Source organism: Salmo salar, chromosome ssa20, assembly GCF_905237065.1.
Source record: "Salmo salar chromosome ssa20, Ssal_v3.1, whole genome shotgun sequence".
In the NCBI taxonomy this organism is placed as follows: domain Eukaryota; kingdom Metazoa; phylum Chordata; class Actinopteri; order Salmoniformes; family Salmonidae; genus Salmo; species Salmo salar.
Window position 1 is genome coordinate 14,763,879 of NC_059461.1, and position 144,179 is coordinate 14,908,057.

Sequence of the window (144,179 nt, forward strand, 5' to 3'; positions counted from 1 at the left end):
TACAGTGAATCTCATGATGAGGACCTTTTCACCAGCTCCTATAGCTCAAACCTTATATTGCAAACATCAACCCACTGCTAAAGCTGTGACAGGAGACTGAGGATAGGGTGAACAGCCAGTCAGGGGGAAACGCCATGTCTGCTCAGGCAAAGACTGGGGGGCCCTGAAGGCCAAACCACCACAGCCACAAATCCCTCACTATATGGCACTGGCAATCTTCTACATACAAGCCTGTCAATCTGCGTTGGCACAAAAGGGCAAAAGAACATCGGACTGACAGGGCCTCCCTGCACATGCCCTGGTGTCCATTAGAGACTGTCGACTCTGATCACACACGGACGTGTGCAAGATGGCGGCCTTGCACTCATATCTCAGGGGAGCTGTCACTGACATCTCCACGCCCACAGTCCGAGCGATATGGATATGCACCGTTGTTGTTTTTTTCTCATCATTTTTTTTGCACGTGTTGTTACTGGTCTTGTTCTTCTTTTGTGTCCCCATCCTCATTTCTTTCTCCTCTGCACCTGAAGCCCTCTGCACCTGAAGCGCAGATTTCTTTTGGGGAACATTCTCCTGTGAACACATCCATTCTGACTCAAAAGAATACCCTGTGTCTTGTTATCACTCTGAGTGGAGATTTCCAGCCATCTACTGGTGCTGTAGTCAACCTGGGCTTCCAGTGGATTACAGACAGGTGATGGCATCATTTGGCAAAGTCATTCCTATGAGTTTTAAGGGAATTAGGCACCAAACAGAAGAAAATGGACATTGCAAAACATTTTGTTGTTGTTGTGTGTGTGCCTGAATTGTGTGCCTGAATGAATACAACAACCCTGTTGTGCTTTTTGTATTGCGCTGGCGTGAGCGCTGTGATGATGTGAAGACCGATGGGCCTGCCATCCATGAGTAAGTGGATAGAAAGTGGGTACAAAGTGTAGTCAGGCAGAAGTCCTGGCATGGAATTAAACTCACTACATTATCTAAAATAACAGTAATGAGTGAGTCATCCCAGGAAGGGAATCCCAGTGTTAAAGGTACAATGCAGAGTTTGTGCTGTCGGTCGACCATGAGCAATCACAATAACAACATGATAATATCTCTCATTATCATAACATTCATCAGAAGTCAGTGGAAGAAGAGCACTGCCCAAATCCTTTTAAACTTCACATAGCGACGGGGGACGGGGGTATTAAATGGCACTGAGGAAATATATTACAATAAAAATAATATTACTAGGCTACAAAGAGGTATTAAATGGCACCGCCAGCATATCTACTTTGACAGAAGGCCTTCAATGACAATTCGATTTGTGGAATGAGAATGTAGGAGTATTGCTATTTCACACTCTCAGTTTCCTAGTTATCTAATAACGACATCCATAGGAGATGGCATAGAGTGTCAGGCTCACCAGAGACGAGGGTTACAAAATCTCAGACAGTATCACTTTTCCTCGGGTTTATTTCAGCTGACCACTTTATGACCCTCTTCAAAATGAGTATGTGAACATGTCTACCTGTCATGCTGTAAAGCATGCGTCTGCTCGTTGGTATTTTGACAGGCATCAAGAAAGTAAAAACCCCAAGCTTCAGTGGGAGTGCGGGGGGAATCAAACATCCTCAGAGGGCAGAAGGGCAATGAGAGAGAAGGATGGTCAAGGCCCACAGCATAGGAATAAGAGGCCGGTGTCTGGCCCTGCTAAGCAATGTCCACTTCCTACTCTGTCATCCTGCATTACCTGTCTGCCCTTTCACCACCTGATCTAGCTGACAGGTTGGCCCCCCTGGGCCCCCCATCTGCAGCCAGGGGCCAGAGGGAACCCAAGCTGCTCACACTCCAATGGGCTGCACCAACAAGGGTTTGGTCAAGTCCACACCCAGCACATCTACTGTACTACCTGTCCTCATCGTTAGGCAAGCCCAAACATAGAGTTTCACTTACCATGATGTCAGTAAATTATATATGATGCCACCAAACGAAAGAAACTGCTGTAAAGTAGTGGTGGCATCTAAAATAATGCAGAAGGAAACAATTGTGATTACTTTAGAATTACTTTTGCATTAATTACAGTACATGCACTCGGGATTTGCATCCATTTTGGTCTAGAAAAAAGCTCACTTTGGCGCCTGAAGAAATCATTTCTAATGACACTATCACCATCTAATGGACAATTTGAACCTTGCAAATGATTTCTTAAAAATGTAAATACAACGTCTCTGGATTTCACTAATCAAACTGTTCCAAATTACGTAAACTAGCTAATTGTTTTAGAAAAAAACCACATTTCCCATAGTGCAAAGACAATGCTGCAGCTAGATCATGTAGCCTACAAAAGCAGCTGATCTTAAGTAAATGCAGAATAATTCATGATTTTAGGATTTCTGATCGAATTTCAGCGGGGGTATTAAATGGCACGAGGCTGAGAAGAGTAATTATAATAATAATAATATTACAGGCTAGGAAGAGGCATTAAATGGCACTTCCAGCGAAGCTACTTTGACAAGAGCCCTTCAATGGCTATTCGATTTGTGGAATGAGAATGTAGGAGTATTGCTATTTCACACTCTCAGTTTCCTAGTTATCTAATAACGACATCCATAGGAGATGGCATAGAGTGTCAGGCTCACCAGAGACGAGGGTTACAAAATCTCAGACAGTATCACTTTTCCTCGGGTTTATTTCAGCTGACCACTTTATGACCCTCTTCAAAACGAGTATGTGAACATGTCTACATGTCATGCTGTAAAGCATGCGTCTGCTTGTTGGTATTTTGACTGGCATCAGAGAGTAAGGAAGGGCAATGAGAGAAAATGATGGTTTGGGCCCACAGTGTAGGAGTAGGAGGCCGGTGTCTGGCCCTGCTAAGCAATGTCCACTTCCTCCTCTGTCATCCTGCATTACCTGTCTGCCCTTTCACCACCTGATCTAGCTGACAGGTTGGCCCCCCTGGGCCCCCCATCTGCAGCCAGGGGCCAGAGGGAACCCAAGCTGCTCACACTCCAATGGGCTGCACCAACAAGGGTTTGGTCAAGTCCACACCCAGCACATCTACTGTACTACCTGTCCTCATCCTTAGACAAGCCCAAACATAGAGTTTCACTTACCATGATGTCAGAAAATTATATATGATGCCACCAAACGGAAGAAAATGCTGTAAATTGTTGGTGGCACCTAAAATGATGCAGAAGGAAACAATTGTGATTACTTTAGAATGGCTTTTGCATTAATTACAGTACATGCACTCAGGATTTGCATCTACAGTATTTTGGTCTAGAAAAAAGTTCCCTTTGGCAGAAATAATTTCTAATGAAACTATCACCATCTAATGGACAATGTAAACCTTGCAAGTCTCAGGATTTCACCAATCAAAAGTTTCCAATTATGTTTTAGAAAAAACACATTGTCCTTTGTGTACAGACAATGCTGTTGTCACGTCCTGACCCTTGTAAGATGTCATTTTCTATAGTAGAGTTGGTCAGGGCGTGACAGGGGGTGTTTTTGGGTGGTTTTCTTGTTATCTGTTTCTATGTTGTTTTTCTAGGTTTCTATTTCTATGTTGGGGTTGTTGGGATGATCTCCAATTAGAGGCAGCCGGTTCTCGTTGTCTCTAATTGGAGATCATATTTATGTAGGGGTTTTTCCATTTGTGTTTGTGGGTTGTTCATTTTTGAGTCGTGTTATTTTCTCTGCGTCACGGTTTGTTGTTTTGTTGTTACAAGTATTTTGGTGTATTGCATACGTTTCACGGATAAATAAATATGTGGAACTGCAACCATGCTGCATTTTGGTCCGATCCTTTGAACAACCGTGACAGCTGTAGCCTACAAAAGCAGTTGATCTTAAGTAAATGCAGAATGAATCATGTTTTAGGGAATCAATCCATATACTGTAGGCTTATCTGCAGCAAAACATCACAAACAAACGTCAACACGTTTCGGCATGGTGTCAGCCTTCATCAGAGCATGAAATGATTGTTTTTCATTTCAATGTGTTAGATTTACATTACATTTACATAGTCATTTAACAGACGCTTTTATCCAGAGTGATTTACAGTTAGAACATTCATCTTAAGATGGCTAGGTGAGACAACGACATATCACAGTCATAGTATGTTTTTTTTTCTCAATAAAGAAGTTATCAGCAAGTTAGTTCTAATAGGAAAAGACAAGGGCAATTATCAGTTTTTTTTGACTGAGAGGTAGGCTTTCAGATGTTTTCTGAAGATGGGCATGGACTCCGCTGTCCTAGCATCAGGGGGAAGCTGGTTCCAACATTGGGGGGCCAGGACTGAGAAGAGCTTTGATTGGTCTGAGCGGGAGCTGACCTCCAGTGTGGGTAGGATAGCCAAGAGATCAGAGGTAGAATGGAGTGCTCGGGTTGGGGTGTATGGTTTGAGCATAGCCTGACGATAGGGAGGGGCAGTTCGCCTTGCTGCTCCCTAGGCAAGCACCATAGTGTTGTAGTGGATGCAAACGTTCGACTGGAAGCCAGTGGAGTGTGCTGATGATCAAGGTGACATGGGAGCACTTGGGAAGGTTGAACACCAGTCGCCCTGCGACATTCAGGACATGTTGCAAGGGTTTGATGCCACAAGCGGGGAGCCAAAATAAATTTGCAGTAGTCCAGATGGGAGATGACAGGTGCATGGATGAGGACCTTTGAGGACAGCTTCCTGTGTGAGGAAAGGACGTACTCTACGGAGGTTGTTGAGCAGGTATTCCCAAACTGGGTTACGCGTAATGCCGTCAGGGGTACGCCAACTAAAAATGTGATTCGCATAAAAAAAAGGTATTTCATTATTTTCATTTTTTTCTTCACATTTTCAAACAGCCCATTTATATTTTCCAACGGGGCTATATATTTGGGTGAGGTTTTTTTCTCGCCTGAGTAGCCTCGTTTCACTGCCAAAAATAAAATGAAACCATCTAGTGTTAAAATAACAGCACAATGTCAAATATAGGTAGCCTAGTCAAATAATTAACATCCAATCACATTAACTGTTACTCTCTCACAGGAATTCCACTAACGGGCCCTATGAAGCCAAACGTAGCTGCTTCTCATTCCGTTTGCTCGAAAATTAATTAATGGTTAAAAAAAGTAAGGCATAGAGACATATACCAGCTCTACTGGTAGTACTGCTACTGCCAGCAGTACTACACCTGCACCTGTTGATGATACAAGTTGTTCTGCTTCCATGAGCACATCCAATGCTAGCATCAGTAATTCTACATTTGTTGTTAGCCCAGCTAGCATGGACATTGACAGTTGTGAATCTGATGCAGCCGAAGAGCTACTGCCCCCTTAACCGGGATAGCACTGAACAACAGACCGGGACGTTGGACCATCGAAGAGGCGCAAATGTGATGGGAACTACATTGATTTGGGGTTCACTTATATTGGGAGTAGTACCTTTCCTCAGGCACAGTGTGTTATATGTGCAAAAGTACTATCTCACAACTCGATGATTCCTTCACTCTTGCGCAGACATTTAGAAACAAAACATGCCAATTTGAAAAGATAAGGCACATTACTTTTTTGAGCGAGAATTAAGACGACTTTCGAGTAGTAAGACATGTATAAAAGCAACAGATACCATTAATAATAAGGGGCTAGGAGCATCTTATATGGTGAGCTACCGAGTGGCTAGGACAGGCAAGCCCCATACTATTGTGGAGGATTTAATTCTTCCCGCTGCCGCGGATATGGCTGGGACAATGCTGGGGGAAAAGGCCCAAAAAAACTATACAGACAATGACTTCATCAAACAACACTGTTTCACAACGTATCAGTGACATGGCAGGAGATGTTTTGAAACAATTACTGCTTCGCATACAAGCCAGTGAATTCTATGCGTTACAGCTGGATGAGTCAACAGACGTGGCGGGCCTGGCACAGCTCCTGGTATATGTCCGTTACATTTATGAGGGGTCAATTAAGGAAGACATCCTCTTCTGCAAACCACTGGAAACCAGGACAACAGGAGAGGACATTTTTTATGTACTGGACAGCTTTGTGATGGCAAATGGACTTTGGTGGTCAAGATGTGTTGGTATCTGTACTGATTGTGCAAAAGCCATGACATGAAGATATAGTGGAGTGTTAAGAAGTTACGCATGCAAGAAGTTTCTCCCGACGCTACTTGGGTACACTGCAGCATCCACCGAGAGGCTCTTGCTGCCAAGGGAATGCCTGACAGCTTGAAAGACGTTTTGGACACTACAGTGAAAATGGTTAACTTTGGTAAATGCAAGGCCCCTGAACTCTCGTGTATTTCCAGCATTATGCAATTATTAGCAGTTGATGTTATTCTTTAATAACACAGACCCCAAAACAAATCAGGGGGAGGAAAATAGGTTTATTCAAATAGGACAAATCATGCTTGGAAGTAGATGGTCATTCTCCCCTGTCCTCAGTGATGCTCTCCGGTGATTATCTCCTGAGACTCTCTCCTGTGGTTCTCTCCACAGAACAAAGGAACAGCATGTAGTTTTATAACCCAGCCCTAGCCTGTGGTTGACCAGTTATAATTCCTTGCAATAAAACCAGGCCAATGGTCAAATAACAAGTATAATATTTCACACTAAATATATAGACAAATTCCTCCGATGTCTCTGCGTTAATCCCCTATTACAGAAAAAACACTATTTCCATTGAACGTTAGCACTCTATTGACTCTCGTCCTCTTGACCTCTTGTACTCTGCGTTGTGTATTTATCTTCGACGTATTCTTACACTCTCCCCTAGACCATTTAAAAGATAAATATACTTAAGAAAACATGAAAAAAACATGAAAAAATAGACATAAAAAACATTAGCAGTAAGCATAAAATCATTCACAATAAAACACCTTGCATTTCTGTAAAACACAAATGGCATATTCTACTTGCTGTTGCAATAACAAATAGATTTCAAACAAAGTTAAAGAAAATAAGTATTAACAGGGGTAATGATGATGTCCCTTACGATTCCTACCATATCCTGTATTAGGAGGGAAAAAATATTATCTACAAGACAATAATTTTCAATTGTCCTATTGGAAAGGTAATCATTCACCAAGTCCTTTAAAAGTGATCAGCTCTTCCACACTGGTATCAGTCCCACATAGATAACTATTAGAAAAGATCTGACAGCCTGCCGGCAGTGAGGAATTCACTTCACCGGTGATCTTGTGTCGTTTCAGGTACAGTCCTTGAATCGAAGGATATTGTTTCAGCTTCAGACTGTAGATTCTCACAACCTGTAATGAAGGGAAACAAAAAAGTGAAAGTAACATGTCCTGGTTTCAAGAGAAATTGCTCTTTCGCATAGATTTCCCTAAGTAAGCATGTCCCGATTTTCAGGAAAAAGTTGGACATTTCACCTAGATATCACTAATATGATGACTGCGGTATACAATATAGAAGCTTATCAGGTTCTGATCATCTTACTATGCTTCTTTACCTGAGATTGGCCCCCAATTGCTAATCAATCAGTTCTTTATTCTCCAGGCTCCGCTTTGTCATCAAAATGGACAACCTTGCAATGAGTGACATGTATCCATTGTGAATATCCCTGGACTTTTACTGCTGACCTCGTTAATGAGCAAAACTTGATAAGAACGTTCCCATTTTGACCCTAATGTGTCTGTTACATCTTTTTTTTTTACCATCACCCAATGTCCTGGTACTACGTCATGTCCCCCCTCGGGAGTAATTCCCCACACCTCTTTAACTTGTCTTTCTGCTTCCCCTACTGCATTAGAGAGTTGTATGCAATAGTTAAGCATTGTGTCACTCATAAAGTGAACGTCTGCTTTTCTCAAATCTAACGTACCTGGTAGTGACATGGGTCAACCTGTGACGACCTCAAACGGACTCAACCCGGTGTTTTTGTTATGTGTTGCCCGTATACTACATAATACCGTAGTCAATGCATCAGGCCATGCCATCCCTTCTTGATGCATCATTCAGACTCTCAGCCTAACAGTCAGTCAAGACTGGTGGGCTGACCGTCCCATTATTGCAATAACTAAACAATATTAAATAAAGATGATTGTTTGAAGAAATGACCAAGTCTCTCTCAGTACTGAATTTCCACGACAGTTTTCCTCCACAGCTTCCATCAAACTCTGCTGCTGAGCCGGAGAGAGCTTCTTAAATTTCTGCATCAGCATTGTGTTATTGGGGCTGTTGTCATGATTCCATTTTCCCTTAGGCGGAAAATGGCTACTTCTGGCCACTTGGGGAGAGATAACCAAATGTGTTCAAACCTGGTGTTTGTCATTATTGCGGCTACTTCTGGCCACTTCTCATTAAATCATGTTTTTTCCCCCGACATTCTCGTTGCCAGTGACCAGAAATCCCGCAATAATGACAAACACCAGGTTTCTCTTCTGCTGAACGAATAATGTTGTTGGTTTCACTCGGAACCTGTACAACTCTGATAACAGCCGGTTTATTATGTTGATTGATGTCTCTGTCCAGTTGTGACAATCTGTCGAGGATGTCGCCGTCATTTTGTCTCTCCCAGTCATTAGTTGTGGAAACAAAAGTTTTTCACAAATCATCATGCATGGATTGCATCAGCTGATGAGTAATTGCCCCATTTTTGTAGAACTTGAGTGTATCTTCATCTTCCATGTCAGGTAACCCACTGTGTCTAACCACCTCTGCTCTGAACCTTTTGTCACGGCTGTTATAAGGAGCGGACCAAGATGCAGCGTGTTTCGTAGTTCCACATTTTTATTGACCGTGAAACTAAATGCCATACATAAATAAACTTGAATTACAAAAGCAACAAACCGTGACGCAGAGAGGGAAAAAACACACTACTCAAAATATAATCACCCACAAGGACCGGTGGGACAAACATCAACTTAAGTATGGCCTCCAATTAGAGACAACGACAACCAGCTACCTCTAATTGGAGGTCATGCCAAACAACAACCCACATAGAAATACAACAACTAGAACCTGAACATAGACATACAAAACAGATCAACACCCCCTGTCACGCCGTGAACACTCTACCATAGAAAATAACAACTTACTATGGTCAGGACGTGACAGTACCACCCCCCCCAAAGGTGCAGACTCCGAATGCAAACGAAACAATAACAACAACAAAAAACACAAAAACAACCCCAAACCTAAAGGGAGGGAAGGGAGGGTGGCCACCGTCAACGACGGTTCCTGTGCTACACCCCCCCTTCGCCAATCCTCCCACTACGGAGGTGGCTCTGGCTCTGGGCGTAGCTCCCGTTCTGCGCTGCCGACCCCCGCTGGAGGCTCTGGGCTGTAGACCGTTGCTGAAGACTCTGGGCTGCAGACCACCACTGAAAGCTCTTGGCTGCAGACCACCGCTGACGGCTCTGGGCTGCAGACCACCGCTGAAGGCTCTGGGCTGCAGACCACCGCTGAAGGCTCTGGGCTGCAGACCACCGCTGAAGGCTCTGGGCTGCAGACCACCGCTGAAGGCTCTTGGCTGCAGACCACCGCTGAAGGCTCTGGGCTGCAGACCACCGCTGAAGGCTCTGGGTTGCAGACCACCGCTGAAGGCTCTTGGCTGCAGACCACCGCTGAAGGCTCTTGGCTGCAGACCACCGCTGAAGGCTCTTGGCTGCAGACCACCGCTGAAGGCTCTGGGTTGCAGACCACCGCTGAAGGCTCTGGGTTGCAGACCACCACTGAAAGCTCTTGGCTGCAGACCACCGCTGAGGGCTGAGTGCTCACAGCAGGCACCGGCTGTACCGGGTTATGGATGCGCACTGAAGGGAGAGTGCGTGGAGCAGGAATCGGTCTCACCGGACTGGGAAGACGCACTAATGGCAGAGTGCTCACAGCAGGCACTGGCTGTACCGGGTTATGGAGGCGCACTGGAAGGCGAGTGCGGGGAGCAGGAACAGGACGTACTGGACTGGGCAGGCGCACTGGAGGCCTGATGTGTGGGACTGGCATAGGAGGCGCCAGACTAGTAACGCGCACCTCAGGGCGAGTGTGGGGAGCAGGAACAGGATGTACTGGGCTGGGCAGGCGCACTGGAGGCCTGATGTATGGGACTGGCTTTGGAGGCGCCAGACTAGTAACGCGCACCTCAGGGCAAGTGCGGGGAGCAGGAACAGGATGTACTGGGCTGGGCAGGCACACTGGAGGTCTAGAGCTTATGGCTGGCACAACCCGTCTTGGCTGAATGCCAACTCTAGCACGGCACCTGTGAGGAGCTTGCACCGAGCGCACCGGGCTGTTGATACGCACTGGCGACACAGTGCGTATCTCAGCATAATATGGTTCTTGCTCGATCACTCGCTCCCCACAGTAAGCACGGGGAGTTGGCTCAGGTCTCCAACCAACTTGGCAACACTCCCCGTGTGCCCCCCCCAAAAAACTTTTGGGGGCTGCCTCTAGCACTTGCCTGTCCGTTGGTATCGTGCCTCCACCTGCTTCCCCGGCAGGCTGTTGTATCGCTCCAATGCCTGTTCCCAAGTCCAGTCTATCCTTTCCTCCAACTCCTCCAGCGACCAGGATGCCATCTCCTCCCAGGCACGCTGCTTAATCCAATCCTCCTGCTGCTCCCTTCCACGCTGCTTGGTGCTTCGGTGGTGGGTGATTCTGTCACGGCTGTTATAAGGAGCGGACCAAGATGCAGCGTTTTTGTAGTTCCACATTTTTATTTAAACGTGAAACTGAAATGCACTAACCAAACACTGAAGGGAAAAACAACAAACCGTGACGCAGTAGGAACATACACACACAAAAGATAATCACCCACAAGGACAGGTGGGACAAACATCAACTTAAGTATGGCCTCCAATTAAAGACAACGACAACCAGCTGCCTCTAATTGGAGGTCATGCCAAACAACAACCCACATAGAAATACAACAACTAGAACCTGAACATAGACATACAAAAACAGATCAACACCCCCTGTCATGCCCTGACCACTCTACCATAGAAAATAACAACTTACTATGGTCAGGACATGACACCTTTCTTCAAATTCAACAAATGGTTCTTTCGGTTTTTGAACACATTTGGTTATCTCTCCCCAATTGGTGGTTTCTTTGGTCAGACCCTTAAGGAAAACATGTATGGCTCTCCATCCATCGGCCACATCTTGCTCTTCACCACCCACAGCTCTATAAACCTTTTCTTCAAGTACACCATGTTCACAGTTGTTCAAAACAAAGTAACTGTAACCCATCATAAGGATGTAGATTGTAGGGTCTCTTGTAACGCTTCAAATGGTCCCATCTTTTCATACCCACTTCTCAGGGATGTTTCAAAGTTTTCGATCATTCATCCAACTGCTTAGGAGATGCTGATTTATGTGTGATTACTGTCACTGGGGGTTTGTCTTGACCACCTTTTACAGCCAGTGTTTTGGTTGGCCTAAGACATCGTTCATCACCGCTGTCAGTATCTGTTGACTCAAAGCCAGGCAGTGCTGACCAGATGCTTGAAAACCAATCATCCTTGCGCAACTCAGCCTGAGGGTGGATTGAAGGAACAAATGATCCTCCACATGTTGGAGCCAAGTCTGGTTTTACGACCATTGCCTGTAATTGTTGAATCTCTTCTTTCAAGGTTTTGATTTGTCCACCAAGAGCTTTCAAACTTTCTTTATCTCTCTGCAATGTTCTATCATGATTCTCCAGAAAGAATTTCTCATCCCTTTTTCTTACTTCGGATAATACAGTTAAAGACCATCGTGTCTTCGTCAAGGAATTAGACATTCTCTGTATTTTTCCCAAGCTTTTTGTATATCAGACAGATTCCATATTCCATCTTTGTCAACAATGACGGAATATTATTTATTATCTCTTGCCTACACTTCTCTACTTTTAAATGGTTCTTCATATCACTAGACAGTGAATTTTAAATATTTTTCATGCTCACATCCGGAGGAGCTGTTCCGCCCTTTTCCAGAGTGGTTTTCTCACTTAACAATGGCATTATATTAACTTCAAAAGTTCTATAATTTATATCTCTATGTTCAGATATTTATTTAACCTCAAAATATATCCTATTTTTTGAGGACTCAAACCTCTTCTAGAACACAAATTGTTTCTGTAGGGCCTGGCTACCCAGAAAACTTGTGTTCACTTCAAAAAGCTTGTTGAAGGCTTACATTAACCACATGTGTAAGAATTGCTATTTAACTAGCAACTCACTTCTATGCAACAAGAAGGTTTCACAAAAAGAAAGGACTCTGACCTTTTAATAGAGGACTTGAACCCCTATAATAGAGAACAAACAAAACAGAGGACTCTAACCTTATACATTACTGGATTTTACAAAATGACTCAACCTTATATAGAGGACTCAAACCCCTATACATCACAGATACGTATCACTCATTGCATGCACTTATTTGAACCTGATTTGGTTTATTTAAAATGATATTGCTCTAGACTCACCCAGCAATTATGCAATCAATCAGGAGATTAAGAATTGACTCCCAAAAGTGGGTTGCGGGCAGCCTTCTCTCTTTCCTCTGGATCAACACACAGTTGATAGGTTTTTCTTGTTGTTGTTGAGACCAATTAATTTGGGTCACGGCACCAAATGTTAGCAGTTGATGTTATTCTTTAATAACACAGACCCCAAAACAAATCAGGGAGAGGAAAATAGGTTTATTCAAATAGGACAAATCATGCTAGGAAGTAGATGGCCATTCTCCCCTGTCCTCAGTGATGCTCTCCGGTGATTCTCTCCTGAGACTCTCTCCTGTGGTTCTCTCCACAGAACAAAGGGACAGCATGTAGTTTTATAACCCAGCCCTAGCCTGTGGTTGACCAAATAGAATTCCTTGCAATAAAACTAGGCCAATTGTCACGTCCTGATCAGTAAAAGAGGTTGTTTGTTATTGTAGTGTGGTCAGGGAGTGGCAGGGGGTGTTTGTTTAGTGTGTTTCAGGGTTTTGGTTTATGTTCTATGTTTTCTATTTCTATGTGGGTTTTCTAGTTTTTCTATATTTATGCTAGTTTTGAGAACGACCTCCAATTAGAGGCAGCTGGTTGTTGTTGCTTCTAATTGGAGGCCATATTTAAGTGGGTTTATTTTCTCTTGTGTTTGTGGGTGGTTGTTTCCGTGTATAGTCTGAGCACCTTATAGGACTGTTTTCGTCGTTTGTTTTGTATAAGTATTTTTTTCCTTTCTTTAATAAAAAAGAAGATGTTCACTATACCTGCTGCAGTTTGGTCCGCTCCCTACAACGACGCTTGTGACACCAATGGCCAAATAACAAGTATACTATTTCACACTCAACATATAGACAAATTCCTCCCATGTCTCTGCATTAATCCCCTATTACAGAAAAAAACACTATTTACATTGATCGTTAGCACTCTATTAACTCTCTTCCTCTTGACCTTTCATACTCTGCGTTGTGTATTTATCTTCGACATATTATTGCACAATGATATGGGCAGCGACCATGTAACGCTTTTACAACATACAGAAGTGCGCTGGTTATCAAGGGGCAAAGTATTGACATGTTTTTTTTAAATTGAGAGACGAGCATCACATTTTCTTTACTGACCATCATTTTCACTTGTCTGACCACTTGCAGGATGACGAGTTTCTCACACGACTGGCCTATCTAGGTGATGTTGTTTTTTCTCACCTGAATGATCTGAATCTAGGATTACAGGGACTCACCGCAACTATATTCAATGTGCGGGACAAAATTGAGGCTATGATTAAGAAGTTGGAGCTCTTTTCTCTCTGCATTAACAAGGACAACACACAGGTCTTTCCATCATTGTATGACTTTTTTGTGTGCAAATGAACTCAAGCTTACGGACAATGTCAAATGTGATAAAGCGAAGCACCTGAGTGAGATGGGTGTGCAATTAACTTTCCGGAAACGGACGACACAAACAACTGGATTCATTATCCCTTTCAAGCCCTGCCTCCAGTCTACTTACTGATATCTGAACAAGAGAGCCTCATTGAAATTGCAACAAGCGGTTCTGTGAAAATGTCATTTAAATCAGAAGCCACTGCCAGATTTCTGGTTTGATTTAAGACTGAGACTCTCTCCAATACAACCCAACATTGCAGAGTTATGTGCATCCTTTCAAGCACACCCTTCTCATTAACCTGTGGTGAGTTATTCACAATTTTCAATGACAAATAAGGTTTTATATGTAAGATGGTTAAATAAAGAGCAAAATGATTGATTATTATTATTTGTGCCCTGGTCCCACGAGCCGGGTTGTGACAAAAACTCCCTCATTCTTATATTTAATAAATGTATCGTATAGTGTGTGTGTGGCAGGCTTACAATGATGGCAAAGAACAATATTTGAGAGTGCGCTGACCCTGGTGTTAGAGGGGGTACGCAGTTGGAGTTTGAATGTTTGAAGGGGTACGGGACTATAAAAAGTCTAGGAACCACTGTTGTAGAGCATGAACCTGCAGGAGCAAGTCACTGCTTTGATGTTTGCAGAGAACGACAGGTGGTTGTCCAGGTTCACGCCAAGGCTCTTTGCACTCTGGGAAGGGGACATTATGGGGTTGAGGAATAGCAGCTCCTTCTAGTCGAGGTTGAGCTTGAGGTGGTGGGCCGACATCCAAGCTGAGATGTCTGCCAGGCACGCAGAGATCCGTGTTACCACCTGGCTGTCAGAAGGGGGGATGAGAAAAGAGGTTGAGTGTCATCCGCATAGCAATCTTAGGAGAGACCATGTGAGGATATGATGGAGCGAAGTGACCTGGTGTAGAGAATAAAGGAGAGCAGTCTCGGTTGAATGACTCATCTTGAAGCCAGACTGGTTAGGGTCACAAAGATCGCTCTGAGATAACAAGAGAGTTGGTTAGAGATAGCACGCTCAAGTGTTTTGGAAAGAAAAGAAAGAAGGGATACCGGTGTGTAGTCTTTGACGTCAGAGTCGAGTGATGGTTTCTTGAGGAGCAGAGCAGCTGGCCATCTTGAAGTCAGAGAGGACACAGCCAGTGGTCAGGGATGAGTTAATGAGGGAAGTGAGAAATGGGAGAAGGTCTCCAGAAATGGTCTGAAGAAGGGAGGAGGGGATGGGGTAGAGGGGGCAGGTTGTCGTGCGGCCGGACATCACCAGTCACAGGATTTCATCTGGAGAGAGAGAGGGGAGAAAGAGGTCAAGGCGTAGGGTAGTTCTGTGTGAGTTGGACCAGTGGGCTCAATAGGCTGAGTGAATGAGGAGCGGATGTCATCAACCTTTTTTTCAAAGTGGTTAACAAAGTTGTGCGCAGAGAAGGATGAAGGAGGGGGAGGAGGATTAAGAAGGCGATAGATGACAACAATGTTAAGCTTGAGTGAACAAGTGACAGTGACAGCATGGAATTCAAATGAGGAGATGGACAGGTGAGTGATGGAGACAAGAGAAAATCTCCAGAAATAGTAGCCCTGTGCAATCACCGTGACGACCAGATGCTCTCGGACTATGAGAGAACACGTAGTCAGATGAAGAGAGAGCAGCTGGAGTAGCAGTGTTCTCTGGGGTAATCCATTTCTCCCCAGGGGTGCTAGATAAGGTAGGCTACTTAGCCCTACTAGCCAAGTACTCTACTAGCCAAGTACTCTACCACCATCTACCACCCTCAGAATTACGGTTCAACATTTCACCACAAGGTGGAGGAATAATAAAAGGAGAGGCTACTGACCGTGTTTCTAAAACAAATAGAAGTGGAAACTCCTTATTACACAAACACATCAAGCGACATCATTTTGGTTCACCAATGAACCAATACTATCCCTGTGACATATTTAATTCATTCTAATCAATTTAAAAGGATGGTGTGTCCCCACTCTGCAACCTGAAGGCATATGGGATATATGTGGACTTGGATATCCCCACTAGACAGACTAGACTTGAGGTTCGTCGGCTCTCCAAGATTCTATTCACACCACTATATTTGTCCACAGCTTTTTGAACGATTCCTGACCATCACAGCGTTATTCAAGCCTAGAATACACAAAATGGTTCTTCTGATTTGTATTGCTTTGTATAGTGCCCCAGGAACATGGTGGATTATTTTCCAGTGAGCCCAGATCAATGTCTATAAAAAGCAATATAGATTTATCCAACAGTATATGATGCCATTTACCCCCAGAGATGGAGGCTGTAAGACCAGGACACCAGATCTACTGACGAGCTCAAATAGCTCTGCTAATATGGTTCAGGGGGTTGCTTAGCAAAATATCTTATTGGTGAGGGAAGGCTTTTGTGTGTTTGCAACCAAATTTGCTGCAGGACAGGGCTCAGTTATTACAATGCTTAATTATTATGGAAATGAATGGTTCATGATACGCTCCTGACTTTACAGAAGAAGGCCATGTGAACAATACGGAACCTGTTTGGACAAATTCAGGCTATTCAGTATTTAATAGGTTACATTATGCCTAAATGGCGCTGTCTCTTTGATGAGTTAGACAATCCAAAAATAAAATTTAAAAAATCTCGCCAAACGTATAAAATAGTCACTTTATTCTTCACACGTATCAGTTTTATTTTGCGTTTCTGGGAAGAGTCTGTAGGCCCGAGGAGGAAGAATCGAATTTGGTGATTGCTGTAGCTTTAAGAGGTGTGAGTAAAGCCTCAAGCGCTGACTTGCTCTCCGGTTCGATATAGCCACATAGAGCTGATGGTCTCAGTGTGAAGGAGCTACGCAAAGGGGACCGGATTCCATGCCAACAACAACAAGAACAGCAGCAATGGCAGGTAAGAGAAGACACGACCGTTTAAAACATAACCAAATGAAGCATATATCATGTGCTGAAGATGTAGACGCATTGTAAAATAAATGACATGACACCTTTTCTGATTTGTTTTAGAAGCAAAGACGCGTCAGAGGCTACTGGGCACCGTCAAGAAGGAGGTGGGTGTTACCTGACATCCTGCAACAATGATCGAATCAGAAAAACTAACTATTTGGTTATGAGTTAACTTTCGACATTGCTAAAATAGGCGATGCGTGAGTAGATTGGCTATGTTTGTTTTTCTGTTCAGTTATTTACTTTTACAGTAACTATTCACATTTTCGTTTTGTGAGTACAGATTAGCCTACATACTTTAATAGCTTGTAAAATAGCACTACATCCACTCGTGTGTATTTGCTATCCATCATTGCAAATAAGATGAACCTTGAGACAAGGTGTAATATCTATTTTAAAGTCGAACATATTCTTAGAAGTAATGAACTGTTTAATTAGGGGTTTAGGGTAGGCTATATATATATTTATTTTTTTTATTTCACCTTTATTTAACCAGGTAGGCAAGTTGAGAACAAGTTCTCATTTACAATTGCGACCTGGCCAGGATAAAGCAAAGCAGTTCGACAACATACAAAAACACAGAGTTACACATGGAGTAAAACAACATACAATCAATGATGCAGTAGAAAAAAATAAGACCATATACAATGTGAGCAAATGATGTGAGATAAGGGAGGTAAAGGCAAAAAAAGGCCATGGTGGCAAAGTAAATAAAGTATAGCAAGTAAAACACTGGAATGGTAGATTTGTAGTTTGAAGAAAGTTCAAAGTTAAAATATAAATAATATGGAGCAAAATAAATAAATACAGTAGGGGAAGAGGTAGTAGTTTGGGCTAAATTATAGATGGGCTATGTACAGGTGCAGTGATCTGGGAGCTGCTCTGATAGCTGGTGCTTAAAGCTAGTGAGCGAGATAAGTGTTTCCAGTTTCAGAGATTTTTGTAGTTCGTTCCAGTCATTGGCAGCAGAGAACTGGAAGGAGAGACGACCAAAGGAGGAGTTGGCTTTAGGGGTGACCAGAGAGATATACCTGCTGGAGCGCGTGCTACAGGTGGGTGCTGCTATGGTGACCAGTGAGCGGAGATAAGGGGGGACTTTACCTAGCAGGGTCTTGTAGATGACCTGGAGCCAATGTGTTTGGCGACGATTATGAAGCAAAGGCCAGCCAACGAGAGCGTACAGGTCGCAGTGGTGGGTAGTATATGGGGCTTTGGTGACATGTATACAGAGAAAAGAGTCAGCCCAAGAATTGAACCCTGTGGTACCCCCATAGAGACTGCCAGAGGTCCGGACAGTAGGCCCTCCGATTTGACATATATAGTACAGGCCTATAAATAATATATTTATAGGGTCCAGTCATGGAACTCTAGCCTATAGGGTCCATTTAGGGTCCAACTCATATGGGTTTTTGTGAAACATAAAAGAAATTGGCTGTTGTTAAACCCATTTATTGTTAATATTTAACATCAAGTAAAATGTGTTATAATGCAGTCATTCAAGACTCTTAAGCCACATTCTAATGTCGTAGTGACATCTAATAATGATACTAACTAAATAAGCTACAGGTATGTTCAATCAATCCATTGAAGAGTTGTTGCATAGAAATCCATGTAATCTTAAAGGTATAGTGCATTTTGTCTTTAGGTCAGATTGTTAAGCACCACATACTTGGTGTAGTAGGCTGAAAATGGATCAGAGAAACACGTTTATTTTCCTCTCCTGTCTTCAGGGGTTCTTTGAGATGTGATTAGTCGGTTTTGTCTTTTGTCAGAGGACTCACTCTATCTTTATTGGTGTCATAAATGCGCGAGACCCGTGTGTCACGCAAACAAAGACATCAAATCAAGTCTGTGTCTGAATGAAGGAGAGATTTCAACTTCCGTCGCTTACTCCTGATCTTCATAAAGTCCTGTCACCAGCCTTATCAGTAGAGCACATACCCACCCTGTGATTAAAAACCAGCCTGTGTTGAGAGGCCCTACTGAGATTCGCTTCCCCCAAGATCCTACTCAGTTTCAGCTCCTCAGTGCTCAGGGCTTAAACTGCAGTGGAGCAGAGAGGGACCATAAGACCAAAGCAGTCTGTCTTTCCCCAATGATACAATATGATTGCTACACACTCCAGCAGACCTCTGAGGCACACAGCCCGAGCCAGTGATTTGATTGCCCAGAAGCAACTATTGGAGTGAGAAATGAAAGTAAAATGGTGCAGATAGTGGAAAAAGCACAGATGCCTCCGACCTTGACCTTTGACCTTGAGCACCCTGCAGAAGAGGTTGCTGAAGCAAATGGAACTTGAATCACTAAAAGTGAGTTGTTAAAAGCTTTTTTTGTTTTCCATTTCAATTAAAATAGTAGCTATAGAAGATAGGCAGTGGCCAGCTGTTGAGCTTTTAGCATCATGAACGTTCATTTACTAGGCTACATGCATCAGAAGAAAAAAATGAAATAGAAAGTAGTCAAGTGTAGTGCGATGTCTGTAATCTGCCTTTGTTTGAGTCACAGCCTTAACTAGCTAGCTACATTGGTAACACTATACATTAAGGTCCCTTAATAAATGATTTATAAACAGTAATGTAAAGAGTTTACTTACCATTTATTAATCATTATTCCTACATTTGTAAATGTCTCTAAGTAATCTCTAAATAGTCTCTAGGCTAGCTGATACTAAAGCGGCCCGTTGGATTCCATGAAAATGTGACACCTAACGTTGGGGTGAGTTGCTGCCGGACGCTTTAGCATTAGCTAGCCTAGCATGCTGACAAAAAAGGCAGTTTAATTCAAATTGGCTTTATAAAACTTCTAAGAATATGCTCGACTTTAAAATGTATATTACACCTTGTCCCAGTGTTCATCTTATTTGCAATGATGGATAGCAGATACACACGAGTGGATGTAGTGTTATTTTACAAGCTATTAAAGTATGTAGGCTAATCTGTACTCACAAAACGAAAATGTGAATAATGCTGAAAAAAGGCAGTTTAGTTAAAATAGTGTTTATAAATGCGTAAATGACTATTTAGAGATCGCTTATTGACATTTTACAAATGTAGGAACAATTATCAACAAATGGGAAGTAACCTCTTTATCAATGGTTTATTAAGAGACCTTAATAAGAAGTGTTACCGTTACATGGGCTAACCTTTTTACAAGTAGCAAGCTGCCAAACTAAGGATATCACCCACAAATGAGCTCTATGTGCAGCCCCCGTCTGGATCCGATCGTGAACGTTCGCCTGGACGTGATTTGTTGTGCTCGACGCTCTGTTTTGTATTCATTCGTTCTTTCTCTCCTGTGTTAGCTTGGATACGGCTTGTCTGATGATGTGGCAGTGAACGCTTGAATGTTCTCCCTGTCCAACTGGCTACGTGCCACTTTGTACAATGTATACCTGGGTCTAGGCCAGAACATTATGCTTGTGGGGTTCAGTGAAGGAAGCATGTGAATAGCCTATACTGGACGTATCTGGGGCTCTCTCGCTCTTTCCCTCTCCTTCCCCCTCCCCCTCTCCTACACACACACACACACACCTGTGTTTACATAAGGTGAGAGGAAGAGTAGGGCACAGTGGGCAACAGCTCACCTTTCATTTGCTTTTCTGTATCAGACACCTTTTTTCCCTGGCTTCTTACTTAGGTATAAGGTTTCAGCAAGATCATAAGCAATATATGGCATAATTATGATGCCCAGTCTCAGGGAAACCTCTCGCTGTCTCCAGGTTAATAGACCTTTTTCATGGTCTCAGATCACACATGAATAGAAGACATTGTAGAATCATATTATTACCTGGGTGCGCAGAGACGCATCACAAATAACAGGAAAGGAAAGCCTCTGTTGTCATTGATGAGGTGGTAATGACTCGGGTTCTCATTGTTTCATATTTTTGCATATTTAACCTATCTTGTGTTATGAAGCTTTGTGAATAAATGGTGGTTATTACTATTCTTGGCAGCTGAATTATATACTACAAATGATAATTATCAATGAGTAACATTTGGAAACGTACCCAACAATGCATCCATTTGTGATTATGAAACGCTGTGTTCAAACTGTCCATATTTAGCAAAGGAGGCTGACAATAGGAAGGGATATCGTTGAGGCCTTACAAGGTTCTTTGTTTACTTCCAGTAGTAGGGAACTGACTTCAAGACATTTTGCAATAGAGCGTTTTGAATATTGAACTACCTTTTTAACCAAGGCATTTCAGTGTGAATTCATCTTTTCTCAAGTCTGTCACTTCTCAGTATTTGATTTCGGTGTACGAGTCATTCACACTAATAATGCACAGTAGGAACTGTCAACAGATGATTTTAGCCAACAGCTTGGCTTACATAATTGTGCTAGTTGTTTTTCACTGTAACAGCCCATGGGGATGGGGAAAGGTGTATGGGCCTTGGTCTGTCTTCCCTCTTTTTCTGATTGTGGCTGTGTAGCAGGAGTTAATGGGAAGACTGTGTAAATCTACTCTATCCAAGCCCCCTTATGCAGTAGTGGAGGGTTGCCAGGTTTGATGAGATTTTATCCTCAATGTGACAGCAGAGATGAAGAGTGATACTTGAAAGAGAATGATACCAGCACTTGCCGTTGCAGAACACGACAGTAAAGATTCATATTGTGCATGGAAGTGATCTTGTTCTTTGGGCAATAAACAAGTTAACTATTAGCTGTCAAAAGTATTACTGCTCACAGGGGGCACCAAATAGATTTAGCCTAAATGTCATACAAGAGAAATGGAAGAGAAGTGTACTCTAGCGTCAAAAGTGCACATAAGATTAAACGTTTTTGGGAACTAGATTAATATACACAGTTTCAAAGGGTCTACATATTTATTGTTATAGAATTATGAAATTAAACACAGTCAGTATCCCTCCACCTAACTGTTTCCTATGCTGATGAAGGGAAATGCGAACCAATGATCATGCATAATACCAGTCATCTGTTTTTCTCGTTGATTAATGGGCTTGTTGACGTTCTCTGTCACTGTTGCCTCAGTCCCCACCAGCTACAGTATCTCTCAGATAGCTGGTGGGGACTGAGGGAACAGAGTGACACGTGCCGTCGCCATAGAAACCTGCAGGTCGTCCGGTAATACAGCTCACCAGTTAGATTCTGTGATGACTGAATGGGATCCAGATTCTGACTGATGATGGAATAGAACCAGTAAGGCCTGAGAGAAGTGACGTGCCCCCCAGGTTGCACGTTTACTTTAGCTGCCAACCAACCAATCAATGCCCATTTGCTGTGCCCCATTGTATTTCAGTGGTTTGATTTTGTTTTGCGCTAAAGATTTACATTAACAAATCAATTTATTACACATCTATAAGCACATCATCAATGAACAAGACATTATAGCTACATACAGCATTATTAAAGCTTAATGAATGTATTCTTAGCATGTTGGTATCCATAAATAATAGATGATTAATAGAGGAAGCAGACTCCACTTGATAACGTGATGTTATAAAGAAATATGTTTTACACTGAACGAAAATATACACATAACATGTACAGTGTAGGTGTGGTTCACATGTTTCATGAGCTGAAGTAAAAGATCCCATAAATGTTCCATATGCATAAAAAGCTTACTTCTCTCAAATGTACATTTACATTTACATTTACGTCATTTAGCAGACGCTCTTATCTAGAGCGACTTACAAATTGGTGCATTCACCTTATGATATCCAGTGGAACAACCACTTTATAATAGTACATCTATATCTTTTTTGGGGGGGAGGGTAAGATAATCCATCCACCTGACAGGTGTAGCATATCAAAATACAGATGAAACGGCATGATCATTACACAGGTGCACCTTGTACTGGGGACAATAAAAGGCCACTGTAAAATGTGCAGTTTCATCACAAAACACCATGCCACAGATGTCTCAAGTTTTGAGGGAGCGTGCAATTGGCGTCCTGACTGCAGGAATGTCCACCAGAGCTTTTGCCAAATAACTGAGTATTCATTTCTCTACCATAAACCGCTTACAACCCCATTAGAGAATGTGGCAGTACGTCCAACCAGCCTCCCAACCGCAGACCACGTGTATTGCGACATGTTTGTGAGTGGATGTCAATGTTGTGAACAGAGTGCCCCATGGTGGCGGTGGAATTATGGAATGGGTAGGCATAATCTACGGACAACGAACACCATTAAATTTGCCATCGATAAAATGCAATTAACAGAGATACCTTGACGAGATCCTGAGGCCCATTGTGAGGCCCAACATATGCATATCTTTATTCCCAGTCATATGAAATCCATAAATTAGGGCCTAATGAATATATTTCAATTGACTGATTTCCTTATATAAACTGTAACTGTAAAATCTTTGAAATTGTTGCATGTTTATATATTTTCTCAGTATACTGTACATTACAATTTAGGTCTAGATTTTACATTTACAGTCGTGGCCAAAAGTTTTGAGAATAACACAAATATTAATTTCCACAAAGTTTGCTGCTTCATTGTCTTTAGATATTTTTGTCAGATGTTACTATGGAATACTGAAGTATAATTACAAGCATTTCATAAGTGTCTAAAGCTTTTATTGACAATTACATGAAGTTGATGCAAAGACTCAATATTTGCAGTGTTGACCCTTCTTTTTCAAGACCTCTGCAATCTGCCCTGGCATGCTGTCAATTAACTTCTGGGCCACATCCTGACTGATGGCAGCCCATTCTTGCATAATCAATGCTTGGAGTTTGTCAGAATTTGTGGGTTTTTGTTTGTCCACCCGCCTCTTGAGGATTGACCACAAGTTCTCAATGGGATTTAAGGTCTGGAGAGTTTCCTGGCCATGGACCCAAAATATCTATGTTTTTTTCCCCCGAGCCACTTAGTTAAGGTGCTCCATCATGCTGGAAAAGGCATTGTTCATCACCAAACTGTTCCTGGATGGTTGGGAGAAGTTGTTCTCGGAGGATGTGTTGGTACCATTCTTTATTCATGGCTGTATTCTTAGGCAAAATTGTGAGTGAGCCCACTCCCTTGGCTGAGAAGCAACCCCACACATGAATGGTCTCAGGATGCTTTACTGTTGGCATGACACAGGACTGATGGTAGCGCTCACCTTGTCTTCTCTGGACAAGGTTTTTTCCGGATGCCCCAAACAATCGGAAAGGGGATTCATCAGAGAAAATGACTTTCGCCAGTCCTCAGCAGTCCAATCCCTGTACTTTTTGCAGAATATCAGTCTGTCCCTGATGTTTTTCCTGGAGAGAAGTGTCTTCTTTGCTGCCCTTCTTGACACCAGGCCATCCTACAAAAGTCTTCGCCTCACTGTGCGTGCAGATGCACTCACACCTGCCTGCTGCCATTCCTGAGCAACTTCTGTACTGGTGGTGCCCCGATCCCGCAGCTGAATCAACTTTAGGAGACGGTCCTGGCGCTTGCTGGACTTTCTTGGGCGCCTTGAATCCTTCTTTCTTGGGCTCTCCTTGAAGTTCTTGATGATTCGATAAATGGGTGATTTAGGTGCAATCTTACTGGCAGCAATATCCTTGTCTGTGAAGCCCTTTTTGTGCAAAACAATGATGACGGCATGTGTCTCCTTGCAGGTAACCATGGCTGACAGAGGAAGAATAATGATTCCAAGCACCACCCTCCTTTTGAAGCTTCCAGTCTGTTATTCGAACTCAATCAGCATGACAGAGTGATCTCCAGCCTTGTCCTCGTCAACACTCACACCTGTGTTAATAACCTCTTGGGGCTAGGTGGGACGCTAGCGTGCCACCCGTGGTGCACTCCATCAACAGCAGGTGCATTTCAAGAGCGGCAAATTTGAATCCAAATAAATGTCAAAATTCAAATTTTTCAAAAATACAACTATGTTACACCATTTGAAAGATAAACATCTCCTTAATCTAACCACGTTTTACGATTTCAAAAAGGTTTTACGGCGAAAGCATAAATTTAGAGTATGTTAGGACAGTACATTTACAAGAGTTGTGTGTAATGTTTTGTCAAGTCAAAGACAGGGTCACCAAAACCATAAAACCAGCTAAAATGATGCACTAACCTTTTACAATCTCCATCAGATGACACTCCTAGGACATTATGTTAGACAATGCATGCATTTTTAGTTCTATCAAGTTCATATTTATATCGAAAAACAGCGTTTTACTATGGCATTGATGTTGAGGAAATCGTTTCCCTCCAATAACCGGCAGTCAAGTCAGCGTCACAAATTAAATAATTAAAATTAGAAAACATTGGTAAAATATTATATTGTCATTTAAAGAATTATAGATTTACATCTCTTGAAACGCAATCAACTTGCCAGATTTAAAAATAACCTTACTGGGAAATCACACTTTGCAATAATCTGAGCACTGTGCCCAGAAAAATACGCGTTGCGATACAGACTAGACGTCATGTTGGGGAGATCTAAAATCGAAAATACTATGTAAATAATCCATTACCTTTGATTCTCTTCATCAGATGTCACTTCCAGGTATCACAGGTCCATAACGAATGTAGTTTTGTTCAAAAAAGCTCATCATTTATGTCCAAAAATCTCCGTCTCGTTAGCACATGATGTAAGCCAGCCGGACTTCTCGTCATGAACGAGGGGAAAAAATATATTTCCGTTCGTTCAAACATGTCAAACGTTGTATAGCATAAATCATTAGGGCCTTTTTAACCAGAACATGAATAATATTCAAGGTGGACGAATGCATACTCTTTTATAACGTATTGGAACGAGGGTACCCAACATGAACTAGCGCGCCAGGTGTCTAATGGGACATCACCGTTCCATGGCTCTTGTTCGGTCAGATCTCCCTCCAGAAGACTCAAAACACTTTGTAAAGGCTGGTGACATCTAGTGGAAGCAATAGGAAGTGCCAAAATATTCCTAAACCCCTGTGTTTTTCAATGGGATAGGTTTAAAGTCAATACAACACATCAGGTATCCACTTCCTGTCAGAAAATGTCTCAGGGTTTTGCCTGCCAAATGAGTTCTGTTATACTCACAGACACCATTCAAACAGTTTTGGAAACTTTAGAGTGTTTTCTATCCATATATAATAAGTATATGCATATTCTAGTTACTGGGTAGGATTAGTAACCAGATTAAATCGGGTACATTTTTTTTATCCAGACGTGCAAATGCTGCCCCCTAGACCCAACAGGTTAATGAGAGAAGAATCACTGACATGATGTCAGCTGGTCCTTTTGTGGCAGGGCTGAAATGCAGTGGAAATGTTTTTTGGGGATTCAGTTCATTTGCATGGCAAAGAGAGGACTTTGCAATTAATTGCAATTCATCTGATCACTCTTCATAACATTCTGGAGTATATGCAAATTGCCATCATACAAACTGAGGCAGCAGACTTTGTGAAAATGTATATTTGTATCATTCTCAAAACTTGTGGCTACGACTGTAATGTCCAGTTAGATCTGACATTTGTGAGTGCCTCCTCGCTGGGAGGAAGAGTTTCCGATGACGAGTCTTCATCTGGTGGTGGAGGGTCGCCTGTGAACCTTTTGTATTAAGACACAAGTGAGAGAAACTAGATTAAGCCTTCATTTAAATACATTACAACATGTATTCCCATTGGTGAGAAGAGAGCAAGGTAATTATTGCCCAGGTATGCCCATAGGTTGTTTAGCATGCATGATAAAGTTGCATTATTCAGCTGCTGTTCATTGGCCATAGAGTAATACGTGACTGACATTCTACACGTGGCTAAGGAGGAGGAGTGACATGATTTGAGCATGTCAACATCAGATATTACTATATACCGGTGTTGATGCACGGACTGGTTTGGGTTTTTGCTTTACCTTCTATAATGGTATTTTAATGTTTGGTTTGTTAAATGTGGTACGCCGTGTGTAACGTCCATTTTTATAGTTTACTCTGCTACTTGAGTCTTCTCTCTCTCTCCATGTTGCTTTCCACACAGAACTTGCCCCGCCCCCTGTCACTCAAGGAGCGCATTTGTTGTTGCTCGACCATGAGACACTTGCATTCAGTCTGCATGGTCAATGCAGCACATGCAACAACGATGCTGTTTCAGCTTTGCTTCTTAATATAAATCCACAAGCGTTCTATAATTACACTATTAGTTTCTTTCTGCAAACAGCTAGTTTGTCTTTTCTTAGCACGTTGTGGCTAAGCCGTGTTAGCCGCTAAGGCTGATTGCTAGCTAGCTAGCTAGGCAAACGTAGCTATACAGCCTAATACCAGTGATGGTGTAGGCCTAAATCAGCATGTTGTTTGTGCAACAGTATCTTCTAAATCAAAGAGGAATAGGCGAAGCATGAATATGTGCCCTACATGAAGGGGCTAAGAGAATGCATTTAATGTAGCCAAAGATTATAGGGCTCCATAGGAAACATTGACCAAGACTTTGGTTCCTATTACCCTGTCACAATAACTCCTCCCTGGCATTTTAATTCATTGTCATGTCAAACAACACTTTATTCAAAGTGCCCAATATTATCATCTAACTAGTTAAATAAAGGTTACATAAAAAAAAAAAAATCTGAATTAGTATATTCATTCATTTCCCATGATTCTAACAGTTCATCTCACTGTTTTGATCTAAGTTGTAATTGCAACCTTTAGTTAAAGATAAGCCCTGGATATTTTGCCCATATCATGCAGCCCTATGTGTCAGTGTGGAAATGATCTCAAATGAGTGCAGAAATCAATGCAACTGCTGAAAGTTATTTTTGGTTGAAGTTTAATTGAACAGTATAAAACAATCAGAAAGGAGAGGGACCCATTGAAATCATATAGAATGTGTCGCCACCCTAGGGTCACACACTACTCATAAAGAACAGGTTGAACTTTTATTATTCAAAAACATAAAATACCGTCTTATGCCGTCAAAACAATTTAAAATGTGATATTATAATTCGGCCAAATTGCACACCCCTAGCTGTGCACATGGAGAGGATACAATGTGAATATGTTATGATTTTTTTTTAACCTTTATTTAACTAGGCAGTTAAGATCAAATTCTTATTTACAATGACAGCCTAGGAACAGTGGGTTTAACTGCCTTGTTCTGGGGAAGGAGGACAGAGTTTTACCTTGTCAGCCCTGGGATTTGATCTAGCAACCTTTTGGTTACTGGCCCAACACTCAACACACTAGGCTACCTGCCGCCCCATAACCGAGCATTATGCTTACGGGAGCAAGCCATTTAGACCGCCTTACCGATTGAACCAACATTTCAATCGAGGACAGGCAAACTGAATGAACAACAAAGGCAAAATTAAAGTATAAACATTTTATTACAATTACATTTTAGTAATTTAGCAGACGCTCTTATCCAGAGCGACTTACAGTAGTGAATGCATACATTTCATACATTTTTTTCTGTACTGGTCCCCTGTGGGAATTGAACCCACATCCCTGGCGTTGAACCCACATCCCAGCCACACGGGGCCTCATCTTCGAGGGATGACCCTCGGAGTCCTCGGAGTCAGATGTTGTGATGCTGGTAGCCCTGTGCGGGGCAGCTGGCATCGAAACACCCCCAAAAAGAATGTGAGTTACTCACCAGGGAGAAGGGACAAACCATGCAAACCATGCAACATTTTAACCAGGGAGATGGGACATGTCCCAAGCAATGATTGGATCTAGATATTGGAAACAAATGTATTAATTATATGGAAAAGCGATCCATGCAAAGAATGAAACAAAAGTGAAATGATGCTGTAATGGAAAGTATCAAATTACACAATGAATGCATAGGGTGCTGAATTGAACATCTGCTGATGTGTTTAGATGAAATTAAGGTCTGCTTGTACATATAACCTAACCAAATGCTACGGAGATGCAAGTAGAACCTAACCATGTATGTGGTAATGTGATTTGAATAGATAAGTGAATTATGATGATGCATGGCCTGCTGAGCACCAGAATCTTAGTTTGAAATGCTGCATCTACTTCTTCCTAGAACCGACCGATTGCTACATCTGCTCGTACCTAGAATCCAACCACACATGCTGTAATGCAAGGAGGTAGGGACACATGTCAATGCAGGCCTGTAGAGTGCCTAACATTGTTCAATTTGAGAAGGTGTAATAATGAATAACCACCTTTCATTTACTATTACAATAATTGCAAACGTTTGTAATTGGATACTCACCATCTGTGGCTATGGAATGAGAATTATATGAACGAAGCAATAATGAATGACCAACAACTCTATATGGATGATTGATTATTATTCACATGAAATGACAAACTATCAATAACTATAATTTGAGGTATCGTGGAGCCATTATGAAGGCTGATTAATTGAGCCTAATGAATGAAAGGTAGGCAGAGGACAACCAATCAGAGTAGTTGTTGGAGAGTGAGGGTACATAGTCTACACCAGGTATAATTTTTCTTGAGCGGATGGTCAGGGGGCCGGAACATAATTACAAATCATTTATAGACTGCAAATTGACCACAAGAAGCCCAAACATATAAACTCAGCAAAAAAGAAAAGTCCCTTTTTCAGGACCCTGTCTTTCAAAGATAATTAGTCAAAATCCAACTAACTTCACAGATCATCATTGTAAAGGGTTTAAAACCTGTTAGGGAAAGGCGTGCGGCTAGCGGAACGCCTCACCAATATCCAATGGTATAGAGTGGCGCGAATTACAAATACCTAAAAAATGCAAAAACTTCAATTTTTCAAACATATGACTATTTTACACCGTTTTAAAGACAAGACTCTCCTTTATCTAACCACATTGTCCGATTTCAAAAAGGCTTTACAACGAAAGCAAAACATTAGATTATGTCAGGAGAGTACCCAGCCAGAAATAATCACACACCCATTTTTCAAGCTAGCATATAATGTCACAAAAACCAAAACCACAGCTAAATGCAGCACTAACCTTTGATCTTCATCAGATGACACTCCTAGGACATTATGTTATACAATACATGCATGTTTTGTTCAATCAAGTTCATATTTATATCAAAAACCAACTTTTTACATTAGCACGTTTTGTTCAGAACTAGCATACCCACTGAAAACTTCCGGTGAATTTACTAAATTACTCACAATAAACATTCACAAAAAACATAACAATTATTTAAAGAATTATAGATACAGAACTCCTTTATGCAATCGCGGTGTCCGATTTTAAAATAGCTTTTCGGTGAAAGCACATTTTGCAATATTCTGAGTAGATATCACGGCTAGCTATTTTGACACCCACCAAGTTTGGCACTCACCAAACTCAGATTTACTATAAGAAAAATTGGATTGCCTTTGCTGTTCTTCGTCAGAATGCACTCCCAGGACTTCTACTTCAACACCCAATGTTGTTTTGGTTCCAAATAATCCATAGTTATATCCAAATAGCTCAGTTTTGTTCGTGCGTTCAAATCACTATCTGAAGGATGACGCGCTGGTGCGTTTCGTGACAAAAAAAATCAAAATATTCCATTACCGTACTTCGAAGCATGTCAAACGCTGTTAAAAATCAATTTTTATGAGATTTTTCTCGTAAAATAGCGATAATATTCCAACCGGGAGACGTTGTATCCGTTCAAACACTGAAAGAAGAAAAATGGAGTCGTCACATGCACGCGTGCGCCAGTGTCATTGTTCTCAGAAGGACCAGTCTCCAAAGCCCCTACTGTTTTTCGCCCAGGGACTGCAGAGTTATCATTCCATGTTCTGGCGACTTCTGAGAGCCAATTAAAGCCTTAGAAAATGTCACGTTACAGCAGAGATCCTGTATTTTCGATAAAGAGGCTACAGAAGGCCAAGAAATGGTCAGACAGGGCACTTCCTGTATAGAATCTTCTCAGGTTTTGGCCTGCCATATGAGTTCTGTTATACTCACAGACACCATTCAAACAGTTTTAGAAACTTTAGGGTGTTTTCTATCAAAATCTACTAATTATATGCATATTCTAGTTTCTGGGCAGGAGTAATAACCAGATTAAATCGGGTACGTTTTTTATCCGGCCGTGAAAATACTGCCCCCTATCCCAAACAGGTTAAACACTGTTTCCCATGCTTGTTCAATGAACCATGAACAATTAATGAACATGCACCTGTGGAACGGTCGTTAAGACACTAACAGCTTACAGACGGTAGGCAATTAAGGTTACAGTTATGACAACTTAGGACACTAAAGAGGGCTTTCTACTGACTCTAAAAAACACCAAAAGAAAGATGCCCAGGGTCCCTGCTCATCTGCGTGAACGTGCCTTAGGCATACTGCAAAGAGGCATGAGGACTGCAGATGTGGCCAGGGAAATAAATTGCAATGTCCGTACTGTGAGACGCTTAAGACAGCGCTACAGGGAGACAGGACGGACAACTGATTGTCCTCGCAGTGGCAGATCACGTGTAACAACACCTGCACAGGATTGGTACATCCGAACATCACATCTGCGGGACAGGTACAGGATGGCAACAACAACTGCCCGAGTTACACCAGGAACGCACAATCCCTCCATCAGTGCTCAGACTGTCCGCAATAGACTGAGAGGCTCGACTGAGGGCTTGTAGGCCTGTTGTAAAGCAGGTCCTCACCAGACATCGCCGGCAACAACGTCGCCTACGGGCACAAACCCACCGTCGTTGGACCGGACAGGACTGGCAAAGTGCTCTTCACTGACGAGTCACGGTTTTGTCTCACCAGGGTTGATGGTCGGATTCGCGTTTATCGTTGAAGGAATGAGCGTTACACCGAGACCTGTACTCTGGAGCAGGATCGATTTGGAGGTGGAGGGTTCGTCATGGTCTGGGGCGGTGTGTCACAGCATCATCGGACTGAGCTTGTTGTCATAGCAGGCAATCTCAACGCTGTGCGTTACAGGGAAGACATCCTCCTCCCTCATGTGGTACCCTTCTTGCAGGCTCATCCTGACATGACCCTCCAGCATGACAATGCCACCAGCCATACTGCTCGTTCTGTGCGTGATTTCCTGCAAGACAGGAATGTCAGTGTTCTGCCATGGCCAGCGAAGAGCCCGGATCTCTATCCCATTGAGCACGTCCGGGATTTGTTGGATCTGAGGGTGAGGGCTAGGGCCATTCCCCCCAGTAATGTCCCGGAACTTGCAGGTGCCTTGGTGGGAGAATGGAGTAACATCTCACAGCAAGAACTGCCAAATCTGGTGCAGTCCATGAGAAGGAGATGCACTGCAGTAGTTGGTGACCACACCAGATACTGACTGTTACTTTTGATTTTGACCCCCACTTTGTTCAGCGACACATTATTACATTTCTGTTAGTCACATGTCTGTGGAACTTGTTCAGTTTAAATCTCAGTTGTCAAATCTTGTTATTGTCATACAAATATTTCCACATATTAAGTTTGCTGAAAATAAACGCAGTTGACAGTGAGAGGACGTTTCTTTTTTTGCTGAGTTTATAACATTTGACTAAAGCATAATCATTTCAAACCTTGCTTACATTTGTATACGATCGCATACAACATATCTCCCTATTATGTGTGGGAATACTTTGGAACAGATTTTGAAAATTAAAATCACTTGGAGCTGATTTGCTTGTGTTTTTTTTACAGCCTTATGTCCAACAATAAAAGTAAATAATATACTTTTTGGGGGCGGGGTGAAACAACACCGATGAATAAGACGTCATCGAGCATATTACAAGGAAACAAATCGTGCTGATTTTAATATAAATGGGGCTGAGATGGCAACTAGACAATATACGACAAGACGTAATAGTGGCTTGAGTTAATGTGATTAGCCTTGTGTGTAAAGTGACGCCTGTGAGTTGACGCCCAGCTCTTGATTTACCAATGTAAGGGAAATGGCCTGCAAAATACTAAAACCTGAAAATCTCCCAAAAGTACTTGGATGGAAAGCATCCGTAGTGAAACCCTGACTCAAATGACAAACTGGTTTAACGCATAATGCGATCGGAGATTGTCCAGGCACATTTGAAGATTTTCTGTTTCTGACAAAAATGTCTGACTAATATGGATGCCACAGGCCGTTTTCTACCAGAAAAGTTATTTATTGCCTTCAGTTGCTCTTTAATAAAATGCAACAAAGTGGTGACTGTGGGACCAGCCGTTGTTAGCTGGGTAGGATGTGATTAGGGTTCTTAGTGCGTATGTAATAAAAACACATAGGAGAGTGATGAAATAAGCGTGGAGCCAATTTATCCAGTTGTACTAATTCTGATGTAAATGTAACTTTAAGACGCTGAAAAAGTGAATAATAATGCAACGTTGAAGAGAATAGCTATGAATTAGCATGATCCTGATGTTAGCTCACCCTTTTGAAAATGAAAGTACTAGAGTACGTAATACTTCCGAATACGATTTCACAAAATCGTCAACTAAATAAGAGTCTTGGAAATCCAATTTAGTTGAATGAGTACTCAAGTAATCTTGAAGCTTGGAGCACTGGCCCCAGATATGGAAGGAAGTATGCCTTGTGCTGCAACTGCTTTGGCGATTAACTATGAGATTGTGCTTCAAAGACGAGAGACATGATGTTCAGCTGTAACCTGTTTAGTGACGAGAACTTGTGATAGAAGTTGCGGCAGGCCCAATTTGCGTACATAAATTATCAGTGGCATGACCGTGCGACAACCAATAAGCTACAGTGAGGGAAAAAAGTATTTGATCCCGTGCTGATTTTGTACGTTTGCCCACTGACAAAGAAATTATCAGTCTATAATTTTAATGGTAGGTTTATTTGAACAGTGAGAGACAGAATAACAACAAAAAAATCCTGAAAAACGCATGTCAAAAATGTTATAAATTGATTTGCATTTTAATGAGGGAAATAAGTATTTGACCCCTCTGCAAAACATGACTTAGTACTTGGTGGCAAAACCCTTGTTGGCGATCACAGAGGTCAGACGTTTCCTGTAGTTGGCCACCAGGTTTGCACACATCTCAGGAGTGATTTTGTCCCACTCCTCTTTGCAGATCTTCTCCAAGTCATTAAGGTTTCGAGGCTGACGTTTGGCAACTCGAACCTTCAGCTCCCTCCACAGATTTTCTATGGGGTTGAGGTCTGGAGACTGGCTAGGCCACTCCAGGACCTTAATGTGCTTCTTCTTGAGCCACTCCTTTGTTGCCTTGGCCGTGTATTTTGGGTCATTGTCATGCTGGAATACCCATCCACGACCCATTTTCAATGCCCTGGCTGAGGGAAGGAGGTTCTCACCCAAGATTTGACGGTACATGGCCCCGTCCATCGTCCCTTTGATGCGGTGAAGTTGTCCTGTCCCCTTAGCAGAAAAACCCCCCCAAAGCATAATGTTTCCACCTCCATGTTTGACGGTGGGGATGGTGTTCTTGGGGTCATAGGCAGCATTCCTCCTCCTCCAAACACGGCGAGTTGAGTTAATGCCAAAGAGCTTCATTTTGGTCTCATCTGATCACAACACTTTCACCCAGTTGTCCTCTGAATCATTCAGATGTTCATTGGCAAACTTCAGACGGGCATGTACGTGTATGTGCTTTCTTGAGCAGAGGGACCTTGCGGGCGCCGCAGGATTTCAGTCCTTCACGGCGTAGTGTGTTACCAATTGTTTTCTTGGTGACTACGGTCCCAGCTGCCTTGAGATCATTGACAAGATCCTCCTGTGTAGTTCTGGGCTGATTCCTCACCATTCTCATGATCATTGCAACTCCACGAGGTGAGATCTTGCATGGAGCCCCAGGCCGAGGGAGACTGACAGTTATTTTGTGTTTCTTCCATTTGCGAATAATCGCACCAACTGTTGTCACCTTCTCACCAAGCTGCTTGGCGATGGTCTTGTAGCCCATTCCACTTTATTTTAAGAATGTGAAATGTCAGAATAATAGTAGAGAGAATGATTTATTTCAGCTTTTATTTCTTTCATCACATTACCAGTGGGTCAGAAGTTTACATACACTCAATTAGTATTTAGTAGCATTGCCTTTAAATTGTTTAACTTGGGTCAAACATTTTGGGTAGCCTTCCACAAGCTTCCCACAATAAGTTGGGTGAATTCTGGCCCATTCCTCATGACAGAGTTGGTGTAACTGAGTCAGGTTTGTAAGGCCTCCTTGCTCACACACACTTTTTCAGTTCTGCCCACACATTTTCTATAGGTATAAGGTCAGGGCTTTGTGATGGCCACTCCAATACCTTGACTTTGTTGTCCTTGAGCCATTTTGCCACAACTTTGGAAGTATGCTTTGGGTCATTGTCCATTTGGAAGACCTATTTGCGACCAAGCTTTAACTTCCTGACTGATGTCTTGAGATGTTGCTTCAATATATCCACATAATTGTCCGTCCTCATGATGCCATCTATTTTGTGAAGTGCACCAGTCTCTCCTGCAGCAAAGCACCCCCACAACATGATGCTGCCACCCCTGTGCTTCACGGTTGGGAGGATGTTCTTTGGCTTGCAAGCCTCCCCATTTTCCCTCCAAACATAACGATGGTCAGTTCTATTTTTGTTTCATCAGACCAGAGGACATTTCTCCAAAAAGTACGATCTTTGTTCCCATGTGCAGTTGCAAACTGTAGTCTGGCTTTTTTATGACGGTTTTGGAGCAGTGGCTTCTTCCTTGCTGAGCGGCCTTTCAGGTTATGTCAATATAGGACTCGTTTTACTGTGGATATAGATACTTTTCTACCTGTTTCCTCCAGCATCTTCACAAGGTCCTTTGCTGTTGTTCTGGGATTGATTTGCACTTTTTGCACCAAAGTACGTTCATCTCTAGAAGACAGAACGTGTCTCCTTCCTGAGTGGTATGATGGCTGCGTGGTCCCATGGTGTTTATACTTGCGTACTATTATTTGTACAGATGAACGTGGTACCTTCAGGCGTTTGGAGATTGCTCCCAACGATGAACCAGACTTGTGGAGGTCTACAATTATTTTTCTGAGGTCTTGGCTGATTTTCTCATGATGTCAAGTAAAGAGGCACTGAGTTTGAACGTAGGCATTGAAATACATCCACAGGTACACCTCCAATTGACTCAAATGATGTAAATTAGCCTATCCTAGGCTTCTAAAGCCATGACATAATGTTCTGGAATTTTCCAAGCTGTTTAAAGGCACAGTGAACTTGGTATATGTAAACTTCTGACCCACTGGAATTGTGATACAGTGAATTATAAGTGAAATAATCTGTCTTTAAACAATTGTTGGAAGAATTTCGTGTGTCATGCACAAAGTAGATGTCCTAACCAACTTGCAAAAACTATAGTTTGTTAACAAGAAATTTGTGGAGTGGTTGAAAAACGAGTTTTAATGACTCCAGCCTAAGTGTATGTAAACTTCTGACTTCAACTGTATATGCTATGCACAGCACTTCAATTTATCGAATCAGTTATTGTTTTCTTGCTCAAACTGCCAGCAATAGCTGTAAAACAGGGATTACGATTCGCACGGGACTAGTATTATCAGAAGATTTTGGAGTTTCCCAAAATACAGTAGATTATTCTGGTTAGTCAATGTCCAGATTTCAGTTTCCATTTAACCCATCTAAACAGTAGGCTACAGTTCCCTTTACATGCCAAATGCTTATTTGAAATCCCGTTTTGTGACTGTCGAATTTGTATAGCACCTCACAATCATCACACATAACATAGCTGCAGAAGCGGATTTAGGTATAGGCATCATGGGTAGCCGTCCAGGGCGGCATCTTGCCGGGGGTGGCATGGGGCGCCCGCACACAAAAATCAGAAATGGTGACATTTGCGCGATCGGTTTTCTATCGCTCATTTGCACGTCACGTCAATTATATCATGTCGGTGTGGGCGTCCTGATTGTAGTTTGTGAGCTAGGCAGGCTACTGCCTGGGAACGTCTCCCACTCAGAAGTACGAGATGGGGAGGAGGGTGCGGGGGTAGGTTGACCTCAGGTCTCCCTACTGGATTAGTTCAATCAGTCACACTACGAAAAGCTACCAAATAAACCACAATTCATTCATAATACTGTGAATATATAGTTTCACAGACATATTGTTGCATTTTTTTCTGGTTTGTGCGAAATCGTTGAGAATAATATAAAACCAGTCTGAACACCACCAAGGTGAATTGGTTTAGTCTGGACTCTTGGTTGACAGTGTTGGGGGATGGGTCATGTATTGATGCTCGAGTGCCAAATCAACACATATTTCTTTCTAGTTCTCTGTTACTTCTTTTTGATATTTACGAGTCTTATTTTTGTATATATTTTTATATTTATATCGTTTTAAATGTTATGATTATTTATTTGTTCCAAATGTCTAAAAACTAAAAGAATAATAATAATAATAATTACAGTTAGTGCAGAATAGTACTTTTTTTTTTGGCGGGGGGGTGGGGGGGATTGTTACTGAAGGGGGGTTCGCCCAGGGACCATACTGGGTGACTTTTACTTTTACTTGAGTCATTTTCTATTAAGTTATCTTTAGTTTTACTCGAGTATTACAGTTGGGTACTTTTTCCACCACTGGTGAGAAGAGAGCAAGGTAACTATTACCCAGGTATGCCCATAGGTTGTTTAGCAAGCATGGTAAAGTTGCATTAGTCAGCTTTGCTGATTGGCCATAGGGTAATGGGTGGCTGACATTCTGCACATGGCTAATTGATAGTAAAGGATGAGGAGTGACATGACGTTGATGAGCACATCAACATCAAATATAAATTCCCATAGAGAGGAAACGATGTGGATAAGGGATGAAGTCAAAGCAGCACACCATTCAGACCGCCTTAATGATTGAACCTACATTATCACCTACATATCTCTTATCCACAGCAACATACAATCAGGTCATTCAGCTTAAGTAGGTAAAACGACCATAAACAGTGCATTCGGAAAGTATTCAAACCCCTTGATTTTTCCCACATTTTGTTACATTACAGCCTTACTCCAAAATTGATGAAATAAAAAAAAAATGTCATTAATCTAAACACAATAATACTCCATAATGACAAAGCGAAAACAGGTTTGTATTTTTTGGTGCAAATTGACCACATTTTGTTTTGAAATTCCTTATGTACATAAGTATTCAGACCCTTTGCTATGAGACTCGAAATTGAGCTCAGGTGCATCCTGTTTCTACAACTTGGAGTCCACCTGTGGCATATTCAATTGATTGGACTCGGCGTTGCCTTAGGGCATGAGGGTATACCACACCAGCTGTTTGAGCAGCTGCCCCTGGGTCCTGATGACATACAGCTCCACCACCTGATCCTCTCCCATAAAGAAAAGGTCACGGGACAAACCAAAGGGGACAAACTAGGGGTCAGAAGTGGTGCTGTTATTGATGTAGGTAAGCCATTGAGAACACATGGTCATTTGCAAAATTCAATATTCAATATTCAACACACATCACAGTAGATGAAACAGATGAGCATCAAAATGCATGATGCCTGTCTGTGTGCCAGACGTACATTGACATACCAGGGTCCTCTGGAGAAGGGGGAGAACTCAAAGACTCCACCTGGGTCGTCGTTCTCCACAATGACAATCTCTAGACTGGTGAAGCCAGGCTTCAGGATCTGGTTCTCAACGTTAACCCTGCAACACAGAGGGGAACTCAGCGGCTAGACCTAAAAGGAACTCACAAGCCTTCATCTCAGTGGGAATGTGGGTTGTGGGGGAATTTTAAAACAGCCAGCATGTACTGCTTGTAAAACAACAAGGAGATGCACTTCAAAGCTTTCTGCAAAAATCAAGTATGTTCATCAACTTACCCTTCATTTAAAAACAGCGAATGAGTGAATTCCTTGTATTGTCTCACGTTCAGTATTGACCACAGGCCTGTTGTTTGAGCTGCTCTGATTAACCGTGTCACTCAGTGGCCCCCTGAGCCTCTCTCTCTCACAGCAGGGGGGGTGGGCCTGTGTGTTCTGTCAGCCTGGCCTCTAATGAGCAGGGTGTGATTAGGTGTGTGTGTGTGTGTGTGTGTGTGATCAGACTTTGGGATTGCTATTGTTATCGTGATGGCAGCATGAGTCATGTTTGTGGCTGATTTTTAACATTGCTGCCGACGCTGACAAGGTTGTGAACTCAGACAGCCAAAGGCAGGGCTTTTGGTTTGAAATTGGTATATAGCATTTCTATTTTAATGCTTTCAGGGGGCCAAAATTGAATATGCGCTGTATTTACACATTAGTATCATCAGTTGTATCCAAGCCTTAGTTAGCCTACTTTAATTACCATGGTTCAAGTCAAATATCATATGAGTCACCAGTGTTTTCCCTTCTCTGTAAACTATGTAAAGGGACGTGGGTCCTAGAAAAAAATCCTATATAAATCTAATGTATTTTTATTATCATTTTTATAATGAGGAAGGATGAGTATTTCTGAGTGCATATTGACAATAGCTACCCTATATGGTCAATGGTCAAATCTTACTATATTGCAATTAGGCATGCTGTTCGTTTGATTTCCAACCATTTAGAAAGGTTTTCCAAGGTTGATGACTTCATCATAAATCTGCCATAAATGGAAGCTTGTTGTGTGCAACAGGAAGGGGCAATTGAATGCAAGCTACACAAAAGTTTTTTTTACTGTAAAAACAATTCTAGCCTATCTATTGGTAACAGGGTTATGCTCAACCTGCTCTGTTTTCCGCCACAAAACACCAGAAAATGGCCAAGAAGAGTAGAACCAGCTCACCTGCTTTTACACTGATTTGACTATTAGATGTTCAATGTCTTTATTTTATTTTTGGGGGGAATAGTTTCACCGTATTAAAACGAGAGTTCTGTTCATGTAACAGGGTTGACCTTAAAATGAGGGATTGGTTTTTATTTTTATGTATCACTAATCACATTAAATAAATAATCTCCAGAAATGACTATGTCAAAGCAACAAAATACCTATGGCTTTACAATGATGGTGAAAACTTGGAGATATGTGGGTGGGATGGAGAGGGCTCAGGGAGCAATCAAGGGAATTTAGGTATTCAGAGCAGCTTCAATTTTGTATAAAATATATGCTTTTAATATTCAATTTTTTTTAAGACACGTACAGTGTCAGGAGTACAGGACAAAAATTGAAGCTTTGCTTCAAAATCCTAATTCTGGATGGACAATCCTGCAATCCATTCCTAAGGGTAATATCTCCAGCCAGTCAACTGGTCCGGTATCATACCGGTCAGACAAATTAGAAAGATTTGCTCCCAAGGCCTCGGTTTGTCTCATTGAGTCAGGGTCAGGACAGGGAAACAACAAGAAAGGTAGTGGCAGAAATGTCAGGACAGGGTAGTCTGAACCTTACGTACGCGCGTGCGTGCGTGCGGCCCTGGAGGAGAAAGCAATTGAGAATGATATTGCAGTGTTGGGGCAAATAACACATTTACTTCATCTTTTTTAATGCAGAGTGGAGTTATAAATGTAATTTGGTTGATGATACTGTCATACAACATGGTTAAGATACAGTCTGGGCAACTCTGGACCTTATTATTGTGAGAACACAGATCGCTGGAGAAACATCATAAGTTAAGTTATGCAAGCTTGTAGTAATGTACTCCGTTCTCCACAAGGGCACAAAGATGTAACGGGTATGATGTTTTTCATAGCTATGTTTTGTCTAAAAATGGCAACAGAAAATATTGATTAGCCCAGTCCTCTTTTAAAAACAAGGCTGGATTAGTAAGCTTCCCCAAGTATTGATTTATGTCACTTGATGTTGTTTCCCGGTCATCATGGCATTGACACTTGATCATTTTGACCCCTGCATGGGCCATGTGGATCAACAACAGTGATATTCTGGTGGATCGCTTAGTTATTCTTGCCTGCTTCACAGCGGTCTTTGAAACGCGTATCCTTCCCGTGGCTTTCTTTTGTAAAATAACTATGAATTAACTGACTTCTTTCCTAATAATTGTCAACATATAACATCACATTAAGGTGTAGGATGTTCAATGTATTACAAGGAAAAAATAGCAGGTCTAATTTGCTCCAGAGAAAGAAGCTCATTGTTCCCTCGATGGCACAGACAAAAGCTTAGCTTCCAACTAACGTTAGCTAGCTTGCTATCAAGCTAGTCAGGTTTCCTCCGCAGCTTGTACACAGCCCTTGTGGCTAGTATGACGGATGGTCCCGGCAGTGTGACAGTTTGAATCCCTGCTGTTTGCTGCTATTTCCATCTGCCCTCTCTGGAACTTGCAAAGAGTAACAGCGTTGCCTACGTTAATACCATGACAAAGACCAAATCTGGTGTATGAGGACAGTGATGTCTCTCTATCACAGGTTAAGGATATTTTAAACAAACAAAAAGAGAACAGCAAGGTGACAGCAATATGTAAGGCATTTGAGAGAGGACATCATTTCTGTATGTGAATCCATGATAACAATGACAGAGAAATCAGATTATCTCGAGGGACAACAAGACGGAACAACATGGCTGTGGACGGAATTGCAGAATCTCCACATGAGACCTGGTCGGCGTCTGAAGACAAAGTGAAGGAAATGATCACTGAGAAACTGAAGATGGACCACAGGAAGATTGAGGTGGAGCGCCACATATGCCTCCAACTCAATCATCAAGTTTGCAGACGAAACAACAGTAGTAGGCCTGATTACCAACAATGACGAGACAGCCTACAGGGAGGTGGTGAGGGCCCTGGTGGAGTGGTGCCAAGAAAAGAACCTCTCCCTCAATGTCAACAAAACGAAAGAGCTGATCATGGACTTCAGGAGACATCAGAGGGAGCACGCCCCCATCCACATTGACGATAGAGAAGTTGAAAAGCTTCATGTTCCTCGGCGTACACATCACTGATAATCTGAAATGGTCCACCCACACAGAGAGTGTGGAAGAGAAGGCGCAACGGCGTCTCTTCAACCTCAGGAGGCTGATAAAAATTTGGCTTGGTTCCTAAGACCCTCACAAACTTTTTTACAGATGCACCATTGAGAACATCCTGTCGGGCTTTCCAGAGGGTGGTGCGGTCGGCCCAATGCATCACCGGGGGCACACTGCCTGCCCTCCAAGACACCTACAGCACCCGATGTCACAAGAAGGCCAAAAAGATAATCAAGGACATCAACCCCTTGAGCCATGGCCTTGATTGGAGTCCACCTGTGGTAAATTCAGTTGATTTGGACATGATTAGAAGTACACACAGCTGTCTATATAAGGTCCCACAGTGCATTTCAGAGCAAAACCAAGCCATGAGGTCGAAGGAAATGTCCGTAAAGCTCAGAGACAGGATTGTGTCGTGGCAGAGATCTGGGGAAGGGTACCAAAACATTTCTGCAGCATTGAAGGTCCCCAAGAACACCAAGGCTCTTACTGGAGCTGACCGCCCGGCCAAACTGAGCAATCGGGGAGAAGGGCCGAGGTGACCAAGAACAAGATGATCACTCTGACAGAGTTCCAGAGTTCCTCTGTGGAGATGGGAGAACCTTCCAGAAGGACAACCATCTCTGCAGCACTCCACCAGTTAGGCCTTTATGGTAGAGTTGCCAGACGGAAGCCACTCCTCAGTAAAAGGCACATGACAGCCCGCTTGGAGTTTGCCAAAAGTCACCTAAAGGACTCTCAGACATTGAGAAACAAGATTCTCTGGTCTGATGAAAGAAAGATTGAACTCTTTGGCCTGAATGGTAAGTGTCACGTCTGGAGGAAACCAGGCTCCGCTCATCACCTGGCCAATAGCATCCCTACGGTGAAGCATGGTGGTGGCAGCATCATGCTGTGGGGATGTGTTTTAGTGGCAGGGAGCTTGTCCAACCTGACAGAGTTTGAGAGGATCTGCAGAGAATAATGGGAGGAACTCTCCAAATACAGGGCTACCAAGCTTATAGTGTCATACCCAAGAAAACTCAAGTCTGTAATCGCTGCCAAAGGTGATTCAAGAAAGTACTGAGTAAAGGGTCTGAATACTTATGTAAATGTTATATACTGCTCAAAAAATAAAGGGAACACTAAAATAACCCATCCTAGATCTGAATGAATGAAATAATCTTATTAAATACTTTTTTCTTTACATAGTTGAATGTGCTGACAACAAAATCACACAAAAATAATCAATGGAAATCCAGTTTATCAACCCATGGAGGTCTGGATTTGGAGTCACACTCAAAATTAAAGTGTAAAACCACACTACAGGCTGATCCAACTTTGATGTAATGTCCTTAAAACAAGTCAAAATGAGGCTCAGTAGTGTGTGTGGCCTCCACGTGCCTGTATGACCTCCCTACAACGCCTGGGCATGCTCCTGATGAGGTGGCGGATGGTCTCCTGAGGGATCTCCTCCCAGACCTGGACTAAAGCATCCGCCAACTCCTGGACAGTCTGTGGTGCAACGTGGCGTTGGTGGATGGAGCGAGACATGATGTCCCAGATGTGCTCAATTGGATTCAGGTCTGGGGAACGGGCGGGCCAGTCCATAGCATCAATGCCTTCCTCCTGCAGGAACTGCTGACACACTCCAGCCACATGAGGTCTAGCATTGTCTTGCATTAGGAGGAACCCAGGGCCAACCGCACCAGCATATGGTCTCACAAGGGGTCTGAGGATCTCATCTCGGTACCTAATGGCAGTCAGGCTACCTCTGGCGAGCACATGGAGGGCTGTGCGGCCCCCAAAGAAATGCCACCCCACACCATGACTGACCCACCGCCAAACCGGTCATGCTGGAGGATGTTGCAGGCAGCAGAACCTTCTCCACGGCATCTCCAGACTCTGTCACGTCTGTCACATGTGCTCAGTGTGAACCTGCTTTCATCTGTGAGGAGCACAGGGCACCAGTGGCGAATTTGCCAATCTTGGTGTTCTCTGGCAAATGCCAAACGTCCTGCACGGTGTTGGGCTGTAAGCACAACCCCCACCTGTGGACGTCGGGCCCTCATACCACCCTCATGGTGTCTGTTTCTGACCGTTTGAGCAGACACATGCACATTTGTGGCCTGCTGGAGGTCATTTTGCAGGGCTCTGGCAGTGCTCCTCCTGCTCCTCCTTGCACAAAGGCGGAGGTAGCGGTCCTGCTGCTGGGTTGTTGCCCTCCTACGGCCTCCTCCACGTCTCCTGATGTACTGGCCTGTCTCCTGGTAGCGCCTCGATGCTCTGGACACTACGCTGACAGACACAGCAAACCTTCTTGCCACAGCTCGCATTGATGTGCCATACTGGATGAGCTGCACTACCTGAGCCACTTGTGTGGGTTGTAGACTCCGTCTCATGCTACCAGTAGAGTGAAAGCACCGCCAGCATTCAAAAGTGACCAAAACATCAGCCAGGAAGCATAAGAACTGAGGAGTGGTCTGTGGTCCCCACCTGCCGAACCACTCCTTTATTGGGGGTGTCTTGCTAATTGCTTATAATTTCCACCTGTTGTCTATTCCATTTGCACAACAGCATGTGAAATTTATTGTCAATCAGTGTTGCTTCCTAAGTGGACAGTTTGATTTCACAGAAGTGTGATTGACTTGGAGTTACATTGTGTTGTTTAAGTGTTCCCTTTATTTTTTTGAGCAGTGTATTTCCGTTTTTAATTTGTAATAAATTTACGCATGTCTAAAAAATTGTTTTTGCTTTGTCATTATGGGGTATTGTGTGTAGATTGCTGAGAATTTTAAAAATATATTTTTTAATCCATTTTAGAATAAGTCTGTAACGTAACAAAATGTGGAAAAAGTGAAGGGGTCTGAATTTATGTTGATGATTCAACCCTATGCGCGTCAGCAACCACAGCTAGTGAAATCTCTGCAACCCTAAACAATGAGTTGTAGTCAGTTTTAGAATGAGTTGCCAGTAATAAACTGGTCCTGAAGGTCTCTAAAACTAAGAACATTGTATTTGGTACAAATCATTACCTTAGTTTTAGACCTCAGCTGTATCTGATAATGAATGGTGTGGCTGTTGAGCAAGTTAAGGAGACTAAATTACTTGGTGTTACCTTAGATTGTAAAAAAATATTGATTCAATGGTTGCAAAGATGGTGAGAGGTCTGTCTGTCATAAAGAGATGCTCTGCTAGTTGACACCACACTCCACAAAGCAAGTTCTGCAGGCTCAAGTTTGATCTTATCTTCATGATTGTCCAGTCATATGGTCAAGTGCTGCAAAGAAGGATCTAGATAAGCTGCAGCTGGTCCAGAACAGAGTGGCGCGTTTTGCTCTTCATTGTAATCAGAGGGCTAATATCAATACTACATGCCAGTCTGTCTTTGCTAAGAGTTGAGGAGAGACTGAGTGCGTCACTTCTTGTTTTTCTAAGAAACATTAATGTGTTGGAAATTCCAAATTGTTTGCGTAGTCAATGTACACACAGCCCTGACACACACGCTTGGAGTATTTTCACAGTCCCCAAGTCCAGAACAAGCATTTTGCGACACTCGCAATAACATCTGCTAAATATGTGTATGCGACCAATAAAATTTGATTTGAACACATTCAAGGAAAACATACAGTATTATCCAGAGCCATGTGTGCATGGAACTCTCTTCCATCTCATGTAGCGCAAGTGAACAGCAAACCTGGTTTCAAAAAACAAATAAAGCAACACCTCATGACACAACGCCTCTCTCCCATGTAAACCTACTTTTTGTGTGTATGTACCATTGGAAAATCATTTTGGTTCCAACCAATCATTTCATTCTGAAAATAACCAAAAAATGTTTTGTTCTGTTTCATTTTGTAAACTTTGAAATCAAGAGTTTTTTACATTAATCTCATTAAATTACTTCACCAATTAGTGCGGATAGAGCAGGCAAGCTAGTTGTTTACATGCATGATAGACAGACAAGTGTAGCCTATGGCGCAAGATGCGACTGAAATGTTGCAGGTGGGGAGAGAACGAGAGAGGGTTGAGGAGGAGGCTTGAAGAGCTGGGCATCTTGTTATGACATGCATTATCTGAATTAGGCCCACAGAATTCTACCTCGAGGATTGGCTTCTATGAAGGCACTTTGAATGTCCTTTTGAGCTAGCTAGCTAACAAGCTTGTGTGTGCAGAGCGGCACCAGAATTAAAAACACGTTTTACCTTTTAGTAGTTAATCAATCTAACGTGAAACATGATAAGTAGGCCTATAGTATCCTTAACTGTGCCTGACCACCTTGATTCGGTGTTATGTAGCAAAATTTTAAATTGTGTTTTTGACATTGGATGAAAGCAAACACAGAGCTACAAAATGGTATATCATACACTGCATTTGATGAACAATAGGAAAGTAATTCTGCTTTGAAAGTTGATAAACTTGTAATCCCACTTTTGAGAAAATGGCCCTTGAATGTTTTGGTACACCTTCTGGAGAGCGCTTTGTCTACACCTATTCAGCATTGTTCACACCCTCCTAAGCCAGCCCCACCCATCTCTTTAAGGATTCACATGTGAGGTCATGTGCTAAACAGTGAGTAGTGTAGTAAAGATTAAGACTGAAAGTGGTAAAGCTTGTAGCCTACAATAAGAAAAAATTCCAGGTAAACACAAAGTGTCCAGATAACAAATATTTTATAAATATTAGATGACGCTTACCCAGACACACTTGTCTAAATTGATGGGTCATGTGAAAGAAATGCTATAACCCCCAGCCACATCTAGCTTAGTGGATGGGTCTCTACAGAGGGGGTAAACGGTACAGCAAATGGTTACTTGCATAGTAGCAATATCAAAAATAGATGGTGTCAATATAAAGAAAATAATAAAAAGTGTCAATGCCAGTAGAGAAAGAACAAAATAATATACAGTATGAACAATAACGATATCATTGATACTGGTGATAGATGCATACAATCGGGTAAAGTGGCTGAGCAGCAGGATAAAAAATAAATAGTAGCAGCAATGTGTGGCGTGTGTGTTAGGAGAGTGAATAAAGGCACTGCAGATAGTGCTGGTGACTGGGAACTCTTCCCCCCCCCCCAGTGATGAACTGGTCCGTTCAAACCACACTTGAACAAGTGAATCTATTTTCAGAGAGCCTGTTTCTGTCCTGCCCTTGACTTTGGTGCAGGGCATGTGATGTCCATAGCCTCTTCGTTGCAAAACTCCCTGATCTTCTCAAAAAGATACGTTTGTCTAGCTGTTTCCAGTCCAGCTGTTGCTTGTACAGGCAGACCATCTAGGAATGATGTCAGCGTTGCGCAGGAGCTGAAACCTGGTCCTGACTGAGTCCGAACACTCCTTGGCAACAACAACACCAGGCTTCAGAGCATCCAAACTGTAAAACAGGAAATAAGAAAACAAATTGAGAAGACATTACAACCTTGCATAACATCAATTCGCCTCTCAAGTTTAGATAAGAGGAATAACCTTATACAATGCAATGAAAATGATATTCACCTGATGTGATGGTACTGCTTGTTCTGTGGCAGCGGCCTGAAGTACGGATTCAGGTGTTGTTGCCAGCCATAGCTTTCCACCAGCACCGTACCATCCTCTAGTCCAAACAGCTATGGGATGTTGACCCCTGTCACAGAGCTGTCCTTCACAACACCAGCAATCTCGGACAAAGTGTTCACTCTGGTCTTTCTGAAGCGCTGCTTAATAAGGCCGAAGCAGCAGTCGGTGGAAAAGTTGATGTGGCCTGTAATCAGGAAGTGAAGGTCCAGACCTTGGTGGAGGTTCTGCATGGTCCGCCATGCACAATACGAGAGCACAAACATGTTATTTTTTTGTGTTATCACAATTCAGGTCCACACGTGTTTCCCCAACTTCATAGTTGGTGAAGAAACGTTGCAAATACAGAAATAATGTGAGATCAATAAAAGTAGTGCCAATCATGTTGGAGGTAAATTAAATAATCAAAACGTGTTGTTTATGTTTTACATACCAAGTATGTACTGATGCTGAAAGACAAATTCTAGATGCATAGCATTTTAGCATAGTGGCAGGTTGCCTAGTGGTTAGAGCATTGGGCCAGTAACCAAAATGTTGCTGGATCGAATCCACGAGCTGACAAGGTAAAAATCTGTCGTTCTGCCCCCGAGCAAGGCAGTTAACCCACTGTTCCCCAGGCACCAAAGACGTGGATGTCGATTAAGGCAGCCCCCAGCACCTTTCTGATTCAGAGGGGTTGGGATAAATCCGGGGGAAAAAAATCAGTTGAAGGCATTCAGTTGTACAACTGACAAGGTGTCCCCCTTTCCCCAATAGATGGCCATAATCACCGTCAGACACACCTAGCTAACTTGATGGGCCATGTACTCATCTGGCAAAGTGGAGTCTTTTGTTTAGACATGTAGCTAGCTAGCTAAACAATGAACCATAATCCCAATCCATAGAGTACTAGCAATACAAACCGATTGCCATAACTAGATAAAGTTAACCAAATAGGTTCAATGTTAGCTGGTTAGTTAGCTAACATTAGGCTATAACTAGCAATGCAAATGAATTTCTGAGATAATATTACTACACAGATCATACACGTAATGTTAGCTAGCGAGCCAGCCATCTAACGTTAGCTAGCTAACTAACAGTAAGCTTTAATTTGCAATGAAAACAACATTCTGACAAAATTAGAAACGTATAATATCTGAAACTGGAGATAGACTCTTACCTGTATACATGGATGAGCGCTTCACGGCAGACCGCAATCCCTTTCATTAAATAAGACGTCCTGTGTCGTTTCCGTTTTGTTTGTACAGCTTGCTTGGCCCGTTGTGTCAAGTCACTCTGCACATGGTCAGTGTGAACCAATGGCACAAAAATCATCCTCCTGAAAGTAGGCCATCACAACTTTTTCCCACTGACCTTTGTCGATAGCGCCTGATAAATTCATAGTAGCAATGTTATTGAGGGCAGTAGCAACACATTTCCAGTTCTCCATGGCTAACATTATATATTTAGAAAAAAATGTTTTAAAAAAAATGTTTTCGCTTCGTCAGTATGGAGTATTGTGTGTAGATAGATAAGGGAAAAACAATTTAATCTCTTTTAGAATAAAACTGTAACGTAACATAATGTGGGAAAAGTCAAGGTGTCTGAATACTGTCCAAATGCACTATATGCAAATATGTCCCGTTTTTGTGTTTGACACCTCCAGCAGAATAGTTACATTTGTGTGCATGATATTCAGTTTCACTGGCATATAGTACGTTCTATGGATGGTCTTAAACTGCAGTTATTTATGTCTGGGATTATATGAACATGACTGGGCATTTTAACATATCTGTATCCATTCATCATCATCAATAGTGTCTCCCAGGTCTTCCTCACATTTTTGTTTTACTTGTTGTGTGTCATCAGGAAAAGCCTCTATCAACCCTTGATACAGTTTGGAAATCAACTTTAGACGTTTGTCAGACTGCCTTAAAATAGTTTCAATCTTTGAAGCTTCTTGCTTGTCCAGTGTTTGCTGCACAGAGAAAATAAAGCGTTGTATCTGCAAAACTTCCCCTCAGCTCCATCACAGACTGGTTTTCCCTGGCTGCCTGACCCTGATGAGACCCTTGTCACCATCTGATACTGCTCAGATAAGGCATAACAAAGAATTACATTGGTGTACATTTATACATTACTAGAATCAATGGTTCAACAATCTAAATAACCATTATCCCAGACTGTAGCCTACCCATCAACTCAAGATGGAACTTTGTATCCATTCACTGATTGTTATAATATACTGCAATATGTAACTGAGCTCTGTAGATTGGTCTTCCCTGGCTGTCTGACCCTGCAGGGACACCTGTCACCATCTCATCCTGCTAAGACATGATGAGCATAGTGTTGCGTACTGACTGTGCACCATGACAGTGACACCTGTAGAGCTGTTTATACCGTGTCTGTGTGAAAAGTAGGGAGTTAGCTGTGAGGAAACTGACAGATTGATAACCTTACTTTTCTATACTGACTAATAAAAACTGGTTTCATCGTTTGATTCAGGTCTAGTGTGATTGAGTCAAAAATAATAGCTAAAGTCAGTGAGCTAGCTAGCTAGCTAACTTTAGCTAACTTTTGACTAACTCTGCTAACTAATGGTACAATGATACATCATCAAATTTACTTCTGTTGAAACGGGACAAAACAACGGCTACAAAACATTTCCATACACACAACAGCTGTTAGATACTGCTACCTGACATATTTCTAGAGGCTAGCTAGAGCTGAACTGGCTGTGGTAGCTACTAGCTAGCTAACTAGCTGCTAGTCTTTCATTCACTTCAGTTGAGGGGGGATGAAACATTAACTAACATAACATGTCAGTTACATTAGTAGCTCAGCACTGGGAGTAAATATTTATTTTTCTGTCAAACAGCAGTTACCTTGCTAGATACATCAGTCAACTAAAGAGTAGCCAGTTTCAGCTCTGCTTGCTTTTACAACTCTGAGAAAAAGTGCAACACAGACAGCAGCTGCCTCTGTTCATCTCTCCTATGCTGGTCCTATACGCCAGCCTTTCAGAAGTATTGACTTCATACAGCATGTCCGTACGCTCTGTGGTGTCTGTGCGGTCCTAAATTCAGCCGGCTGAAACCGGAAAACAGCCTACCTGACCTCCCTGAGGCGCTCCCGCATGGTCCTAAAGCATACCGGAGCCACGTTTTGTATCACAGCACAATTAGAAAACTATTTCAGAATGTGGGGAGGTCATGTCACCCCCGTCCCCAGTGAAAGTTGTGCCCCGGTGAAAACAGACAACCAATGGCAAGTTGTTGATGCCTATGATTATGCCTGTATCATCCCAGTTGACCGAAGAGGTACCAAACTGTTGGACCTTGACACCCACTACTGTTCAATAGACATAGGCATCTATGTAAAAATCTGTCGTTCTGCCCCTGAGCAAGGCAGTTAACCCACTGTTCCCCGGACGCCGAAGACGTGGATGTCAATTAAGGCAACCCCCCGCACCTCTCTGATCAAATCAAAGTTGATTTGTCACGTACGCCGAATACAACAGGTGTAGGTAGACCTTACAGTGAAATGCTTACTTACAGGCTCTAGCCAACAGTGCAAAAAAGGTATTAGGTGAACAATAAGTAAGTAAAGAAAATAAAAACAACAGTAAAAAAGACAGTGAAAAATAACAGTAGCGAGGCTATATACAGTAGCGAGGCTATATACAGGCACCGGTTAGACGGGCTGATTTGAGGTAGTATGTACATGTAGATATGGTTAAAGTGACTATGCATATATGATGAACAGAGAGTAGCAGTAGCGTAAAAGAGGGGTTGGAGGGTGGTGGGTGGCGGGACACAATGCAGATAGCCCAGTTAGCCAATGTGCGGGGGCACTGGTTGGTCGGGCCAATTGAGGTAGTATGTACATGAATGTATAGTTAGTGACTATGCATATATGATAAACAGAGAGTAGCAGCAGCATAAGAGGGGTTGGGGGGGCACACAATGCAAATAGTTCTGGTAGCCATTTGATTACCTGTTCAGGAGTCTTATGGCTTGGGGGTAAAAACTGTTGACAAGCCTTTTTGTCTTAGACTTGACACTTCGGTACCGCTTGCCATGCGGTATTAGAGAGAACAGTCTATGACTGGGGTGATTGGGGTCGTTGACAATTTTTAGGGCATTCCTCTGACACCGCCTGGTGTAGAGATCCTGGATGGCAGGCAGCTTAGCCCCAGTGATGTACTGGGCCGTACGCACCACCCTCTGTAGTGCCTTGCGGTCGGAGGCCGAGCAATTGCCGTACCAGGCAGTGATGCAACCAGTTAGGATGCTCTCGATGTTGCAGCTGTAGAACCTTTTGAGGATCTGAGGACCCATGCCAAATCATTTTTGTTTCCTGAGGGGAATAGGCTTTGTCGTGCCCTCTTCACAACTGTCTTGGTGTCAAATGCGGAAGACACATTTCAGTTGATGGCATTCAGTTGTACAACTGACTAGGTGTCCCCTTTCCCTTACTAGTTATCTATATGTCACAGTGCATTTGCACTGAGCAGGGCTCGAACTCTCAACCTTCTGCACCACATCACACACCATTCACAGCCAACGGTCTTAGCCAACAGATCAAGGAAGTGGAACTCCAGGAATGTGGTGCCACCAATGTACTCCAGCCATCATGTTATGGGCAAGTTTTACATCCACAAACTGAAATGGCTGTGTGTTTGCTTGTGACCCGACTTCACGCCAAAAGACTCCCCACTGATCTAAGCCTAGGAATTAGCAAGTTTCTGTACAGGTCTCAGGCAAGGCTACTCTGTTACGCTTATGACAGACAATAATACTTCCACATCTGTTTAACCATACTATATTTACAATCAGAGATACACAATCAAGTCATTTCTGCTTCTGCTTCAATGGAACATTGTGAACTTTTAATCCACCCTCCGTAGTGATATTCAAAGCTCCTCTGTCTGCACAGCTGTGCGTGTGTGTCTGTGTCTTTGTGTTCTCTAGGCAGGCACCACCTCTCTTTGTGCAGGGTAATATCTCCTCAGAGGACAGACTCATTACAACAGGAAATTAGTGGTATCTGGGCTTCTCTATATGCAGGCTGATTTCCCAGATGTAGAGCAGTGGCAGTGCTAGGAGATGTCCCCGTATTCACCAGGGTCAGAGTTATCAGTCATCTGGGGTGCAGGTCTGATGTTGTCCCTGTGAGCACAGCCTGTGTCCAGGTCAGCAAGGGGGAAACCACTGTTTTGATAAAACCAAACCCTTCAAATGAGTCGTACTCTGACCCCCTCCTCCCGCTTTTTCCCCAGAAGCTGTGTCTGCACGAGTGAGGTTTCTGCTATATCTGACGTCACTGACTCAATTGCAGGTGTCGTATGGTGCCAGCCTCGATGATGCATGAAAAGCCTGTGACACTGTGCTCTCAGGCTCTCTTTCTCCATTCACATCTAAAGAGATTTGATTATAAAGCCAGTCTGTGAGGTGGGCCCCAGAGGTGTGGGTATAGTAGCCCACTCACCTAACCACCCAACCTCAACCCTCTTCAGCCCTATCCATCTGAGATCAGGTTGATGCGAGCAGGGCGACTCATTCATATAACTTGGCGTGTACTCTTGGCACGCACTCATCTCATTCTCTGTCACTCTTTCCCTTCCTCCTTCCCTCCACCCCTCCTATCTCTTACCAATGTTGAAAAAAATGCAGTAGAAACTGGTAAATCCTTTCCTCGTTTCCGTAGACTAGTGGTTTTATTCGAGAATGTCTGAGTGTCTCCCTCTGTCATTCACAGGTGAAGCAGATCATGGAGGAGGCTGTCACCAGGAAGTTTGTACATGAAGACAGCAGCCACATTGTCTCGTTTTGTGGTGAGTTTTGACTATTGGGACATATTTGTTCATTAATCACCTAAAAATATAATATTTGGTCATTGTGCCAATCAGAAGGAACAGGTTCTCCTGTCGGACATGAGTCAGTCAGCTTCCATTGGCCAGGTGTTTTTTCAGACGTACACTGAGTGTACAAAACATTAAGAACACCTGCACTTCCCATGACATAGACTGACCAGGTGAAACCAGGTGAAAGCTATGATCCCGTATTGATGTCACTTGTTAAATCCACTTCAATCAGTGTAGATGAAGGGGAGGAGACAGATTAAAGAAGGATTTTTAAACCTTGAGACAATTGAGACATGGATTGTGTATGTTTACCATTCAGAGTGTGAATGGGAAAGACAACATATTTATGTGCCTTTGAACAGGGTATGGTAGTACATGCCAGGCGCACCGGTTTGTGTCAAGAACTGCAACACTGCTGGGTTTTTTCAAGCTCAACAGTTTCCCGTGTGTATCAAGAATGGTAAACCACCCAAAGGACATCCAGCCAACTTGACACAACTGTAGGAAGTATTAGAGTCAACACGGGCCAGCATCCCTGTGAAACACTTTCAACACCTTGTAGAGTCCATGCCCCGATGAACTGAGGCTGTTCTGAGGGCAAAAGGGGAGGTGCAACTCAATTTTAGGAAGGTGTTCCTAATGTTTTATATACTCAGTGTATATTTGGTATAAGAATAATATTGGTTTCCCATTTTCTGGTACCTTAAAATATGTCTATAAAACCTGGCATCGCAAAGAAAAACTGTCCGAATCACGTCATTGCAACCATTGCTGGGAAGCCTCTTATGTAACACAGCCAAGGAACAAGGTCGTCAAGCCCTGTGAAGAGTTTAGGTGATTTAACACTTTAGTACAAAAAGGCTTGTCGAAAGCATAAGGATAGGTGATAATGACAATCTGTTGCACTGCATTGGGGTGTGAAAGAATCATCTCACAGTCACTCAGAGATTCAGCACAGACTCTGACGTGGGGGAGTGTGGGTGACATGTTAGTCATCAAGCCTCACTGACATTCTACTGAGGTTCGCAGGCTATTTTATCAACTGATAAAAGTGACAAAGGAAAATACCAAATCTGCATATCACGTCAACCTGTGGGTAGAACGTTTGAGCAGCTGCTAGCTAATAACTGTGAGATCCATCTTTAAGGAAAGGCTCTCCCTTCCCACAGCAACAGTAGAGTAGCTTGCCGTTTAACAGATCTGGAAGTAAGAGCTTTCCCTCGACCTCATGCACCGTGGTGGCTGTTAACTCCCCCTTGCATCCCCCCATGGGCTCTCTGTGTTGTTGTGGCTCTTTTACTCCCACATATTCTACTATGCTCACGTTTTACACCAAGCTGTCACAATAGAGATGTGTCTGTGCAGAGATCACAGGATGGACCGGTAGGGCGAGGGGTGGAGGAGAGGACTTGCTTGGGCAGGTCACCGGGGAGTAATTAGCCTTTATCATCATGGTCACATTTACAAGTCGCTAAGGCAGGAGCGCCTGGGAAAATGTCAAGCGTTAGCCGTTTGACTCGTGTCTTCTTCCTTTTCTCCTCACCAAAAGAGCTATTAGTCCTTTCACTGCTTTGACCGAGATAGTCAACAGTCATCCAATTGGTAATTAAGCTTAGTATTAAAGGTGTGGTCCGATCTGTTTCTGCTCTTTTGCCAACTCCATAAGGCACCCAGGGTAGTCGTGATTTTGGCACATTGAAGAATTCATATAAGCCGATATGGTGGTTGGTCATATTTAGAATGTGTTCATGTCATTGTGCTGAAATCTCCTGTGAGTGTAGCACTATACGAGCCGGTCCTCGGCAGTAGCAACACACACTGAGTCCCTTAATGTGTTCTGTTGCCACAGACACATGCTGATTAGGGGTCATTACTTCAGTAGCTGTGATTACCTTTTTTAATAAGGGTGCCTGTGTAGAAAGAGGACCGGGTCCAGCCACTCATTTCCTGTGACTGCTTAAACCACAGGGTATGTTTGAGGCGATGAATATTGCTTTGGTTGCATCGTCCCCGGGTTATGTTGAGCCAAAGTGTCACAAAGCCACCCTCTGGAATATTGTTTTCAATATTTGAATGTGTTTTCTAATAGCTGGAAAGAAAAGGGGCATCCTATTGAGACCTCTTGAGTTTTATTACAAATGATGCTCCTCTCTCCTGTAATCAAATCAAATTAAATGTATTTATATAGCCCTTCTTACATCAGCTGCTATCTCAAAGTGCTGTACAGAAACCCAGCCTAAAACCCCAAACAGCAAGCAATGCAGGTGTAGAAGCACGGTGGCTAGGAAAAACTCCCTAGAAAGGCCAAAACCTAGGAAGAAACCTAGAGAGGAACCAAGCTATGAGGGGTGGCTGTGCACTCTTCTGGCTGTGCCGGGTGGAGATTATAACAGAACATGGCCAAGATGTTCAAATTATCATAAATGACCAGCATGGTCAAATAATAATAATCACAGTTGTCGAGGGTGCAACAAGTCAGCACGTCAAGAGTAAATGTCAGTTGGCTTTTCATAGCCGATCATTGAGAGTATCTCTACCGCTCCTGCTGTCTCTAGAGAGTTGAAAACAGCAGGTCTGGGAAAGGTAGCACGTCCGGTGAACAGGTCAGGGTTCCATAGCCGCGGGCAGAACAGTTGAAACTGGAGCAGCAGCACGGCCAGGTGGACTGGGGACAGCAAGGAGTCATCATGTCAGGTAGTCCTGAGGCATGGTCCTAGGGCTCAGGTCCTCCGAGAGAGAGAAAGAAAGAAAGAAAGAGAGAATTGGAGAGAGCATACTTAAATTCACACAGGACACCGGATAAGACAGGAGAAATACTCCAGATATAACAGACTGACCCTAGCCCCCCAACACATAAACTAATGCAGCATAAATACTGGAGGCTGAGACAGGAGGGGTCAGGAGACACTGTGGCCCCATCCGACGAGACCCCCGGACAGGGCCATACAGGAAGGATATAACCCCACCCACTTTGCCAAAGCACAGCCCCCATACCACTAGAGGGATAACGTCAACCACCAACTTACCATCCTGAGGCAAGGCCGAGTATAGCCCACAAAGATCTTCGCCACGGCCAACCCAAACAGGAAGACCACGTCAGTGACTCAACCCACTCAAGTGACGCACCCCTCCTAGGGACGGCATGGAAGAACACCAATAAGCCAGTGACTCAGCCCCTGTAATAGGGTTAGAGGCAGAGAATTCCAGTGGAGAGAGGGGAACCGGCCAGGCAGAGACAGCAAGGGCGGTTCGTTGCTCCAGAGCCTTTCCGTTCACCTTCACACTCCTGGGCCAGACTACACTCAATCATAGGACCCACTGAAGAGATGAGTCTTCAGTAAAGACTTAAAGGTTGAGACAGAGTCTGCATCTCTCACATGGGTAGGCAGACCATTCCATAAAAATGGAGCACTATAGGAGAAAGCCTTGCCTCCAGCTGTTGGTTTAGAAATTCTAGGGACAATTAGGAGGCCTGCGTCTTGTGACCGTAGGTATGTACGGCAGGACCAAATCGGAAAGATAGGTAGGAGCAAGCTCATGTAATGCTTTGTAGGTTAGCAGTAAAACCTTAACAGGAAGCCAGTGTAGGGAGGCTAGCACTGGAGTAATATGATCACATTTTTTGGTTCTAGTCAGGATTCTAGCAGCCGTATTTAGCACTAACTGAAGTTTATTTAGTGCTTTATCCGGGTAGCCGGAAAGTAGAGCATTGCAGTAGTCCAACCTAGAAGTAACAAAAGCATGGATTAATTTTTCTGCATCATTTGTGGACAGAAAGTTTCTGATTTTTGCAATGTTACGTAGATGAAAAAAAGCTGCCCTTGAAACAGTCTTGATATGTTCTTCAAAAGAGAGATCAGTGTCCAGAGTAACGCCGAGGTCTTTCACAGTTTTATTTGAGACGACTGTACAACCATCAAGATTGTCAGATTCAACAGAAGATCTCTTTGTTTCTTGGGACCTAGAACAAGCATCTCTGTTTTGTCCAAGTTTAAAAGTAGAAAGTTTGCAGCCATCCATTTCCTTATGTCTGAAACACAGGCTTCTAGCGAGGGCAATTTTGGGGCTTCACCATGTTTCATTGAAATGTACAGCTGTGTGTCATCCGCATAGCAGTGAAATTTAACATGATGTTTTCGAATGACATCCCCAAGAGGTAAAATATATATATAGTGAAAACAATAGTGGTCCTAAAACGGAACCTTGAGGAACACCGAAATTTACAGTTGATTTGTCAGAGGACAAACCATTCACAGAGACAAACTGATATCTTTCCGACAGATAAGATCTAAACCAGGCCAGAACTTGTCCGTGTAGACCAATTTGGGTTTCCAATCTCTCCAAAAGAATGTGGTGATCGATGGTATCAAAAGCAGCACTAAGATCTAGGAGCACGAGGACAGATGCAGAGCCTCGGTCTGACGTCATTAAAAGGTAATTTACCACCTTCACAAGTGCAGTCTCAGTGCTATGATGGGGTCTAAAACCAGACTGAAGCGTTTCGTATACATTGTTTGTCTTCAGGAAGCGCAACAGCTTTTTCCAAATTTTTTGAGAGGAATGGAAGATTCGATATAGGCCGATAGTTTTTTTTATATTTTCTGGGTCAAGGTTTGGCTTTTCCTTAATAATAAGGAAAAGACAACAGAGATAAAGAGAAAGGAAGAGAGAGAGAGAGTAGATCGTGTATACAGAACACTGCTCCAACATTATGATTACAAAGCTACTGAACAACTGGAAAATACAATAACAACTCTGATTACATGGTTTAATTTATTATTTGCAGATTTGTGAGAACTTTACAGTTGTTGCTATTTTTATACATGATAAGTTTAGTTATTCGGTGCAATAATGGACATGGTATGGTAATGATTTTCATATAGGCTATGTTATGAGAATACTATACAGCCAGTGTGCTAAGTTGGTAAAAAAAAAATACATCACAGGCTAACATTGTTTAGGAAGTCATGGTCAGGTTTTATTATCTCAATATCAAATCATTTTTGGTACCTTACTGTGTTTGCTTTCAATTAAAATGGTAAAAAATAAACCAACATTGCATCTTAGCAAAGAGCAATTTCTCAAGCAATTGATTGATAAAAATGTTAAACGTGTATTATTCCATATATAGATGTTTGAATAAAATCAACTATATGTAGGCGACTTTGTCTGATGCTTTAAGCACTGCAATTAAAAATGAAGACACACAAAATACCCTAAAGAGGGAGCCAGAGATCAATATAGCCTAACCAGAAGAAAAAAACCTGTCCTCCCCCCTCACACACACACACACACCCCCCGCTGCCCGCTGTTACTAGCCTTAGCAGATTCTGCCATTATGCTCCTGAAGTTGCCGGTAATAGGCTACACCAGCAGTTGGCAACCTTTTCCATTTGGAGTGCCACGTTATCGTACCATTTCTACACATCTGCATGCCAGTTATGATTTTCATATGCACATTTCCTTGGAACAGTTTCATTTAATTTATAATAAAGTTGAAAGAGCTCAATCAATGTCATGTGGTTAATCAAAATTCTATCTAAATGAAAATGATACAAATCTTAAAGTAACTTCTATTGCCATTACCAATATGTAAAATTAGCCTACGTAAAGCCAACAAATAAAAACATTACAGCCTGCAGGTAGAAAATATCCCGATTAAAAATAAATATCCTATAAATCACATTGGCTACGCATGGCCTGTCTGCAACGAACTTGAAACATTATATAAACTATTAACTTGGGAACTTGAAACATTGTATCAACTATTAACTTGGATCCGGCCTGAAGCTCACACTAGCAAACTTGGAACATTTTATAAAAATCTCTGGGCCCTCAGAGTTTCCTGGAGACAGTGAGCTCTGGACAGACACAGCTTTAGGCTATATGTGCAAGGGATTACATTTTTTTTTATTGAACTAGGCAAATCAGTTAAGAAATTCTTATTTACAATGATGGCCTACTCTGGCAATGCTGGGCCAATTGTGCACTGCCCTATGGGACTCCCAATCACAGCCAGATGTGATACAGCCTGGATTCAAACCAGGTACTATAGTGACACCTCTTGCACTGACATGCAGTGCCTTAGACCGCTGCGCCACTCGGAAGCCCCGTAAGAAGTAATAATAAGGGATAAGAAGTAATCAGGTGGGCCTTTATTATGTCCACTGGATCAAAGCATGACATTTTTTCTTCTTTCATGCTGAGTGGTTATCGAAAGAGAGAGCTGGAAATATTTTTCAAATAGGCTACGTTGTGGAGCTATTGTCATTCTCCATGGATGTGAAAACAGACTTTGTTTACTTGCTTTTTGATGTGAAGAAAAAAGTACTTTGAGAAGCTCCACGGTGATGGTGAGTTCAGTCAATCAGAAATAGTATCAGATCCCCAAATGGGCACATTTACAAGCCTACATCTGCGCGCAGGCCAGGTAGCCTAGGCCTACTGTACTTCTATGCATAAACAGGTGCATGTCCTTACTCAAGATTGACAGGAGCGCTCCAAACAAAAGACAATGAAATATGAAAATAATGAAATAAATCAACAACTAAAAAATCTCACTCTGCAAACAACATGCCCACTCCTACAATGACAACAGTAAGACTAATAATAATATATTGAATGCATTAACAGAAATTACTGTAACCAAACAAACGTAGATGAGAAATGATGGTAATTAACGGTAAACTACTAGTGATATTAATCCTCCGCAATGGATTAGTTGACTCAGACAGGTGTGAATCAGACCAGTGTCTCGTGTAGCATCATTTTGTTTTTAGATATTTGCCACTGCTCGACAAAAAAATCTTGATCGACCATACAATCGACCAGTGGACTGAATGGGGTCGACCCTGTGGTCTGCTGACTAATTTACGGCATGACGATGTCACCATGGACTAAAAGGGCATTATCATAATTTTCACAATATTATTCCAACCTCATAGTGTGGAAATTATATATAAAACATAGGGAAATCACGTTTTTGACTGCACTGGGCCTTTAACATGTATTTTTGTAGTCCTAAAAAAGACGCCTTTATCCTATTGTAATCTAGTTATTTGATGTGGCTTCAACCAGATAGCAATTACAATATAATGTCCTTTGCGAGAGAGAGAGAGAGAGAGACCTCCCTCCACTGCTCTCTCACTCCCAGTGCTGAAGCTCTCCATCAGCAGGGGTTTCCATGACGACTACGGCCTTCCCCATGTGTGCAGAGCAACAGGATTAGTCCTGAGAGAGAGCTCAAATGTCAACACCGCTCAAGGCATGCCACATAGGCCTTATAGGAAGATGTGTGTGTGCGCGCACTTGTATTTACTGCAAAGCTCACGTTTATGGATAACCTGTTAAAAATGATTGGCTTCGTTGAACCACTCAGAAGAGTCTCAAGCTGCAAAGCTTTGTCTGAAGTGTCTATCATGCGGCTGAGTCATAATTACACAGAAGTTACCCACTGGGCACAAACTGGTTGAATCAATGCTGTTTCAACATAATTTGTCATCCTATTGTGAAGTGGAGTCTACATGGAAAATACATTTGAATAAAAAAAAACACTTGTAACCAAAATTCTACATAGACAAACCTTGTAGAAAATTTGCTGAATTTGTACCTTTAAAACAACATCAGATCTTCAATGTTAAATCCGCTATCAGAAAAAAATATAATTGGGCAGCACTTCCTACTGGAGCATTGACCTATCTACAGCAAACTGTTGGTCTCCCATCCAGTTTTAACCACGCCCAGCTTAGCTATGCCATTTGTCACTGACTATTGCCAGTGTGCTATCGTGAGAATGATTGTTGAGAGATCTCCACTGAAAAACTAAATAGATTCACTGTTGCTATCAAAGTCATTCCAAAGGGTAGGTTTAACAGAGCAAATGAAATTTGACAATAGTTTATCACCCATAACATCAATGATGCTATTTAGGCCTGTATAGGATTTGTAAAGTCATCAACATTTATTGTTTTGAATTCAACAAAAAATAGACTATACAATTGGCCTAGGCAATGTTCCCTAGCGCAGTAGCCCAAGACTGCTGCGCAGCTCCCCTGGACTGCCGGTGCAGAAATATCAGCCCACAGAGAGATTGAACTTCACTCAACTTTCTAGAGCAGTGGTCACCAACCAGTCGATCGTGATCCAAGGCATTCCTAGTCGACCGCCAAACATTTCTGTTAAAAACCCAACGATAAAGCCCTGTGTTCCTATTATTTGTTCTTTATTCGTCTCGGGCTGTTGGGCAGGTAGGCGAACTGTTGCGATTTTGAACCATTTCATGTGTCTGAAGGTACAAACTCTGCCTTCCCGGCGGGCCCAGAGAGCAAATCAAGTGCACTATAGGCCTACCGCTGGCCAGCCGGATGGATCAGATGACCGTGTCTGCAGTAAGGTAGCAGGCATAAAGAAAGATACAGAAAAGTTGATACTGTGAGATTTTAAAACGTTTAAAACCATGACTAGAGAGAGACTGTCAACGTATACAGCAAAGAGCTGCTGTTTCTATGAGTGAGTTCATGTTTTACTCAGCACTGTCAACACTTTGTATTCAACACTTTTATAAGCCATAAAATGCGCTTTCTTCCTATTTCTTTGAAAAGCAAGTCAGGTAAAGAGTTTTTTTCTGTTAAAGGGGCAGTTTTGTATTTTGAGACAGGCTTGAGTAAGCTAAGAAGCTAAGTAGCGAATAGGCAGAGGGTAGCATAATTTGTTTGATTCTCTGTAATAATGATATGGGAATAATAATGCATTTTATTATGTAAAGTGGTTTCATGCATCAAACAACAAAACAACATTTTCAGTCATCTCCTTGTCTGAAGGACCAGTGGATAAACAGGTTAATCTTTTCTCAAAAGTCTCATGGATTGTAGGCCTACATTGAACACTACACATTGGCTGCTACTGTAGGCTGAATGATAGAACAGCTATTTCCATGTTAAAATGTTCTGGGATGCATTTTCTCCATTGTTTTTGATGGTAGGCCACTCTGGTAGGCCTACGTTATGATCAAATAGCCACAGTAGCCTACTTGGCCACTGTTAAAACTGTAACTTAAAGCGGCTACAGCGTCAGTGTTCACAGTAAACGGACGCTGGAAGATGCACTGAATTTTCAAAACAATCAAGTTTGCCCTCAGCAGACCTGAAATTTGCTCAGAGCTAAAAAAAAAACTTTAAAAAAAACTAGTGGGAACATTGGGCCTAGGGTTTCAACCTCTGATTTCAAATGTAATGATATTTAAAATATCAAACATTTGAAGGAGATTTATCTTCTGCTTGGATAACTCCATCTGTACTATCGACTTAGTCTGGCTTTAATTCCAGTTTGTCTACAACCAAACACAATATCACTTATTACAATAAATATCCTACTAAATTGTCGACAAGTTAACAAATAATAAAAGTAAATGCAAATGCAGAACATAGAGTATTCTTCATGATGACAAGGTTCAGTGAACTCTCCTGTGGTGTTTCCCATCAATCTTTAGAAGTTACTATTATTTGTGTGTGTGTACACAGCTGCGGTGGAGGCTTGCGTTCTACATGGGCTTAAGCGGCGAGCGGCGGGATTCCTGCGTAGCAATAAAATAGCAGCGCTCTTCATGAAGGTGGGGAAGAGCTTCGCCCCGGCAGAGGAGCTGTGCAGGAAGGCTCAGGAGCTGGAACAGATCATCGAGAGCAAGTGAGAGCACACACACACACACACACACACACACACACACACACACACACACACCACTGGATCCCTGTACAGACAGACCGTAGCACTCAAAATCAAAGAGCTGTTACTGTATAGTACTGCTAACAAGTCCTTGTCACGATCTCTGTCATACGGCACCCATCTACTCACACATATTTATAGTTTACTGATGCAACAAAGGTGCAACATACTGTAATACAAAGGAAACTGCTGGGTTCCTCCTTCCCTCAGACGGAACCAAAGCATGCCCAACCAGGACAGCGTACGGAGACTGCCCAGGCTGTCGAGCCTCAGCCCGCAGGTGGTCAGAAATCTTTGGATCCGCACGGCCCTCTTCCAGAAGGTGCTGGACAAGATCGTGCTCTACCTTGTGGAGAACAGCAGGTGAGTCATATTGGGGGGGATGGCATGGAAATGGCATGGTCACCTGCAAGGAGGAGGAAATTCAAATGCAGAAATTCATGGCTCACCTCCATCACATCTTTATGTTCCAGTAAATTCTACGAAAAAGAGGCCATTCTGATGGATCCGGTGGACGGACCCATTCTGGCCTCTTTGTTAGGTAACATTGTTAAGCTTTTATTCACATACATCTCATCTCAGACATTATATCAGTGTAGGGAAGGGGATTCTCCTCACATGCATCTTTTCATGCCATTGTTCTGTACTCTGGCAGTGGGGCCCTGTGCCTTGGAGTACACGAAGATGAAAACGGCAGACCACTTCTGGACAGACCCCTCAGCAGACGAGCTGGTCCAGAGACACCGCATCCACAGTGGTCACTGTAGACAGGACTCCCCCACCAAGAGGCCTGCCCTTTGTGTAAGGTTCCTGGGAAGGGTAGAGGTCTGAATCTCATCCAACAAGTCTACCAAACTCCCCCAAATAGGATTGGCCATGAGCACATTATCCCATATACATTGCTTTATTGATTATTTCACAACTTTGTTTTGCTGACACTGTACACAATAGCTCAGTTAGCGGGGATATCAGTGACCAATCCTGTCATTGAAGCCTTCCTCAGCTTCTCTCTTTCAGTAGAAGAAAGACCTGCTGTTGTCAATGCATTAAGGAGCACAGTGCGTCCCGTGGGAGAGGACAAGAGTGTATTTTCATATTGTCAATGACCCCTGCAACTAGAAACATCTCGCCCCGTATCCCACGTTGACAGTGGAGAGTTGCTTATTGCAGCATTGTATCCTTTTTACCCCAGAGGCAAATGTAAGGGGCTTTGTCAACACAAACCAAGCGCCGAGATGGTTTCCCATTTAGTTTTTCTTCATGAAAGCAAATGCAAGTGTAGCAACCTGACTCAAATACAGGGCTTAAAGGGTTCTTACAGAGCTGAATAAGTTTAATCGTCGCTAATTCATTCCCAGTGGATAATTTTTGTGGTAAATAGTATCAAACAAACTAAATGCGCAATATTTTTTTATTTAACTAGGCAAGTCAGTTAAGAACAAATTCTTATTTACAATGACAGCCTAGAAACAGTGGATTAACTGCCTTGTACAGAACGACAGATTTGACCTTGTCAACTCAGGGATTTGCGCTAGCAGCCTTTCGGTTACTGGCCCAACGCTCTAACCACTAGGCTACCTGCCGCCCCAATATGGCACAATACATACATTTTGTACCATTGATGTGTAGGGTGTCCAATCAAAAATGCATATTTTGACCAATGGATAAAATTATATATTAATTGTGTAGATAATCCTCTAAGAAAATGAATGGTCCAAACCTCATGTCTCTATCATACCCCGTTAAAAAGGTATCTGAGTTTTTACCCTTGTAGGATGGTCAAAATTAGGGTGACTAAGTTAGAGGCCAGAGGAAAAAAGTTTAAAAAAATCGGTGAAATAGCATCCCGTCAGCAAGGCTGGATGCTGTGCGAGAATTAGGTCTACCTGTGAGGCTCACCATTGAACTCGTCATCTTTCTTCTCAAATCCAGAGGACATAAAACAATATAGAGTTAAGATAGATATCGATTTTGAGGTATTAAATGCAGCATTTTCATATTTTACTATATACTGTTCATATTAAAGGGATACTTTGGGATTTTGGCAATGAGGCCCATTTTATCTACTTTCCCAGAGTCAGATGAACTCGTGGATACCATTTTTATATCTCTGCATGCAGTTTGAAGGAAGTTGCTAACTAGCGTTAGTGCAATGCGCTAATGCTAGTTAGCATTGGCTCGCAAAACTACCTCCAACGTCCTTAATACTGGACATAAAAATGGTATCCATGAGTTCATCTGACTCTGGGGACGTAGATAAAGGGCCTCCTTGCCAAAATCCCGAAGTATCGATTTAATGCGAAGTTCCTGTTCCTTTTCACAAAAACAAGCGTATCTCTGTGAAATGTCAACGGAGCACTGAGCGTACCACAAGCTTTTTATTTCCAAAGCCTTTTACACTTAATTCATGCTAATTTTGCTATTTGTGACCCACGGAAACAACTTGGAAGATGACAACAAAATGTAAAATCCCAAAAAGTTTCACTGCAGCCCTCTGTCAACAGAGATCGGTGCTAATTAGCGGATGTATTAGATTACGGAAGTGAAATGTCATCACCAAAGCACGTTTTCCCCTACAAACTAATTGGCCAATATAGGGAAGCTGGATGGGTGGATGGATGGAGTGGAATGGGGGTAAAAACATACACATTGTCTGCGTTTCCAGATCCAGAAGAGGCATTCTAGTAGCAGCATTGAGGAGCGGCCTTCCCCCTCACCCTCAGCCCGGGACTATGTGGAGTCACTGCACCAGAACAACAGAGCCACCCTGCTGTTTGGAAAGAACAATGTGCTGGTGCAGCCGGTAAACATTTCATCCTTCTCCCATCTCTACGAGTGTTCTACGTAATGTACAAATAAGAAATGAGCATCTCTAGATATGCTCAGAGCCATATAAAGTATGTAGAGAGATTGGTCATATTGTCGTTGCTGTGGAAGATGATCTGTCAGTGCCCGCACTCCTCCTTATTTTTGATGGCTTTCGGAAACTCAAATATTCAGTGAAAGCGAACATACCAGTTGTTAACACCACAAAACAGTAGACCCATTTGGAGACACATTTGTAATGCCAATCTGTAAAGAAAAATGTTAAACCGTAAAAGTGTCAAACATTTCTTCATAGTTCACTATAGAAAACAGATAGTCAAACTAATATCCTTCTTGCTGTTACAGAGGGATGACATGGAGGCTATCCCAGGATACCTCTCTCTCCACCAGACCGCCGACATCATGACGCTGAAGTGGACGCCCAATCAGCTGATGAACGGCTCTGTGGGAGACCTGGACTATGAGCACAGGTGTGGAGAGCAATTCACTAACAATCATGTCTCTTATTTATGTACGCCAAGATGGCACAACAGGGCGATGACATGCACCACCTGTGTGTTGTAGTTATTGTCTACAATTGGTGCAGCAGCTCAGTGTCACTAAATCATGCAGTGTGTCTGTCTGAGTGAGACTCAGGAGGGCTCTGTGTCTTGGGGTCAACTCTGGAGAGGGGGATATGATGAGGGTTGCTTTCAGGGGCAACCCTGATGGGGAAATGTTCATGCATATTTCAAGTCAACCAGTCATGTTATTTCAGTGACTGTGGTTCTTAGGCCGTAATGTTTGTGGCTGTATTAACCTTTTCACACGTGAGTTCCAAAATCTCTTAACGGTCGCCCCCAGCGCGAGTTTATTTTTTTTTATGCGCGTGATGTCAGAATGCATTCACTGTTCCAAAATGTGATTGTTACGCCACATGACAGTTAACCCACGCTGCCCTCAAACCAAGGCCCGCTGCCTGCTAATTATCTATAGGCTATGTTTCAACTTGTCAATTATATTTTAACAAGTTTTATTTTCTGACAACAATTTGAATTGAGGTGTGTTCCGCCTCCTCATTAATTCACATAGACGTAGCCCATTTCACTGTTGTGGACAATTTACGTTTGAGGCGTTACTGAGCTAGACAAACTTGTCTCTTTTGACGAGAGCCCAAGCACAAACTCTTTCCTCCCTGGCAAATGTTCCATCTGGCGCCCGCATTGCCTTCACTACTAATAATATGTGTGTGGATATGTGGGTGTTCCTATCAACGTTAAGTGCCTTATTACGTTATCTTTATAGTTTATGTATATCGTGTTGTCGTTTCTACTGTAGCACACTGTATGTATGGAGCATAATGTATTTACTGTTTTATTCACGTTTTCAAGTACTAGTGACAAATCATGCATTCCGATTCTTGCATAGATGGTAATGGACACATGATGTCTGTAAAATACTTTTTGGAAGGTTGTACTGATTATGATGAGCTTATGCTAAGCTAATTACCAGCTATGTGTAGCACCATATTTGTTGACATGCAATGTATTCTGGTTGTCACGTAAACGTCTGTCAGACCAAAGATGTTATAACAAAACGAAGTGAAAGGATGGTTCACTCGTATTTCGAGTAAAGTGAATGACGGAAATGAATGATGGTAGACAACACACCCCCTTCAACATGCATACTGTAAATAGACCCAACTCATCTTGTAACCTCTTTTTCTTTGTTTAACGCAAAAAAACTAACATGGCGGTGTGCACAAACTATGCATCGTCAGATAACTTTCGATTTTTAATCAATTATTTAGATCACTGGTGAGGTCACCCATGATGTGATGAATTGTAAATAGTTATTGCTATTAGCTAATTCATATAATGTAGCCTACATTTTCCAGTTTGGATGAGAATTGTGTGATACTGTTGCTACTGCTATGAATGTCTGAACATTGCATCCAAAAATAAACTGCTCACATTGAGGACATAACGTTGTAAAGACTGTGCTTGTGCAAAATGTTTCTGTGAAAAAAACAGTGTGGCCAGCTCAAACGCTGACTGTTGCGTCATTGGTAACTAGACATTCTAAATAAGTGTTCTAATCACACCAGTTTGAGCGTACTCTGCAGGGACCACTGTAGAATGGTCACACCTGTGTGTTCGTACGTGTCAAAGCGTTAAAGCACATGTAAAACACACATCTGGTTCTTAGCCCCCCATTCTCAATGTACAATAAAATGCCCCTCACTCCACTTACTTATGCAAAATACTGAACCCCAACTTAAATCGTTTCTACATTCAGTAACACCAATCATATTCAGAGTTTTACACACACCAAGAGTAATACAAAAAACACATATCCCTTTGGCTAACTTTGTTGTTCAGCTCATTGTGGCAAGGTGAGTGATGTCTCAATAACCCCGGCTTTGATTCCATCTCTTTCAGTGTGTACTGGGATTACGCTATGACCATCCGTCTGGAGGAAATTGTTTATTTGCACTGTCATCAGCAGGGTAGGTTCACCAGCAGAGGCTAGTGGAGGTAAACATTCAGAGGACAGGCTCATTGTAATGTCTGGAATGTAATTGGTGTGTCTTTTATGGAGCTAGTCTGCTAGCTACTGATATCAACAACAGCTAGTTTTGGTTCATTTATAAAGTTGTTCATATCCTTACAATGGATAATCCATTTGCACAGTTTCTTCATAATGATTTTCCCATAACAATAGGTTTAAAAGGTCCATAAAAGGTATAATATTGTCTCTGCAGTGGACAGCGGGGGCACGGTGGTGCTGGTGAGCCAGGACGGCATCCAGAGACCCCCGCTGCGCTTCCCTAGAGGGGGGCATCTGCTCCAGTTCCTCTCCTGCCTGGAGAATGGCCTCTTGCCCCATGGCCATCTGGATCCTCCGCTCTGGTCCCAGAGAGGAAAGGTCAGCCCTGGATGTCTACTCACAAGGGACTATCTGAGGGGTGACACATGGGGGGATGCTCTGTTTAGTCATCCAACAGTTCAATATGTGAATGGGGGGTCCCTGACAGAGCCAAATATTATTTAATTGAATTGTTAGATTTTGGGGGGGGGGGCAAATATTGGGTTATTTTGGAACATGCACATCAATGATTTATATATGTATATGTACTGTATATACACTTAACTGATAGGGGGGCGCAGTATTGAAGCCACCGTGACTCCATCTTTGCACTCTCCCACTATTGTAAAATATATTTTTAAAGCTATAGAAATGCATTTATTAATGTCTACATTCGTTTTTACAACATTTATTCTACAGACACCTTAATGCATTCTTTTAAATTATATTATGTGAACTAAACATACAAATATAAATATTTTTCAAAAATCCTTAATGTTACTGTCCTCACTAAAACATAAAATACATAAATACGTGTACTTTTGTCAGTTAAACATTGAATTGAAATACTGTCGAATTCCATTCATTCCTATGGAGGACTGCTCCTACTGGGGAGTACCAATATGGCTGACCGGTGGCTTCAAAGCCTCTCAATGGCCAATACATAGCATCAGCAATCCAGGGTTTATACACCCCTTGCATAGATGTCACATTTTTGCTGCCTTAAAATTAAATCTAAAAAGGGATCAAATTTGATATTTTCCTACAGATCTACACAACCTGATCCACATGTTCAAAGTGAAAGAAAAAGTATAGAAAATGATAGAAGTACGGAAACATTTTTCCTCTAGCTTTTTACCTGGGCTTTGCTCCTTTCATATTTATTTTGATCCTGACAAACTCCTGATGTCCCTACCGGTGAGAAGCGTACCTATCACAAGATGCTGCCACCACAATGCTTAAGAATATACACTGTGATGTGCTTTATTGGATTTGTCCCAAACCTGCAGTTTTTATTTTAAGCCGAAAGGTTAATTTATTTGCTATGATGTCTTCCAGTATTACTTAAGGGCCTTTTTGCAAACATAATGGATGACTTGAAATATATATTTTTAACACAGGCTTCCTTCTTTTCACTTTGTAAAAAAATCCAGTAATGTGAAGTGAATGCAATGTTGTTGATCCCTTTTATATTTTCAAGTATTGTAGGGGCAGCATCATGTTTGGGGTATGCTTGTCACCGGCAGGGGCAAGGGAGTTTGTCAGGATCAAAATAATGTGAAAGGAGCAAAGCCCAGGTTTAAAGCTAGATGAAACCCTGCCTCAGTCTCCTGAATACATAACCCTTTTTCAGCAGGAACACTCCCCCCCCCAAATTATGCCAAAGACACCAGAATGGCTTTCCAAGAGGTGTTGAGTGTTCCTGAGGGGTCCAGTCTCAGTCCTGACATTTAAACTTCTTGAAAATCTGAGACAAGTTTTGAATATTGCTGTCCATTAATGATTCCCAACCGAATTTACCGATATTGAGCAATTTTTACAAAACAGTGCATCTGGAAAGTATTCAGACCCCTTGACTTCCACATGTTGTTACGTTACAGCCTTATTCTAAAATTGATTAAATTGTTTTTTTCCCCCTCATCAATCTACACACAATACCCCATAATGACAAAGCAGTATTCAGACCCTTTACTTAGTACTTTGTTGAAACAACTTTGGCAGCGATTACAGCCTTGAGTCTTCTTGGGTATGACGCTACAAGCTTGGCACACCTGTATTTGAGTAGTTTCTACCATTCTTCTCTGCAGATCCTCTCCAACTCTGTCAGGTTGGATGGGGAGCGTCACTGCACAGCTATTTTCAGGTCTCTCCAGAGATGTTCGATCGGGTTCAAGTCTGGGCTCTGGCTGGGCCACTCAAGGACATTCAGAGACTTGTCCTGAAGCCACTACTGCTTTTTCTTGGCTGTGTGCTTAGGATCATTGTCCATTTGGAAGGTGAACCTTCTCCCCAGTCCAGGGTCTGGAGCACTTTGGAGCAGGTTTTCATCAAGGATCTCTCTGTACTTTGCTGCGTTCAACTTTCCCTCGATCCTGACTAGTCTCCCAGTCCCTGCTGCTTAAAAACATTGCCACAGCATGATGCTGCCACCACCATGCTACACCGTAGGGATGGTGCCAGGTTTCCTCCAGATGTGACACTTGGCATTCAGGCCAAAGAGTTCAAACTTGGTTTCATCAGATCAGAGAATCTTGTTTCTAATAGTCTGAGAGTCCTTTAGGTGCCTTTTGGCAAACTCCAAGCAGACTCATGTGCCTTTTACTGAGGAGTGGCTTCCATCTGGCCACTCTACCATAAAGGCCTGATTGGTGGAGTGCTGCAGAGATGGTTGTACTTCTGGAAGGTTCTCCCATTTCCACAGAGGAACTCTCTGGAGCTCTGTCAGAGTGACCATTGGCTTCTTGGTCACCTCCCTGACCAAGGCCCTTCTCCCCCGATTGCTCAGTTTGGCCGGGCGGCCAGCTCTAGGAAGAGTCTTGGTGGTTCCAAATGTTTCCATTTAAGAATGCTGCAGAATTTTTTTTGTTACCCTTCCCCAGATCTGTGCCTCGACACAATCCTGTCTCTGAGCTCTACGGACAGTTCCTTTGACCTCATGGCTTGGTTTTTGCTCTGACATGTGTAACCGATGTGAAATGGCTAGTTAGTTAGTGGTGGTGCGCGCTAATAGCGTTTCAATCAGTGACGTCACTCGCTCTGAGACTTGAAGTAGGGTTTCCCCTTGCGTTGCAAGGGCCGCGGCTTTTGTGGCGCGATGGGTAACGATGCTTCGTGGGGTGTCAGTTGTTGATGTGTGCAAGGGTCCCTGGTTCGAGCCCAGGTTGGGGCGAAGAGAGGGACGGAACCTACACTGTTACATTGATGCCGTTGACCCAGATCATTGGTTGCTCATAGGAAAAGGTCTGAATTACTTTATTTTTAATACATTTGCAAACATTTCTAAAAGTATTGTGGGTAGATTGAGGAGTAAAAAAATATATTTCATCCATTTTAGAATAAGGCTGTAATGTAACAAAATGTCGAAAAAGGGTATAGAAAAAGGGAATACTTCCCAATGCACTGTACACTACATGACCAAAGGACACCTCTCATTCTAAAATCATGAGCATTAATATGCAGTTGGTCCCCTTTTTGCTGCTATAACAGCCTCCACTCTTCTGGGAAGTCTTTCCACTAGATGTTGGAACATTGCTGCAGGTACTTGCTTCCATTCAGCCACAAACATTAGTGAGGCCAGGCACTGATGTTGGGTGATTAGGCCTGGCTCGCAGTCGGCGTTCCAATTCATCCCAAGGTGTTTGATTGGGCTGAGGTTAGGGCTCTGTGCTGGCCAGTCAAGCTTTTCCACACCGATCTTGACAAACAATTTCTGTACGGACCTCGCTTTGTGCACGGGGTCATTGTCATGCTGAAACAAGAAAGGGCCTTTCTCAAACTGTTGGCACAAATTTGGAAGCACAGAATCGTATAGAATGTCATTGTATGCTGTAGTGTTAAGATTTCCCTTCACTGGAACTAAGGGGCCTAGTCCGAACCATGAAAAACAGCCCCAGACCATTATTCCTCCTCCACCAAACGTTACAGATGGCACTATGCATTCGAGCAAGTTCTCCTGGCATCCGCCGAATCGATTGCCAGATGATGAAGTGTGATTCATCACTCCAGAGAACGCGTTTCCACTGCTCCAGAGTCCAATGGCGGCGAGCTTCACACCACTCCAGCCGTCACTTGGCATTGTGCATGGTGATCTTAGGTTTGTTTGCTGCTGATCGGCCATAGAAACCCATTTCATTAAGTTCCTGAACAGTTGTGCTGCTGCCGTTCTGTGAGCTTGTGTGGCCTACCACTTTTCAGCTGAGCCATTATTGCTCCTAGATGTTTCCACTTCACAATAACAGCACTTACATTTGACCGGGGCAGCTCTATCAGGGCAGAAATTTCAGGAACTGACTTGTTGGAAAGGTGGCATCCTGTGACATTGCCACGTTGAAAGTCATTGAGCTCTTAAAAAATAATTTTTTTATTGAGCTCTTCAGTAAGGGCATTCTACTGACAATGTTTGTTTATGTAGATTCCATGGCAGTGTACTAACGGGTGTGGCTGAAATTGCCTCTTCACTCATTTGGTGTGTCCACATACTTTTGTATATATAGAGTATGTTTCCCTAAGAGTTGTTCATAGTAGAATATTATTGAAATTGAATTGCAGCTGTAAAAAATGTAATTGCTGCCAAAGCTGCTTCCACCAAGTATTAACTCTTGGTGTGAATTTTTTATTAATTTAGAAAGTGTTCTATACTTTTTCTTTTACTTTGAAAATGTGGAGCAGGTTGTGTAAATCTGTAGGGGGAAAAAATCTAATTGAATCCCTTTTTTTGACAATTGGGAAAGGAGTTTGTAGACTTTCACTAGGCACTGTATGTGTTAGACTGTAAAGACTACATGATGTCTACTGAGCAAAATAAATTATAAAAACTAACCACACATGGCTGCTTTAAGACAGACCTTATTAAATATGGCTTATATAAGCAGTCTTCCTGTTTGGTGAAAGTTTGGATGTTTAAAAAAATCGAGGCTATTTTAAAGACGCTGTGCCGTCAGAATCGTCATTTAAAAAATGTTAATAGTTCTTTTGTCTAAACAAGCAAAGAGTGTTGTTAATCATTTTAGATCCTGAATAACAGTTTAGCTACAGTTTACCACCTTCTAAAAATGTTTTTGTTGGCATTTACTGTATCTACTATTCACCTAATTCCTAATTACAGGGGAAGGTGTTTCCTAAACTGAGAAACAAGTGTTCACAGGGCTCCTCGGACTCAGTGTCCGATAAGGAGGAGGATGAGGCCACAGACTATGTCTTCCGCATCCTGTTCCCCAACAGCCAATCAGAGTTTGGTAAGTGACTTTGACCCCTCCTCCAGAGCACTGGTAATATCATGGTTTTCATTTGCTCCATAACACCTATTATTCGTGTGTTAACTTCAGGTGGCCCCGGAGTGATGTTTTTTGTTTCTTTTTTATCCAACTGTCCTTATTGTCCGTTCCAGTGACTATAACACACCCTCCCCGTGTTTCCCCGGGGGCTCCTCTCCTGTCCCGCTCCTTTTCCCTCCATCTGAGAGGACAGCCCCCGACCAAAGGGATCTTGGTGGTTCCTAAGCGCTCCTGCAGCTATCCCAGAGACCACTCCTCAACCACCACAGGGAACAGCTGTAATGTTGCCACACCTCAGCTCCTCCATCTGTCTGTCTGTCTGTCCACTTCCTTTGCTTCAATCACCGCCTCGCACTCTGTCTCTTCCCTGCAAAACTTACAAATGAGTCCCCTAATCATGCACTCTCTGTCCCCTTTGCTTAACCTCAGTCCCTCTTGGACAACAGGTGGCTGACCACGGGTCTTTCAATCGAAAAATCAAAACGTTATGTCGAGGTGCATAGTGGTTTAGAGTAGTAGCAAAAGTGGAAATGTTGAAATTGACATGTTAAAGGCTGAATCCTAAGTTCAGATGCACACACAACTCAGAAATGCATGCCTTGCGGGCTAACAGAATAAAGAAAGCCCAATAAGAAGATGTCGTCATTACCATGCCAACAGACAGTTGTACACCCTCCACAGATTGACATGTTTTGATTCCCCAAATGTCCTTGTTGATGTGCTTGATTTGTTCTCCAATACCACCTAACCTCTATGGCAGGTATTAACCTATCCTTTAATCTAGTGACGGATCATGCCCCGTATCATACCTAATCTGTCTAATTCAGCTGTGATCGTGTCTTGAGAATCATCTCCAGAGGTGTCCAAATCATGATGGTGCAATGTGACTGTGTCTGAGAGTTTGAGGCTGTGCAGTTACAGTATAGGTCAGAGTTTGACCAGGATCAAATACAGGTAACTGCCAAAATAAAATAAACACCAACATAAAATGTCTTATTAGGGCATTGGGCCACCATAACAGCATCAATGCGCTTGGCATAGATTCTACAAGTGTTTGGAACTCTATTGGAGGGATGCGACCCTATTCTTCCATGAGAAATTCCATGATTTGGTGTTTTGTTGATGGAAAACGCTGTCTCAGGCGCCGCTTCAGAATCTCCCAGAAGTGTTCAATTGGGTTGCGATCTGGTGACTGAGACACACACACTCTTTAAACCTCCTTTGAGACCCCTCTTTTATAGTCACTAACCACGTTTCCATCCACAGTTTTTATGCAAGTAAAGATATACCTGTTTAAAAACAAAATTCCAACAGCTGTGATGGAAACAGGAAGTTTCGGTGCAATTTTATAAATGCAACAGATTTTTTTTCTTTGACACGGTGGGATCTTTTTGTGTCTGTAAAAGTCGGAAGTTTACATACGTTAGCCAAATACATTTAAACTCAGTTTTTCATTCCTGAAATGTAATAGTCGTAAAAATTCCCTGTCTTAGGTCAGTTAGGATCACCACTTTATTTTAAGAATGTGAAATGTCAGAATAATAGTAGAGAGTGATTTATTTGAGCTTTTATTTCTTTCATCACATTCCCAGTGGGTCAGAAGTTTACATACGCTCAATTAGTATTTGGTTGCATTGCTTTTAATTGTTTAACTTGGGTCAAGCGTTTTGGGTAGCCTTCCACAAGCTTCCCACAATAAGTTGGGTGAATTTTGGACCATTCCTCCTGACAGAGCTGTTGTAACTGAGTCAGGTTTGTAGGCCTCCTTGCTCTCACACGCTTTTTCAGTTCTGCCCACAAATTTTCTATAGGATTCAGGTCAGGGCTTTGTGATGGCCACTCTAATACCTTGACTTTTTTGTCCTTAAGCCATTTTGCCATAACTTTGGAAGTATGCTTGGGGTCATTGTCCATTTGGAAGACCTATTTGCGACCAAGCTTTAACTTCCTGACTGATGTCTTGAGATGTTGCTTCAATATATCCACATAATTGTCCTACCTCATGATGCCATCTATTTTGTGAAGTGCACCAGTCTCTCCTGCAGCAAAGCACCCCCACAACATGATGCTTTGGAGCAGTGGCTCCTTCCTTGCTGAGCGGCCTTTCAGGTTATGGCGATATAGGACTCGTTTTACTGTGGATATAGATACTTTTGTGCCTGTTTCCTCCAGCATCTTCACAAGGTGCTTTTACTGTTGTTCTGGGATTGATTTGCACTTTTCGCACCAAAGTACGTTCATCTCTAGGAGACAGAACGCGTCCTTCCTGAGCGGTATGACGGCTGCGTGGTCCCACGGTGTTTATACTTGCGTACTGTTGTTTGTACAGATGAGCGTGGTACCTTCAGGCGTTTGGAAATTGCTCCCTAGGATGATCCAGACTTGTGGAGGTCTACAATGTTTTTTCTGAGGTCTTGGCTGAATTATTTTGATTTTCCCATGATGTCAAGCAAAGAGGCACTGAGTTTGAAGGTAGGCCTTGAAATACATCCACAGGTACACCTCCAATTGACTCAAATAATGTAAATTAGCCTATCAGAAGCTTCTAAAGCCAATTATAAGTGAAATAATCTGTCTGTAAACAATTGTTGGAAAAATGACTTGTGTCATGTACAAAGTAGATGTCCTAACCGACTTGCCAAAACTATAGTTTGTTAAGAAATTTGTGGAGTGGTTGAAAAACGAGTTTTAATGACTCCAACCTAAGTGTATGTGAACTTCAACTGTATTATGCGAGAAACGGAGATGGAAAGCCCTTTATGCGCAAATATTGATATAATAACCATCATATCAAAGTGAACCTGGAGTCACGCGATGATATCGTGTGTGGCCGTCCCACTACAATTCAATAAACCATGCAGTTTATTAGGCTACAGATTAAATGAATGATGATGAACTTCACAGGTTGGTGAACGTGCACGGTGATGAGTTTGATGCCCCTTTCCAATAAATATCCAGGGTCTTATTCTGGTGACATGATGATTGATGCTTGTCTGCCGTTTTGACAACTAAAAATATGAATAATCTCATCATGTAGACTAGCCAACTCACACAGCTTACCCGCACTGTATCTGCGAGCTGTTGGCTAGAGCGCACGTGCCAAGACCAGAGTAAGCACGTTTGCTATTTAACGCAACAGTTTGTGACAAAACTATCGTTAGAGTTGAAAATGCAGTGGAAACACATTGAACTTTTTTATTCAGTACATTTTTATTTTTATTCGGTACATGAAAACTTAGTGCACACAAAATGTACCTTTTTTGCTCATGTCATCACACACTGATTTTTATACGCAACAAGTAATTTTGGTGGAAACACAACACTGGTGGGAAAACATGCATATTTTCTTTATGCAGATTTTTTGAATATTCGCATGAAACTATCTCCAATTGGATGGAAACCTAGCTACTGAGATCTCTTCTAGCCATGGTAGCCAAAATAATGGGCAACTGGGCATTTTTATATATGTCGCTAAGCATGATGGAATGTTTTAATTGCTTAATTAACTCAGGAACCACACCTGTGTGGAAGTACCTGCGTTCAATATACGTTTCCTTTATTTTGGCAGTTTCCTGTACATATAAGTCAGATACTCACAAATATTTGAGCTTTGCTTGTTATAGTTTGCCCAGTACAATGGCAACTCCAAGCTAAATCAGGTACACCTCAAATACTTTCAAGCATTTGATTTATGTATTTGACGTGGGTCTGACATGTTTCAAACCTCATACTGTGCGCTAACCGTGATGCTTGTGTGTGTTGTTCTGTGAAGCAGTGGCTCCAGAGCTGATGGACCAGGGGGCCAACATATGGCAGCCCATCCCCGGGAAGTCCTCCTACTCATCCTGTACCCAGGGCAGCTTCTCAGATGGAGGACCCCCCAACGGCTGCAACCATGAAAGGTCAGAGACAGACACACACTGGTGGTTACCCAGACATCATCCCTAGCCTTTACCGATCCCACTGACCTAAACTAGTATTTGAACCCGGGTCTGTGGAGCTCGTATCCTTCTCAGGTCAGTAGGATCGGTAAAGGCTGAAGATCGAAGAGGTGAAGGCATTATGGAGGACACTTTGATTTATATGCTGTTTCCCTCTGCAGAGCCCCTTTGAAGCTGCTGTGTGACCAAATGAAGTATCAGATCATCTCCCGGGCGTTCTACGGCTGTACGTGATTGTGAACACAACGCTTCTATCTTTTGTACCCCTAGATGATTTGCAACGCGTTGCAATGGATTTTAATTTCAAACCGTTCATCAATTAGCCTAGCGTCCAACTATTAATTAGGTGTCGGATGTGTGATCGCCTTATTAAATACTTTATCACATAAAATCTCAGAAAGGAGGATCATTTGAAAGCGGTTATGTTTTTCTATTTCAGGGCTAGCTTATTGTCGTCAACTGTCCACTGTACGTACACACCTCTCGGCCCTGGTCAACCACACCATCGTGGCGCCTGATGTGCCCTGCGATGCCTTCACGGGCCTCACCGCTGAGGTGTGGCAGAGGTTCCTTCAGGACTGCACTGTAAGTATCACCATCACATTATTAGCAGCGTTGCTAACATCATCAGAGATACACACTGTACAGTACCAACCAGCCAAAACCCTCTGGCAATGAAATGCACATGCACGTACACATGCACACACACACTCATCTATATTCACCCATTAATCATCAAATCACTCACAAATTCTTACTCACACAACCAAACGTATGCAAGGGTGGCTAATGCCCTGCTATTAAGCTCAACAGCAGACATTTGCATGGGTGGGATTCAGTTGATAATCAACCAATGGGTGGGATTCAGGTGACGAATAATCTATCTAGTTCATCCATGTGTGTCCAATCTGTGTTTGTACAGTCCTACTGTCTGTATTCAATCTGGGCTCCCGTACAGCGGTCTAAGGCACTGCATCTCAGTGCTTGAGTGTCACTACAGACACCCTGGTTCGATTCCAGGCTGTATCACAACAGGCCGTGATTGGGAGTCCCATAGGGCGGCACACAATTTGCCCAGCGCCGTCCGGGTTTGGCCAGTGTAGGCCGTCATTGTAAATAAGAATTTGTTCTTAACCGATTTGCCTAGTTAAATAAAGGTTTAATATTTTTTTAATTATGTATTATACATTATTTAACAGTGATTTAGGACCCCCACTGACATCCAGTGGTACACAACCATTCTGCAGCATAACTGATCTACTCTAGATAAGCCACTGGCCTCCTTTTTTTGTTTTGTTTTCTTGTGAATTGTTTTATGTCAGTGTACTGTATATGTAAATGTTAGTCTATTCATGTGTGGGTACGTCATTGGTTGTACTGTACAGTATATTCCGACCTGGGCTCACCTGGCACAATGGAACCAATGGAATAGTCCTAAAAGTGAAACCCGCACTCCAGACAGGCTTGATCAAACTCACAAAACTAGTAACTTAAAGAAAATGACTACTTCTGGTATTTGAACCCAAGTCTGTACAGAGGCCTTTCTATATCTCATTGACTGAGGCCTGTCCCTCTCTACTCTCCAGGCCTATAACGAGCAGGAGCTGCTGCGCCTGGTGTACTTCGGCGGCGTTGATCCTTCGCTGCGTAAGGAGGTGTGGCCCTTCCTCCTGGGCCACTATCAGTTTGGCATGTCTGAGTCTGACAGGAAAGAGGTTGGTGTCACCCTTGCCATTTAAATGTCACCACCAAAACCCCTTGACCTCCAACCCCGTGACCCTTGCCCTGTGACACTGCAGGTGGATGAGCAGGTGCGGGCGTACTACGAGCAGACCATGAGCGAGTGGCTGGGCTGCGAGGCCATCGTGCGGCAGCGGGAGAAGGAGCAGCATGCAGCGGCGCTGGCTAAGTGCTTGTCTGTCTCGGCCAGCGTGGATAATCCAAACCCCGTCCAGAGGATGATGCACCATGACTCCAGCATCAGCAATGAGGTGACGCGCGCACGCTCACTCCTGTCCACACGCACACATAGTCTTGTGGCACACAGGATACCCGGTAGTCCAATATGTTGTTTTGACCAAGATGTTAGATCTCCAACGCCTCAATAATATGAAAGTACAAAGCATATAGTGAAGTGTTAACTTGGGGCACCAATAATACACTGCCTTTATGACAGTTACGTATCATTGCATACAGGCCTACAGAATTACTTATCCACATTAGAATGTTGTGTTGTGCCAGGTTTTTAATTGACCTGTTTTCTCCCCTGCTGGTTCTCTGGTACTAACCATGCCAGTCCTCCCAGAGCTGCAGCTCAGACAGACAGAGCCTGGCTCGCCTGCAGAGTGACTCCAGCAGCAGCACCCAGGTACCCCTCATGCACTCTGAGAGTCCTATTAAAATACTGTAGATGAAATGTTACATTGATTTTGTATGTCATTCTATCCCCCTCTATGCTCACATAATTAAAAGTAGCTATTATTGATAATAATTAACAATAGGAATAATAACACGCACAGGGCTGAATATACACTTGCCTGTATACAGGTGATTCTACAAAAGTTTAGCAAATTACAGTCCCATTCCCGCAAAAACAATTTAAAAAACGGTTAAGTCTCCAAACTTAGGACATTTATTTACATTTACATTTACGTCATTTAGCAGACGCTCTTATTCAGAGCGACTTACAAATTGGTGCATTCACCTTATTTACATCATGATATGTTCTAATTCAATCCAAGGCAATAACAAACATTATTCAATTAATATAGTACATATTATAGTAAAAAGTAATTGTTTATATTGAGAGGTGGCTGTCCCAAACCCTGATTCTTCAACTTCATTGAAAACAAAGCAATTAATGATTTGAGTTGTATTATTACATTGAAATATACTGATCTAATAAGTCGTTTTGTTTCTTTTTAAACAGCTTTCTCATAAAAGGCTGTCCCAACTTTTGAAGTCACTACTGAAACGCACATGTTAAAAGACTTTAGAATAAATGTGCCTTAAGTCACAGTCCTACAAATATCACCAGGTGATGAGATTACTCACCATGTGGTGAGTAGTCTGTCTGCAAACCTTTAGGAGAAAATTAGTGAGCAAGTTGGTAAATCTTCATGTATTTTTACAGTGTCACTAATGTATCAAGACGTATTAGAAGTACGCTTTTGTGACTAAAATGTATATGTTTGCTGGGATGTACATCCGTCCAAATGAAAGATAGCCAGACATATGTTAACTATGTGGATTCTTTTAAATACAAAATAAGTCAAAATTGTACAAACAGAAACGGTCACAACTGAGACAATTGACACCATAGAGATATATTTGTATCTGTGCCATTATGGTGTTTGTGACAGCACGGGCAGCACCATTGAGGATAAATCCCTTTTAAAGTTGCATGTGACGTGCTCTACCAACTGAGCTACAGAGGACCACCATGTGGGTAGGGGACAAGTGTACACTTCAGGAAAAAGTGTAGAGTATTGAAATGTATAGCCAGCAGGGGGGCTCCAACCCTCTAAGAGCCCAAACATTGACATCTATTTGGCCAAAACATAGACGTCTATAATGTGCTCTACTGTACTGTACTATACTGTACTGTATCCTACTGTACTCAAATTTACTCTATTTGAGTTTCTTACAATTGAAGAAAGGGCCCATGGACTCTTGATTTAGTGGTCTTGGTCTTGAGACATAACATAAATAAAGTCTCAACTCACTGGGTCTGGATCTTGGGACCAATGTCCTGGTATAAATATTGGTCTTAACCTGGATATTACCTTAGTCTTTGGTTTACAAACCATAGGCAACCCAATTTGAAGAAGACCATGCTCTCTGATGATTGGCTGATCACTCTCAACCCATAGCAATCCCCACCCATAGCAATCCCCACCCATTGGACCCAAGTAATAATTGAAACGTCTAACAACATCATTAATTAGATGCATAAGTAATTCAATCAATTAACACGTTTCAGATTCATACAGTCAACAGAGAACAATAGAGATTATATTTCTATAAATTCAGTTAAAAAAATCTAGTTAAATGGTATGCAAATAGCATTTATAAAATGTACAGTACCAGTCAAAAGTTTGGACACACCTAATCATTCAAAGGTTTTTCTTTATTTTTTTAAATTTTCTACATGGTAGAATAATAGTGAAGACATCAAAACGATGAAATAGTGTCAATACAGTCCCTGGTTCGATTCCAGGCTATATCACATCCAGCCGTGATTGGGAGTGTCACGGATCCCTCCGGAACTTTCATTACGCACACCTGTCCCCTATTCCCACTGATTAGTACTTGTATAAGTGTGCCCTTTGGTTTCAATTGGGCTGTCCATTATTGTTACAATGTCCATTGGTGCGTGTGAGTACCTGTGCGGTTTGGGCGTTTGTGCCCTTGTGGATTGCGCAGATGATTACGGGTCTCGTCCCGTGTGTTAATCATTGTGCACGTGTGTTATTCATTAGAGGTACTCCTCGCTCTTTTGTTTTGGGTTTCTACCTTGTGTTTTGTTACGTGTTTGTTTGGTCTTTGTCCCCGTGCCTTTACACGGCACGCCGTAATTTGGGCTTAATAAAAAACCCTATTACGCGTTCCTGCGCCTGTCTCCAGAATCTCTTCATACCAACGTGACAGGGTGTCTCATAGGGCGGTGCACAATTGGCCCAGCATCGTCTGGGTTTGGCCGAGGTAGGCTGTCATTGTAAATAAGAATTTGTTCTTAACTGGCTTGCCTAGTTACATAAAAAATATTGGAATAAACACTCTTGGCATTCTCTCAACCAGCTTCATGAGGAATGCTTTTCCAACAGTAGGAGGAGTTCCCACATATGCAGCCAACAAATGCTGAGCACTTGTTGGCTGCTTTTCCTTTATTCTGCGAACCAACTCATCCCAAACCATCTCCCTTGGTTGAGGTCGGGTGATTGTGGAGGCCAGGTCATCTGATGCAGCCCTCCCATCACTTTCCTCGGTCAAATAGCCCTTACACAGCCTGGAGGTGTGTATTGGGTCAAATGATAGTCCCACTAAGCGCAAATGGGATAGCATATTGCTGCAGAATGCTGTGGTAGCCATGCTGGTTAAGTGTGCCTTGAATTCTAAATATATCACTAACAGTGTCACCAGCAAAGAAACCCCACACCACCTCCTCCATTCTTCACGGTGGGAACCACACATGTGGAGATCAACCGTTCACCTACTCACAGAGACACGGAGGTTGGAACCAAAAATTTCAAATTTGGACCAAAGGACAGATTTCACCAGTCTAATGTCCATTGCTCATGTTTCTTGGCCCAAGCAAATCTCTTCTTATTGGTGTCCTCTAGTAGTGATTTCTTTGCAGCAATTTGACCATGATGGCCTGATTCACCCAGTCTCTTCTGAATAGTTGATGTTGAGATGTGTCTGTTACTTGAACTCTGTGAAGCTTTTATTTGGGCTGCAATCTGAGTTGCAGTTAACTCTAATTAACTTATCTCCGCAGCAGAGGTAACTGGGTCTTCCTTTCCTGTGGCGTTCCTCGTGAGAGCCAGTTTCATCTTAGCGCTTGATGGTTTTTGTGACTGCACTTGAAGAAACTTTAAAAGTTCTTGACATTTTCCAGATTGACTGACGTTCATGTCTTCAAGTAATGATGGACTGTTGTTTCTCTTTGCTTATTTGAGCTGTTCTTGCCATAATAGCTATTTGGTATTTCACCAAATAGGGCCATCTTCTGTATACAACCCCTACCTTGTCACAGCACAAACACATTAAGAAGGAAAGAAATTCTACAAATTAACTTTTAACAAGGCACCCCTGTTAATTGAAATGAATTCCAGATGACTACCTCATGAAGCTGGTTGAGAGAATGCCAAGAGTGTGCATAGCTGTCAAGGCAAAGGGTGACTACTTTGAAGAATCTCAAATATAAAATACATTTTGATTTGTTTTACACTATTTTGGTTGCTACATGATTCCATATGTTATTTCATAGTTTTGATGTCTTCACTATTATTCTACAATGTAGAAAATAGCAAAAAATAAAGAAAAACCCTCGAATGAGTAGGTGTGTCCAAACTTTTGACTGCTACTGTATCTGTAATAGAAGGTTAATAAAAATAATTACTACTGTGCATGGTTCTCCTTTCATTGCAACCTTTTCACTATGTTTTGGTAGTGACAAATTTAGTGGGGTGATAAGGAATTCAGGTAAATATTTCAAATAGGCAACAAAGTGTGTGACTAATATATACTTTGTTTGAACAGTTTTTCTTCCAACCCCCAATTTGCACCACTTCTGTAGAATGACTCATACACAAAAGCTGCTTAGTCCCACAATACTAAAAAGTGAACTGTAGAACGATTGTCTCGCAATCACTATTTTCATGGAAAAATGTTGTATTATGGCTTCAAGATCAAAATCTAAGAGCGCCTCCAAAAGCTAGAAATCGTTCCGACACACAATTTGTTGTTTTTTTTACAAAAAATCTTTCAATTTTTGTCATTCATACAACTATGATATTCCTAATGTTTCAAACTTATTGAATTACTCTAGTCCAGGGTTTCCCAAACTCAGTCCTCGGAAACCAAAGGGGTGCGTGTTTTGGTTTTTGACAGCTTTGATCAGCTGTGTTAGAGCAAAAACCAAAATGTGCACTCAGTTTTGGAAAATGTAAAAAAAAAAAAAAAATGATGAAGGGTAAAATGCTGGAATTCCAGTGTTGGTAGAAACAAAATGTCAAAGCTGTATCAAGTATAGAAAAGCCAACTGTCCTAGGTGGTGCATTTGCAGTGGTTCATAGATGTCAGCACCTGTGTGATGAGAGTAAGATGAGACGTTGGGAAAAGTTAAAGGAGCATGAACATGTTTTAAATAAAAAAGGGGAGTAAGGAGAAGCTATGGATGCAGTTTTCTATGTATGATATGACAAGGGCGTTGGAGGGATGCGGGCGGACTGCTCCTTGAGAAGATAGGGTGTGTTATGTGATGTTTAACATGCACCGGACAGTGTGTTGGAAGCAGTGTTAGGGTTGTATAGTAAGGTGCTGAGGACTGGGGTGATACCTGCTGGGTGGAAACGTGTGGTGGTCCAGAATTGTCAATGTGGTTTGAAGTGGACAATGCTACTTCTCTGGGAAGTGTGGTTAGTCCGGTGTTGTTCACCCTGATGATAGATTATATATTTAAAAAGGTGGGACAGGGACTGGGTGTGGCCTTGTATGCTGATGATGGGGCTGTATGGGAGAGAGGTAGGAATGTGAAATATGTGATGAGGAAGAAGCTGTGGGAGTTGTGGAAGATTGGTCTCTAACATGGTGGTTTAGGACGTCTGTGGCCAAGACCTGCTTTATGGTGTTTGTATAGGAGGAAGGTTAAAGATGATAAGCTGCAAATATACGTTCAGGATATAGATCGGGTGTCTGAGTTGAAGAATTTAGGGTATGTGGTTTGATGAGAGGCTTACGTGGAAGAGACATGTTGAGCATATTGAAAATAGGGGAGGAAGGTGTTGAACCTCACGAGGGCAGTGGCAGGATATGATTGGGGGTTGGATAGACAAACACTGTTGTATATGTATCAGGCATTGATCAGGTCATCTTTGGATTATGGGTGCTTTGTATATGGATCGGCAGCCAAAACGGTACTATAGCGCCTGGATAGGATACAGTCAAGGACCCTGAGAGTGTGTGTTGGTGCCTTCAGGACGACACCTGTTGAGGCATTGCAGGTGGATAGTGGGGAACTGGCACAGAGGATAAAGCGGGACAAACTTGCATTAGCGTACTCGGAAAAGGTTGAAAAGGAGTTCAGAAGGATATCCTGCGGTCATGGCAAATGGGGAATATTGGGCCCGAGGAGTGGGTAAGCAGAAGGCGTACGGGTGGACAATTGGGCAGAAAGTGGTAGAATATGGACTAGGGGAGAGCGAGATAGGGTTCCCCAATTGCATTGGGGAACGTTCCTCCGTGGTTGTTTCCGAAACCAAGTGTAGCTGTGGATATGATTGAGGGAAGGAGAGAATGGGGTGAGCACATGAGATGGGATGTGGAGATGTATACATACAGTTGAAGTTGGAAGTTTACATACACTTAGACTGGAATCATTAAAAATGGTTTTTCAACCACTCCACAGATTTCTTGTTAACAAACTATAGTTTTGGCAAGTTGGTTAGGACATCTACTTTGTACATGACACAAGTCATTTTTCCAACAATTGTTTACAGACATGTTATTTAACTTATAATTCACTGTATCACAATTCCAGTGGGTCAGAAGTTTACATACACTAAGTTGACTGTGCCTTTAAACAGCTTGGAACATTCCTGAAAATGATGTCAGGGCTTCTGATAGGCTAATTGACATAATTTGAGTCAATTGGAGGTGTACCTGTGGATGTATTTCAAGGCCTACCTTCAAACTCAGTGCCTCTGATTGACAACATGGGAAAATCAAAATAATTCAGCCAAGACCTCAGAAAAAAAATTGTAGATCTCCACAAGTCTGGATCATCCTTGGAAGCAATTTCCAAATGCCTGAAGGTACCATATTCATATGTACAAACAATAGTACGCAATTATAAACACCATGGGACCACGCAGCCATCATACCGCTCAGGAAGGAGATGCGTTCTGCCTCCTAGAGATGAACGTATTTTGGTGCAAAAAGTGAAAATCAATCCCATAACAACAGCAAAGGACCTTGTGAAGATGCTGGAGGAAACAGGTACAAAAGTATCTATATCCACAGTAAAACGAGTCCTATATCGACATAACCTGAAAGGCCGCTCAGCAAGGAAGAAGCCACTGCTCCAAAACCGCCATAAAAAAGCCAGACTACGGTTTGCAACTGCAGATGGGGACAAAGATCGTAATTTTTGGAGAAATGTCCTCTGGTCTGATGAAACAAAAATAGAACAGTTTGGCCATAATGACCATCGTTATGTTTGGAGGAAAAAGGGGGAGGCTTGCAAGCCGAAGAACCCTATCCCAACTGTGATGGCAGCATCATGTTGTGGGGGTGCTTTGTTGCAGGAGAGACTGGTGCACTTCACAAAATAGATGGCATCATGAGGTAGGACAATTATATGGTTATATTTAAGCAACTTCTCAAGACATGTCAGGAAGTTAAAGCTTGGTAGCAAATGGGTCTTCCAAATGGACAATGACCCCAAGCATACTTCCAAAGTTGTGGCAAAATGGCTTAAGGACAACAAAGTCAAGGTATTGGAGTGGCCATCACAGAGCCCTGACCTCAATCCTATAGAAAATTTGTGGGCAGAACTGAAAAGGCGTTTGCGAGCAAGGAGGCCTACAAACCTGACTCAGTTACACCAGCTCTGCCAGGAGGAATGTGCCAAAATTCACCCACTTATAGTGGGAAGCTTACCCGAAACATTTGACCCAAGTTAAACAATTTAAAGGCAATGCTACCAAATACTAATTGAGCGTATGTAAACTTCTGACCCACTGGGAATGTGATGAAAGAAATAAAAGCTGAAATATATCACTATTATTCTGAGATTTCACATCATTCTTAAAATAAAGTGGTGATCCTAACTGACCTAAAACAGGGAATTTTTACTCGGATTAAATGTCAGGAATTGTGAAAAACTGAGTTTAAATGTATTTGGCTAAGGTGTATGTAAACTTCCGACTTCAACTGTATATACACACTACCGTTCAAAAGTTGGCACTTTTCGCACCTAAGTACGTTCATCTCTAGGAGACAGAACGCCTCTCTAGGAGACAGAACGCGTCTCCTTCCTGAGCGGTATGACGGCTGCGTGGTCCCACGGTGTTTATACTTGCGTACTGTTGTTTGTACAGATGAGCGTGGTACCTTCAGGCATTTGGAAATTGCTCCCTAGGATGATCCAGACTTGTGGAGGTCTATGATTTTTTTCTGAGGTCTTGGCTGATTTCTTTTGATTTTCCCATGATGTCAAGCAAAGAGGCACTGAGTTTGAAGGTAGGCATTGAAATACATCCACAGGTATGCTTCCAATTGACTGAAATGATGTCAAATAGCCTATCAGAAGCTTCTAAAGCCATGATATCATTTTCTGGAATTTTCCAAGCTGTTTAAAGGCACAGTACACTTAGTGTATGTAAACTTCTGACCCACTGGAATTTTTATACAGTGAATTATAAGTGAAATAATCTGTCTGTAAACAATTGTTGGAAAAATTACGTGTCATGCACAAAGTAGATGTCCTAACCAACTTGCCAAAACAATAGTTTGTTATCAAGGAATTTGTGGAGTGGTTGAAAAACGAGTTTTAATGACTCCAACCTAAGTGTATGTAAACTTCCGACTTCAACTGTATGTATGTATGCATGCATGTACAGTGAGGGAAAAAAGTATTTGATCCCCTGCTGATTTTGTACGTTTGCCCACTGACAACGAAATGATCAGTCTATAATTTTAATGGTAGGTTTATTTGAACAGTGAGAGACAGAATAACAAGAAAAAAATCCAGAAAAACGAATGTCAAAAATGTTATAAAATGATTTGCATTTTAATGAGGGAAATAAGTATTTGACCCCTCTGCAAAACATGACTTAGTACTTGGTGGCAAAACCCTTGTTGGCAATCACAGAGGTCAGACGTTTCTTGTAGTTGGCCACCAGGTTTGCACACATCTCAGGAGGGATTTTGTCCCACTCCTCTTTGCAGATCTTCTCCAAGTCATTAAAGTTTCGAGGATGACATTTGGCAACTCGAACCTTCAGCTCCCTCCACAGATTTTCTATGGGATTAAGCTCTGGAGACTGGCTAGGCCACTCCAGGACCTTAATGTGCTTCTTCTTGAGCCACTCCTTTGTTGCCTTGGCTGTGTGTTTTGGGTCATGCTGGAATACCCATCCACGACCCATTTTCAATGCCCTGGCTGAGGGAAGGAGGTTCTCACCCAAGATTTGACGGTACATGGCCCCGTCCATCGTCCCTTTGATGCGGTGAAGTTGTCCTGTCCCCTTAGCAGAAAAACACCCCCAAAGCATAATGTTTCCACCTCCATGTTTGACGGTGGGGAGGGTGTTCTTAGGGTCATAGGCAGCATTCCTCCTCCTCCAAACATGGCGAGTTGAGTTGATGCCAAAGAGCTCCATTTTGGTCTCATCTGACCACAACACTTTCACCCAGTTGTCCTCTGAATCATTCAGATGTTCATTGGCAAACTTCAGACGGGCATGTATATGTGCTTTCTTGAGCAGGAGGACCTTGCGGGCGCTGCAGGATTTCAGTCCTTCACGGCGTAGTGTGTTACCAATTGTTTTCTTGGTGACTATGGTCCCAGCTGCCTTGAGATCACTGACAAGATCCTCCCGTGTTCTGGGCTGATTCCTCACCATTCTCATGATCATTGCAACTCCATGAGGTGAGATCTTGCATGGAGCCCCAGGCCGAGGGAGATTGACAGTTCTTTTGTGTTTTTTCCATTTGCGAATAATCGCACCAACTGTTGTCACCTTCTCACCAAGCTGCTTGGCGATGGTCTTGTAGCCCATTCCAGCATTGTGTATGCCTACAATCTTGTCCCTGACATCCTTCGAGAGCTCTTTGGTCTTGGCCATGGTGGAGAGTTTGGAATCTGATTGATTGCTTCTGTGGACAGGTGTCTTTTATACAGGTAACAAGGTGAGATTAGGAGCACTCCCTTTAAGAGTGTGCTCCTAATCTCAGCTTGTTACCTGTATAAAAGACACCTGGGAGCCAGAAATCTTTCTGATTGAGAGGGGGTCAAATACTTATTTCCCTCATTAAAATGCAAATCAATTTATAACATTTTTGACATGCGTTTTTCTGGATTTTTTGTTGTTATTCTGTTCTCACTGTTCAAATAAACCTACCATTAAAATTATAGACTGATCATTTCTTTGTCAGTGGGCAAACGTACAAAATCAGCAGGGGATCAAATACTTTTTTCCCTCACTGTATGTATGTATGTATGTATGTATGTATGTATGTATATTTTATAAAATCTTTATATTCGTTTTTAAGGACATACATACATACATACATACATACATACATACATACATACATACATACATACATACATACATACATACATACATACATACATACATACATACATACATACATACATACATACAGATGGTTCAAAGGATCCAGTCAGTGGTAGGGTGAGGGCAGGAGTGTATATCCCAGATTTCAATGTTCGAGTATGTAAGCGATTAACTGATTGTGTCAGTGTAGGTGGCCGAGTTCATGGCCATGATTATAGGTTTGAGATGGGTGGAGGAGGTGAAACCACTCAGAGTGGTGATCTGCTCTGATTCGGCTGCAGTGTTGAGTAGTGTGAAGACGGGCAGGTCGGATAGGAGAGACTTGTTTATGGAGATGATGGAGCTGTTAATGGGATTGGAGAGGATGGGAGTGGTGGTAAGCTTTTGTTAGGTTCCTGCCCAAGTGGGTGTGGAGGGTAATGAGAAGGCTGATGTGGTGGCTACGAGTGTGGTGAGGAGAGAGGGTAGATATTCAGGTCCCGTTGGGCCGTAGGGAAGTTAAGTCCTTGATCCGGGCAAAAGGGCTCGATCTTTGGCAAAGCTAGTGGGATGCTAATAGTGAGGGGAGGCAATTTTATTGCGTGCACCACTCAGCTCAGGAAGAGGTGGCGAGTATGGCATGTAGTGTTGAGTAGACTACAGTTTGGGCACACGGGTTTGAATGCCATTTTGTGGATGATTGGGAGACATGAAACAGGTCTGTGTGATGAGTGTTTAATGGAGGAAACGGTGGACCATGTGTTGATATTTTGTGAACTGTATGACGTAGATAGGAAGAGATTGAGTGAAAGGGTTAGAGAGGCTGGACAGGGTTGGGGTTTGGGTGGTGTAGTGGGGGGAGGAAAGGGGAGGGAAGTGTTGTCTAGGGCTCTATTTCACTTTCTTAGAGAAACAGGACTAATGAAGAGAATTTAATGAGGTAGGCCGTGACTGGCCTCACACTCCAGCACAGTAGATGGCGGTGTATGCACCTTAAAAGTTGGATGCGATCCACCAACCCAATCTCAAAGAAGAAGAGTTTGAGAAACACTGCTCTAGTCTATTACAGTTATATTGATATTGTTATGTTATGTGTAATGGGATCTTTTGCTTTTTTGAACCAGTATTCCTCAACCCCACACTATCTCGCCTGCTCAACACCACACTCTCTCGCCTGCTAGTTCTTCAGTTCACATCCTCCCATCCCTTAGACTAGCCTGCTTCCCTTTGGCTTGTTCTTTTAGGTGTTTGAGTCTGTGGAGGAGGTGGATCAGATCGAGACCGAGCCCAAGAGCAAAGAGGCCAAGCAGGTGCCCAAGATCCCCAATGGAGGAGCCCTGCCCAACGGGACCAGCTCCCCAGACTCGGGGCACCCCTCCTCTCGTAACTTCTCAGTCACCTCGGGCCTGTCAGACCGCTCTCTGAGCATAGAGGACAGCACTGACACCACCCCTAAAAACATCACCAGCACTCCTCCACAGTTGGCCCCAGCCCCACAGAGCCCAGTCAAAGCCCATGAGGAAGAGTTGGGGGCAGATAGCCCAAAAGCCCAACCCCCGGCCCTGCAGGAGGAGAAGGACCTCCAGGCCAAGGACCCACCAGAGAAGGAGGAAAAAGAGGGTGCAACCGAAATGACCCAAGAGATTGAGGGCAACGAGACAGAAGTGCCAGATATAGAAATGGACAAAAATACAGTGACAGTAGAGCCAGTGGAAACAGAAATGCCAGAAGTAGAAATTGACGAGAGGACAGAGGTGTCAGAGATTGAAATGGACAAAAAAACAGAGACAAGGGAGGACAAGGCAGCAGACCTAGGTGTTTTAGAGAGCCAGAAAATAGAGGAAGAAAATACTTCCGTGACTGAACCTGCCGAGACAGAAGAGGTAAGGATCAATGAAAAGGGGGACGTTGAGTTACCGAACACAGAAGTGGATGCTGTAGAAGAAACGGTGGAGTCCAAAACAGATGAGTTCAAAACAATGGAGGCTAAAGAGCCTGAGACCGAAGTGGTGAAAATGTTGGATGGAGAGCCAATCATGCTAGCAAACACAGAGGACTTGCAGTCACTGGAACCAGAGACATTGAAAACTCAAGAGTCAAGAGAAACAGAGGACGAAGGTTCAGAACCAGAGTCTGTAGATCCAGAAGAGAATGAAACATCCCAAACAAACCATAGAGAGCCAAAAGAGGAGAAGGCATTGACATCAACGATGACTGCAGAAGCAACGGAGGACAAGACATCAGAACTCGAGGATGAGCGAACTTCAGAGGCTGGAGAAACAAAGAGTGCTGAAACATCGGAAGTAAAGGAAGCTGAAAGAAAGACTATGGAAAAGACAGAAACTGAGAAAGAAGTAGAAGCCAATGAGATTTTAAAATTTGATGAGGTAACCGAAACAAAGGGGGTTAAGACGGTGTCACACGAAGTTGCAGAGGAAAATGCGGGGGACATTACAAAATCTAAGGAAGTGGGAAAAAGAGAGGAGGAGACCAAGCGGTCAGAGACGGAGAAGAATACAAGCCCCGTAGCAGACACCAGGGTGGCAAGGGCAATGGAAGCATTTGGTAGCACCACCCAGAGTGAGGAGGCTCTGGCCACCACAGAATCTGAGGAGTCTCCTTCAGCCATTGAGATGGCAGAAGTCTCCATTACCCCACTGTGGGACAGGATGGGTCCGTGCAACAGTTCCGGGGTCGGGGCTGCTCTCTCTGAGGGCTCAGTCCCCCATCTGGAGCTCCAACTGGAGGAGGATGAGCAGTGCAAAACCAGCCCAGAGGGCACAGAGTCCAACTTGTCTGAGATGGAGAGCATCTTCCCACAATTTGACTCCCTGACCGTGGGCAGAGAGCTGAAAAACGAGGACATCTCTCCAGTGTCATCCATCGGAACCACCTATTCTGTAGGCACTTGGCATTTTATTTTCAGAATAATCAAGATTTATTTTGGCTTTTGGTTTTACAGTTACGAGTAAGTTATGCTTTAACATTTGTGTGTGTGGGGGGGGGGGGGTTGCGCCTTTGTTGTAGCAAGAGCTTTTGGATATGTACACGATGAACCTGCACCGCATTGAGAAGGATGTCCAGCGATGTGACAGAAACTATTGGTACTTTACCCCTGCCAACCTGGAGAAACTGCGCAACATCATGTGCAGGTAAAATAAAAACCATGTATTTTATGATTCTCTAGTGCTCTATTGCAGAAAGGTTTGGAAATAATCTATGACTCATTATGTTATGTGTGGAGCTCAATGCCAAATGGGAAAATAGGAAGAATGAATGAGTTACACCCGCACATGATGGTGACTTCTCTTCTCAGCTATATCTGGCAGCACCTGGAGATTGGCTATGTGCAGGGCATGTGTGACCTGCTTGCTCCCCTCCTTGTCATTCTGGATGATGGTGAGTTAACGCTGTTGAGTCAAGGCTGTGACTGTGTGTTCCTCCCTCACTCTCCTCCTTGGTATTTGCGAATTCTGCGATGGAAGAAAAATGTGTCAACCTTCAAGATTATTTTGCCTTCCGAAATTTGATTTGATCAGTCCTTTTTTTAACTCGCACACATACAGATGTAGGATCTTAATTTGATCACTCTTTTATTGCTGAAAATTGCAGGAAGTGCAGATGAGCTTCGTGATTTACATAATTTCACTGAAAACCCACACTAACGCACGGTTATATTAATGGTATTTCACTTAATGTAGCCTACTTTTGGCCAGTTAATATCCTAACCACCGATCAAGCAACATAATGGACTAAACGTTCAAATCCTGTTTCGACAGGATTATTTTGCTGTGGCAATAGGTCAAATTAAGATTCTACATAAGCTTAGTCAAACGACAATCAGTCAATGAGACTCATCATAGACTATCTCTATATCATACAGCGGTATTGGAATGTAAAGAAAGAGTACAATGAATATAATCTTATGAAACAGAGGACAGGGATATTGTTGTGCTTCAGGGGGACAACAGAAATGGCGACGGAAGTGGACCGCTCAATATTTCTCTGTCTTTGCTCAATCTCTCTCCTGGTCTTTCCTCATCTCTCCCTGTGTCTTTTTTCTCTCTGTCTCTCTCACTCTCACACTCACTCACTCTCACTCAGAGGCCATGGCCTTCAGCTGTTTCACTGAGCTCATGAAGCGGATGAATCAAAACTTCCCCCATGGCGGTGGCATGGACACTCAATTTGCCAACATGCGCTCTCTCATCCAGGTGAGGCCACAGAGACACTTTGTAACTTCTATATATACACTATTGTATGTATTCAGACCCTTGACCTTTTCTACATTTTGTTACATTACAGCCTTATTCTAAAATGAATTAAATTGTTTTTTTCCTTCATCAATCTAGACACAATAGCCCATAATGACGAAGCAAAAACAGGTTTTTAGTAATGTTTGCAAATTTTTTGTAAATGTATACAAAAATAAACTGATATCACATTAAGTATTCAGACCCTTTACTCAGTACTTTGTTGAAGTACCCTTGGCAGCGATTACAGCTTCGAGTTCTTTGGAGTATAACGCTACAAGCTTGGCACATCTATATTTGGGGAGTTTCTCCTATTCTTCTCTGCAGATCCTCTCAAGCTCTGTCAGGTTGGATGGCGAGCATCTCGGCACAGCTATTTTCAGATGTCTCAAGAGATGTTCTATCGGGTTCAAGTCTGGGCTCTGGCTGGGCCACTTAAGGACATTCAGAGACTTTTCCCGAAGCCACTCCTGCATTGTCTTGGCTATGTGCTTAGGGTCGTTGTCCTGTTGGAATGTGAACCTTCGCCCCAGTCCAAGGCCCTGAGCGCTCTGGAGCAGGTTTTCATCAAGGATATCTCTGTACTTGGCTCTGTTCATCTTTCCCTCGACCCTGACTAGTCTCCCAGTCCCTGCCACTCAAAAACATCCCCACAGCATGATGCTGCCACCACCATGCTTCACTGTAGGTATGGTGCCAGGTTTCCTCCAGACATGATGCTTATCATTCAGGCCAAAGAGTTCAATCTTGGTTTCATCAGACCAGAGAATCTTGTTTCTCATGGTCTGAGAGTCCTTTAGGTGACTTTTGGCAAACTCCAAGCGGGCTGTCATGTGCCTTTTACTGAGGAGTGGCTTCCGTCTGGCCACTTTACCATAAAGGCCTGATTGGTGGAGCGCTGTACTTCTGGAAGGTTCTCCCATTTCCATAGAGGAACTCTGGAGCTCTGCCAGAGTGACCATCGGGTTCTTGGTCACCTCCATGACCAAGACCCTTTTCCCCGATTGCTCAGTTTGGCCGGACGGCCAGTTCTAGGAAGAGTCTTGGTGGTTCCTAACTTCTTTCAATTAAGAATGATTGAGGACACTGTTCTTAGGGACCTTCAATGCTGAATACATTTTTCGGTACCCTTCCCCAGATCGGTGTCTCGAAACAATGCTTTCTCGGAGCTCTACGGACAATTCCTTAAACCTCATGACTTAGTTTTTCTCTGACGTGCACTGTCAACTGTGAGACCTTATAGAGACAGGTGTGTGCCTTTCCAAATCATGTCCAATCAATTAAATTGACCACAGAAACGTCTCAAGGATGATCAATGGAAACAGGATGCACCAACAAAGGAGGGACCAACTCCATATTAATTCCCATGATACTTTTAGTCGAGTAGTGTATATTTTGGCATGCATCCAGTTAATGTCATGAATAGTAGGATACAGTGAATATAACACATCCAACTTTGTTCTCCACTAACCTCCCCTCACTCTCTTCCCCGACCCTTTTCCTCTACTGCCCCCAACCCATCCCTCTTCCTTCAACTGTCTGTGTGCCCTCTCTCCTACGCCTTCCTCTCTCCTCTTACCCATCTGTAGATCCTGGATTCTGAGCTCTTTGAGCTCATGCACCAAAATGGCGACTACACCCACTTCTACTTCTGCTACCGATGGTTCCTTCTAGACTTAAAGCGTGGTAATAATTACTTCCTGCTATGAGGGGATTTTCTACCATAGCAAATGCCAATTAAACTTAGGGGAGAGTGTTTTCATACCATCAACCAAATGTCAAACAGCAAAGAAGAAGGCTAACAAGACCTAGTTCTAATGAGCCGTTTCCACATCAAAGATATGGCAGGCAGTAAGATCACCCAGGAAAAACAGGCCCACCTTGGTTGGGTAACTGATTCAGGGTCGGCCCTAGCCTTTTGGGGGCCCTAAGCGAGATTTGGTTGGGGGGCCCACCCACCTGGCGGGCAAAATATTTTTGTTGCCCCCCCCCCTCTTGACGGCAGAGAGATAATTAATTTTCTGCAGTTGTACACATTTTGCCATGGGGCGGAGTCTTTTTTTTTTTTTTAAGCCAATTACCTGAAATTCGACACACTTTGCCATGACTTATGCCATGTTATTGATATCTGAGTGAGATTGACTAACAATATCAATGGGGGCCACCCGGGGCCTATGATTTGTTAATCCGGTTCTGCCATACCCCAACCACACCTGACTTCTGCATCCACTGTACCTTTTTCTTTCTCAGAGCTGGTGTATGATGATGTGTTTGCGGTGTGGGAAACCATCTGGGCAGCGAAGTACGCCTCCTCTGGCCACTTTGTCCTCTTCATCGCTCTGGCACTGGTGGAGGTCTACCGGGACATCATTCTGGAGAACAACATGGACTTCACCGACATCATTAAGTTTTTCAACGGTACACTGTCTTAACAATGAATCAACATTCATTCAATTGTTTGTGGAGCACTGGAAGTCTGGAGTCTTTCTTCATACAGTTGCACTAGTTTAAACGTTACCCTTCACCGCGACACAGGTGGTTTTAAGAAAATCAAACTTAAAATTGAGCCTTCTCCCACAGTGCTACAGTGTGACGCTAGCAAAAAAAAAAGAAAACATTTCAACCAGCATATCGAGGGATTAGGACAGTGGACCCACAGTGGAATCAACACTACGTGTTGTTGTTACTCGACTGTTGAGTTGATTTCCGTTAACTCTATGAGTGAAAAAGACATGGGTGGGGCCTCATCATTCTTCCCAGAATGCTTTGTTGCTGGTAGATTTTTTTTTAGTTTGTTTTAGTATCTACGTTTCTGCATGCACATTGATTGATTAATTGATCTTATACTATACAAAGATAAATAACTTACAGATTTAATTAGTTTAGAAAAATGTAAGTGGTTGGATTTATTGCACCTGTTACTAAAATTGTTGTTCCAGTTTAGATGGTTTAGGTAGTCTTGTTTATCAAGTCCTTCACCATTGCAGTCATTCTTAATGCAGGTTGGGGGTGGTAAAATATTCATAGTGTTGAATATCCTCGCTCTGGCTGGATTCCAATAGGAATTACTAATCACTTCACTAACCAGCTTATTGCAGGTCAGATGTGGCCCATGAGCCACTATTTTCAGACCACAATGTTGGGGATAACCAGGCCACAACTAAAGGCCTTGTAAAATGTATAATATGTGGTCATAGAGGGTTTACTTTTCATTTAAACACATTCACTTAGGCAGTCACTTGGTTAAGGCTTCAGGACTAGTTATTGAATGCAACAACCATGGCTCTGTCACTAACAACACAGTCATGGGTGGGTATCTCTCACATTCACTTGGAAGGCATGCTGGGAAATATGCAAAAAATATATATATATATATTTTACCTATTATTTAACTAGGCAAGTCAGTTAAGAACAAATTCTTATTTTCAATGACAGCCTAGGAACAGTGGGTTAACTGCCACCCCGATAAATAAGGCTTTACAATCTACAATGTTAACCCCCCCCCAATATACTGTAACACTACATATTCCCTAAAACAGAAAACCGTGTAACGGCATCTAATAAAGTGTTAATTTAACACTAGGTAGCCTAGTGGTTAGAGCGTTGGGCCAGTAACCGAAAGGTTGCTGGGTCGAATCCCCGAGCTGACGAGGTAAAAATCTGTCGTTCTGCCCCTGAACAAGGCAGCTAACCCACTTTTCCCTGGTAGGCCGTCATTGTAAATAAGAATTTGTTCTTAACTGACTTGCCTAGTTAAATAATAATTAAAGTCGGCAGGCCTACACATGTTCCCATTCGGTACAGGTCCTCGGTTCAGTCTGCACTGTGAACCCGAATGAATACATAAAAAAAAAAATTTAAAAATAAAAAAACACTAGGCTATGCATGCCTATGCTGCATTGGCCTATGCCACAAATGGAACAATTAGCCAGACATTTCACTGGATTTACAGTAGCATCCAGTTGGCGTTTCCACTCACTACCAAATATGGTGATGAGAGGAAGCCTAGTTGGGGACTGGAGCAAATGGATTTTGGCTGAAATTCTGTTAATTTTCTCATTGATGAAACATTTGATCTCCATACAGTTTTCCGCTTCTAAAACTAGTCTCTGTAACAGAGTGGCCTGCGTTTTGTAGACTTTGCCAAAGTTTCAAAATATTGGGTTGTTTAGGAGTGTATTTTGAATTTTGTTCCATCTCATTGCGTTCCCTAATATGATCTCACTAGCTCATGCTTGGCTCTGCTTACCTGCTTGCTTGTTCTGCCCACTTTGATTTATTTAGCTCCCATTTAAAACGACAGGCTCTGGTCTATATTGGGTTATTTATAAACATCTATGCCTCTTGAGTAAAACTGAGCTGAAAAAAACATGTCAGGCTATTCTGTTAAAACAACTACAGCATATGCGCCCGTTGCAATCAAAATTCAAATCTTAATTGGCCATTTTAAATTGTCCTTTTGCGAGACGCAGCTGGGAACTAGTTCTGGACAATGGCGAGTGATGGGGTCGATAAACCAGAATTGGAGGATCCTCCATCATCATTTAAATCTCCAGTTTGGGAAATGTATGCTTCCCAGTAGATTACAACGGCGAGAGGTTTGTGGATGAAACGTTAACAGTATGTCGCCACGCTCAATGAGAATAACCTATGCATCTGCCAACACCTCAAATATGTTTACACATTTACACCGACATACTCCCAGTATACATACTCCCAGTATACATACATAAAAGCAAAGAAACAACAACACAACATCGCCTTCCCTCTGCATTCAAGCAGCCCTTGGCAGCTGACCGGGCCTAATAAATTACAAGTGCGATAGGTAGGCTATGTTTATATTTTTTACAGTCTTTGGTTTATACCCGCGGATATGTGCCCATTCCCAGTGGTTGAGAATATTGGGTTTCAGCACCTCGTGAAAGTGCTCAAGCCAAGTTACGAACTTCCCTCTTGCACTCATTTCAGCAAACGGGTAGTACCCGCTTTATATAAGCAAAACAAAGCCAAAGTTTTCAATGAATTGGCCAATTCACCCTGTGTTGAGCTTACTTAACAGTGACAGCCAGGGTTGCCAGGTCTAGCAAAAATATTCTAGCCTGATGACAACTCAAAACACTCACAAAAATGCCTGAAAACTAGCCCAATTATTTTTTTCACAGCAAGAGAGGAGTTGCCATATTTATACAATAAACTCTTTCTCAATAATGTTATAGAGCCAATTAAGAAGGAATATAGTAGTAAGTTGTATTGACGTTAGAAGCAAAATGAGATTTTCCTCAAAAGAATAGTTATTGTGAGCTATGACATGACGTAATTAAGGCATGGTATATGGCCATTATACAATGGGTGGGTCTAATCCTGGATGCTGATTGGTTAAAACCGCATTCCAGCCGGTGTCTATTCCACAATTTATCTCCGGCTAAAACTATGATGTTGAAATGCCTATTTACTCTGTCGCATCTCACTGCGCAATCCACTGTCTCATCAGCCCAGCCAGGCAATTTGTAAACTTGATCTCCACTATAAATATCATCTAGACATTATCTCCCATTTCTTTTAGACTAGCATTTGGTTTTCAACAGCAGAGATTTGTATAAACCTTGCTGTCTGTCTCTCTGACATTTGCAGCATTGTTTCAGTATTGAAATTCGATCTCCATCTGTCACATAGTAATGAATGTGTCGGGAGTCGGGATGAGACAGATTTTCTCAGCCAGTCAAATTATGAATCAGCTGGCATAATTTTTATGGATATATACAAAGGAATGTTAATAGAAAACAGGTAAAACTAAACGAAGTGCAGCTAGTTTGCAGTCTTTCCAGCTTCAGTTTGAAGTGACTGTGTTAGTTGTGTTGTTGACTAGCTCCTCTGAACAACAGTGTCCTGACGAGTGAGCACATTTTCTATGCCAGGCGAAATCGCGCATCATTAGCTCATTGTTATGGATGTATCCAAATAAATGTCACTAGAAAACAGCTTAAACAAACGTAAAGGTAGCTACTTTGCTGTTATTCTCTCTGCACTAAGTTAGCCGTAGTTGGCTAGCTAGCAAGCAAGGGATAGGAAAGTTGCCAGCCAGTATGGCAATGGAACATTTAGAGCGAACCAATAGAACAAACGACCACTCGGCTTTGGGTAGCAACCTTAGATTTGTCTAAATATGAAGCATGAAATAGTATGAATAAATTCATCAAAAAAATGTTTTTTTATTAAAATAGGTCAATCATTATTAGAATATGTTGGTAACCCATTGTATAAAAGTGATAATGCCCTCGAAGCCGGTGTTTGGAGGATATATTGGCATGGTTTGCCAGCCCTCGACTTTGTCTCGGGCCTAACAACACCGTGCCAATATATCCTCCAAACACTGGCTTCTCGGGCATTATCACTTAATTATACCATGGCTAAGGGCTTTTCTTAAGCATGACGCAACACGTAGTGCCTGGATACTGCCATTAGCTGTGGTATATTGGCCATATACCACAAACCCCGGGGATGCCTTATTGCTATTATAAACTGGTGTCAATGGTGTGCGTACTGGTAGCGGAGTCAGGTGCAGGAGAGCAGAGAGTTGTGAACAGGCGCACACTTTATTTAGGCAGGAGAAACCAATAGACGGATGCCACTGCGTCAAAACCTCAAGCCAATTGGCATTAGTGCAAAACGCGCAAACAGTCACAATAATTATGTTCAAACAAATAAACATACCTCGTCACAAAACACGGAATATACGAACACCAGTCTGGCGCGTCAAAACTGACACGTAACACACATTTTCACACAAAGACATGAAGGGGAACAGAGGAATAAATACATGCTGTGTGATTGGGGAATGAAAACCAGGTGTGCAGGGAACAAGACAAAACAAATGGATAAATGAAAAATGGAGCGGCGATGGTTAGAAAGCCGGTGACGTCGACCACCGAACACCGCCCGAACAAGGAGAGGAGCCGACTTTGGCGGAAGTCGTGACAGTACCCCCCCCCTTGACGCGCATTGTGAATGGGATTATATTTTCCCGCTGTACCCAAACCTGAACTGAACCATGACCCCAAAACCGCACTACCTTCCGAACCGTGGGTTTGGTGAACCATTACACACCTTTGGGTCACATATAATTTCTAAGAACATTTTACATTTAACACTGTGGGTGTCAAAATTCTGATCTCAAATTGTGTGTACAGTACTACAGTATACCTTTTTTTATGGTAAACTATCTACCACCTTGCAGAAGCTAATATGAAACACTCGAATAGGGCACAAGCTGTAAACTACAGATACACTTTCGATGTGGAGCATTCAACTGCTTTAATTTCCTAGAGAAATCTAAACGTTTTTTGTTGTTGTAATGTCCCACTTTGTCAATAGCCGAAAGGCAAATAATAACGTTGAATGAGTACCTGTGCTGAGTAAATGAATGGTTCAATGAATAACACGCACACACAAAATAAATATGGTATTATAGCCTTGTGCATCGATGTTGGAAGTGGTCCAGCGGGAATGAAATCTTCTTCTCTCATCTCCTTTCAGAAATGGCGGAGCATCACAACAGCAAGCAGATCCTGACACTGGCCCGGGAACTGGTGTGCAAGGTGCAGACTCTCATTGAGAACAACTGATCTCCAGGAGTCATCCACTTCTCTTCCTTCTTCCTCTTCCTGTTTCCCATGTCTTTCTCAAACATAGAGATAGATAGAGGATTCATATTTGTATCTGTTTCATTATAGCGTCTGTGACAAAATGGGCAGTGCCGTTGAGGCTATCTCCATTTCTAAGTAGTCAATTTTCTTCTTTACGATTGGCTGATCCCTCCTGATGACCCGGTGCTGCCCATGGTAAAACAGCGTTTTGGCTAATAGAGACCTCTATCGTTCTCTATTGTCAGTTTGAACAGCTGCAACCGAACAGAGAGATCAGGGTCCAGTTCATTAGGCACCAAATGGAAAAGAACAGACGTAGGGAGGCACTACTTAGACTGGTCCTATAAGAAACTGTCACTTTAGTTTTCAGTCACCAAATGTTTTAAAACGTTTTCAATTGCGTGCCTTGATGAACATGACTGAAATGTGCTAAAATGTTCACTACCTTCTCCTTATCTATGTAATACCAGCCAGGGTATACCATATTATGCTATACCTTTACTCTGTCATTTCAGGTTATGTCATGGAACACCAAGGGAATGGTGACTTTTACCTCCAGTTATTCTGTCAGTGAAACAGTTTGATTTATTTTTAATTGTTAACTGTGACCTATACTTAGTCATCATAGGATGTGTATGTGGTATGCCTTGTAGACACTGGCCTGTCTTGATTGAAGTGGGGTTAGAATATACATACACAAGGCTGGTTTCACAGATCCAGATCAACTGAATATCGGTTAACCATTTTATTTCATTTTTTCTAAATAAGATTAACAATTAGTCCTGGAATATTTTAAGATGTGATAGTTACCATGAATCTTTATTAAAGTGCAATTCAGTACAGGACTAGGCTTAACCTGGTTGAGTGAAATGTCCATAATGTTGGAGTTTAAACTCATATTTACAGCCTGTCTGGAGCAATAGTTTACCTACGTAAATTAGTTGACAGGTAAGGTACATACCAGATGTGCCAAAGGACAGCCTCAATTTTCTACTGTGTTGAATAAGTAGACTACCTCACAAGTAACCTTGTCCCAAGTAAGTTGTTACTGCATGTAGGTAGGTGTATATCACAATATATTTGAGAATTTCTTTAAACTGAAATAAAATAAAATAATTAATTGGGTTGCTTAAAGCTGCAATCAGCAGTAGAAACAATAACAAAGCAATTTCCCCACCCCTGTTTCGGTAAAAATCTGAGGGATGGGGTTTGAGAAATGTAACCACTCAAATTCATAGACAGAGCTATGGATGCAAGGACTGATCCATCCATGATACATTTATTTAACTAGAAAAGTCAGTTAAGAACAAATTCTTATTTACAATGACGCTGGGCCAATTGTGCGCCGCCCTACGGGACTCCCGATCACGGCCGGTTGACCCTTTAAAGGATAGAGTGGTAACTTCTTACAAGGAGACGTGAAAAGTCAGACAGTTAAAATAGTTTGTTCCTCTTCCTTCCATCTTTGATTAAATCACTGGTTTCTACATCATTTGTATTTGTTAAACTCCCAAATCAGCCAGGTCCTAACTGACACTTGTCACTTGTCTGTATCCCCTGTAAACCTGTGTGCATGGGCACGACGTGTGGCACTGCACACTGCAAGGAGTCATGAATCAGTTGGAACCATGTCAGTAATTTAGTAATGGGAAGAGTTTTGATTATTTCTCATTCTGCCTTGTTTGTCTATTCTATAGTATGTCTCTGTATACTGTTGTGTATGAATTGTACTTTAATGAGAACTAAACAAAGGCTATTTTTAAACCTTCAAAACATAGATTTATGATACATATATGATCGTACATGTGACTTGTAGTTGTCTGAGCAGAAATGGGTCCCAAAAAAAAAACTGTTGACTATTTAACATTGGTCTTATTTCTTTTTCAATTATTGATATACTCCAGTGAGCCACTCTATATTATGTCAATTGTGTTGCTTTCTCAGTACCTCGTCTTGTCTTCTGGCATTTCATGTTCTACTGTTCTTTTAATCAAATTCTTCATGTTTTTAGTTTTTCTTTTGGAGAAGTGGTTGGCTGCATTTGCAGAGAGAGTGGAAATAGGATTCAAAAAATAATTATGTATTCAGTTTTGCTTTAAAAAGTTGGAACATAATGGGGAATATCCTATTAGATAGCCCAGCTATTGTGCTCTGTGACAATTGCCAATTTAAGGTTGGGGGATGCTTAGATCCCTGGCCAGCAAGATCAAGACGGATAAGGATATGAATATGAATTTGGCCCTAGAAATCCATCTAAAACGGGTGAATCTAGGAAACAGATGAAGGATTAGGGTGTTTTACTATATCTTGAAGTAGCCTGGCTAGTTAAGATTTTTTGTGGGGGAACATGTGTGCGCTTTCATTCCCTTAAACTTAATGCTAATTGTAAATGAATATATTTCGTGAACCACCATTCCTGTTTTCCATTGCCTAGGTTGAACATCATTTCAGTTCTACCAGTGTTGTTTCATGAACGTGTTGACACCTGTTGCATTGAGTATTGATGGTTCTCTGTGAAGGCAAACTGCTGTATGTTACACCAGAACAAGAAAACAATTGTATTATCTTGTAACATCTGTTTATGAGTTAACATATTTATTTATTTATTCACGCAGTTTCTGCTTTTGTATGTAAAAGGTTATATACTTGTTACTTTGTGGTCAGTAAAATATAATGAAAACAATCACATTCTAAATATATAGATATTAAATGGTATATGTATTTGTAAAAAATGGATGGAATGATTCTTATTTTTCTAATTGCCTTTCTTAGATGTATTTCTGCAGCTCATATTTTGAGCACTACATTACACAAGCATGAACGACATCTCCACCAAGAATGACATTTAGAATTAACATTTTTGTTTTGCAACAAAAACATTTCAGGGGTGATGGTGGATCACTAGCCTTGTGTGTCAGCCAGGCTACTAGGCATCAGACTAACATTTTTGGCTTTAGAGGGATGTATTAGTTATACTGTAATATTTTTCAAGAATCAATGGGTACCGGTATATCAATTATTGAAATGACCATTAAACCATGCAACCATGACCATTACAGATTGCACCTGCATTAACCAGCAGTCTGCAAAAAAATTTACGTCCAATTAGTGAACTACTGCAAATTAAGAGGCTTGATCCAATTCATTTGATGTCAACAGTTGTGCAACACTAAAATAACCAAACCACACCTACAGAAGCAGGGAAAATACATTTTTTGCACGAATGACCAATGGCTTGATTAGTGTTAGCGAGTGGCCTGAAGGTCTCGAACGCTGCAAACACACTACTGGATAAAACACTGTAAACAAAGGCAAAAAAAAATATATATATATATATTTCACTTACTCAGAGATCAGATGAGTACACAGCTAAATTATATCACTAGCATGTGTATTATCAATGAGTTGTTTAAATAATTTCCTCTTTTTTTTTACTTTTAAAGATTTAAAATCATATATATATTTAAAATCATATATATATATAATTTTAATTATTATTAAACAACTCATTGATAATACACATGCTTGTGATATAATTTAGCTGTGTACTCATCTGATCTCTGAGTAAGTGAAATACACTACATGACCAAAAGTATGTGGACACCTGCTCGTCGAACATCTCATTCCAAAATCAAGGCCATTGATATGGAGTTGGTCCCCACTTTGCTGCTGTAACAGGGACGTGCTGCAGGGATTTCCTTCCATTCAGCCACGAGCATTAGTGAGGTCGGGCACTGATGTTGGGGCCATTAGGCCTGGCTCGCAGTCGGCGTTTCAATTCACCTCAAAGGTGTTCAATGGGTTAGAGGTCAGGGCTCTGTGCAGGCCAGTCAAGTTCTTCAACACTGATCTCGACAAACCATTTCTGTATAGACCTCGCATTGTGCATGGGGGCATTGTCATGCTGAAAATGCAAAGGGCCTTCCCCAAACTGTTGCCACAAAGTTGGAAGCACAGAATCGTCTAGAATGTCATTGTATGCTGTAGTGTTAAGATTTTTCCAACACTGGAACTAAGGAGCCCGAACCATGAAAAACAGCCCCAGAGCATTATTCCTCCTCCAACAAACTTTACAGTTGGCACTATGCATTGGGGCAGGTACCGTTCTCCTGGCATCCGCCAAACTCAGATTCGTCCGTCGGACTGCCATATGGTGAAGTGGGATTCGTTCCTCCAGAGAACGCGTTTCCACTCCTCCAGAGTCCAATGGCGACGAGCTTTACACCACTCCAACCGATGCTTGGCATTGCGCATGGTGATTTTAGGCTTGTGCACGGCTGCTCAGCCATGGAAACCCATTTTATGAAGCTCCCGACGAACAGTTCTTGTGCTGACATTGCTTCCAGAGGCAGTTTGTAACTCGGTAGTGAGTGTTGCAACTGAGGACAGACGATTTTTACGCGCTACGTGCTTCAGCACTCGGCGGTCCCGTTCTGTGAGCTTGTGTGGCCTACCACTTCGCGGCTGAGCCGTTGTTGCTCAGACGTTTCCACTTCACAATAACAGCATTTACAGGTGACCGGAGCAGCTCTATCAGGGCAGAAATTTGACCAATTGACTTGTTGGAAAAGTGGCATCCAGCTCCTCACAGCGCAGCTGCAGCCGCCGCTCCGACTCCCGCAGACACAGCACCTGGAGGGGCCAAGGGAAAGCTTTCAACTAGCCGCTCAATTATTGACTGGTAGTTTAGCAGGAGGGTAATGGAAGGTTAGGAGTGCAGTGAACCATCTCTTTTATGTTTGCCTATGGAGAGCTTTTAAACCAGTCCCACTTCTGCCCCAAACCCTTTTCGACCCCCTAATCTCAATCCCAGCCCCCCAGCCTTCCCTCAAAATGCGGGTTCTATTGCAGAGTGTACTGTCAACCAGAGATACTACTTTGTAGTAGGCATCACCTAGTTCGCCCATTGTGAGTGTTTATTCCAAACAGCACACAAAATAGCATGTTCACTATCCAGCAGTGTTAAAGCCGGCTAGGCTAGTAAGACCCTCCCTCCCCAGACTGGTTATCACGCTGCGAAATCTCTGATGATTTGCATTGAGTTTCACTTTGCACAAATCTGGCCGTATCGCTCGCCAATGGTCAAGTCACTCTCCTCATGTCGCCTCCATCAAAAATAACTGAATTGTGGTAGCTTGGATGCTCAAAGTAGTTTGTGGTGAGTGTGTGTTGGGACTCTGACCTTGTTGAAGTATTTGACCAACGGTGCCGAGGCCTCTGGAAGTGACAGCTCTCTCAGCGCCCTCATGATGATGTTATTGTGGTCGTCTCCGTGGGCGGAGTTGGACGTGTCCCCGAGGTCTGTCTCTCCTGGATGGAATAGTTCTTAAACTCTACTGCAGCATCCAGGGCCTCTAAGACCATCTCCGACAGCAGCAGAGCATGCTCCTCCTATACACACACACACACACACACACACACACCATGTAATTTTCCACATCAGCCCCCTGTAGTCAGAGTGACATCCAGGCTGAAGGAAAATAGTCCATGTTAAGAAGCTCCCCTCTGGCGTGAGCACCCTGCCGTCCCTCAGCTGCGTGTCCAGCGTGTCCCTCCTCCTCCGCGTGTCTCTCTCTCTCTCTCTCTCTCTCCTTCAGCAGCTCCTCCGCGGACACTCCACACAGCCCTGCTGCAGAGGGGGACAGTCGCCTCTCTACCCCTCCTCAAGCTCCTCATCCAGATCTCCCAGACGGGCCGACAGGCGCAGCAAGTCCTGACTCAGAGCCTGAGGAACACACGTGAACGTATGCACACGCACTTTCAATTGCAGATAACAACATTGGAATGTACACACACACAATGTACAGTTGTTATTTTTCTTCATACGGCAATACTTTGGATTTCTAAGCCCTGCTCTGTGTTTACCTGGCTGGAGCGAAGCCTCTTGATCTGCAGCTGGTTCCTCTCCTGAACACAGGCCTCGGTGCTGCAGCACATCTTCTTTGCACCTCAGCTCCTCCTCTAGCTCCTGCAGGCTCCTCCTCCTCTGCAGAGCACGCTCCTCCTCGTGTTCCAGCCACACACGTCTCTCAGACTGCTGGGCATCGTACAGGGGCAAAACGAACACATCAACACGTCAAAACATACACGACACGGTTTGCTTATTTTCAACTATGTTGAATATCCAAATGAGATCTAAGGAGTCACCATGACTGCATGGTGAACATTGAAATAGCCTTTTTCCATAACAAACATCCTGCAGGGAGGGGCACCTCAAACCTGTGATCCTTTGCCAATGTAACGTGGCCACACTTAATTGTGGAACGTCATTCTACCTGTTCCTCTGATTCTTTAGGAGTCTCCATTTTGAAAGACAGCCTTGTTGTCTGTCCTCGGGTCCTGCAACACAGCAGCATCTAACCCGTTAGCATGCTGCTCACAGGATGTATTCTCTTTAATGAAAGACAACAAAATGGCAGCCCCACCACTTGGTTTGCTATGAGGCTAAAGGATGGGACTGGAGAAATGTAACCACATTCACAGATGGGGCTATGTGGATGCAAAGACTGACAGTTCGGAAGGTCAACAGGAGTTCTGTATTAATTCTCCTTCAATACTCTATTAGTGCTGTATAAATGCTCTAGGAACACTCAGTGATGTATGGATGCTCTATGAATGCTCTGAGAGCTGTATAAATGCTTTATGAATACTCAGAGCTCTATGTATACTCTGGGTGCTGTATGAATGCTCTATGAATGCTCTGAGAGCTTTATGAATACTATATGAATACTCTGAGTGCTCTATGAATGCTATATGAGTGCAGTATGAATGCGCTATAAATGCTCTATGAGGTCTGTATAAACACTATGAGGTCTGTATAAATGCTCTATGAGGTCTGTATAAATGCTCTATTTGAGTGTTGTATAAATGCTCTATTTGAGTGTTGTATAAATGCTCTATTTGAGTGTTGTATAAATGCTCCGAGTGCTGTATAAATGCTCTATGAGTGCTGTTTAAATGCTCTATGAGGTCTGTATAAATGCTCTATGAGTGTTCTCTGAATGCTATATTGTTAGCACTGACCTTGTTCTTGTGCAGATTACTGGAACCACTGGTCTGCAGGCTAGACCTGCTCTGTGTCTCCGCCTTCTTTAGGCGCAGCAGGTTCACCGTCTGACTCCGCCTCTCTCTGCGCTTCTTGCATCCTACAGAAGGCACAGGCCGGTCTTGGCAATGAAACAGAAATTACAGGAAATATTCCCCCTAAGACTCATATAGTGTAATATAAACTGTATTTCAGAACTGCCGTTCTGACGGTTGAAGTAACTGGAGCCCGTCCTGAATCTGGTCCAAACTAGTATTTTGTGCCTGGTTCTGGCCAAAGCAGGATGGATTCTGTCTGCTTGTCAATGTGCGGTTCCTAGAGCGCCTGCAATATATCCATCTGATTAAATAAGTAGTCTGTCTTGTGCAAGCAGAACAATTACATAGTTCTGAAGCAGGATGTTACAGTATTACAGTCTTGCTCACCTGAATCCCTTTCTCCTCCCTCCTCTTCCTCGTCGTCCCTCCTTTCCTTCAGTGTTTTTTTGAGGGCAGAGGACATTGTCTCTCTCCTCTATCTGAGCCAGCAGCAGCTGACTGCGGGTCTTAAAGGCAGCCATCACCCTCTCCAACCAACAGGCCGGAGGACTAGTATGGATCTACATAAGAAACACACTAACAGAAACTCCATTGTTGCACACATACCGCCACACTGGCGTTCACAAGTCATGAAGGCAGTCAAATTACCATTTAGTCACAGTAATTAGGCTTCTCCAAACTCTGATGTTGCTGCTGGTCATTAGTGGTCTACAAAACTTGCTAACTGCCTGGTACTCAGCACTCTACTGTCCCTCTAATCACTCTGACATCAATGCAAAATGTAATTGGAAATCTAAATCAAACACTTTATGAGAGCCCAGGAGCTCATGTTTCGCATTATTTTTATAGGCTATGCAATTGAGAAAATCGAGTGATGGCCTCTAATAAAAAGAGGAGGATCCCAGCAGCTTTCTATAGGCTAGGCCTACTATATTTATTACTCAACTTTACTAATATTAAGCACATTGCGTCTCTTTACAACAGGAGTATAGCCTACCTGGCTGGCATGACAATAAACCACGGGGAAAAGCATCCTCCCATCGCTATTTAAGTGCATAGATGACATGTATTTTTTCCTGCTGCCCCTGTTTCGATACAGGTGCATGATAATGGTCCATTCTAAATCAAAACAAATGTCACACATATATTATTTAGTATATGTAAAGACAATATTAAATCAAGAATAGTCTGATGGGTGACAATATTAGCCTATCACTTGTGAATTATACATTATCACTTGTGAATGATGGCCAGCGTAAGAAATTACTTTTTCAAATCATAGTCGCAACCCTCATGCAGCCTAGCCCATAGGCCTATATGTTTTAAAAGCATTACATGCATAATTGCATTTGCGGTCACTTTTGATAATGTTGTTTTCCCACTAATGGAACAGTCATGCTTATAGCCTACTACCATGTGCGCATTGCTGAGCTTATAATGTGAAGAAATAGCCTGATAGTTTATCAACATTTTAAGCTAAACGTTCTGATCGGTTGCGTCAGCTTCATTGCATAAAAAAGGTTATTTGATGCTAGTGGTTGTATTAATTTGGGATCTATCACATCCCACAACTGTCCCAGACTATGTTTGGAATATTTATTTATTGCACAGAATAGGTCAACTTTTGTACTATGGGGGATAGTAGACTAACATAAGCTAGTGTTATTGCTGTTCGTTAGGCCGTGTCATCATGTTGGCTGATAAAGTAAATGTGGTCAATTTTTTCAAATCCTCATTAGAGTCGCATCATGCAGCCTTAATGTATTAAACATCAAAACATATAGCCCAACGTTTGTAGAACAACTAAAGTTACATTAATAACTCTAAATTAAGCATGTAGGAGTACCTATTTCTTTGTTAACCGCTTAACACAGAATAGCCGAATGTGCTCACTCCCTCAAATCCTCTGGAGAAAATATTCAGATTTTATTCAGCTTTGTTCAGTTGTATTCTTCATACTATAAAACAATATAAAATAATGCCACGGAATTCTAAGCAAATCTTGTCTGCTAAATGAACAAGTGTAGCCCGCAGCCATTTGGCATAGCCACATCAGAACAACTCAGAGTATACTAACATTTTCTTCTGAAATAGACTACAGTTTCTTCATATCATGCTTCTTTAGACCTGTCTAAAATAAATAATAATTGTATTGTGAAGGTGTAGGCTATATTACATGGATGTATTAGACTTTTTTTAAATGGCTTGTAGGCTATGTGTGGAAGCCAGGAGATGCTAAATGTTTTTATGTTAATTAACGGTCAATATCCGTGAGACTGACAGTTATTTGCTTGACAATCACCAGGCTGACAATATTTTGTGACCGCCACAGCCCTACACACACACACACACACACACACACACACACACACACACACACACACACACACACACACACACACACACACACACACACACACACACACACACACACACACACACACACACACACACACACACACACACACACACACACACACACACACACACACCTCGTACAACCATGGCCTTGGCTGATCATGGGAACTCTGAGGTCTCCAAGCTGACTTCCCAGAAGCCCCAGTGTCCAGCAAGGGTCTAAAGGATCCCAGGAGGTCACCACAGAGACAATCTATCAATGGAAAAAACATCAGTCATCAACCACTGTAGAAATGCCCCAGTCAATCTTTGTATCCTCTCTCTCTCTCTCTTTACCTGAATGCTTCTGTGCTCCCTCTCCTCCTGTAAGGACTGGAGGTGTGTCTGTTTCTCCTGTAGCAGTGTCTGCACCTGCCTCTGCACCTGCACCAGCTCAGATTCCCTCAGGTTAAACACCTGCTTGTCTATAGCCAGAGTATCCTGATGGAAGGAGGGAGAGTGGGAAAGAGAGTGAGTAAAATAGAGTGGGGGGGAGAAAAAGAGAGACAAATACAATTTATACCTATGTTTAGAATATAATTTGTAAACAGATTATATTGAGCAAACAAAGCTGAGAAACAGAGCCCACTATACACACTACCTGGCAGTTCCTGGTACGTCTGAGTTGGAGGATGGTGATCTGTTGAGACTCATCCCCTGCACCCCCACAGGTTGTTGATAGTCAGTGTGGCCGGAGTGGCTAAGCTCCCTGTGTTTCTCCAGCCATTCCTGCAAACGCTGCTGCAGAGCGGGACTCCGGGTGGAACTCTGGAGCTCCTCCAATAGGAAGGCAGCGTCCTGTGCAAGGCAGCGGTACTGGGACTCCTCCACTAGAGCCGCCCCCCTGTCATCACGCTCCTCCTGAGTGGCCTGTTTGGTGCTGTCACTCAACGCAATCCCTCTCCCCTGTCTTATCCTTCTCTCTCAGTGCCTCTCTCAGAGTCTGGACCTTCTGCTCCAGCTCCCCCCCACGAGCCTCTCCAGGCTGCCAGCCCGGACACGCCCTGGCAGGACACAACCCAGGCTGGTTCTTCACGTAGCGTGCCCGTGAGGCAAACTGAAGCACACTCAGCGTTTCTGTGACACTGTGGTGGGAAGGGCTGACGCAGGCCACCATCAGTGTGTGGGCGGAGCCGCCCAGTGAGTCCCGGAGGATGCGAGTGATCTTGGTGTCGCGGTACGGCACATGGTTGTGGCGGCGATGGGGGTTGGAGTGCGCGGATGACGTTGCCCAACGCCAGCAGGCCGGTGTTGATGTGGACGGACTCTGAGGCGCAGGCCTGTGTTCCCGGTGCGTGCAGCCCGCTCTGACCCAGACAGATCCACCAGGTGGAGTTTAGAGGAGCGGAGGGAGCCATTGTCGTGGTGATGCTGCGTCAGCTGTAGGGTAACGATAGCGTGAGAGCGGCTGGAACGCTCGTTCATCTGTGGGGCCAGTGTGCCTCTGGGCATTGCCAGCCTCCAGGACGCTCAGCAACTCCTCAGCTGAGGTAATCACAGTTCCTCTTGCCCCAACTACCACTGAAACAAACCAACACACTACAGTCAGATTCCATACAGCATGTACAGTGCATTCGGGAAGTATTCAGACCTTTTCCCCCCCATTTTGTTACATTACAGCCTTATTCTAAAAATGATTCAATTGTTTTTCCCCCCTTATCAATCTACACACAATACCCCATAATGACAAAGCAAAAAACAGGTTTTTAGAAATGTCATATTTCTGTTGTTATTTTTTACACATTTGCCGAAATGTCTAAAAACCTGTTTTTGCTTTGTCATTCATTATGGGGTATTGTCTGTAGATTGATGAGGGGGGGGTCAAGGGGTTTGAATACACTGTACTTCCATTTCAACTGGTACCGGAAGGACCTTCAGACGAGTCCTGTGAGGCCTGTGGGCGTCCTAGAGCGAAACGTGTGTGTGAGAGTCTCACCTTTGTACAGAGGGGTCATATTAGTGTGTAGCCCTAACAGTTCGGACACTACAGACAGAAGATGTCAGATTGGTTGTACCGACTTCAGACCAGTCTCCTGACACTTGTGGAGGGCGTAGAGCAAACCAGAGAACACCCTCGTGTTCTTGAGAGATGATACAGATGATTTTGTGAGAAGACCGATTTTCGGGATGTCTTATGGTCTGACAAACCACGCTCTAGCTCTGTCACCTTTCACCAGAGATGCGGAAGTGCGACATAGGCAGATGCAGTGGACTGAGACACATCCCATGCAAACTGACAGATTTTTATGGGGCGCGGACATCGGCCTTAGGGGGTTAAACACACACACACTTGACACATCACACACACCCTAGCACAGACAGAGTGAGTGGTGTTACCAGTGTTGCCCCTGTCATCCTCTCTGATGTGCAGCTCATTGATTCCAGTCTGGACCATAACATCTACCGCAGCCCTGGCATCCGCTGCCCTCCTCTCCCCCAGGAGCACTCTCCTCCTCCGGCAGAGATGCTAACAAGGGTACAAGTACAGAGAGAGAGCAACTTCCTTGGTGAAAATACAAAAGCAGAGTTGTCTGATGATAATATAATCGTATAATTGTATAATCATAAAATTCTCTGCATTTGCCTCAAATGACAGTTCAGGGTAGAATCGTAGTAGAAAGATTATTCAGGGATTCATGTCAGAACAACATCATCCCTCAATGCACTTGGTGTCTGCATGATGTCAGAGCACAATTGGGCTCACACTTTTAAAGGCCCAGTGAAGTCAAAACTAGATTTACCTAGGTTTTATATATATTTCCACAATATGATGTTGGAAAAATACTGTGAAATTGTGAAAATAATTACAATGCCCTTTTAGTGTAAGAGCTGTTTGAAAAGCGCCAGAAATTTAGGTGGGATGGAGTTTTAGCCTTCCATGGTGACATCAACCACATTTTCAGATTTCCCCTCCCACTCAGACCCCTCCCGGACAGTCTAGCTCTACAGTCGTGGCCAAAAGTTTTGAGAATGACACAAATATTAATTTCCACACAGTTTGCTGCTTCAGTGTCTAGATATTTTTGTCAGATGTTACTATGGAATACTGAAGAATAATTACAAGCATTTCATAAGTGTCAAAGGCTTTTATTGACAATTACATGAAGTTGATGCAAAGAGTAATATTTGCAGTGTTGACCCTTCTTTTTCAAGACCTCTGCAATCCGCCCTGGCATGCTGTCAATTAACTTCTGGGCCACATCCTGACTGATGGCAGCCCATTCTTTCATAATCAATGCTTGGAGTTTGTCTAAATTTGTGGGTTTTTGTTTGTCCACCCACCTCTTGAGGATTGACCACAAGTTCTCAATGGGATAAAGGTCTGGGGAGTTTCCTGGCCATGGACCCAAAATATCTATGATTTGTTTCCCGAGCCACTATCACTTTTGCCTTATGGCAAGGTGCTCCATCATGCTGGAAAAAGGCATTGTTCATCACCAAACTGTTCCTGGAGGGTTGGGAGAAGTTGCTCTCGGAGGATGTGTTGGTACCATTCTCTATTCATGGCTGTGTTCTTAGGCAAAATTGTGAGTGAGCACACTCCCTTGGCTGAGAAGCAACCCCACACATGAATGGTCTCAGGATGCTTTACTGTTGGCATGACACAGGACTGATGGTAGCGCTCACCTTGTCTTCTCCGGACAAGCTTTTTACTGGATGCCCCAAATAATCGAAAAGGGGATTCATCAGAGAAAATAACTTTACCCCAGTCCTCAGCAGTCCAATCCCTGTACCGTTTACAGAATGTCAGTCTGTCCCTGATGTTTTTCCTGGAGACAAGTGGCTTCTTTGCTGCCCTTCTTGACACCAGGCCATCCTCCAAAGGTATTCGCCTCACTGTGCGTGCAGATGCACTCACACCTGCCTGCTGCCATTCCTGAGCAAGCTCTGTTCTGGTGGTGCCCCGATCCCGCAGCTGAATCAACTTTAGGAGACGGTCCTGACGCTTGCTGGACTTTCTTGGGCGCCCTGAAGCCTTCTGCAGAAATTCAGTGGAAATGTTTTTGGGGGATTCAGTTCATTTGCATGGCAAAGAGGGACTTTGCAATTAATTGCAATTTATCTGATCACTCTTCATAACATTCTGGAGTACATGCAAATTGCCATCATACGAACTGAGGCAGTAGACTTTGTGAAAATTAATATTTGTGCCATTCTCAAAAACTTTTGCCACGACTGTAGAAGCTAATTGATTTTTACCATTTTAATTGAAAACAATTACAGCAAGGTACTTAATTGTTACTCAGAAAGTACTTGATATCGAGTTAAAAACGGCTGCATTGGACCAATAACTTACCTACATGTCCCCCACCAAGGGTGTATGTCTTTCCAGACCCGGTTTGTCCATAGGCGAACACTGTAGCATTGTAGCCGTCAACTAGAGATGCCACCAGAGGTTTGACACAGGACTTGTAAACCTGACCGTGCGGTTCGGTCGGTCCAAAGGCGTGCTCGGTCGCTACCCAGCATCACATGGTTGTGGAGCACCTCTTTGGGAAGCAACGGTCTGACCCGAACCGCAACCCGCCCACACACCTGTCCCATTACCAAACCCGTCACTGGTAACGTCTGATACTAAATGAGTCACTCTGGAGTTTCACACAGACACCCACTTCGTTTTCTAGATAAAGGCATGTTGAAAGAAAGAAGTCTACTTGTACAGTAACTTGCTCACTTCAGAAACCACGACTTTTTCGCACTTTTGTCTGTGAAACGAAAAGCTGTCATATCTGGCGTTGTTGATTTGAAAGAACAAAGTTAAACTTCAACTTTTTAACTTGAACAAATACCTGTTCAAGCTGACCGTTGATTGCTGGGTTTGCTACAGTACCTAGCTAACGTTTAGTTGTCCATTATCTTACCGTCCATCTCCGTTGTTGTTACTTGTAGTCTGACTACTTTTGTTGTCTAGCTCTAGTTGCCATGGATTTCACCGATAAATCAAAGGAAAGCTCGTGCTTTTCTATCCAAGGAGGCTCGCTGTAAAAGACACAATCTGATGCTACAGCGCCGCCCTACGGCGTGGTTGTGCTACTGCAGGCAAATTCTAAGTAATCAATTCAGACACCGGTATTACCGGTCAAAAATATAAGGCAACCCCCTTTCAAACAGCCCTTATTTTAATAGTTTCTTGCAGGCATACTTTTATGCATATCAGTGGGTAACTGGCAAATTGAGAGGTGTTGTTAAACCATGGGGGCTGTTTGCATTTCAAATTTTCAAAGGTGAAATAAAAATAAAATAAAACATTTGGAAAGTATTAAAGGTCCAGTGCACTAAAAAACGTGACTTGTCTGTGTTTTATATATATTTCCACACTATGAGGTTGTAATAATACTGTGAAATTGTGAAAATTATAATAATTCCTTTTTAGTGTTGGAGCTGTTTAAAAAGACCACCTGAAATTTCTGCCTGTTTTGGTGGGATGGTGTTTGGCCTGCCTGGTGACATCCACAAGCAATAAATTAGTTAATAGACCAAATAAGAAAAAGTTCCAAACCTCTCTGCCAATAGCTAATTTTCAGTTTCCCCCTCGCCACTCAGACCACTCCCAGACAGTCGTATAAAAATTCTTGCTTGAGAAATTGCTCTTGCTAAGTAGCAATTTTTTTTCTTATGACAATTTTGTTTGAAAACAATCACAGTAAGGTGTTACCCAGAAATTATTTGATATTGAGATAAAAACGGCTGCATTGGGCCTTTAAACAATGGAACGATTCACATACCCGTTACCTGTATGTTGGTTGCAGGGTCTGTGAAAATGCAGGAGTCATGACTAGGTCTTTCGTACCCATTTCAGACAGAAGATGTGGTATATTACCTGTAAAAAATATAAGGCAAGGTTTACAGTGCTTTCAGAAAGTATTCATACCCATTGACTTATTTCACATTTTGTTGTGTTACCAACAGAATTCAAAATTGATAAAATATATTTTTTAATCTCACCCATTTACACACAATACCCCATAATGACTAGGTGAAAACATGCTTTTTTTGTGTGTGCAAATTTATTGAAAATTAAATACAGAAATATCTCATTTACATAAGTATGCTATTTACACCCCTGAGTCAATCAACACTTTGCAGAAGCACCTTTGGCAGAGATTACAGCTGTGAGTCTTTCTAGGTACGTCTCTAAGAGCTTTGCACACCTGGATTTTGCAACATTTGCCCATTATTTTCCAAATTCTTCAAGCTCTGTAAAGTTGGTTGTTGAATAAAAAATAAAAAATAAATGAAAAAAACTTTATTTAACTAGGCAAGCCAGTTAACAACAAATTATTATTTAAAATGACGGCCTATCCCGGCCAAACCCGGACGACGCTGGGCCAATTGTGTGCCGCCCTATGGGACTCCCAATCATGTCCGGATGTGATACAGCCTGGAATCAAACCAGGGACTGTAATGACGCCTCTTGCACTGAGATGCAGTGCCTTAGACCCCTGTGCCACTCGGGAGCCCAGTCATTGTTAGAGAACCATTTTCAGGTCTTGTGATTTAAGTCAAAACTGTGTCCTGCTTTATAAGAAGTGCAGCTTATAAAGCCTTCATAAACACTACAAATGTGTTACAAATCATCTACAACCGTATGTCATGCTTTATAAAAGGTTAATAAATGTGGCATAACTGTGTGCCGTAACCACCAATGTCAAACGTGACATAACCCACTAAGGCAAATAAAAAAGGAAGGAAAGGGAAAGGGGGATACCTAGTCAGTTGTACAACTGAATGCCTTCAACTGAAATAAGACATAAACCTGTGCTTTATAAAGGGTGGCATAAGCACCCCTTAATAAAGGCCATATAAATCATTTTAAATTAAGGCTTCACAAAGCATTTATAACCCTGTAATGCATCTTGGTATTCCCGGGACCACCGAAACATAAAAATGTATTCACGCATTACTTTAAGTCGCTTTGGTTAAAAGTGTCTGCTAAATTGTATATATATATTATATTACTTTAAATGGATGGCCCAACGTAGGACGGCCAACCTCTTTTCCTCTTGGGTGCATAGTCAATATTGGACCTGACCTCAATCTTGCCCAAAATGAGCAACTCACCTGAGAGAAGAAAGAAGGTCAAAAGAGGTTCACGTACACATACATGCACTCATAACAGGGGGAAAATACTTACCGTTCCTTAATGTCTCTGTCAGGGTGTCTAAGTAGTGTAGTGCCCCCAGGTGGACTAGGGCCTGTTGTATGCTGTAGTCAGTAGAGTAGCCTCCTCTCCCCTAGCCTCCATGATAACCAAAAAAATCCGCCACAAGAATCTGAGCTCCCCACAAAGGAAGTTGCCACCACTATTTCAACGTAATTTCCTGTCCTAGAGAGAACATGCACGTTTAGGTTCTGTCGTGTATTGATGTGACTTACTGAGATAGGATGTCACCACGTCAGTAAAGGATTACACGGACCGTGATGGAGTAAAGACATGTTGAAATTTACCTCTGAGTCTGGATGATTTAATTCAATATAATATCTAAACTTAGCACGAGTTGTAAGTATAAGATTGAACAAGTTCCACCTCCAAATGACGAATGCTACTTATACAAATTCACAAATTGAGTGTGGGAATGTCCATGTGAAGTTGATAAACATCAACAAATAGGGCACTGACAGCTGTAAGTGTAGCTAGCTAGCATGCTAACCTTAGCTAGCTAATCTTATCTGTTGCTTGTTTTTTGAACTACACCATATTCAAAAGATTAGCCAGCTGACTCTATGGCTGTTTCTGGAGCTGGATTTGTCATAAGCATTCATTTAGGGAAAACTTCACAACAGATGTGTCACAGATTTCGTCGTGGTGTTGAAGGGAGGACCAACATGCAGCGGGAATGTAGATACTCATTCTTTTAATGAAAATACGTAAAGCATCCACAGAACAAAAACAAAACAGTACTCACGACTAGACAGTGTAGCAGGCTCAATAAACGCAGTGCTCCCAAACAATTCCCCACAAACACACAGACAAACACACCCAACTAATATAGGACTCCCAATCAAAGGCAACACCACACACCTGCCTTCAATTGGAAGTCCACCCCAATTAACTATACATAGAACAACCCAACCTAGACAGAACATACAAAACACAACTCCTTCTGCCACGCCCTGACCAAAACTTATACACCTACTCCACCTGCTGGTCAGGACGTGACATTACCCCCCGCTAAAGGTGCAGACCCCGAATGCACCTTCAAAAGAAAACACAGAACACCCAAAACAAACCGAAAAATTCCCCTAACTACAGGGAGGGAAGGGAGGGTGGCTGCCGTCAACGACGGCACCGTGCTACACCCCCCCTCCCCAACCCACCTATGTTGGAGGCGGCTCAGGTGCGGGACGTGGACCCCGCTCCACCCTCGTCGTTGCCCACTTCGGTAGCGCCCCTGGCTGCTCCGGAAGACTAGTAGGCGCACCTGACATCGCCCGACTGGCGTGCGACTCTGGCCGTGACCGGCTGGCGGGCGTCTCTGGCCGTGGCCGGCTGGCGGGCCACTCTGGCGGATCCTGGCTGATCCGGGCCGCTCTGGCGGCTCCCCGGGCAGACGGGCCGCTCTGGCGGCTCCTGACTGGCGGGCGGCACTGGAGACTCCTGACTGGCGGGCGGCACTGGAGACTCCTGACTGGCGGGCGGCACTGGCGACTCCTGACTGGCGGGCGGCACTGGCGACTCCTGACTGGCGGGCGGCACTGGCGACTCCTGACTGGCGGGCGGCACTGGCGACTCCTGACTGGCGGGCGGCACTGGCGACTCCTGACTGGCGGGCGGCACTGGCGACTCCTGACTGGCGGGCGGCACTGGCGACTCCTGACTGGCGGGCGGCACTGGCGACTCCTGACTGGCGGGCGGCACTGGCGACTCCTGACTGGCGGGCGGCACTGGCGACTCCTGACTGGCGGGCGGCACTGGCGACTCCTGACTGGCGGGCGGCACTGGCGACTCCTGACTGGCGGGCGGCACTGGCGACTCCTGACTGGCGGGCGGCACTGGCGACTCCTGACTGGCGGGCGGCACTGGCGACTCCTGACTGGCGGGCGGCACTGGCGACTCCTGACTGGCGGGCAGCACTGGAGACTCCTGACTGGCGGGGCTGGACTGACGCACTAGAAGCCTTGTGCGTGGAGCTGGTACTGGACGTGCCAGCCCGGAGACACGCACCTCAAGGCTAGTGCGTGTTACGGGAAACACCGGACCGTAGAGGCGCACTGGCGGTCTAAAGCGCAGGGTTGGCATCACCCCTGCTGGCTCGATGCCCACTTACCCCTGGCACATGCGGGGTGCTGGTACTGAGCATACTGGCCTGAAAATACCAGGCCTTATCATAGCACCTACCCCAAAGCACGGAACCTGTCCAGTCTGTTTACCTCTAAAAAGGGTACGGGGCGCTGGCCTGGGTCTCCAGTCTTGCCCCGTCAAACAGCCCTTGTGCCCCCCCCTAAAAAATTATTGGGGGTGCCTCTCGGGCTCCCTTACCAGTCGTTTTACCCAGTCCTCACCAGAATTCTTCCGCTGCTTGGTCCTGGTTTGGTGGGGAATTCTGTCACAGATTTCGTCATGGTGTTGAAGGGAGCACCAACATGCAGCAGGAATGTAGATACTCATTCTTTTAATGAAAATACGTAAAGTATCCACAGAACAAAAACAAAACAATAAACAGTACTCACGACTAGACAGTGTAGCAGGCTCAATAAACGCAGTGCTCACAAACAATTCCCCACAAACACACAGACAAACACACCCAACTAATATAGGACTCCCAATCAAAGGCAACACCACACACCTGCCTTCAATTGGAAGTCCACCCCAATTAACTATACATAGAACAACCCAACCTAGACAGAACATACAAAACACAACTCCTTCTGCCACGCCCTGACCAAAACGTATACACCTACTCCACCTGCTGGTCAGGACGTGGCAAGATGGAAATCACTGGCCTATCTTTGACCTTGATATTGTTATCTCCAAAGTTTTGGCATCTTCCATAAATTGCGGCTGCGAATCCACCATATAAATAGTTAGAAAGAATAAGTTGACGCTCCGGTAATATGGATAACAATTGAAAGATGGCTGATGTGAGTTTTTCTACATTGTCTTGGACATGGTGCAACCTTCGGTAGGTAGGCTGCTGGCAAAGCCAAGTTGCCCATGCTTATGGTTCTCACGCTTTCTGAAGGATCGGACCGAAACGCAGCGTGTTCGTAGTTCCACATCTTTTTATTAATCGCAAAACTAAATGCAATACACCAACCACTTTAAATAACAAAACAATAAAGCCGTAACGCAGAGCAGGCAAACACTACTCACAAATTAACAACCCACACATGGAAAACAGGCTACCTAAGTATGGCTTCCAATCAGAGACAACGATAGACAGCTGCCTCTGATTGGAAACCATACCTGGCCAACGCATAGAAAAGGAAAACAAAGAAATAGAAATCTAGAAACCCCACAATGAAACAGAAAACCCAAAACACACCCAAAACACCCCCCTGTCACGCCCTGATCACTCTACTATGGAAAATGACCTCTTACAAGGGTCAGGACGTGACAGGGGAAGTGAAATGATAGGCTACAATGACTTTGTTCATTATCATGCATGCCGCAATGACATGTAACTAACTACAAATTCCTCAAATGTTATTTCGCAGGTGCCTTTTCATTATCTGGTTTCTAGCTAATGTTACACCAATCAAATAAGTGGAACATGTAGTAAAGCAAAACTTTAGTGGTCAATGCTATCGTATCACACAATGCCATTTATAAGATGGTCAGATTTATATATTTTTTCTACAGACTAGCTTGAAAATAAGTGAAAATAGACAAATTATCCAATGGATTATGATAATTTTCTGGGAAACAGAAAAAGTGGATGTGCAAAAACACGCTTATTTGAATTTTTTCCATGGCTCAGGCAGATGGACACAAGGCTTTTTGGCTCATCTCAGTCATGAAGAGGAATAACTTGGAATAAATTCACGCCAGCGAAGCGATTACAAACAGCACTTCACAGTACAAGTTAGTCAGAAGCTCTGAAGTGCATCCTTTCTCAGCAAAGCGTTTGCTCACAGAGAATGGCTGCACAGAAGAAGAACACCTGGCAAACCTCAGGCACCCTGTCTGTCTATTGTAGGCGCATTTCTAAGTATGCAACAGGTCAAACGTATGATAAGTGTGAGACACTAAGCAGAAAGAGACACAGTAAAATGCCACTACAGGTGGTAACATTCAAATAAAACCCAGTCCTGAAACCATAGCCGTGGGAAGTAGTTTGGGGTTGGGGGTGCTTAGAATGTTTGGCAAAAACTGTTTGACTTGTTTTTTAAATGATGATTTTTCAGGGGGTGCTGCAGCACTCTCAGCATCCCTACTTCCTGAGGTTATGCCTGAAATAAAACTTAGGCTGAAAATAATTTGTATGTCATGTCTTAGGAAAAGATACCGCATTCACACGGATTTGCAAGAAGTGGGCAGATCAGAATTGGTACTTCAAGCCCAAATACATCATACTTTGACTAAAACAATGACTTGTTGACTTAAATCATTGTGTAACCTGGGTACGCTCTGGCCATAGTCTTTCAGCTCTAAAAGATGGATTTCCAGTAGTGTGGGTGTTTAACCAAATGTAGGTGTCACAAAAAGAGCCGTGTTGAATAGACCAAACTGCAGCGGGAATATGGATGCTCATGTTTTAATTCAAAAAAAGAGTAACGCATCCACTGGAAAACAATATACACGACAGGAACAGTTTTGCAGGCACACAACACGCAGTGCAAAAACAACTACCCACGAAAACCAAACAAACACACACCTACTTATGGGACTCCCAATCAGAGGCAACTAGAAACACCTGCCTCCAATTGAGAGTCCAGCACCCAAAACTACACATAGAAAAACAAACCTAGAACCTATACCAAACTAATACACCCCACTACACCACACACAAAACCCCATAATACAAAACAAATATACCTCTGCCACGTCCTGACCAAATATAATAGAAATAATACCTAAATATTGGTCAGGACGTGACATTACCCCCCCTAAAGGTGCAGACCCCGGAATGCACCTTAAAAGAAAAACACAAAAATCCCCATTACCCCAACAAAACCAAAAAGCAATACCCCCTAAACAATAAGGGAGGGAAGGGAGGGTGGCTGCCGTCAACGACGGCACTGTGCTACACCCTCCCTCCCCAACCCACCTATCCTGGAGGTGGCTCCGGTGCAGGACGTGGACCCTGCTCCACCCTCGGCGTCGCCCACTTAAGTGGAGCCGATAGCTGCACCAGGCAGACGGACCCCTCGGGCCGGGCCGGAGGACAGGAGGGCCCCTCGGGCCGGGCGACAGGAGGGTCCTCGGGCCGGCCCGGGGGACAGGAGGGCCCCTCGGGCCGGGCCGGGGGACAGGAGGGCCCCTCGGGCCGGGCCGGAGAGCAGGAGGGCCCCTCGGGCCGGGCCGGAGAGCAGGAGGGCCCCTCGGGCCGGGCCGGAGAGCAGGAGGGCCCCTCGGGCCGGGCCGGAGAGCAGGAGGGCCCCTCGGGCCGGGCCGGAGAGCAGGAGGGCCCCTCGGGCTGGGCCGGAGAGCAGGAGGGCCCCTCGGGCCGGGCCGGAGAGCAGGAGGGCCCCTCGGGCCGGGCCGGAGAGCAGGAGGGCCCCTCGGGCTGGGCCGGAGGGCAGGAGGGCCACTCGGGCTGATTCTGACAAGCCGGGCACCCTGGCAGATCAGGGCAGGCGGACCACTCGGGCTGGGCCGGAAGGCATGCGGGCCACTCGGGCTGGGCCGGAAGGCATGCGGGCCACTCGGGCTGGGCCGGAAGGCATGCGGGCCACTCGGGCTGGGCCGGAAGGCATGCGGGCCACTCGGGCTGGGCCGGAAGGCAGGAGGACCACTCGGGCTGGACCGGAGGGCAGGAGGACCACTCGGGCTGGACCGGAGGGCAGGAGGACCACTCGGGCTGGACCGGAGGGCAGGAGGACCACTCGGGCTGATCCTGACAGGCCGGGCACCCTGGCAGATCAGGGCAGGCGGGCACCTCTGGCAGAACCGGGCAGTCTGGCCACCCTGGCAGTTCAGGGCAGTCTGGCCACCCTGGCAGTTCAGGGCAGTCTGGCCACCCCGGCAGTTCAGGGCAGTCTGGCCACTCCGGCAGTTCAGGGCAGTCTGGCCACTCCGGCAGTTCAGGGCAGTCTGGCCACTCCGGCAGTTCAGGGCAGTCTGGCCTCTCCGGCGACTGTTGACTGGCGGGCAGTTGACCCTCTGGCGACTGTTGACTGGCGGGCAGCTCTGACGACTGTTGACTGGCGGGCAGCTCTGACGACTGTTGACTGGCGGGCAGCTCTGACGACTGTTGACTGGCGGGCAGCTCTGACGACTGTTGACTGGCGGGCAGCTCTGACGACTGTTGACTGGCGGGCAGCTCTGACGACTGTTGACTGGCGGGCAGCTCTGGCGATGGTTGACTGGCGGGCAGCACTGACGACTGTTGACTGGCGGGCAGCTCTGGTGACTGTTGACTGGCGAGGCTGGGTTGACACACTAGACTCCTGATGCGTGGGGCTGGTATAGGACGTGCCAGCCTGGAGACACGCACCTCCATGCTAGTGCGTCTGGCGGGAAACACCGGACCGAAAGGGCGCACTGGCGGTCTTGAGCGCAGGGTTGGCATCACCCCTTCCGGCTCGATGCCTACTTCGCCCCTGGCACATGCGGGGCGCTGGTACCTTGCCTACCGGCCTGAAAATCCCAGGCCTCACCACAGCCCCAACCCCAAAGCACGGACCTGTCCAGTCTGCCCTACAAGGGTACGGGGAGCTGGCCTGGGGCTGTAATCTCGCCCCGCCAAATAGCCCTTGTGCCCCCCCTAAAAAATTATTGGGGCTGCCTCCAACATTCCTCCCTCACTTGCCTCTGTCCTCTTCTCCGCTGCTTGGTCCTTTGGTGGTGGGTAGTTCTGTCACAAAAAGAGCCGTGTTGAATAGACCAAACTGCAGCGGGAATATGGATGCTCATGTTTTAATTCAAAAAAAGAGTAACGCATCCACTGGAAAACAATATACACGACAGGAACAGTTTTGCAGGCACACAACACGCAGTGCAAAAACAACTACCCACGAAAACCAAACAAACACACAGCTACTTATGGGACTCCCAATCAGAGGCAACTAGAAACACCTGCCTCCAATTGAGAGTCCAGCACCCAAAACTACACATAGAAAAACAAACCTAGAACCTATACCAAACTAATACACCCCACTACACCACACACAAAACCCCATAATACAAAACAAATATACCTCTGCCACGTCCTGACCAAATATAATAGAAATAATACCTAAATATTGGTCAGGACGTGACAGTAGGATGTCTATATGCCACTGTATAATCAATACGGTAATTTATGTATAGCATAGTATACTGTATTGTGTGTAACTGAAAGCGTTTTAACCCCTGCTTCCACAGGGCACCATTTCCACATTACTTCAACTGCATTTGAGGCCAATTTGTGCTTCAAATAGCCGCTCTCCACACATACATATAGGATGCCCAGCCAGGAAAAAAAGCCATATTACAACCTGTGTTATGATAATTGCATTGTTCGCTCTATAACCTGTTAGTTCATATTGTAACAATGTACGCTGAGAGTCGGGAAGCAAGTTCAGGGAGTTCATACATTTAATAAATAAATGAATTAACAAAACAAGAATCACAAACAGCATATTGACATGACAGGAACAGATACAGGAACAATGACGACTGGGGAAGAAACCAAAGGGAGTGACATATATAGGGCAGGTAATCAAGGACGTGATGGAGTCCAGGTGAGTGTCATTATGCGCCTAATGCTGGTGACAGGTGTGCGCCCTAACGAGCAGCCTGGTGACCTAGAGGCCGGAGAGGGAGCACACGTGACACATGTCCCTTGTCACCGTGATGTATAGGCCAAAGGACGAGAAAATTAGAAGACACAGTGCTAGAATAAATGATTTGTTTAATCACAAATCCGGAGAAGAACATCTGTCCGGTGAAGTCCACAAACAAATAGTTACATGACCTACTACAGCACGGTCAAGCAAGTTAATGTTTCAGACATTTTTGGACTACTAAACAACTATTGATTTAGAACCACAAGTCGCAATGAAAACAGGAGCTGCCTCCACTATTCCAACACATTTACATTACATTACATTTAAGTAATTTAGCAGACGCTCTTATCCAGAGCGACTTACAAATTGGTGCATTCACCTTATGATATCCAGTGGAACAACCACTTTACAATAGTGCATCTAAATCTTTTAAGGGGGGGGTTAGAAGGATTACTTTATCCTATCCTAGGTATTCCTTAAAGAGGTGGGGTTTCAGGTGTCTCCGGAAGGTGGTGATTGACTCCGCTGTCCTGGCGTCGTGAGGGAGCTTGTTCCACCATTGGGGTGCCAGAGCAGCGAACAGTTTTGACTGGGCTGAGCGGGAACTGTGCTTCCTCAGAGGTAGGGGGGCCAGCAGGCCAGAGGTGAATGAACGCAGTGCCCTTGTTTGGGTGTATGGCCTGATCAGAGCCTGAAGGTATGGAGGTGCCGTTCCCTTCACAGCTCCGTAGGCAATCACCATGGTCTTGTAGCGGATGCGAGCTTCAACTGGAAGCCAGTGGAGAGAGCGGAGGAGCGGGGTGACGTGAGAGAACTTGGGAAGGTTGAACACCAGACGGGCTGCGGCGTTCTGGATGAGTTGTAGGGGTTTAATGGCACAGGCAGGGAGGCCAGCCAACAGCGAGTTGCAGTAATCCAGACGGGAGATGACAAGTGCCTGGATTAGGACCTGCGCCGCTTCCTGTGTGAGGCAGGGTCGTACTCTGCGAATGTTGTAGAGCATGAACCTACAGGATCGGGTCACCGCCTTGATGTTAGTGGAGAACGACAGGGTGTTGTCCAGGATCACGCCAAGGTTCTTAGCACTCTGGGAGGAGGACACAAGGGAGTTGTCAACCGTGATGGCGAGATCATGGAACGGGCAGTCCTTCCCCGGGAGGAAGAGCAGCTCCGTCTTGCCGAGGTTCAGCTTGAGGTGGTGATCCGTCATCCACACTGATATGTCTGACAGACATGCAGAGATGCGATTCGCCGCCTGGTTATCAGAAGGGGGAAAGGAGAAGATTAATTGTTTATTATTAATTGATTTAACAACACCATTTCAACTTCAAAATTTCAACATCATCAAATCACCTATGCTTAGTCTAATACAGTGACAACTAAGATACCGAAAACAAAATATGATATGGCTGTCCATGGAACTGATAGCTTGTCCACGATGAGCTCTACGACCATCTTCTGGGAGTTGTTACTGGCTGGGCTTATGAAGCTCCGTAAGCTTCGTCTGTGCTGCAGGAGCACGTGCTGGACCCCTCTGTGAGGACCTGGTGACGCTACTCAAGCATGAGCATGGGTGTGTTGTTGTCAGAGAGCAAGACACGGCCCAACTCCTCAACACTCATCTGGGAGAAATAGGAAGGCTCTGTATTGGGAATATCTATAGAAGGCATGGCATCTTGATTAGCTGCATTCAAATGGATGATAGGTCATTGGAAATGTTACTGAAAAATGTGTTGAGACTGAACAGTCTTAGGACAGGCAGGAAGAGTGTAATTTACTTCCAAGGTTTGATCATGCCTGCCTTTGCAAACGAAAGTAGTGTAAAGCTAAAGATACTGAACATGTGCATTGCATGTACAAGCAAACAGCACAGAGCACTCTGTGTATGGGAGAACATGCAATCCCACGTGGAACAGACGGGTGTAATGCTCACCCTCTTTCATTGCTCTGGTGATGGCAGCATAGAGAGTCATGTATCCACGGTAGGTAGTCCCGCGGTAGGTCACCTCACACTGCTGGTCCTCCCGCTTTGGGCCAGAAAGTTCATCATGTCAACAACAAACACCCAGTTAAGGGAGTGGTCGGAGGTTGGGGAGGGAGCCAGGGGTTGGCCTTCTACCATCCACTGGCTGTGAGCTCTTCGCTCTTCCGCAGGGGTTAAAGCAGGGTCTTTGTATTTGCGATGCTGTGATGGTCATATGAGAACTGTACGAGAAGGGAATTCAACTTTTGTGTGTGCAGCTAGCTTGCACGGTGTATTACTCACGTGTCCTGAGGGATGCTGCTCTGTGATGGGCAGCTATACAACTATTACGGTACATATATGAGTTATCCCTTTTCTATTACACTCCAAATTGATCTCAGGTGTGTCCAATTTCCTTCGATCATCCTTGAGATGTCACTACAACTTTTTCAATTCAATCGTTTGGATATCTTTTAGAAAGAAACACTGTCCCACAATTGACAGTCCAAGGAACTGTCCGTAGATCTCCGAGATATAATTGTGATGAGGCATACAGTTGAAGTAGGTTGGAGTCATTAAAGTAGGTTGGAGTCATTAAAACTATTTTTTTAAACCACTCCACAAATTTCTTGTTAACAAACTATAGTTTTGGCAAGTTGGTTAGTACATCTACTTTGTGCATGACACAAGTCATTTTCCCAACAATTGTTTACAAGCAGATTATTTCACTTATAATTCACCGTATCACAATTCCAGTTGGGTCAGAAATGTACATACACTAAGTTGACTGTGCCTTTAAACAGCTTGGAAAATTCCAGAAAATGATGTCATGGCTTTAGAAGCTTCTGATAGGCTAATGGACATCATTTGAGTCAATTGGAGGTGTACCCATGGATGTATTTCAAGGCCTACCTCCAAACGCAGTGCCTCTTTGCTTGACATCATGGGAAAATGAAAAGAAATCAGCCAAGACCTCAGAAGAAGAAAAGATTGTAGACCTCCACAAGTCTGGTTCATCCTTGGGAGCAATTTCCAAATGCCGGAAGGTACCACGTTCATTTGTACAAACAATAGTACGCAAGTATAAACACCATGGGACCACGGAGCCGTCATAACGCTCAGGAAGGAGACGTGTTCTGTCTCGTAGAGATGAACGTACTTTGGCGCGAAAAGTGCAAATCAATCCCAGAACAACAGCAAAGGCCCTTGTGAAGATGCTGGAGGAAACAGGTACAAAAGTATCTATATCCACAGTAAAACGAGTCCTATATCGACATAGCCTGAAAGGCCGCTCAGCTAGGAAGAAGCCACTGCTCCAAAACCGCCATAAAAAAGCCAGACTATGGTTTGCAACTGCACACGTGGACAAAGATCGTATTTTATGGAGAAATGTCCTCTGGTCTGATGAAACAAAAATAGAACTGTTAGGCCATAATGACCATCGTTATGTTTGGAGGAAATAGGGGGAGGCTTGCAAGCCGAAGAACACCATCCCAACCGTGTAACACGGGGGTGGCAGCATCATGTTGTGGGGGTGCTTTGCTGCAGGAGGGACTGGTGCACTTCACAAAATAGATGTCATCATGAGGTAGGACAATTATGTGGAAATATTGAAGCAACATCTCAAAACATCAGTCAGGAAGTTAAAGCTTGGTCACAAATGGGTCTTCCAAATGGACAATGATCCCAAGCATACTTCCAAAGTTGTGGGGAAATGGCTTAAAGACAACAAAGTCAAGGTATTGGAGTGGCCATCACAAAGCCCTGACCTCAATCCTTTAGAAAATTTGTGGGCAGAACTGAAAAAGCTTGTGCGAGCAAGGAGGCCTACAAACCTGATTCAGTTACACCAGCTCTGTCAGGAGGAATGGGCCAAAATTCACCCAACTTGTTGTGGGAAGCTTGTGGCAGGCTACCCAAAATGTTTGACACAAGTTAAACAATTTAATGGCAATGCTACCAAAAGTTTCCAAAGGCACAGTGGTCTCCATCATTGGGAAATTTAAAAATTATAGAACTACTCAGACTCTGCCTCGAGCTGGCCTTCTGACCAACATTAGTAACTGGAGAGGGACCTTGGTCAGGGAGGTGACCAAGAACCCAATGACTACTCTAAAATAACTACAGAGTTCCTTGGCTGAGATGGGATAACCTGCCAGAAGGACAACAGTCTCTACAGTACTTCACCAATTTGGGCTTTATGGGAGAATGGCCAGACGGAAGCCACTCCTGAGAAAAAGGCACCTGACAGCATGCCTGGAGTTTGCAAAAGGGCACATAAAAGACTCTGAGAGCATAAGGCAAGAGATTCTGTGGTCTGATGAAACAAAAATGTAACTCTTTGGCCTGAATGCAATGCACTATGTCTAGAGAAACCAGGTACAGCTCATCACCCATCTAACACCATCCCTACCGGGAAGCATGGTGATTGCAGCATCATGCTATGGAGGTGCTTTTCAGGGACTGGGAAACTGGTACGGATAGAGGGAACAATGAACAGAGACAAATACAGGTAAATCCTTCATGAGAACCTGTTTCAGAGTGCAAACGACCTTAGACTGGGGTGAAGATTTATGTTCCAACAGGACAATGACCCCAAGCTTACAGCCAAATCAAGGCAGGAGTGGCTTCAGAACTACAATGTGAAAACCTTTGAGTGGCCCAGCCAAGCCCAGACTTGAATTCCATTGAAAATCTGTGGAAAGACTTGAAGATTGCTGTTGACCACCACTCCCCATCTAACTTAACAGAACTTGAGAAAATCTGCAAGGAAGATTGGGTGTAAATCCCCAAATCCAGATGGCAATGCTGATACAGACATACCCAAGACGACTCAAAGCTGTAATCGCCATCAAAGGTGCTTCTACAAAGTATTTACCCAGGGGTGTGAATAATTATGTAAATGAGATATTTCTGTATTTCATTTTCAATAAATTTGCAAACATTTCTAAAAACATGTTTTAAGTTTGTCATTATGGGGTATTGTGTGTAGATTAGGGTTGGGCGGTATCATACCGTCATTCTCTCATCCCGGATTTACGGTATTACCGGCATGCTAACAAATTTAGCACAAGTAAAAGTGAATTCCTATGGAGGCTATTAGCTAAATATGCTAATGAGCGCAAACAAAAATATACAAATTGCAAAGACGGCAATCTAGCAGTATAGGTAGGAGCTACCGAATGTAATTTTTGGTGAGTTGGGACATATCATAAGTGAATGTGAACGAGAGACTGTGCAAATGAACAAAGTCTTGACGCATGCTTGTCTGAAGGAAGAACAGTTCTGGCTCTGGAGCATCATGTGTACACACTGTGTCTGTGTTGAGTCTGGAGTCGCTAGGGCAATGGGCCTGCCCACTCTGCTCAGAGAAGAGGGGGGGAGGAGCAGAATGCCAGAGAAGGGAGAGGAGAAAAAAACGCAAGGAAATCAAGATAATAGTGGCAGCTGTACAGATAACTCTCATCCAAAACGCATTGACTTCTCAAACACGGCAGAAAGCTAACACAATATGCTTCCCCCGTCGCCTTATTAATTCAGACACTTACTTAGATAACTAGCAAGTTAAACTTAGGGGTCGTGGTAACGCAGAATGATGCGTTTTCACACAGAATAAAATAATAAAATGCATAAGAAATATCTTGCTGCGATTTTGTAAAGGCAGATCAAAAATGTTTGGCATCAGACTAATTTTGCACTTCAGTTGCGGTTTCTCCACTCAGATGAGAATTCACAAATGGGCATTCTATCAGCAGACAGCGCTCTGACTGATGTGTAGCTACTTTTCTCCTGTACTTTTCTCGGTGTAGCCTACTTTTCTGTTAAAATGCAAGATTAACTTGATAAATTAACTAGAGATATGATGGCCATGCATCGTTTTTGCAAAAAATACAGTGCTTTTTCATTGTAAGCTCCTTTACTTGTGTGGCAGCCAGCCAAATAGCATTTTAGATCTGATGAAGCTATTTTCTGCCGAATGTGTTGCACTAATGTATTTTCTTGAAGTAAAACTATAGTTGTACGTCCCTGATCACTCTATTGAAGCAACAACAATTGTTGACTTTTAATAGGACTCACCTGCTCCTGCTTTTTCACTTTATTTACAAACAAATATGTGACTGGCTCGACTGTTCTGGGGAACTACGGTAAGCTTCATAATGTAAAATAATGTGACAGGTGAAATGAACGTGATCTGCTTCATCTTCTAACGTATTGCACAAGTTGACTGCAGGTATTTACTTAAAAAGTAGCAACAAATATTCAAATGTATTTAAATAATTCAAAGAAATAGTTTCAACGGTATTGATGGTATTGAAAAACCATCCCATGGCTATTTCCAAATACCCCGGTTTATGGTATATACAGTATACCGCCCAAGCCTAGTGTAGATGGCTGAGAAAAAAAATCTATTTAATAAATGTTTTAATCAGACTAACACAACAAAATGTGGAATAAGTCAAGGGGTATGAATACTTTCTGAAGGCACGGTAACTCAAGCCTGAAGTGTTTATAGAGTAGAATTTATACATGCATTCTTTTTATGTTATGATGTTGGAGATTATGCTAATGAGATATGTGACCGCTGTTGAGTCAGACCGCCACCTCTCTCTCCTCTTTCCAGCTCACTAAAGTGCCTTTGCAACTCTTTGCTAGTTTCTGCATGCCTGCTATGTGACGCCATTCTCTGGAGGTATTCGGTTGGATTATTTAGTGGCTGTGCACAACTTGAATTGTTGATTCATGATGTGTATTGTTAAATGTAGGTAATTTACACCATAAAGTGGTTATTGAAATCATTTTACTCCTGAAAGAAAATATAAAAGGATAAGTCATACTATTTCATGAGTGTGGTTATTATAGTAATACATCTTAAGACATTGGCATTATTAGGAGTACACAGCCCAATAAACTTTTACTTAATTTAAATACAAACAGTAAACGGAAGGGGGAAGTAAAAATGGCACCCAACGTGTGGGGCTGTGTCTTGTAGGTGATTACTCTGCACATAGATTTTATGGTCAACTCATTTTGGCATAATCAATTTATCATCACAAAAAGAACCTCTAGCTCAGTGGAGGCTCCTCAGAGGAAGTGGAGGACCATCCTCTTCAGTGAATTTCAGAAAAATACAAATAATAAAACATTTTTAGATAAAACTATACAAAATATATTCACGTCACCAAATCATTTATTAAAACACACTGTTTTGCAATGAAGGTCGACAGTAGCCTCAACAGCACTCTGTAGGGTAGCACCATTGTGTAACCGGAGGACAGTTAGTTTCCGTCCTCCTCTGGGTACATTGACTTCAATACAAAATCTAGGAGGTTCGTGGTTCTCACCCCCTTCCATAGACTTACACAGTAATTATGACAACTTCCAGAGTAAGTCCTCCAACCTATCAGAGCTCTTGTAGCATGAACTGACATGTTGTCCACCCAATCAAAAGATCAGATAATGAATCTAGTACTGAAAGCATAAGCTACAGCTAGCTAGCACTGCAGTGTATAAAATGCGGTGAGTAGTTGACTCAAAGACAGAGACTACTGTCTTGAACAGCCTTAATTTCTCAGAACAAGAATAGACTGACGAGTTTCAGAAGAAAGTTATTTGTTTCTGGCCATTTTGAGTTTGTAATCGAACCCACAAATGCTGATGCTCCAGATACTCAACTAGTCTAAAGAAGGCCAGTTTTATTGCTTCTTTAATCTGCACAACAGTTTTCAGCTGTGCTAACATAAAGGTTTTCTAATGATCAATTACCCTTTAAAAAGGATAAACTTGGATTAGCTAACACAATGTGCCATTGGAACACAGGAGTGATGGTTGCTGAAAATGGGCCTTTGTACGCCTATGTAGATATTCCCAAAAGAATCTGCCGTTTCCAGCTACAATAGTCATTTACAACATTAAGAATGTCTACACTGTATTTCTGATCAATTTGATGTTTTTTAAATGGACAAAACATTTGCTTTTCTTTAAAAAACAAGTGACCCCAAACTTTAGAATGGTAGTGTAAGTATTCAGACCCATTGCTATGAGACTCAAAGTTGAGCTCAGATGCATCCTGTTTCCATTGATCATCCTCGAGATGCTTCTACAACTTGGAGTCCACCTGTGGTAAATTCTATTGATTGAACATGATTTGGAAAGGCACACACGTGTCTATATAAGGTCGCACAGTTGACAGTGCATGTCAGAGAAAAAACCAAGCCATGAGGTCGAAGGAATTGTCCATAGAGCTCTGAGACAGGATTATGTCGAGATACAGATCTGGGGAACTGTATGAAAAAGTCTGCAGCATTGAAGGTCCCCAAGAATACAGTGGCCTCGATCATTCTTAAATGGAATACGTTTGGAACCACCAAGAATCTCTACAGCTGTCTGCTCGGCGCAACTGAGCAATCAGGGGAGAAGGGCCTTGGTCAGGGACGTGACCAAGAACCCGATGGTCACTCTGACAGACCTCAAGTGTTCATCTATGGAGACGGCAGAACCTTCCAGAAGGACAACCATCTCTGCAGCACTCCACCAATCAGGCCTTTATGGTAGTGGCCAGACGGAAGCCACTCCTCAGTAAAAGGCACATGACAGCCCACTTGGAGTTTGCCAAAATACACCTAAAGACTCTCAGATCACAAGAAACAAGTTTCTCTGGTCTGATGAAACCAAGATTGAACTCTTTGGCCTGAATGCCAAGCGTCACATCTGGGGGAAACCTGGCACCATCCCTACGGTGAAGCATTGTGGTGGCAGCATCATGCTGTGGGGATGGTTTTCAGCGGCAGGGACAGGGAGACTAGTCAGGATCGAGGGAAGATGAACGGAACAAAGTACAGAGATCCTTGATGAAAACCTGCTCCAGAGTGCTCAGGACCTCAGACTGGGACAAAGGTTCATCTTCCAACTGGACAACGACCCTAAGCACACAGCCAAGACAACGCAGGAGTGGCTTTGGGACAAGTCTCTGAATGTCCTTGAGTGGCCCAGGCTGAGCCCGGACTTGAATCCGATCGAGAGACCTGAAAATAGCTGTGCAGCAACGCTCCCCATCCAACCTGACAGAGCTTGAGAAGAATGGGAGAATCTCCCCAAATACAGTTGTGCCAAGCTTGTAGCGTCACACCCAAGAAGACTCGATGCTGTAATCGTTGCCAATGGTGCTTCAACAAAGTACAGAGTGAAGGGTATGAATACTTAATAAAATGTGATATTTCAGTATAATTCTTTTATAAATTAGCAAAAAATTCTAAAACTGTTTTTGCTTTGTCATTATGGGGTAGTGAGTGTAGATTGGGGGGGGGGGACTATTTAATCAATTTTAGAATAAGGCTGTAACATAACAAAATGTGGAAAAAGTCAAGGGGTCTGAATACTTTCCGAAGGCACCGTAGCTTCTCGAGTCATACAGCTGAAGTCCAAGTTAAATCACGAGTCATCGATGCTCTACTGACCAGAGACGTGGACTAAAGTCTCAAAATATGCTCAAGCAGTACTTGAGTCCAAGTCACGTGACTCGAGTCCACATCTCTGGTCAATAGCTATCCTTCTAAATGCTGTGGACACTCGATAAACTAGCTATGATTTTAACATATTTGAAAACTAACTAGTAGCCAGCATATCCGTGGGAAGTAGGGGTGCTGAAGCACCTTGATAAATAGAAATTCAAACCAAATTATTATTTATTTTTTCTCACCAAACTAGGCCTTTATTACTCCTGTAGCCACAGAGAAAAACACGTGTCAGACAAATGTTTCACATGCGTTCCAGGAAGTCTCGCAATGTTGCATCTCTGGGATTAGAAACGGACTTTTCAGTACCAAAGGATATGCCGTTTCAGGTTGTTGCTCCTCATCCAAAATGAATCGCTCCGTTATCTTATCAGTTAAGTTTAACAAGCTAAATGGAGCTATTACATTTGGATTCTCATGCCATATTGCACCCAAGATCCGTTATACAGCAGAGAGGAACATTGTTTGGACATTGAACCCTTTGTAGCTTGGCCATGACTCTGAAACAGTGAAATTAGCATGAACATAAAGTTGAAAGTCTGTCAAAACACTAGATGAGTGTGGTGATCGTGAGAATTTTGTTCCAGGACATCTACTCAATTTTTTTGTATATATATATATATATATATATTCAGACCCCTTGATTTTTTTGTATATATATATATATATATATATATATATACACTGCTCAAAAAATAAAGGGAACACTTAAACAACACAATGTAACTCCAAGTCAATCACACTTCTGTGAAATCAAACTGTCCACTTAGGAAGCAACACTGATTGACAATACATTTCACATGCTGTTGTGCAAATGGAATAGACAACAGGTAGAAATTATAGGCAATTAGCAAGACACCCCCAATAAAGGAGTGGTTCTGCTGGTGGGGACCACAGACCACTTCTCAGTTCCTATGCTTCCTGGCTGATGTTTTGGTCACTTTTGAATGCTGGCGGTGCTTTCACTCTAGTGGTAGCATGAGACGGAGTCTACAACCCACACAAGTGGCTCAGGTAGTGCAGCTCATCCAGGATGGCACATCAATGCGAGCTGTGGCAAGAAGGTTTGCTGTGTCTGTCAGCGTAGTGTCCAGAGAATGGAGGCGCTACCAGGAGACAGGACAGTACATCAGGAGACGTGGAGGAGGTCGTAAGAGGGCAACAACCCAGCAGCAGGACCGCTACCTCTGCCTTTGTGCAAGGAGGAGCAGGAGGAGCACTGCCAGTGCCCTGCAAAATGACCTCCAGCAGGCCACAAATGTGCATGTGTCTGCTCAAGCGGTCAGAAACAGACTCCATGAGGGTGGTATGAGGGCCCGACGTCCACAGGTGGGGGTTGTGCTTACAGCCCAACACCGTGCAGGACGTTTGGCATTTGCCAGAGAACACCAAGATTGGCAAATTTGCCACTGGCGCCCTGTGGTCTTCACAGATGAAAGCAGGTTCACACTGAGCACGTGACAGACGTGACAGAGTCTGGAGACGCCGTGGAGAACGTTCTGCTGCCTGCAACATCCTCCAGCATGACCGGTTTGGCGGTGGGTCAGTCATGGTGTGGGGTGGCATTTCTTTGGGGGGCCGCACAGCCCTCCATGTGCTCGCCAGAGGTAGCCTGACTGCCATTAGGTACTGAGATGAGATCCTCAGACCCTTTGTGAGACCATATGCTGGTGCGGTTGTCCCTGGGTTCCTCCTAATGCAAGACAATGCTAGACCTCATGTGGCTGGGGTGTGTCAGCAGTTCCTGCAAGAGGAAGGCATTGATGCTATGGACTGGCCCGCCCGTTCCCCAGACCTGAATCCAATTGAGCACATCTGGGACATCATGTCTCGCTCCATCCACCAACGCCACGTTGCACCACAGACTGTCCAGGAGTTGGCAGATGCTTTAGTTCAGGTCTGGGAGGAGATCCCTCAGGAGACCATCCGCCAACTCATCAGGAGCATGCCCAGGCGTTGTAGGGAGGTCATACAGGCACGTGGAGGCCACACACACTACTGAGCCTCATTTTGACTTGTTTTAAGGACATTACATCAAAGTTGGATCAGCCTGTAGTGTGGTTTTCCACTTTAATTTTGAGTGTGACTCCAAATCCAGACCTCCATGGGTTGATAAATTGGATTTCCATTGATTGTTTTTGTGTGATTTTGTTGTCAGCACATTCAACTATGTAAAGAAAAAAGTATTTAATAACATTATTTCTTTCATTCAGATCTAGGATGTGTTGTTTAAGTGTTCCCTTTATTTTTTTGAGCAGTATATATATATATACACACATATACTAGGTTGTGTACTACACATACCCAGTGGCAAAAACTTAATTTTCATAATTTTCGACCGTGATCTTGCAGACTCCACCTCAAGAATTGCATTTGGTGAAAGGTTCAGCACACGCATACTCAGGCTGGCTGGCTCTCGTTCAGGTAAATGAGAAATAAGTGCACTCAGGCTATCCGGAAGGCCAAAGTTAGTTACTTTAAGGAGTAGTTCTCTCTTTGTGGATCTAACCCCAAGAAGTTCTGGAAAACGGTTAAAGACCTGGAGAATAAACCCTCCTCCTCACAGCTGCCCATGTCCCTTAAAGTTGATGATGTGGTTGTTACTGACAAGAAGCACATGGCTGAGCTCTTTAATCACCACTTCATTAAATCAGGATTCCTATTTGACTCAGCCTTGCCTGTCCAACATTTCCTCATCTCCCACCCCTTCTAATGCGACTATCCCCGATGCTTCTCCCTCTTTTCCCCCTGCCCCACTACAAAGTTTCTCCCTGCAGGCAGTCACTGAGTCCGAGGTGCTAAAGGAGCTCCTGAAACTTGACCCGGAAAAAACATCTGGGTCAGATGATTTAGACCCTTTATTTTTTAAGTTTGCTGCCCCCATCATCGCCAAGCCTATCTCCGACCTCTTTAACCCGTCTCTCCTTTCTGGAGGGGTTCCCATTGCTTGGAAGGCAGCCACGGTTCTTCCTTTATTTAAAAGGGGGAGATCAAGCTGATCCTAACTGTTATAGGTCTATTTCTATTTTGCCCTGTTTATCAAAAGTGTTGGAAAAACATGTCAATAATCAACTGACTGGTTTTCTTGATGTCTATAGTATCTCTATAGTCTATAGTATCTCTGGTATGCAATCTGGTTTCCGCACAGGTTATGGATCTGTCACTGCAACCTTAATGTCACCATTGCCATTGATTCTAAGCAATGTTTATTGACTTACCAAAGCTTTTGATACAGTAGACCATTCCATTCTTGTGGGCTGGTTAAGGAGTATTGGTGTCTCTGAGGGGTCTTTGGCCTGGTTTGCTAACTACCTCAAAGAGTGCAGTGTATAACCTGTTAGGGCTAGGGGGCAGTATTTACACGGCCGGATAAAAAACGTACCCGATTTAATCTGGTTATTACTACTGCCCAGAAACTAGAATATGCATATAATTATTGGCTTTGGATAGAAAACACCCTAAAGTTTGTAAAACTGTTTGAATGGTGTCTGTGAGTATAACAGAACTCATATGGCAGGCAAAAACCTGAGAAGATTCTGTACAGGAAGTGCCCTCTCTGACCATTCCTTGGGCTTCTTGACTCTCTTTATTGAAAATGTTGGATCTTTGCTGTAACGTGACACTTCCTACGGCTCACATAGGCTCTCAGAACCCGGGAAAAAGCTGAATGATGTCGAGGCAGCCCCTGGCTGAAAAACATTAGCGCCTTTGGTAAGTGGTCTATCAGAGGACAATGAGACTGAGGCGCGTGCACGAGGCGACCCCAGGCGACCCCAGGCATAAAAATTGATTTTAAACAGCGGTTGACATGCTTCGAAGTACGGTAATGGAATATTTAGAATTTTTTGGTCACGAAACGCGTCGGGCGCGTCACCCTTCTTTACCCTTTCAGATAGTGTCTTGAACGCACGAACAAAACAGAGGATATTTGAACATAACTATGGATTATTTTGACCCAAACCAACATTTGTTATTGAAGTAGAAGTCCTGGGAGTGCATTCTGATGAAGAACAGCAAAGGTAATAACATTTTTCTTATAGTAAATCTGACTTTGGTGAGGGCTAAACTTGGTGGGTGTCTAAATAGCTAGCCCTGTGATGCCGGGCTATCTACTCAGATTTTTTGCAAAATGTGCTTTCGCCGAAAAGCTATTTTAAAATCGGACATAGTGAGTGCATAAAGGAGTTCTGTATCTATAATTTTTTTTAATAATTATGTTTTTTGTGAACGTTTATCGTGAGTAATTTAGTAAATTCACCAGAAGTTTGCGGGGGGTATGCTAGTTCTGAACGTCACATGCTAATGTAAAAAGCTGTTTTTTGATATAAATATGAACTTGATTGAACAAAACATGCATGTATTGTATAACATAATGTCCTAGGATTGTCATCTGATGAAGATCATCAAAGGTTAGTGCTGCATTTAGCTGTGGTTTGGGTTTATGTGACATTATATGCTAGCTTGAAAAATGGGTGTCTGATTATTTCTGGCTGGGTACTCTGCTGACATAATCTAATGTTTTGCTTTCGTTGTAAAGCCTTTTTGAAATCGGACAGTGTGGTTAGATTAACGAGAGTCTTGTCTTTAAAATGGTGTAAAATAGTCATATGTTTGAGAAATTGAAGTAATAGCATTTCTAAGGTATTTGAATATCGCGCCACGGGATTACACTGGCTGTTGCGTAGGTGGGACGATTTCGTCCCACCTAGCCCAGAGAGGATAAAGTACCCCAAGGCTCAATCCTAGGCCCCACGCTCTTCTCAATTTACATCAACAACATAGCTCAGGCAGTAGGAAGCTCTCTCATCTATTTATATGCAGATGATAGTCTTATACTCAGCTTGCCCCTCCCTGGATTTTGTGTTAAATGCTCTACAACAAAGCTTTCTTAGAGTCCAACAAGCCTTCTCTACCCTTAACCTTGTTCTAAACACCTCCAAAACAAAGGTCATGTGGTTTGGTAAGAAGAATGCCCCTCTTCCCACAGGTGTTATTACTACCTCTGAGGGTTTAGCGCTTGAGGTAGTCACCTCATACAAGTACTTGGGAGTATGGCTAGACAGTACACTGTCCTTTTTTCAGCACATATCAAAGCTGCAGGCTAAAGTTAAATCTAAACTTGGTTTCCTCTATCGTAATCGCTCCTCTTTCACCCTAGCTGCCAAACTAACCCTGATTCAGATGACCATCCTACCCATGCTAGATTACGGAGACATAATAGGTAGGCAGGTAAGGGTGCTCTCGAGCGGCTAGATGTTCTTTACCATTCGGCCATCAGATTTTCCACCAATGCTCCTTATAGGACACATCACTGCACTCTATACTCCTCTGTAAACTGGTCATCTCTGTATACCTGTCGCAAGACCCACTGGTTGATGCTTATTTATAAAACCCTCTTAGGCCTCACTCCCCCGTCTGAGATATTTACTGCAGCCCTCATCCTCCACATACAACACCAGTTCTGCCAGTCACATTCTGTTAAAGGTCCCCAAAGCACACATCCCTGGGTCGCTCCAGCTAACACCTGGTACGAGCTGCAACAAACACTCAAACTGGACAGATTTATCTCAATCTCTTCATTGAAAGACTCAATCATGGACACTGACAGTTGTGGCTGATTTGCGTGATGCATCGTCGTCTCTACCTTCTTGCCGTTTGTGCTGTTGTCTGTGCCCAGTAATGTTTGTACCATGTTTTGTGTTGCTACCATGCTATGTTGTCATGTATTGCTGCCTTGCTATGTTGTCGTCTTAGGTCTCTCTTGATGTAGTCGTGTTGTATTTCATCATGTGTGTTTTGTCATATATATTTTTTTATCCCAGCCCCCGTCCCCGCAGCAGGCCTTCTGTCTTTTGGTAGGTCGTCATTGTAAATAAGAATTTGTGCTTAACTGACTTGCCTAGTTAAATAAAATAAAAAGACAGCAATTTTCTCTACAGCAGGGCATGGGTCAGGCTAGGCTGAAGTATTTCTTTGACCTAGGGGGTCACAGGAATGTCAGTGGGACATTGGCTACATCAAGAACATTACTAAGCAGGATCTCCATAAGACTTAGCCAAGAACCTACAGACGTTTCAATCTTTATTTATTTAAAAAAAAATGGATTCTAGTAGAAAAGCCTAACCCCCTAGGAGATGCATACACCAAGTATTGCTTGTAGCCATATTATCATGTCCCAAATAAGGACTGTTTAGCATGGCTAATAGAGCAGGCTTTATGGCATGACACTATCACCAAGACTCAAAAACAGTCCTACAAAAGTGTACAGCCAGGAAATGTGATGAATAATAAGAATACTTGTGTATAATCCCCATGTCACCCCGATACATCCTGAAACATTTCATTACAATGAAAAACATGACAAAATTACAATTTCCTACATTTATTTTTTAAAATCATAAAACGTTCCTTTAAAAAAAAAAAGGCGTACATTCTGCATGTTGCACTGAGTGGTGGTAAGGGGTGTGTGTGAAAAACTCCAATACAGACAAAGAGAACACAAAGACGGGACAGTCGTACTCTACTGACAAACACACCATAGAAATCAACCCATCCAAAAATAAAGATAATGTTCACTTGTCTGTCAGGAGACTCCAAATATTTTGACAAATGTTTTTTTTTTTTTTTATACAAATACAAGAGATGGAGTAGAGAACTACACAAAAAATGCAGAACGTCTACATTTAACATAGGAATGTTGGACCTTAAAAAAAATTAACAAAATGCCCACAAACTGGGACAATAAGATGGGGATGGGAGGGATTTGCTTCAATCTGAGTCTCCTTGTTTAGAGGAACTGACCAGAGTACTGCTTCACACTGAAAGAGTAAAAAGAAAAAGAAAATTCACAGGAGTCAATAAAGATATATAGAGGGGTTGGGGGTGGGAGAGGGAGTTGGGAGAGTCTGAGACAGGGAGAGAGCACGTGATGCGGGCCTAGTCGGAGGCGAGGGTTAGTCCTGGTGTCCGAGCAGGTGCAGTGCGCTGGGGGAGGAGGAGGAAGGGAGACAAGGTTAGTCACCATGGCTACGAGGCAGCATTAGCACTTCAGCATCTGCGCAATGAGACACGCTGACGGTTGCCGGGGAGACAGAAGAGGAGGAGCCTGTGCCGTTTGGCAGACTGTGATTTGTTGTCGATTCATCTAACTAAAAACAACAAAATCACTAGTCTTCCACACAGCAACAGGCAGGGAAGAAGTCCACTCCCTGCTTCACACCGAAAAGGCTCTTGGGTCATAAAACCAAACATTTCACCAATCATTTTCTTCTAAAAATCTGACATGTTGAATGATTAACACATCAAACAAATATTGACCTACAGTTTTGTATTAATATGATAATACTTGTACAAGTATTGTGTACAGATTTTAATACAGCCATTTCACAAGAAGAAGCTCAAACTACTTTCACATTGCACGGGAGGAGAGAGGTTAGTAAACATCAGCAGCAGACAGAGAAATATAATAAGAGATTAAAAGGAGGTAGAAAAATATACATCTACACATACATATATTTGAGATCAAAATGTGGCTATAAAAACAGGAAGGTATAGAAAAGGCAGACATGAAACTATTCACTCAGAGGGCGTCCAGAACTTGCCTATTCTGCAATAGGTACTGAGCGTTTTGGATCTGGTCCTGGGTGCCGCTGATGGTGATGATGCGATCCTCAGAACCCTCCAGTGGCTCGTCGATCTTAATGGAGGCGCCAGACTCATGCCGGATCTGCTTGATCCTCTGACCTCCCTTACCAATGATGGAGCCGGCCAGCTGTAGAAAACACCAGGGTCAACTGAATGTCATGCACAACAGTGTGAAAACACAGGAAAAGTGTGTTCTGTGTGTGCGTGTGAATGTTGCGTAAGGGTTTCATAGGCCATGGTGGGCGAGACAGGCCGAGCCATTGCTCTGTATGAGAACATAGTGTGTGGGTGTGTTCGAGAGAGGTAATGGGGGAGTCCCCCCCTCTTCTGCTTATACACACATCTTTCGGGATCGTCACTTGTGTGGTGATGACTGGCCCTCCCATATCATTATAGGAACCGCGTCCACCTAACACACACGGCGCATACAGTGACATACACACAAGGAGAGATCAGAGAAACAGCTTGAGGAAGTGTTTAGACTCTATTAACATCACCATAACCTAACAACATACTGAATACCAAGCTGTGGGACGTGCTTCTACAGACTCACCAGACTGATAGGAGTCCCAGGAAGAGTTGTTATCTGTTTGAAAGGCGAGAGAGAAAATAGATCTAGTTAGGGAAAGGTTTTTAAAATGTACACATCCAGAGCAGACTGGTACCATAAACAAACACATATTTACCAACCTGATATAGAGCAGGCCAACACGTTTCAAAGATGATCTTCCAATAAACAGTCGAAATGACAAAACAAAGATAGTCGACAAGTACACTGGTGCAAAACAATACACTCCAGGCTGTTGAGTATTATATCCTATGCTTCCTTGATTGTGTAATTGTCAGTCATGCAGGGTTCCCTTGTAAAAGAGACTCTATCCTGCCCAAATAAAAACAACAATAAAATGTGTAGCCTTATAGAGCAGACCAGCTGAAATCAGGTTCTATAACATACACCGGAGAACCACTAGCCCTCTACGTTCTATGAAAGCTGCTCGCCGTAAACTGGAAAGAAGGAGGAAAACAAACCCAACTAGGCATGCCCAAGCCCTGCTATATCATCAGATTGCATACAGAGGTACTGAACACTGCACGCAAGTTAGACTATACCAGTCTCATTGCAAATTGTGAGGGGAAACCCCAGAATGCTATTTTCTGTCCTAAAAGAAATGTAAACCCCCAGATAACTCCTCCTCTACCCCCTCCATCGAGCAATGCAACAGTTTTCTTGATTTTTTCCAATTCAAAATGAAGTAGTGCACTGCACAAACTACCCCTTGCTTGGGATGTGCCCCTATGCTTTATACTGAGCCTACTAGCTGCAGTTTCAACACATTTTCAAGAACAAGCCCAACAACGGTCTCTGAAATTGTCCAAAATACGAGGTCAACTACCTGCCCCTTCGACCCTATTCCCAAAGCAAAATCCTGCCTCACTCTTCTCAGTCTAACTATAACCAAAATCATAAATTACTTAATTCAGGCACTGTGCCTAATTCCCTGAAAACTGCCTCCATTATACAAAATCTGGAAAAAACCTGGAAATTACAGACCAATTTCCAACCAGTTGTGTAAAGTACTTAAGTAAAAATACTTTCAAGTACAACTTATGTAGTTTTTTTGGTATCTGTACTTTCCTATTTTTTTTTGACAACTTTTACTTCATTACAT

General features: G+C 43.2%; 2 protein-coding genes and 1 pseudogene across 9 annotated transcripts in view; 1 reads left to right on the top strand and 2 right to left on the bottom strand.

The window, feature by feature from the left end:
- Window positions 1-16,545: 16,545 nt before the first annotated feature.
- On the top strand, window positions 16,546-103,769 carry LOC106580096 (small G protein signaling modulator 1). 5 transcript variants are annotated; one of them, XM_014160745.2, is made up of 26 exons: window positions 16,551-16,680; window positions 16,794-16,837; window positions 52,700-52,775; window positions 62,324-62,486; window positions 62,736-62,888; window positions 62,999-63,066; window positions 63,181-63,326; window positions 65,191-65,328; window positions 65,697-65,821; window positions 67,772-67,839; window positions 68,095-68,258; window positions 73,024-73,153; window positions 73,306-73,470; window positions 76,968-77,094; window positions 77,295-77,359; window positions 77,573-77,718; window positions 78,720-78,848; window positions 78,933-79,124; window positions 79,430-79,501; window positions 90,386-92,041; window positions 92,169-92,293; window positions 92,458-92,540; window positions 93,246-93,355; window positions 94,984-95,080; window positions 95,645-95,812; window positions 100,928-103,769. In XM_014160745.2, exons 1-26 carry the CDS (start codon window positions 16,647-16,649, stop codon window positions 101,014-101,016), a joined length of 4,533 nt encoding a protein of 1,510 aa, XP_014016220.2. In that variant the 5' UTR covers window positions 16,551-16,646; the 3' UTR covers window positions 101,017-103,769. The 5 variants fall into 5 exon arrangements, with proteins under 5 accessions (XP_014016221.2, XP_014016220.2, XP_045558934.1 ...); XM_045702978.1 differs by having other exon boundaries at window positions 16,797-16,837; window positions 76,965-77,094; XM_014160744.2 differs by having other exon boundaries at window positions 16,552-16,680; window positions 76,965-77,094.
- Window positions 103,770-104,962: 1,193 nt separating this feature from the next.
- Window positions 104,963-115,440, bottom strand: LOC106580233 (kinesin-like protein KIF27; annotated as a pseudogene).
- A 25,493-nt stretch (window positions 115,441-140,933) lies between these two features.
- LOC106580094 (heterogeneous nuclear ribonucleoprotein K) overlaps window positions 140,934-144,179 on the bottom strand; it is a 16,521-nt gene continuing 13,275 nt past the window's right edge. For all 4 annotated transcript variants that reach the window (XM_014160742.2, XM_014160741.2, XM_014160739.2 and 1 more), the window contains 4 exons: window positions 143,063-143,095; window positions 142,851-142,918; window positions 142,467-142,636; window positions 140,934-141,849 (listed from right to left, as the gene is read on the bottom strand). In XM_014160742.2, coding sequence (XP_014016217.1) covers window positions 141,819-141,849; window positions 142,467-142,636; window positions 142,851-142,918; window positions 143,063-143,095 — 302 coding nt within the window. In that variant the 3' untranslated portion in view covers window positions 140,934-141,818. The remainder of the gene's footprint in view (window positions 141,850-142,466; window positions 142,637-142,850; window positions 142,919-143,062; window positions 143,096-144,179) is intronic.

Bases quoted from the DNA above. Each gene is read 5' to 3' on its own strand.
- LOC106580096 (XM_014160744.2), top strand. From the start codon at position 16,647: ATGCCAACAACAACAAGAACAGCAGCAATGGCAG. The intron at 65,329-65,696 runs GTAAACATTTCA...TTGCTGTTACAG, and splicing joins ACAATGTGCTGGTGCAGCCG to AGGGATGACATGGAGGCTAT. The intron at 79,502-90,385 runs GTACCCCTCATG...TTGTTCTTTTAG, and splicing joins ACTCCAGCAGCAGCACCCAG to GTGTTTGAGTCTGTGGAGGA.